We start from the raw sequence: 144,179 nt of genomic DNA, 5'->3' as shown, positions 1-144,179 counted from the left end.
AGAACATCATGTTTCTTCATGTTTAATATGTTAGTAAAATATGTTGTTGACAGATACTTTGCCAGTAGTGATTTCCCCTGGGAAAATGAAGTAGTATAGACTTCCTTCCTCATCTGAGAAAAAACCCCAAAACATTCAAATGTGTTTTTCCAGGCAGCTGGTCAAGGAAGCAGGTGTCAGACTCACAAGAAAGTCTGCAAGTTCTGCATCACAGCCCCCTTCTTCCCCTGCCCAGCTGATGGCAACACCTGACACACACTGAGACTGTTCCTTGTGTTAGTAAGAAAATACTTCCTTGTTGCCCTGAGGCACATTTAGCCTATACTATATATAATTTGACAGTAATTTCTCCTGCAAGTTGTACAACTTCCAGTCACATTGTGTTTATTTCCTGCCACAGCTATCTGTCATTCGTGGAAGCTAGCATTTGTTTGCAAGTTTTCCAGCTGCTTGGTTGGATACTTGGCAAGCCTGGCTATCTTTTCTGATTTCATATATCTCCTTTCCAGCCTTCTATCTCTCCTGTCTCCCCCACAGCATTTCTCTCTCCCTTATCCCTACAATTATCTCACTAATCTCACCCGTTCATTACTAAAGCAGCATCAAAATCCTCATCCCTCCATGCATTTAAACCTTTCTTCCCTTGCACACTGGGCTCTGTTATGCTCTCTCCCTCATCCTGCTCCTCCTGCTCTAGCAGTACCAGGCTGCTCTCTGCACCCAAGCACAATCTCCCCTTGTTGAGGCAGCTACCGCTGGCTCGCCTGCCTGAGCCATCTGGACCCACAGCCCTCCTCTTCGCTGAATCCTGCAGCTCTAGGAACCTATCTGCATGCCCTTCCCCTGACAATTAATTTCTTTCCTCCATCCACTGCTTTACAGGCTGTAAATCAAGGATTACTATTGCTCTCTGTGAAGCATTTTTAGGAAGCAAGATGGATTAGGCAGTCTACAGATTGAGGTGAAATCGTATATTTTGTTGTCTTAAGAAGCTTCTGACAGGAAGGTACTACATTGTGTATCAAGGGAACAGCTGATGAAAAGGAAGATTTTATAAACATACACACAACACACAAGTAGCTTGAAAAGTTGGTATTTACAAGGGTCAGTTCACAGTGCTGTAAGCATGTCTGTAAGTCACATATATGTAAGATATCATTATTTATTTGCTTATATTGTTTCCTTATTTATGTACTTGAGATTTGCAAAGAGGAAATAAAAAATGGCAGCTTCTCAATTTTGGTTAAATACTGGCAAAATTCCTCAAGGTGATTATTGTATGCAGGTGGTTTCCTACAGTTAAAGTTCACAGTGGATAGTACAAAGCAAATCCCTCTCAATACAAGAAAAGGAATAAAGATTAAGGGACAAGATAAAAGCAAGTGGACTTAAAGAAGCAGATTTATCATCACAAAGCACTGAAATCCTGTTACCAGCCTTGGGAGTTAACAGCAATAAAATTAGAGCTCAGCTTGTCATATTGCCATTAGGCTTTTTTTAAAAAACGTGCATTGGTCGAAAAAATGCTACTTTTTCCTGATTTCCTGCTACTTTATCCTGATTTTCTGTGTTTTTTGTCTCCTAAATGCTCCGCCAACTACCAAAGCAAACCAGCTTCCCCCAGGCTTGCGTGCGTCCTCATCATTTCAGAGAACATGCAGAGCTTGGTCCAAGCTGGCCCTGGCACAAGTTGGTGCACACCAGCCAGAGTGGTGCTGGTACCTCTCGGCTCTGCTAACCAGCTGCTGCCAGCTGCTCAAGAATAATTCTTATGTTTTAATTCCGAGATTAATCACTAATTGTGTTCTCTATTCTACCTGGATACTCACTTTCATAAAAATTGAAAGCATTTATCCTTAGGACTTCCACTCCTTTTCCATGTAATTCTGCAACTAAACAATGGGCTTAAAACTTACCAGGCAGAAGCTGGCAGGAAAATGGACAGAAGGTGTTAACAAGATCCCCAAGGCCTTGTTCTGGCAGGAGGCCCTGGTGCCACTTGGATGGCATCACTGCCTCATGTTAATTTTAGTTCTTCTCCCTGAGGAGGTCTGACACTCCAGTAGTTGTACCCTCCCACTACAGTCAGATTATATGGTGTGCTGGTTTAACACAAATAGTAACAATAGCACAATCGCAGTTGGTGATTGACTTTTAAGACTGATGGCCGGATTGGCCAATTAAATACAGGTATACACCGCTGGGTCACACAGGCTTAAAATCAGCCCGGAAAGGCTGGGGAGTTCCTTTTCCTCCGGGCAGAGAAGCCGGCGGCAGGCGGCCCCAGCAGCCGCTCCGGGGAGCGGCCCGGGCCGGCGGGGCCCCGCCGCTGCCGCCGCCCAACAGGAGGAGCGGCGGGGCCAGGCCGGCCCGGGCCCGCGGCGCGGCCCGGCCCTCAGCCGACTGCCCCCCGGGAGGGAAGAAAAGTAGGGCGTCTTGTTTGTGCAGCAAAGCAAGGTATTGGAAGCCTATCTGGGTCTTGGCTGTAGTGCTGGATCCAAGCTTGCGTTAAAAAAAAAACATATGTAGGAGGGCTTTTCTCCCACGCTGCAGTCCAATGCCTGCCTAGTAACTTTAACCTGGACAGGATCCCCTCAACCAAGCTGCCACATGCACAGACGATAGTAAATGTACCTGAAAGGCATTTCTCAGCCCAGTTGACCTGAATATCAAAACTGCAGCTGTTCTAGGAACACTTCCCAGTTCTGGAACACCAATGGATGACCCAGCCCCATCCCTTTGCAGTGTTGGTGTGAGACCTGGTCAGCCCTGAGCCCTGCCAAGAGAACCAGAACATATGCCATGGCTGGGAGATACATAACTCCTCAGCTAGAAGTCTAGAGCTGGGATTTAAGTCCCTCTCCAGGAATACAGTGTGGCATAAAACCAGGGGACGCTGTGTGCTTCCTTAGATTGGCAGATTGACTACTCATTCCTATTCATCACCCTTGATATAATTAAGATTTTAACAATGCTTCTGAGTTGACATCTCTTTCTCATCCAGAAAAAAAAAAAATAGGGACTGTCCCTAAGCCTGTGTTTTGGCTTTACTTTGACACCATTTCACACTTTCACGTCACAAAAATAAAAAAGCATAGCAATATTATGTGTTGCTAGTGACAAAAAAAGGACCTGCATGGAAAGCAGGGACTCAAGACCCACAACCAGCTTTGAAACCCAATGATGTAGCTGTGCTTTGTGCAATTCCAAGCAGCATCACTTTTCTCGTATTTACAAGAATGAGGTTGTTTGCAAAAGTCTCATGGCAAAGTGGGCATAACCTTGATGAAAGGCTGGGCAGACTCCCTGCTGATCCCCTTTGATTACAGTCAAGGAAAATCTGCTGAGCTAGGTAAATCACCACCAACAAGAACATTTGTTCCTTTGGTCTTTCCCAAGAACCAGTTCATGTATATTTGACAAAGCACCAGGAAGTAGACAGTGATATTCCGCTGCCGCTTGGGAGTCAGCACAACATGTATCCAGCCTGCTTGCCACTTACTTGCAGCTTCAGAATACATAGCAATTTTAGCTGCTGTGTTCTTGATCTTCTTCCAGGACTATTTACAGAGTAACAGAATTAGATCTCCAGTGAGCTTAAAACACCAACTGCAGCCATTATTTTCTGAGATTGATGGCCTACTGGAGTTGATATCCAAGACAAATCCTGCCAGTAACCCGGACAGAAGTATGGCACATCATGTAAGTGATTTGCACACCACCTGCACAAAAGCAAAGAATGGGTTTCTTCTCATTTACTCAGAGGGAAAGTTCATGAAATGTTCCATTTCCTATTAGTACTACTCTTATGGGTGATTTTCAGTGACAGTCTTAGGCTCCCTGTTAGGCTGTTGGTTAGTGCATAACAAGCCCTGAAGAGCTTAGAGCATTCATTTGAAGCCATAGCTGCAGGGGTGAGTGAGAGATAGCAGCCTGATAGGGACACAGAGATTTCTCACATATCCTTATGTTACTTTCCTTGAAATTGAAACAAGGAGTTGTCCTAGATATTAAGCTTTAAGTCAAACTTTCCTTTAGCAACAATAAAAGAACATTGCCATTAATCAGCTACTCATGTAACCTCCACTGAAGCCCTGAAAATAAGAGCTGAAATAAGAAGCAATCCTTATCTGAGTGCAGCTGTATTTTGCTTTCCTGCAATGTAAATGCATTTTTTACAAATATGTTCCTGTATAATGCAAGTTTTGCTTGTAAGGACTTCCTTCTGAAGTAATCAAACTTACATTCAAGGCAGATGTAAAGGCCTCCCAGAACACATGATGGGAAATTTCAGGCAAGACTAAAGCAGTAATATATGCATCATGTAAAATGATTTAAGGAAATGAAACGAGCTGTGCTAGAAAAACTACAACTAAGCAAGCTTTGACTTTCTAAGGACGTGTATGTGCTGTTCCATAACCTTCTCCTCAAATGCTTTCATTGAAATAAACCCAGCTCCCTCCCTACTTCTCATCTGCCTAGTCCTCCAGACCATGAAGGGCAAAAGGTGGTGTAACCCAGAAAACCAATGTCAAAAGCAATATATGAGATTGGAGCACTGCTTACCATCCCCACCATGGGGGTATTCATTTGATACTCTCTACTACACAGGAGCTGATTTTCAGAAACTTTATAGAACTGCTCTCACTTTTCAGATGTATCCTTTTGTACTGCTCTTTCTTGAAATCTGCAAACAGTAATTGGAATGGGAGAGGAAGAAATGCCAATAAAAGTAGGCATAGGATCAATGAGAATGCAAATATCTTCCTCCATTCAGTGATGTGATTAAAACTGAGCAAAAGACTGGTTATTTATGAGACAGGAGAGGGTATGCACTCCCTGAGGTAAGAGACGTTCTCAAACCACATGAAGAACAAGATCAGTGTTGCTGCTTAGCTTATTATTTTATGGGCTGTATGCTGACCCCTCTTGTTTTCCTTTCCTTGACCTGGAAAACTGAGATGATGATCATTCAGGGACTTTGAATGTAACGTAGCTTTTGAGGTTAGCAGGGAAGGAAGGAGGGTTATTTTCATGTCTTGAACAGCTAGCTGCTGATAATTTTCATTCATATGCCTAGTTAACTTAGAATGAAGTTCTTATATGCATTGCAGTCTTACAAGCCTACTTGCAGCTTTTGCAGTGCAAAGCTGAGGATGGGCCACAGTATTGCATTCCTGAGAAATACCACCTGTGATATTTAGCAGTCAGAATAGTTGCATTGCCAGGCATGCTCTGTAGTGAAGTGACAGGCATATAACAAGCTTCCTGTCTGGCTGTTACATGCCACAGATTAGTTGTCATGCCTCGGTCAAAATAACAAAGTATAAAATACTTCTCTCTCTTTACTGAAAATACAACCCATTGTAATGAAAGACTGGCTTCTCTGCACTCTTACATTCACAACTTCCATTATATAGTTTTCTTAGGAAACAGTCTTAACCATCTGATAAAACAAATTATTTCTGCAGTATGTTAAGTTAATAATTTGTTTTGAGTTGCATGAATTAAGGTTATCACCCATATCTCTTCCGTCATGATAAAAATTACCACAGAAGAATGCTACCCATTCACGTCTATGGATTTCATGGCTAAGAGCTTCATCAATGTCACTGCATGCTGTAATTTGCATTTGGATATATTTCAGCTGAAATAGGGCTAAAATCACGAGTAACTAGGCAACTTCTCTTCGTATTCTGGGAGTCTGTCTATTTCAGTACACACACAGAGAATGATGTTAGTAGGCATACAACTGTAACAGAAAGATAACTAACCTCTTTTCAGATTCTATGAATGTGGCATCTCCTAATTCAGCCTCAGAAATACACACTCTTCTGCACCTCCTGTCCAGATTTTTAGAAAATTTAATTAGATGTAATAAGTCTGTGGGTAGAATTCTCAAAGGTCCTTTTGAGATGCTTGCATGGAAACAAGAAATCTACAGCATTAAAAAGACTGCTTACATTAGTTCCTTATAGAAGCCAAAAACTTCTTAAACCAATAGAAACAAAGGCATTTTGCCTCTTTTGGTACATTGTACCTGAATTTTTAGATCAGTTAAAGGATTGTAATCAGTTAGAAATTGTAAGAAAAAATAGATATATTTTTCACAAAATTCACAAAAAACAAAATACCAAAACAAAACCAACTGCAACAAAATCCAGCAGACACGAAATCCATTCTGTGTATAAGTTGTGAGCCACTTTTTCACTAAATATGGCATGAAAGGCTTTCAAAAATTGTAGGTCATTATTGTGACACCATTTTCCTGTATATTCTTTGTTCACATACTGTGCAAATGTATCACAAATGCTTTTTTTAATATAATTTCAACAATATAATACAATACCATAATGAAGACTTGCTTAGGACATCTTAAAGTAGTCATCACTTCTTATCTACTGAGTAATTTTCCAGGGTATTAAGAGATGACAGTCACCCAGAAGTGCCTTGTAAAAACCTGAATTTCTGTCATTGGTGGAAAGCCCTTTCCAATACCTATCACAGTGGCAATTACAGAATTGCAGCTGTAGTGATTGAGGACATAAGTGAAGATAGGTTTGTGAGTAGAGAGAGAACTTCTTTGACAGATCAATTACTACAGCTGCAAAAAACTTGACTTGAGCTTGCAAGCCCATATCCCTCAGGTCAGAAACTTTAAGAACAAAATTAAATTCTAAAGACTGATCAAATATGAGGATGATGATGCCTAATGAGTAGTGAAGATTAAAATTCTTATTGGTCTTACTTTCACACTTGATAGAGGTAAAAAGGAGCAGCCCCAACACTAGGCATAACTTCCCAGTTCTGATTCCTGCTAGGTTTTTCACCCACACTACTTCCTAGGACTAACTCTTTGAATTCAGTGGATGGTCACCATCCAGTCTAAAGCTGAATTAATATCTGAGCCTGCCACTGTCTGCATCTACCCATCTTTCAGCAGGGGTGTATCTTCTTGTTAGAACTGGATTTCCACCTAGTTATATGCATCCTTTTTATTAAGCTTTGGTGTGAACTTGCAAGGAACTTTTGTTACAGTAGAGAACAGCGAGCATGCACCACAACTACTCAGTAAAAACAAACAATCTTTAAACGGCAAACAGGAACGTTAAAGTTACTTCATGTCTGGAAATTTTTGAGGCTGGCTTTATTTTTCACACACCCAAAGCTAAACTACACAACTACATATTTGGGTAAAAGGAGACTTCAAAGCTCCCACCTAGAAGAGCACCCACAGTCCCTCTGCCACTTAACCAAACTCTTCTTCAAAGAGTTGGGAAGGTGACTAGAAAACAGACACATTAAAGTACTGGGGTGAGATGCAGGCCCTCAGTTTTCTATGCCAATTTTCATGCTATTTGGGGTCTCCAAAATGAGGATGAAGTGATGAGTTTCTCTCAGATTCACTGGCTCTTGTTTCTTCTGATTTTTGATTTGGTTTGGTGTTTTTCCGTATGTGGTTGCTTTTGGTTTGTTTTGGGTTTTTTTTGGTTTATCTTTTTTCCCCACTCAGAAATACATAGACTGGAGAGTATAGAAAACCCTTAAAACATGCCCAAGTCTTCAGAATAGTTTTAGTTATTGGTGTGAGATGTTTGACCCAAGGACAAGAGTGTTTGCTCAAGCACATCAGATCCACCACGGCATGGAAATGAAAACAGCCAGCAATGGATTATGCTTTTGCAAAATAAAATCTCAGTAAAATAATAACTTCCCCCTAGGATATATTTACCAGCTCCTGCATTTTTGATGATGATGGTGATAATGACGATGTGACAATGGAAAGCACATAAACCCCAAGCAGATCTGTTTCTTAAAAGCTTCCTGTTGTGTTTACATAAAATTCTTCCTTGATTGTAGGATGAAACTGGAGATACTAATGCACGAGGTAAAGGAAAAAGAGACATGAATTCCAGATAATGTGGAAAGAAAAACTATGAAATATTTAGCTCCAAAATGGAAAGTTTCATACTGATAGACATTTTTAAAGGATTGATGACAGTTTAGTTGTCAAAAGGAAGAAAAATCTGACATTTTATAAACGATACTCAAACCCATCTCCAGCCCAAAAATCAGTCATATACACTGTAAGATCACAGAAAAAAAAAAAAAAAAATCAGATTATTTATATTGGTTCAAACCTCCTTGAAATGGCAGCCTTACCAACAAATAGCTACATCCTTCCGCCTTTCCATGGGATTTGAGTAATCAATACCAGTGCTTTGGGAAGAGCTCTCAAGGGACAATGCAAAGGGTGCAACTTTTTTCCCAGTGTAGGAGGTACTTGCATCATTATTAGAAAGACAATACATTCGCCACAGTACATGGTTTTCAGTTCACTAAGAACAGCAGAAAGAGAGTAGCTGCTGTCCTGTATTAGGCAGAGAGGGTTGGAAAGTGCAGCATTTCAGGAGCATAATTTGATGATGTGAAATTTCACAACAGGCACAGAGATCCAATTTAAAAATGATCATCCACTGGGATGAAAAAAAATCAATTTGACATTTACCAGCTGCACCATAAAATTGACTGTTACTGGGGCAGTTCACTTTAACAAAATTAACCATCCACAGATTCTTATATCTAACGGCCCTGGTGTACAGACTTATGTATGTATGTATGTACTTTTGTTGTATTTTTTTAACCTGAAATTTAAAGAAGCATGATAAACATGCATTTTGAAGAAATGTTAGCGCAGAGAACAGTGGATGACTTCTTCTCATGAAAAACTACGTTCTCCTTAAAAATTATTTGTAATGGAATTCTATTGGTTTCTCCTCTTAAAAAATAAGTGTAGCTAAAATCAAGTGTGAAATTATGGCAACCTACATTAAAACTTACCTATATCGTGGCTTAAAAACATGCTTAACAACATTCAGACAGTGAGTAGTTACTACCAGTACTTTAAAGAAAGCAGGAAAAAAAAAAAACCAAACAAACAAACAAAAAAAAACCCCAAACAAACAAACAAAGAAAAAGCCACCGGAGTTATTATAATCAGTGTGCTGGCTGCTTCAGCCTCCTCAGAAAGTGCAGAAAGATTGGGGTTTTTTTTCTTTAATTTATTCAGCACCGGTCATGTCAATGAAGCATTCTCTTGAACCAGAGAAACTGCAAGTTAAAAGGTAAGTATACTTCTGCAAAACATTGTGTGGGAGTCAGAAATCTACTAATTCCTCCATCTGAAAGAATGTAAATTCTATTCTGGCAAATGTCCAAAGCAACAAACTATTTATGTCTTCTAGAAAGAAGTCAGGAACCTGAAAAAAGTTCAGTTCTATAATGTTTCCTCTGTTTACAAGATTGTCGTACTTTAAATGCAGAAACAAAATAACCTTTTAAATGAAACCTTAATGTTCAACGAAATGTCAAATGGCTCAGATGACAGCGAATTACAAAAGCCACCTAGAGGGTCTTCACAGGTATCCTGGGAAATTGGGAGGACCACAGTTTTGAAATCCTGGTTGGAACATTAACACATTTGCCTTCAATAAAGACATGTTTCTAAAAAGAGCAGGGGTAAATGTGTTAAGGGAACAGGTAGAAAGGTAGGCATACTGGAGGAATAGCAACGAGAAAGTGAAAGGATTTACCCCTCAAGTATAACCGTTTGAAATTGCACAGGAAGATGTTTGGTGCCAAGGCTGCATAGCTATGCATCGATCTGCCTAAACACCTGGTTAACATTATAGACATAATGCTTGTTCTTAGTATTGCAGCTGGGAGAGAATTAGTTTCTCTTCCGAATTCTTCTTAAATTTTCCCCATCTTAGACGCAAAAAGCTATGTGGCAGCACGTTGTAATTTTGCTGCCGAACAGTCTGACACATAAGACCCACAAGACAGGCTATGATTCAAAACCTTTGGAGACATGAGCAGCTCATCTGTGGTCAAAGCTGTCCAGCACCATTTTCTCTTAGTGTGGACTGCAGCCTTCCTTCTCTCAGACAACGTGAGTGTGACTTGCTTTATGTACTTCACAACAAAGATCAAGTTGCATATTCCATGCCCCAGGCTATGAGTGTAAGCATATTATGCCCATCACCCTTAAGTAGTTTATTAATTACCTCACCCATCAGAAGAGGAAAGAGAGAGTGTGTAGAGTGTGATGAAGTCAACTGGTACTGATTTGGCAATAGTTACAAATTTGCATCTTTAAACATTCAGCTAACATGATGATGAATGCAGGGAAAAAGTTTGTGAATACTCCATATTTTACCACTTTAAAAAAAATACACATAGTGTAATACTGCTTCTACTACAGACATAACCATTGTCAAAAGGGTGAACAAGTCTCCTAAGTCTCCAATGTCAGCACACCATAATAAAACAAAGCTGGCAGCAAATACAAGTATAACTTGCATTAGAAAAGTTTCAGTGTCATTTATTTGCTTTAGTAAAATTAACAAAAGATTTAATCAAACAGACTTTAAAAGTAAACAGATCACAAATATGCAGCTTCTGTTCCTTGTTAAACTGAATGTATTTTCATTGCTCCATTCAGATGACAAACAGCTTTGATTTTCCCCTGATAAGCAAATGGCCATCTCTTGGAAAGAACACGGTTTGAAAGATGCATAGTTTACACACATAGCTGATCTGCTTTGAATTGATTCTGTGTGGTTTCTTCAAAGCATATTTAAAGCTGAGAAAATATTAAGGTGACCTAATTGTAAAAGCCAGAAGTAATTTTGATCAACAAAGTCTCAGCAAAGTAAGAGATGTTAAACAAAATACTTTGAGCCTGTTCAGTCTATTTTGGAAGAGTGAACTGAGTTACTGTGATAGTGGCAGAATACTTTCAACACTGTTGAAACATAATTGATTGAACATCTCTGTGTTTTGAATGTGGGTGGAGTTATCTTCAATCTGTATTTAACTTTAATGCATTAAGATGATCTCTCATTCATACTCATCAAGAAAAAGAATGTAGCAGTCAGTCAGAAATCCCTAGAACAACAGGGAGAAAGATGATCAAAACCAGATATTTCCCTTGAAACTAAACAAGGAACAATGGTAGCAGACTCAGAATGAATCCGAAAGGATGAGGCTTCTGAGGCATCAAAAATCCAAATTTTGTTCCTAATAAATAGCACTTCACGCCATGTGAATTCTAGTTATATTAAGCAGTGACTTAACACAAATAAAACTGATCTGTGGGGAGTTACATAAACATTCTACTACAGTTAGCCATCACCATTTTCCATTATAAATGCAGGAATATCCATTCTTACCACACTGGCTGGGTGCCAGTGACCAAAGCTATACAAATGCATTCAAGATGAGGAAATCCTAAGATACTAGTCCTTGGTAGTGCCTATTCCCACAGAACTTGATGTCCCATCAGGACTTTGGCTTCTAGCAATGAGGACATTACATAATATTCAATAACATCCTTAATTTTACTTAGAAAAGTCTGTTTCCTGCATCTTTCCTAGCACTACAGCACAAAGTTAGTACATCAAGAAAGTCTGGACTTTGCAAACTCTCTCTAATCTAAATTTTTGTTACAGGCAAACACTAGATTGTTTGGGAGGAGGGGAAGAGGAAAGAGAGCCCATTCTTTCTAGACTGTTTTGCTCTTATGTTCTTCTGCCCTTCAAATTTTCTCTGTTTTGTTAAATTGTAGAAGGACATTCTCTACTCTCTCCTGTGTTCGCTTTGCTGAGCAGACAGAGTCCTGTGGTCCCCTGACCCACCTGTTTCTGCGAGGATCTCCAGGCTCTAGAAGCTCTACTCATATTTAAGTTCAGGAAATGTTTTCCTGTGTGATTGATTTAAAACAGACTTCAGCAGCACAAACTTGTCCGTTACTGATAGCCTCTCCTTTCTCTTGGCCAGCACTGCTGCCAGTTCCCCCCAGATTATTTGCTACCCTTAATTTTATTCCCCTCCTCTGTTTCTCTTTAAGATAATGCAATTTTGTTTTCAGTCTTTCTTCTCTTGTATTTTCCTCCTTAAGAATGTACCAACGCTGTCACGATTCCATTTCCCACGCCACTGAATACCTTCTTTAATTTCATCAGGGGCTTTTTTTTCCCCTCTTTTCTATATGTTTGAAGCATCCTCTCCACCTGCACTCTTCTCTGTCTCTTCACATCCTATTTCCCTTCATGGTTGGTAGAATGTTTTATCTGTTACAAAGCACCACAAACACTCAAGCTGCCATATAAATTACACAATGTGCCAATGAAAATAAAGGAAAGAAAATACTGCAGGCTGAATAGTCTCTGCTCAGCTGCCAGAGCTTCCCTTGTTCTTTTAGAGCTGTCTCAAATGCTGACTCCCATTTATAGTGACTTGATTGACCTGCTGGCACTGCCAAAATGGTTTAATGTGGTTTAGACATAAATCTGAGTCAGGCCATAGTTTTCTGCAGTGCAATGCTCTCTGAACAGAGTCCTATTCAATGGGCTTGCAGCACGTGGGATTGGTGAAAAGGTTAACCACCAAAAGAGTGGGGCTGCACCTCTGTGTTGCATTTTCAGTTGCATGGATAGGATGGCTGTGTCTGGTCTGGGCCAGGAGCTATTCCTCTGCATGTTCTCAGAAGCTCTGCTCCCCATCTTGGGGATGGCAAAACTGTACAGCAGCATATGTCGGTATCAAACACAGATCCTTAAACAGATGGATTTTTTTTGTTTGTTTTGTAACTTACAGCTCACTACCACAGAGAATTATCCCTTGTCCCTGCCTCCCCCCTCTCAACCCTTAATATTTCATCAAGCAAAAGATCTCCTGCATCCATCCTTCCAGTGTCCAGCAGCAATGCTTTCTCACATGGTTGCAACACAACAGGCTTGGGCAGGATGAAGTACTTCAGTGGACAGAGCCACTAACACCACGAAACATGACCAGCAGGACTCCAGCTAAACAGCACATAGCTCAGACTGGTAAAACCATTTTTGTGATTTATATTCTCTTTGAAATGTATCAAAAAAAACTCTCAAAAGAAAACATGCTATACAAAAATAGTATATACATTTTCCTATGCATGCTCTATTTCCTATTTTAATGTTACTGGAAATCATCCCAGCTCAAAAACTTATCTCACAGGCTGTAGGTGGTGGGAAGTAGTCTTTGCCATGAGATTGGCCATGAGAGGCCAGCTTTTTAGGCTGCAGAAAAGAATTACACATTTGAACGTCAAATAAGGGTATCCAGCTGAAATGTCCAGTGCTCTAGCTCTAACAGTCCCAGGGAGTCCAGGAATGAAATATTTTTCTGAACTATGTGCTTGGTATGCCCTTCTCATTTGGTGTGCAATGTTATGCCTTAACTTTTCCTAACTAAACTCCTTACCAGACCTGTTTTCTTTCTGTGCAACCACTTAGTATCTACGGGAATCTGAGTCCTGTTTTCTTAGCTCAACAATATAATATATTCACTGTATCTTAGAGTGTGTCATCATAGCACAAAGGAGGAATGTTCATAGTTTTACCATAGGTGCAAAATTCTTATTTCGCAAGGAATGGTTGGAGTTTGTTATTTTCTTTTTCTTTTTCTTTTCCTTTTTCTTTTTCTTTATCTTTTTCTTTTTCTTTTTCTTTTTCTTTTCCTTTTTCTTTTTCTTTTTCTTTTTCTTTTTCTTTTTCTTTTTCTTTTTCTTTTTCTTTTCTCTTTTTCTTTTTTTTTTTTTTTTTGTAAAACTAGATTTTTATTCCTTTAATTGACCATTAGGAGCATGCAGATTTACGGGATATACATTATGTGCTTTTACCTCTTGAGAGACCTCCTAAAGTCTCCATGATTATTAAGAACTAGAGGGCATATAGCCCATCATTCTGAAAACATATCTCTTTCACACCTACTCTTGTCTTGTCCATGTCAGAACACTTTGTGAATCCTAAAAATAGCCAGAAATAAAGGTCACAAGAATAAAGGTTTAGGGAACCTATTAGTGCAGTAAATTTTGCTGCCCGTATTTGTAACTTAACCCTGCATTTTACGATCATATTCACATAATTAATTTTGATCCATTAAAAAATTATTCTAAATAATATTTAGAGCAACTGCATAAACTCCAGAGTATATCCAGCCATTCTTGTAAAGCTGTAATTACTGAGATGAGCACTGCAGTGGTTACTTTTGTTCTGGGACAGGCACAGCCCTTGCAGCTTTATCAGAACTGTCTGAATGTGGGCTATTGCTTGAACCCTAAACTGCTAGTTACCACTGCTCAGGTGAAGCAGTGAGCATGAGCATTTCTTTCTCCTTTCAGTCTGAAGTCGAAGAGATTTGTTAACCCACAACAGGGAGGGAGTGTGAATTAACTGTTATATGGGGTCATAGGTTGGAGACAGGCACACGACTCATCAAGGCTTCATCAACAACCACCATGGTTTATTTTTTGGAACCTTCTTTTATAGAAGGTTCAAATTTCCCAGGCTTGGACAGCTGATTGGTTGGGATCTACGCACCACCCAACTCCCTGACCAGTGATATGTCTGCGTTCGGGATTGAATAGGGTTGGCTGGGGTTTGGGTTTGAATCCAGCCTATCCTTGCCTTATCTGGGGACCTGTTTTACTTCTGGGTGATTGAGTTTGGAGGTCTGATATGGCCATATTTGTCTGGCAGCTACAGACCATCTGCAGCCATGGCAATTAACCTGACTGCCTTGCCCCCAAATGGATTAGGATCACTCACAAGATCAGATGCAGAGACTATGAAGACAGTCTCTCCCCTTCTGCTCTCTGCCTTTTAGCTGTTAGATGACTTATCTTAGCTTGTATCTCCATGTGATTTGCATAGACCCCATCTGTTGTCTAGACAGCACCCAGGAACTCAGAGCTGCCCAGCCGAGTGGTCTCTCTCCTAGCCCATGGCTTCAAGAAAGTCTCAGGAATTGGAAAGGTTCAGTGTCAGAGGAGTGTAAAAGCCATACATGGCTGAGGAGTTAGAAATCTTTAAGCTGTTTTTAAGAAGGTGAGTAAACTTGATAGGCAGTATTGTCAGAAATTCACACTGAGCTTTTTATAACCTCATGAGATCTCTGCATATCTCATAAAGATATGACTTTACTGTAAGACCGTAAAAGTGCCTAAATTCCACATTCACCAAACAGTGGAGACTGTAAGTTAAGACTTCCATAGGGTTAAAGGTAGCTTCCCAGTACTAGACTTCTGGTGTTTAAAATTAACAGCACCTCAAGACTAAGTTGCATGCAAACATAGCAATGCCAAGGAAGGACCATCATTCTCACCCATATTCCAGTCAAGGGAGACAATAATATCTATGTGCTTGTCTACACCACACAGTGGAACACACTGCAGACCTTTTCAAAACACCTTTAGGCATAATAACTGTAAAGAGAGACCTGTGGTCCCTTCAGCACCTTAGGTCAAACACAGAAAGTATCTTGTGTCCAGAACCGCTTTTGATAACTGCATGGGCGTTTTTTTTCTCAGCCTTGAGCTGCTTGCACAGTGTCCATTGCACTGTGTAGGCTACAAGTATCTCTTGTAGTCATGGACAGCTGCTGAGTGTGGACATTTTAGTGAAGATTGATGTGTCCCCTCCTTTTAAGAGTGTGCTCCCATGGCAGGCACGCCATCACCAATAACGCCAAATTCCATGAGTGGTAGATGTGCTGTGGCAGTCACCACTGTCATAGCCTGTCCCCCATGATAATCCCCACACTTTGGCTTATTGCTGTTCTGCTGGGTGACAGATTAGATTCTATTCACACCCATGGATTCAGACTTAGATTTGTGCTGAACTGACACAAATTCATGAGTTCTGAATTTCCATATGGCATTTCTGAAATGGAGGGCTCTGATGGACTCAAAAGCAGGATGTCTACTACTCTTATGAAGATTTGCTTACCTGCTGCTGTTACCACCATTTGCTTATCTGATGGAACCAGAGAAAGTGTTGATCACAGTTATTTGAGAGCTATATTCTCTTGAAAAGAGGTTAGATGCCCCCCTGAATTATCCTAGCTGGATCCTTAAAACTACTCCACACCCCACTGACATCAGCATCATTAAATTCATTCTAGTATTCAGTCTAGTGGGAATGCAGCAAGTTACGTTGTGATATTGTCACTGAAGTAGATATTAATAAGGTAGGGATTTTAGATGGAATCACCATACCTTAATTTCCATAACATGGTTAATTCCCTGGTTTTTAGACTTTAATTTTTACTAAGGTTCAGCCCTCGAGGAATAATTCATCTAAGAAAGATAAATCTCTGAATCTCCTGTGCTTCAGGAAGTGTAGGGTCCACTCCAGTAACCTGTTACTGAGGAACAGGTAGCAGACTGCAGCCCCGCTGCTGTACAGGTAGAAGAGCCTGGCAACATCAGGTGCTAAGGAAAGGATTCCCTTCAAGGAAAAATCTGTGCCTGATTGCTCATGAGTGAGTAAGTACCATCTGTCCTTTCCCTCACTCTAATGCCATAGCTTTGTGCTATGTGTCAAATAGAGCACTGCTCAGTTGCCTGTTCACAGCAAGAACATCAATATCATTAAAAGGTCTGCAATGGCCTTTTAAGCTCAACACCAGGCTGACAAACTATACCCTGGATTAAAAACATGCACAGACTTCAGCATATGTCAACAGGTGGAAGATTTTATTGTTTCCAGACCTTCCTCATGATGGAGAGTAATTATTATGATTGCATGTCAGAGATACAGCAGCAAGGAGAGACACTATATCTGTGAGTCACTCACAGCAGAAGAGTTAGCAGAGGAACAGCCAGGATAACAGGATTAGCAGAGCAAGACAGATATATGCCTTGGGAGTTCACACACGTGTTGTGTGCTCATTAGATGTCAAAATAGATAATTAAAGATTACATTGTATTAAGAAGATCAAGTAGGACTTAGGGCGCATTCATGTCATCTGCACTGGTAAATTGATCATAGCACCTACAAAGTACTTTACTCTCTTCCCTACAAAATGCATTTTTGCTGTAGTTTAGTTAACTGAAAAGCCAGAACATCAAAGAGAGCTGCTTAGACAAAACAATTTATCTTGGTACATTTCTAGATGTCATGGAATTACTGAAGATCGTTGGAGTATATTAATACAGAAACATATTAGGACTATGCTACACATTTCTTACCTTCCATTTCCTAAAAGCTGGTATGGTAAAATTTTTTTTTCCCCTCTGTCCTGGAAAAGTTCTTTTTCCTTTTAATAATTGTATGCTCAAATGTGGAGGGAATCAATGTGACTGAGGGGTGAGTAATCCCTCATGGCAACAGCAGACTGGAATCACTAACCATGGAAAGCAAATTCTTGAGAGAGGTAGAGGAATATATGTCAGAGTGCTTACTTTTTTGACACGTACACCAAATGGCAGCTATGACAGGGCACTCAGAAATCTTTGGTCTCTGTTTCATTTTTGCTTTTCTTTCAGTATGGCTGTGAATTGCACAGACTGCATGTTGGAACTGAACTACAGTTTCCCCCAGGTTTTTCTCCAGTTCTGTTTTACAAGTCTCCTTTATGTTAACTGTGTTCTTGCATCATCTTTGCTCTATCTTACTCTTGCAATTAGAAGCAAAATGATAGCAACTAAGTCTATCTCCATAACTATATTAATATCACACAACAAAATAATTGCTGTATTGTGGTCAAACCAAATATTTGTAAATAGTTGGCATCTCCCTAATTTCAGTGCATTTTCTATCTGATACATATCCTACTGCTGTGTTTATCTGTAGTTCAGGGGTCATAAAAAGGAAGCAGCAATGGTCAGAGACCTTGCCTTTGTGGAGAATGAAAAGGGAGTTTGACTAATAATAAATGAAACTGGCATACAGTAACACTCTGCCCCAAATCTCAGAGCACAATTCTTTGTGCTTTCTCCCAGTTTAAAAATACATGATAGAGTTATTTGGTACAGGAAATGTATGTTATCAGCTAACACCCATAGAGCTTTCATGTCATGCATTTCTTACATGCTGAGTTTTCATCTGAGAAGCGTGTGGTGTGTGTACCAGCTGGGAGTAGATGACTGTTGGTGCCCCTAGCTCAAAGCAATCTCATTAACTTTTCATCTCATCAAGAACTGCTCTGCACCCGCATATTTCCTCTAACATGAACAATTCCAGCAGTTCTGATTCTAATGAGAAATATAACAAGAAGAGACAAGCTTTTCCCTCCTAAAGCAGGAGGTGAGCAAATATATCCTCTCAAGAGCCTGTGGGGATGTACTAGGAGGTTGTTCCTCCTCTGTGGACCACCTTATCCTCAACACAGTATGGAATCTGTGAAATTAATTCAGCCCTTGCGCTACCTTTCACTCACACAGATAAACTGGGAATAACTCCATCAAAGATTTGCAGTTACAACATTGAAATTGAGAGGAGAATTATTGCTGGGCTCGCACAATGCCCTGGGCCCTCAGTGGGAGAAGCTGCTGGCCTGTACTGTCATGCCAAACAGAATGCCAACGTGCCTCATGGCAGGAAGGGTTTTGCCGTCTGCCAGAGGCAGAGGCTGCATGGGAAGGTACCTTTCACTGCACATCATCACCACCACCGCCTTGTGCAGAGAAGGATGAGGAGGGGGAAGACAACTACAAAGACAAGGAGCGGGTGAAAGAGAAGAAGGGGAGAAGAAATGAGAGGGGGAGAGAGGGAGGGCCTTTGCACACAACCTTTTTAAAATGTCACTGAGTAGGTTTCAACTGAATAGCACAAAAATAATCTAATTTCACTCCCACTCTAGGAGTGCAGCATATATTATTCTCTCTCTTCATCTATTTCCCCTGAAAGCTTTCCACACCCAATTGCATTAATGAACACTGAAACCAATGATGACGCAGATCAGATCAATATGGAAGCATGTAGAATTAGGTCATTCTGATGGAGAGCAGACTCAGATGCTCCAGAAGCACTCTGCCAAATTAGAGGCAGCAAACTGAGCCCTTGTCCCTCACTTTCACTTGCAAGAATTATTTTGAAGAGACAAGCTTTTTCTGAACCTGAGCTTAGAACATGAACACATGGTACACCAAGGTGTCAGTTCTTGATGTCAGTTCTACCCTATCTGTAGTTGTTAAGACCTCTAGCATCTAGGTAGGGGCTTCTCCTTACAAGCAAGGAAGAGGGGCAGTTTATGGAAATAGCTGTTCATAACACTGTGTGGGTAAGTAGCAAGCCTTCAAGGCTGGGAGAAAAGCAAGAGTGAAGCTAAAGGGATCTGTCCCTGGACAGATGCACTGTTGCATTCTGTCTCCTGACCTCAGTGGGGTGCCTGCAAGGGAGTGTCAAAGGGTCAGCTGTTGTAGAAAAAGTTGTTTTAAATAGAGCCATCTTAGACCAGAGCTACTGGAAACAAACATGGGTTGAAGAGCAAGGCTGAGGTGAACTTTGTTGCTTCATATTTCTATGCTAGTATCTCAGGCTCCCAGCAGCCCAAGTTCCAATATTAAAGGCTATTAGCTTTATTTCTGAACAAGCTGCAAAAGGCTTGTTACTGGGCTTTACCTCCAAGAGACACTAAAAGCTTGAGGAAGATATCTTGTGCTGAGTGTATTATATATATCATTAATAATAAAAAATATATAATGTCTAAAATAATAATGTTATTACCCCGTGTCTTGGGTTATGTAACAACAACAACAAAAAAGTGTATTCTATTTCATCTGTTGAAAGCTGCTTTTTAGGAGATGTTGTTTCCTTATCTCTTGTGACTCCAGGGGGACATCTTCTGATAATGGGCCATTGGGGCCCACCAGTGACATGACACATTCCATCATCCCATTGGGAGACGCTCCACACAGTGGGGGAGGAGCCAAATGTTCCCAGCTAGATAAAAACTGGGACTGAAGGACACAAGGTATCCAGTTTTTCCACTGGATTACCAGAGGAAGACTGGACCCATCTCGTCACTACTGCACTTTCTACAGGACCATCTCTACTCCACAGAACCACATAAATCCAGGAGGATTTATCTGGTCTGCTTCCAACACCCTGACCACCAGGGTGCCAGGTCCTATCCCTGACTCTGTCAGGGTTTTCCAGGATTTTTGTTTGCTTCCTTGCTTGTTTTTCTGTACTACTACAGTTATATATATATATATATATATTTATTTATTTATTTATTTATTTATTTATTTATTTTAATATTCCTAGTAAAGAACTCTTACTCCTATTCCCATATCTTTGCCCGAAAGCCCCTAATTGCAGTATTATAATAATTTGGAGGGAAGGGGGTTTACATTCTCCATTCCAAGGGAGGAGCTAGCTTTCCCTGGCAGACGACTGCTTCTCAAAACTAAGACACCCAGCAACATTTCAAATGTATCAGGCATTATGGCATGTAAAGCTACTGTTGAGCTGGTTCAGCCACCTCCTCATAAGGTACAGCAGCAGTAACTGAGAAGAAGCAGGTAGTTCCCTGGAGCACTACAGGCCCCCATAAGATAAGGGACCTAGGAGTCAGTGGCAGTAGCTCTATTGCCCTGAGCACAGTCCCACCACTAACTGCACAACCTGTGAATGAAGTGCATGCAAGAAGGATAACCCTCGGATCTACAGGCTTGTCAGTCTCACCTCAGTGCCTGGTAAAGTAATGTAGAAGGTTATTCTAAGAAGTATTGAAAAACACCTGAAAGACAACAGAGTCTTGGGTCATGGTCAGCACAGCTTCATGAAAGGAAATTCCTGCTTATCAAACCTGAATTCCTTTTATGACAAGGTAACTCACCTAGCTGATCAGAGGAATTATATGATCTTTTTGGATTTCAATAAAGCTTTCAATACTCTCTCTCACAGTGTCCTGCTGGACAAAATGTTTATCCTGCACTCAGCTGGATAAACATATCATGTGATGGGAGAGCAGCTGGCTCGAGGGTAAGGCACAAAGGGTTACAGTGAATGGGGTGACATCAGAGTGGGGATCTGTCACTAGAGGTGTTGCATGGGCTCCATCCTTGGCCCCGTGCTCTTCAACATCTTCATAAATGGTTGGCTGCAGGACTGGGAGGGATTATGAAATTCACAGATGATACAAAACTGGAAGAAGCTATTGACTCTCTCGAGGCCCAGAGGCCCTGCAGAGAGGGCTAGGCAGTCACCAACCATGTGAAGTTCAAGAGTACGGGAAAGTGCCGGGTCCTGCACCTGGGGTGGGACAACCCTGGATGTACAGACAGACTGGGGAATGAGAGGCTGGAGAGCAGTGCCATGGAAAGGACCTGGGGGTCCTGGCTGATGGCAAGTTGAGCCAGCAGTGCCCTGGCAGCCAGGAGGGCCAAGTGTGTCCTGGGGGCATCAGGGACAGCATCTCCAGCAGGCAAGGGAGGGGATTGTCCTGCTCTGCTCTGCACTGGGGCGGCCTCATCTTGAGTGCTGGGGGCAGCTTTCAGCAGTGCAATATAAGAGAAACCTGAAAGCATCCAAAGGAGTGCAACAAAGATGGGGAAGGGCCTTGAGGGGAAGCGTCTGAGGAGTGGCCGAGGTCACTTGGTCTCTTCAGCCTGGAGGGGACTGAAGGGAGACCCCATTGCCCTCTGTAACTTCCTCATGAGGGGGAGCGGAAGCGCAGGTTACCTCTTACCTTTGGTGAGCAGTGACAGGGCCCAAGGGAATGGCCTGAAGTTGTGTCAGAGGAGGTTTAGGCTGGATGCCAGGAAAAGGCTCTTCACCAAGAGCGCAGACAGCGGAACAGGCTCCCCGGGAAAGTGGTCACAGCACCAGCCTGATGGAGTTGAACAAGTGTTTGGACAACTTTCTCAAGCACATGGTGTGATTCCCTGGGGTGGTCCTGTGTAGGACCAGGCCTTGGAATTGATAATCCTTGTGGGTCCCTTCTAATTCAGCATGTTCTGTGATTCTGTGAGTATTTGGAACCTCTACCCCATCTAAACTCTCAGCAATGCAAACCAAATGGGAAGATCAATCAACAAGGGTTACCAGCTCACCACCTATGCAGGCCATAAACTGTGTTCTTATAAAACTAAGTAAATTTAATCTTGCTTTTGCTGATGGAATATTAATTATCATTCTATTTTGCTTCCCTTGTGGTCTGCTATTTAAACAAACCCAGACGAAGTTTTCCTGAAGTGAAGAATGAGAATGTGAACGGCACAGTGCTGTTGAATGAGTAGATGCTCGCAGCAGAGGCATGCATGATGGCTTTAAAGACAAACAGCAAAACATTCCTGCCTGTCTGGAGTGAGCAACACAGCGTACAAAGTATTAAGTGGTCAGTATGAGACTGAAATTTGGTTCTAAAAATGTCTGTGCTAAGGAATAATGAGGGGGCTGGGATTTCTCATTTTTAAATAGATCTTTTCCCCATTTGTAGGTTGGTCTCATTTCACAGCAGCTATATTCTGCACCAACATGTGGTAGACTAAAGATTAAGTCTCAAATTCCCAGACGCTGGGTTAGAAGAGGCCAAGAATGTCACAGAAGTGACAAGATTAGTGTTAGAAGATGAGGATTTGGTTGCCATACTTTTCAGCACCTCTTGTTACTTGAACCTTCTAAGAATGCTGACATTTGTAAAAGCATCTAATTCTCACCTCTCTTTTCTGTAGCAATCAAATCCCAGGGAGAGGCTCAGCTAAAAAGAGCCATGTCATTTTTTTTCAACTGGTTGTGGCTTACACCCTCCTGCTGGCAACATTAATGCCATCATTTTCTTTTTATGAAGCGGTCAGGACTTCATCAGAGTGCCAGACTTTGAAGCAGGAAACTATCAAAATAAATGCTACAGTTATCAGACTGAGTTTAGATATGTGCCAGGTAGTCATTCAAGTGCTTTGTGAACTAAATACATTGTTTTAAAATCACTTGTAACATACATGTCTGAACTTGTTCTGACAGCAGAGAAAATGACTATGTGCATTTTTAAGACCAAAATCTTACCTGAAATTAGCAAATACAAAATAATTGTATAAAAATATGAGATCAAAAGATGCAGCTATGCTTCAGTGTGAGGGGTGTTTGAAGGACATTATGTATCCCATATACCCTCTCCTGACATTCATCAGAATCACAGCCTGAAGTATAGCAAAGACTGCTCTCAAAGTAGTACCTACTTTTTTACATTGAAACTACTGTTTTTGCAACAAAATTCCTGTTGCCTTCAAGAAAACAAAATGTACGGACACACATGAATGTGGAGATCACACTGTTCTTCTAGATGTTCTTGGGATCACACCATAACTGCAGGGAAGACAGGGACCTCCAGACTGTTTGGGGCATTTTTTAAGCTATCATTAAAACAATATCTATTTCTGCTCTTTAGTCCACATACTTCAACCTTAGCTCAGAAATTCTAAGCTTCAGCTTTTTTGCTGTTTGTATGGAATCAGGAAACTCCAAACTCACTGAATTTTATCTTCCAGTGTCCCAGGGTGGAATGTTATCTCTAGGTCTGTTCAGGGGTTTCTGATTATGTGTCTTGTGCTCAGAAGCAAAGATCTGAGATATGTACTGGCTAAGAGATTACTTCAAACCACTTTGGCAGAAAACCAAGTTCAGATCTGGAAAAGGAATGTAAGAACCTTTTCAAATATGTTTTTCCTGGATTGCCAAACTTTAGAATGTCTGGAGAACCAAAAATCAGCTGTAGATCTCATGGGAAATGCCAGAGGAGTGAACCCAGTGCATCTTAGTCTTTGCCTAGATTACGTACCTTTTACTACTACAATTCAAAAGTAACACCAGAAAATAGCACCTGATTTCACTCATATCTCTGAATGGAAATTTACATTTCATTCAAAAGAAATGTTTTACCCCAATGAGTTATCAACAGTACCTTGGAAACCCAAACTTAAGAGAAGTCACAATAAACTCCATCCACTCTTCAAGCCTGTGAATTTTTTTCCAAATCATTATATAAACCAAGTACTGATGCATCGGACTTTTCTTATACTCAACAGCAGTCTCTCCCAGCTGCAACAGTCACTCCAGTCCACATCATTTATCCTACTGTTCAGGTATCACTTCTGTGCTCACTAGCACACTGTGCTGCTGGGTTCCAAGAAGGGCTTCACTACTGCAATTATTTGAGGCTACTGTCAGCATCAGATTTGCAGAGTCTGTCCTATACCACCATTTGGGATGCTCTGATCTTTACTGAAGACTGCAGATAGCAAAAGGGCAGTGTACAGAAAGTGCTCTGATTGTCACTGTAACTAGCTATGGCATAGCAATGGCTAAATATGAACCTCTGTTTCCAAGTAGGGTTGACAATAAAAGTTAAATATTCTAGCTGCTTCTGTTTAGGCCTAGCCTACACACCAGAGAAGGTAATGGAAAACTCCTCATTGATGTTAGCATTCCTGCAAGTTAAATTAAATTGCCCTAACTACCTGTCTCTGTACTCATATTGTCTATGCATGGGTTGTCATAAAAGTGACCATCACACTGCATGTTTGTATTTCACATGTGAATTGTCTGTGAACAAACTAAAACTTCCTCAATTCATTCTCTCTCCTGTATTCTTTGGTTCTGTACTTGTGTTAGCCTGTAGATATTTGTTTCTTGTACATTTGTGTGACAGTTGCTGTTAAAATCTCAGGCTCTTTTGCTTTAATAAGTAGGTCATGATCATCAATGGAATAATAATATCTAACCTGCTTAGGGAATAAGATCATCTTCTGCTTTTTAAATTAATCACTAAATAAATTATGAATTGTGAATATCAAGAAAATATAAAAATAATAAATGTTTGAATACCAACGAAATGCAAAAATGACAATGCATTTATTTTTTATCATGTGTGATTTCCTGTTCTAACAACATATACTTTCTCCCACTCCAAGATCACAATTGACTTTTGAGCATAAGGACAAGCAGATGTATTAGAAATATCCCAGGGTTTACTAAAAGAAAGGGGAAAAAAAAAAAAAAAATTGCAGTTCTGCGTGGTTTAACAAGGTTGACATGGACTCAGCTATCATCGAGTTTAATAGCTTTAACTAAAAACTTAACATCATAGTTCCTTCTGTCTTTTGTGCTGACTTGTCCTTTTGTTTTACTGAATTTGCACTAAGTTTTGCATTTCAGCATGTTCCCACTCTGTATTAGAAGGGAGAAGCACTACGGGAGGATATCAGATGCAGACTTGGATAAAACTTTCTTGGCCAAAATGCTTTTCCTAAATAAAATAGTATTTTGAATAGTAGTTCAAATTAGGTTGGTTGGTTGGTTGGTTGGTTGGTTGGTTGTTTGGTTTTGGTTTTGGTTTTGGTGTTCTGTTGGTTTGTTGTGGTTGTTTTTATTTTTATTTTTGTTGTGGTGTTTGTTTTTTGGTTTGGTTTGGTTTGGGTTTTTTTGTGTGTGTGTATGTGTGTGTGTGTAAGCTGTTTAAAAGTCTCGAAACTGGAAAAATGCCACCATTTCAGTTTTGAGATTTTACTTTTATTCTCAGCATTTGGAAATCAACTTCAGTTTTATGAAAGAACGAATGAGGAAAAAAGTAATCCCTCCCAAAACCTAAAACTTGATGTCAATCAAAAACTATTATTTTTCCTACTTTTCATTTGGCTGTACACTTCATTCCAGGTTCATGCAAAATGAATTCTTGTAGAACTGCCAGTAAGCCCTGGAAATCAATTAATTCCCCAGATCTAGATACAAAATTCTAGTTAGGAGCATTTCTTTGGCAAAAACACCAATTGTAGGTTTTGTGTGAGCATCAAACTCCTAGGTCATTTTCAGATAGAATAACGGTATTCTTCCAAACACTCTCTCAGTCTGTTTGTTCTTTACATGCATCAGGAATTTTCTTTCACATCGAAAATGTACATTAAGGTACAAAAATTCAGCTTGTAGTCATGAAATTGTGCAAAAATGATGCTGATAGGAGACCAAAAAAGGAATATAGGGCTTTGAATCTACAGCAATGCAAATCTGAAGGTCTTAGTTGCTAAAAAGGGATGCCAGAACCATCTATTTTACTATTTCAAACCCTGGATCCAGCTCCTCATACCATAAAGGGTGAATGGAAGAATTTGAAAATAAAACTTGTTGGTATGAACATAATAATATTGATTGAAATAAAAATCACTATTAGGTGTCTGAGGCAAGATATGTACTAACATCTTTGTTACATAAAATTCTTTTTTTCGTCCAAGGTGTCAGCAGCAGGTGTGAATGCTCTCCTTCTCTGAAAGTAAGGACAAATCCTTGCACAATAATAATGGCACATTGTAAGTCTATGTAAAGCCTTTTTGCTTTTCCATAGCAGCATGAGGAGTTCATGAACAGTGAAAGGGGAAATACCGCCTGTCTATACGGGCCACAAGGGCAGCAGCATCTGTGAGAGGCAAGTCACTTTGTGAAGGTGAGAAATCACAACCATTTGTGAGAGTTAAGAAGAGTCTGGACAATTTCCAAAGTCATGTTTTTGTGAAAAAGTATTGTCAATGCTTTGAGCATTACTCAGTTTGTGTCAGTACAGAAGATGGCAAAGGCTGCTGCAATATTAAGGGTGCAAGGAAAAAGAAGTTCAGGTGGAGGTTCTGGTATTCCGTGCAATGATGGCAAAAATCCAGTCTTACTACATTCATACCCAAATTATTTTGCCATTGCATATTTTGGTCCCATTTCTCCAAGATTCATGTCTCTTGTGAAAAGAAAACAAAGAAAAAGAACCCAAACAAAGGAAAAAACAACAACAAACAACAACAACAAAACCCCAAAAAACACAAAACCAAAACCAAACCCTCCCCCCCAAAAAACCCCACCAACAAAATACACCAAAAAAAACCAAAACAAAAAACACCACCACCAAAAAAACCAAAAGACAACAACAACCCCCCCCAAAAAAAAACAAAAAACAAAACAAAACAAAACAAACCCAACAAAACCAACCTAAACCAAAAAACCCCGTACAACAAACAAACAAAAAACCCAAGTCAAAGCAAAAATTAAAAAAAATAAAAACGAAAACACAAAACAACATAAGAGATGTAATTCAAAGACTAGCACAGGTAAATGGGTGGCAAAAAAAGATTATGTAAATCATAGAATCATAGAAAAATTTGGGTTGGAAAGGACCATGAACTTTCACCTCACCCACCATGGGCAGAGACACCTTCCTCTAGACCTGGCTTCTTAGAGCTCCATCCAGCCTGGCCTTGTACACTTCAAAATATGGGGCATCCAAACTTCCCTGGGCAACCTGTTCCAGTGTCTCACACTCCACCCCTCAGTGCAGAATTTCTTCTTAATATGTAATCTAAACCTACCCACTTTCAGTTTGAAGCTATTCTCCCTTGTCCTATCACCACATGCTCTTGTAAAAACGTCCTCTCCAGCTTTCTTGTAGGCCCCCCTTAGGCACTGCAAGACATGCAAATGAGTTGAGAACAACTGGATGCAGATATGTCAAATAAATGATAGCAAAGCCCTCAAGGCACTAGAGGCTGGAGCAGCCCATGCTTTGCAGGTGAAAGGGTGAAGCATGTGCTGGCCTGATCCAGTGCGTTTCTGTGGCCAGGTGAGTCGGAACTGTGATCTCAGAGCTCTCCTTGCTCTTGCACCATTTAAACAGCAGGATTACCAGCAGTTTCGGCACAGTGGCCAGGGAAGGGATCTTCACTCTCTGCACAGTCCTAAGCAGCCTCTCATGTACCAGCCACACAGACTCTACACCACAATATGTAACCGGAATAATTTTTCTGTTAGAGGACTTTGAGCAACTAAACAATGATTCTTCTTTTCCCTCTCTTCATTCCTTTTTCTGTTTGGTTTTCTTTTCTGTGAATTAATGCTAGATTTATTTCCTTGGGTGAGTTTTTCAAACTTTAGGCCACGCACAGTTGGCCTAATCCTGTTGCTCTTGAAGCCACTGGGAGTTTTGCCAATGCTTTGAATGAGAACAGAGCTAGGCCAGTGCTGTCAGCTTTGAAGCCCCCGCTTTGTGTGTACTCGTGTGAAGGTGGGGAACAGTGGGCAGATAAAATAAGAACCAGTCTAAACCTGGATCCAGCAAGGAAAAATAATGCAAACAAAACCTTTCTTGTGTTTCAAAGAAATCTCTTCATCCATTTCTTGCATCAGTCCCAAAAATAGTCAAACTGATTCTGTAACCAGCACCTGAACTGTGGGAATGTTCCACTCTGTGGGGTTATGCTTGTTTTAAGCTGATTTAATTTACCTTTTGAAGGTAGCTGTATTTCAGTGGAAAAGTGTGCAGAGTACCTTCTTTTCTTCAAGTGCACCTTTAAATAGTCTGCTAGAAATTCATACTTAGTCAAGAATTTTAAAACCAGAAGGGATCATCACATAGTTACACTGTCAGTATGAAACAGTTTATAAAGGTACAGCAAATAATTTCAATATTCCCCCACAGCTTCTGTGTGAGTTTTAGTAATTTATAGAATATTTATGTTTGTGTGTTCAGAGCTATAAATAGGGAAATATATACATGGTCTACTGGACTGGGTATGTCACAAAGAGAGAAAGCATTATCCAGACTGAAACAGGAAAGTGATTGTGAAAGACAAACTAAAATTAAACAGATTTTTTGTTGTTGTTGTTCTTGTTTTATTTCTGAACTGCAGTATTGTATTCTTGTTGCCCTTGAATATAGAGATTTTTTTTTCAATATTTTTTAAAGTATTGATTTGATCTGTTAAGATAGCTAGATTGGACAAAGGTTATTCTCATAAACACAAAATGTTTTCATAAGCTCAGCTTCTTCATCTGCATCCAAGAGTAATACTAAGAAGAACATTTCTCCAGATAGTTTATTACATTGCCTTGATTTAGGCTGTGCCAAGAGAGATGATAAACAGGCTTCAACTTGATTGAAATACTCTTGCTGGTATTAACATTTCATGCAAGAAAGAAATGACAGTTTTTACAAATTGGAGAAAAAAAGCGCCAAACCTCTAAAATTTGTGTTTTTCATAAGCTACCAAATACAGCTGATTATAAGATATTTTAAAAGCCCTCAAGAATCTTCGGTAAAAGAAAAAAATAGTGAAAAAAGCACAAGGCTGGATAAGAAATCTCTGAATCCTGGTTCTATGCTCTGTGTCTTTCTCAATGTCCAAGACTCATGGTAGTTTGGTTATCTTCCTAAAGCCCTTGCTGCTAAACTCAAATGACTGCTTAAGAAATACATATTTTTAGGTCAACGAAACAAAACAAAAAAACCCCTCTGGCCTTCCTGGCAGTGGAGTATATCTTCAAAATAAACTCTCCAGGCTTACCATTGAACAAGCAGTAAAAATCTCTTTTTTTCTTTCCTATTTTTTTTTTTTTCTTTTAAGCTTTCCCAAATCCCAGCAAGGGTATAAATAGGACTGGAGTGTAATTTACACATATTTAGGCAAGTCAAAGTTCATGCTCAGTTTTGTGTAATCATGCGCAAGTTTTCATGTTGTAGGAACTGTTAAGCAGAAGTAAACAATCCTACCTCAGAAAATCCCTGAGGACAAAGTATGAGGGCACGAGAACTATCATTCCCTGATTGCTTTGCATGTGCTTCTATTCCTGCTCCTATATTCTTAGCCAAAGAAATTGTGTGCAAATATTTCTGGTAGACGCCGAGCTTTGCACAGTGCAACTAAACACAAGAGGCCCAGTGAGCAAGGTTTCTGGAAAGAGGGCCTGGTACTGTGTGAGGTCATGAAAAACGTGTTATGCCAGAGTGGATTTTCAGAGGCTGAAACTCAGGGTGATGGCTGTATGCCCCTGAGTGTAGAGAAGAGGTATGCAATGATATGAGGGGATGCAAAGCCTGAGAGGATTGCCTTGGAAGATGCCATGTTGCAGAGGGAGACAACTCTGGTGCAACACCTACGCTGGGGTTTGGTGGGAATGTTCCCTGAAGATACCTGTCCCTAGAACCAAGAGCAGCTTCATCCCAGACAAGGTCAGTCAAGTAGAGCAAAGAGGAGAATCAGTAGTCAATCTGTCTCAGCTATCTGGACTCCAATGCTCTTGTTTGGCCACTGTTTATATAGTAATGTAAATGCAGCCAATGTGGCTATTGCATATTTCGGGAAGAGCATTTAATTAGCAATTACATCATACTCTAGCATTGTACGGAAGTACTTAGTGTCATGCAAAATTTGAAACAAAAAGATTGTCAAAAAAAATTTCTTAGAATCACTCTTAGAGTGTTTGATTATAGTGTATTACTGTCAAGACCAATCTCAGCCCTAGCTTGGAGACATCTTCTCTAACAACATTCAAGAGCCTAGAAGGGTGTCTCTTTGGAACGTGTTTCCTAGTCTATTTTAAACCACATTTTCACTTCTGCTTTAAATTTAGTATTTGACTGTGTTTCTTTAAAGGTTTTTTTTATGTGCTCTTCCTGTAAGGGCTTTGAATGTGCCTCTGAAAACCACTAAACAACAAAGTTGTTGTTGCCATTGCTGCTTGATCTTTCTGGGAGACCAGTCCCACACAAACCTCCTTCTCTCTCCAGAATGCTGCATATTGTAAATACAACAACAACTTTCAGTTTAGTCAGAGGAGAAAAATGCAGTAGCTTTCTCTTCTTTCAGATCATGAATTAATTTTTTGTTTTGTGTACAGCAGTTTCAATAGCTGCACAGTCATTTACATTACCCAAAAGGCTTCAGCTGTAACAAAAAACATGCGGGATGTGGTGAGATGGCTTTTAAAATTTGCGATTCTGGCATTGAACAGAGGATTATATTTAGATGTGTTCTCAGCTTTTAATTCATTTTTACACTTTTCAAGTTCTGCATGTTCTGTAATCACAGATATTTAGTTGAGAAATTGTATTTAAAGGATATTTCCGTCATGTAGCAGGAAGATGTATGTTTTCTGTCTGAGTCAATGAACTCCGACACTTCACACTGTAATAAGTCTGGCTCTATTCATGTGACTGAAAAGAAACTCAGGGAAAGACAAACTAAAGGAAGAGGAAAGAACAATATTATTCATATTATATCTGCTTTCCAAATCTAAATAGAAAACTAGCCTTCCATTCCATAGGAATTTTTGAGATATTGCAACATTTTTCCCATGCTGAAATGGGAGGAAAAATTGAAGGGTAGAAAAATATAAAAAATTAACAGCTAAAATTAATCCAAAACTGGAAAAAGAAGAGGGCCGGCAATTCCAGTTGTATCTCATCTCCCAGCCTGATTTTACTGCTTTTTTCTGCTGAACTAATTGTTGCCAGCGATCTTAATGTATGTTTAGAAGGTAGCAATGCTTTAGGACATAAGATATCTAACAGAGCTATTGGTAATGTTATTTCAGGTTTTTTAGCTTCAATTCAACTAGGCAATTAAACATGTTTTCAGTATGTTATCTCTTCATGCCAGAAAGGGCTGCAAATCAGAACTTCCCCCATGTATTTCTCCGATAATGCAAGTGAAAGCATTCTACACGAAGAAAAGCTGCAGCTCTGAGAAGGGCAGAAGAAGATCTCTTTGGATTTTGTGTTTGTGGAGGCAGTGGAATGGATGGATGGAAGGAACGAAGAGAGGAAGGCAAGCAAGCTATAGTTTGTGTGGTTTGTGTAATGTGATACTGTCTGAGGCTGTACGTCAGGACGACCTGATGTCTTCCCATTCTCCAGTCAAGTAGATAATTTTCTTACAAATTGTGGTCAGGAACAGTCCTATCCAAAACATTTCACAGAAATATAATTGGATATATTCCAGAGACAGGATTTTCAAATAATTCAGATTTTCAAAGAATCTCCTTCCAGGACATACAATCAGATGCTGGACAGTCCTTGCCATAGAGCTTCCTTGCAACTAGGAATTTCAGGGCCTAGAGTCTCTTAACTCAGAGCCAAAATGTAGAAATCCAGGGTTCTCGTGCCAGCAGATATATGCCAGCTCAAATGTTTGGAGTGCAGACATGTCCAGCACTTCTTAAGTCTACCCCACTTTCACTGGAAGATCTCTTTTGTCTTTCAAATCAGAATGGGTTAAAATTACTTTGACAACAAGAAAGAAGAAAATAGTCATATCACCTGAACTAAACCACACTTTCTATGTCCCAAAAATATATCTTTTAGTGAAGAAACCTTTATTTTTTCTTGACTGATGGACAGTCTTCCCATATGTAGTAAAGTTTCCATGCATGTTGTCATTCTTTCATTCTTTTTTTGTGGAGAGATTTCTAAACCTGTGAGGTCTCTCAGCTACGGTGTTTTTGATTCAAGATATTTTTTGAAGTCTGAGTACTGAATTTCCAATCACCACTGATCAAAACCCAAAAACATAGAGATCTCATTCCTTCGTGTATATTTGCTTGGAATCAGAATAAAGCAGAAAAAGTTTATTTACTGATCCAGAGGATACACAAAGAAGTGCTGTACTTAGTGGGAAACAGAATTAAAATCTTGAAGAGCAAATGAAATAGGGATGTAAATCACTGCCTCTCAGTACAGCCAGGCAAGGCACAAGTATGGCTGCTAACAAAGCCTAAAGGAAAGTGTTTTCCTTTCACACAAAAAATGCTTATGCCCAGTCAAGGTGAAGAATGGACTCGTGGGGAGGGGGAAGAAAAAACGGAATTGGAAGTTTTAAGTAAAATTAAATTTAAAACCAGAGTGGAATTTTTTTTTTCTAATATTTTAGAATTTCTTACAAGAAACAGATTTCACTGAAAAAAAAAATAAAAATTCAAATCAGCTCCCATTTCCCTGTTTGGTCTTCATAGCAAGCCATGTTGGAATTGACCTCCTAAGTGCAGAACCCCAGGCTTCTCCAAACGCATACACAGTAGTCTGTATCAGTTTAAGGTGATTTGCTTCTCCGTTCTTTTTGAAAAGACTCTTCCATTTAAAAGCTGTGAGGCATGGCTGTGCTTGGATTTCTGCCTGCATAATAATATATAAGTGTTATATATAACACTTCTTCCTCCTTGCTTTAGAAAATGAACATGTTCCATCATAATTTGTGTTCTACACTGTAAAGGGAACTAGACTCTTCCAGTGTCTGCAACATATAATCTCTTCTTTCTCCTCCATTCCTCTCCAATTATAGTCCAAACTAATCTTTCCTAAATACAACACCCAAGTTTGAAATTAATTGTACAAAAGAGGTTTCATCATAGAGTCATAGAAAGGTGTGGGCGGGAAGGGACAAAGACTACATAGTTCCACCTAGTTCTTTACCCCTGCCCTGGGAAGGAACACCTTCTATTAGACCTGGTTTCTCAAAGCCCCATCCAGTGTGGCCTTTAACTCTTCCAGGGATGGGGCATTCACAACTTCTCTCAACAACCTGTTTCAGTGCCTTGCCATTCTCACAAAGAAAAAATTTCTTCTTGCCACTCTCACAATGAAGAATTTCTTCCTAGTATCCAATCTAAACCTGCCTCCTTTCAGTTTTATGCCATTAAGCTTTATCCTCTCACTACATTCCCTTTTAAAAAGTTCCTCTTCAGCTTTCTTGTAGGCCTCCCTTAGAAAGGCTGCTGAGAGATGTCTCCATAGTATTTTTCTTTTTCAGTCTGAATAAGCCCAGTTCCCTCAGTGTGTCTTCCCAGGAGAGGTCTCCATCCTTTTGATTATCTTCATGCCCTCCTCTAGACCTGCTTCAGTGAGTCCATTCCCTTTGTATGTTGAGGGCCTGTTGCATTAATGTTAAGCAATTTGGTCAGGAAATAAACCCCCTTGCATTCTACCTGGTCCTCAGAGATCAAAGAGGCTGGGTGTGGCTAGGCTTAATCTCTGATCATAACCCATTTGACACTAGAAATCATGTTCAATAAGAACCTGTGGTACCACAGACTCCTGAATGGTGCAATTAAACATACTGCCACTTCGGGTCCAGTCGCTTCAGTAAGAACTTTGCTATCACGGGTTCACAAATACTGTGGTTTATTGAAGCAACGGACATACAGATTCAGCATTGCTGTATGTACTAGCTGCAACAGAGCTTTAACAACAATTAAATAACTGTGCTAACCTGGGTAATAGTAACAACCATCCTACTCAGAAGCTTAGCAAGGAGGTGTTTCTCTTTGGGAGGAGGGAGAGGAAGGTAGCCAGTCAGCCATCTGTAAGGTGATTTTGGGGTTTTCTCTTAACTTTGGGCAAATTCCTACCTTCGTTATAAACAACCCCATCTTACCCACTCCTTCTCAGTTACATGCAGCATGATCTAAGCAGATACGTTGAATTATAGGGTCATACACATGGTAGCATGTACTTCATTCTACTTACTAGTATTTGCAAGACATGTGTTTTAATATATAAATTACCCTCAATCAGGACAAGAGAAAATGGCCTCAAGCTGCACCATGGAATGTTCAGATTGGACATCAGGAAGAATTTCTTCACTGAAAGGGTTGTCAAGCACTGGAACAAATTGTCCACGGAAGTGCTGGAGTCACTGTCCCTGGAAGTACTCAAGAAACAGCTGGATGTGGCACTTTGTGCTATGGTTTATTTGGCATGGTGATGAAAAGTCAATGGTCTGGATGATCTTGGAGGTCTCTTCCAGCATTAATCACTCTGACTCCGTGATTCTAAAAGTTACATTTTTGGCTACAGTTTTCTTCAAAATTCCAATCACATGACTTTGTTGCATCCTGTGCTGTTCATCAGATCCATTGCCCATCCTATCGCCACAGAACCTTCTCCTTCAGCCAACTCATCCTTTCTTGTTGTGCCTTATGCAGCTTTCCATCCACAAAGGTAACGTAGCAGGTACACAGTGTAGGCCATAGGTAGCAAGCCTTGGCCCTTGCTGGATCTTTGGCCATCATCCCACGGGACCCCAGACCTGAGTGCAGTGCTCCAGGTAGGGTCTCACAAGTGACAAGTAGACGATCTGACTGTAACAGTATTCCATTTCTGATGGAGGTACTTCTAATACACAAGAGTAGTACACAAGTGTTTGCCTTGATTTCTCACTTGATTCTCATACTCCATGCCTATAGCTCTTCTTTACTCAATTTCATACTAAGCTGTTACTTCTCACAGGTAATTTTCAATGGATCTTTTTTGTTATAGTCACTACAGGGTCAAATTCTTCATAATCCAAGTCCAAAAAAATTATTTTTCTTCTAAAAATGTGGAGTAGTTTTATCACAGCATTTCTGATGGCATGAGGTGCTAAGAAATTTTAGCTTGGACTGATTTACTGTGTTCTGTGACGTATTCTCTGGATTTTCCACACAGAGAAAATCCTGAACAGTTGTGCCAAAAAAAAGTCTATTGCAGATCACATATTTTTTATTACTAGCTGCATATCATTCCTTTGGATCTTTTTACATCTGAGTCAGAAGCAAAAATATGAAGGACATTCTGAAAAATATCCAGTTTAAACTAAAAATTAATTAAAGGAATTTTAAAAGGATCTCTTGAAGTTTAACTTTCTAAATGTAAAAATTCTACAGTAAATTCACAAAACTTTTGTTTGCTCCTACCATTGATTCTTCAGCCTTACTCTGTTCTTTCTGATGAATGACATGAGACTTGCTAAAAAACTTCATGGAATTGCCTTGTCTTTTGCAGAGAAAATTTGGACCTCCCAGCTCTGGGCCCTTACTACAAGGACATTGAGGTAGTGGAGCTGTTGAAGGGTCTGGAGTACAAATGAGGGGGCCTGAAGAAAAGGAGGCTTGTTAGTGACCTTATCACTCTCTCCAACTGACTGAATGGAAATTGTAGCTAAGGGGGTCAGTCTCTTCTCCTAGGCAACCAGTGAGAAGACAAGAGGACACCACCTCAGGCTGCACCAGGGGAGGTTCAGGATGGACATCAGTAAGAATTTCTTCATGGAAGTGTTGTTAAGCTTTGGAATGGACTGGCATCCAAATGGTGGAGTCACCATCCCTGGAGATAAGGAAGAACCCTAAGGAAGAACCAACTTGACGTGGCACTTAGTGCCATGATGTAGTTAAGAGGGTGGTATCTTTAAAGGTGGGACTTAATAATCCCAGAAGTCTTTTACAGCCTAAATGATTCTGTGATTCTATTGCCAACCTTGAGTGATCAAAGAAGAAGAAAAAGGAAAAGAGGGGAAAAAAAAATCCTGATAACAAAAAGCTGAAGGTGCTGGTAAAAACAATGAGAATTAAATAAAAATTCATGTTGAGGGCAGCTTATTTACCTAAAGATGTTTGAATTTGCAGTTCCTATTTCATGTTTTGTTCAATAGGCCAGTTTGAGGAGTGGTATTTATTTATGTATGTATTTTTTAGTGAAAGATGAGATGTAGTCATTAGATCCTTAAGAGGATGTTAAACTGTGAGAACTGTCAAAATGGTGTCTAATTATCATTAACTTGAGGAACTTCTGACATATAAAGTAGATTTTTGAAAGTACAGTAACAACTACCTCTGAAACTTGTAGTGCCAGATTTACAAAGATATGTATGCAAAAATACCCACCAAGCAGAACACTGATACTGCCTTGGAATGTGATGTGGAACTAGAAATTATGTACTTAGAGGCTCGATATGATGCCATGCTTTTCCTCCTAATAGCAGTAAGGTTTACATGCAACTGTCTGGGCCTTAGAAAAATTACATGAGCTACTGACATGGAATAATTATTTATAGAGATTAAAAAGCATGGCATTGAAGAAAAGAGTTTATAAAATAAGCAGACTAGTCCAACAAAATCCGAAGAGTCATACTATGACAGAGTCATAGTTTAGCTTTTGTCTTCTACATCTCCATGGTTTGGTAATTCCAAGATATATTTCAAGTCATTCAAAAGCACAAAAATAAATGAGAACAACTGCTTTCTTGGATAATTGTTATTAATTCTGAAATATAAAATCATAGAAAAATTATTGTATTAAATCATTTCCATGATTTCATAAAATCATAGGAAAATGGCAATGTTAAGTAAATTATATTCACACTCTACTTCATAGAACCAGGTCACCTTAGATTTAAAAATCAGTTTTGTAGGAAGAACTAACTAGAAATAGCAGCAGTCTTCTCAGAGACAAGCTACTGATTAGCACTAAGTCCAGGATATTTAAATTATACTGGGTACTGGCTCTTTGCCAATACAAAATTATGTCAGTTGCAACATATATGTTTCATGTGTTGTACAGAGCCGTTGGACGGGTGGTTATATTAGTCTCACCTGGAAAATACTTAGAAGTAAAGATAATTCACTGCGTGTGTTTCCCTGAATTCTGCCTGAGGGACAGAACAAGGAGTGCCACACTGGCAAGCCTTTTTCAGCCCTCACCCTCAAACTCATTGACACTAATCAAGGAAGGGCAGCAAGGAGACAGATGATGAAAGATGTTCCCAGGCTCCTCCAAACTGATTTGGTTTAAAAACCACTTCAAAGGATGTGGTCAGGAGCACAGCTCTTAGTTTTACATCTGTGGAGCTGCATCTGTGAGGTCTCTCCTCCTCATCTTCTCCACTCTGTCCTGGGCTGCCTGGTGAATATTGAACTTGGCTTCTCTCTTACAGAAAAGGCACAGTTACACATTTGTTTGTTTGTTTGTTTGTTTGTTTGTTTTCCCCTAGGTACCACTGTAAGAATATTCTACCTGGCACTAAATACAGCATTCAAAACACAGAGACAGTCGTTCAGAGCAAATAATTTAGGAACTGTAATACTAGAACTTCAAAGGGAATTCCCATCCATTACAACAAATGAATGGGAACCACACTCTTGATAACTCAGTGGGCTATATGTGGCTTTACTCCGTAACCTTCCAACTGTATGCAGACTTCTTTATTTGGACTAAAAACCCAAGTATGAATCTTCAGCAAAGGATATGCTAGACAGACTAAATCTCCTGTTGCAACTTCACTCTGCAGGGTCTGTTTTGCACACACTCTTAGGACATTCATAGTCTCTGAAAGACCTGGATGCTTAAATGTTGCAACTATTTCAAATTCAGCTGGAGCCTGATATAGCTCTTCAGTTGAATGCTAAGAATTTTTGTCGGTCTATGGGAAGGGTTGGTCTGAGAGAATCGACAGAAATGGAAAAGAATAAACTGAGATTCATTTATACAGTTCTATTTTGATAGAAGTCTGCAAGGATTCTATATTTCACCTTGTTTAGACTAGCTGATTTCTAGGATATGGAGATCAAAAAGTAAGGCCTTGGAGCACAGGATCACACTCCACCTTCAGCCGCTGACAGTTTTGTCTGAGCAAGAACAGCATGGTATGGTGCACAGTAACAGCAGATACGTCTGTGAGAGCTGGTCAGATTTCTGCAAACATAGACACTAACCAGGACTGTACACGCAGAGTGTTTAATTGTCACTTTGCTGCATGGTAACAGCTGATACCACTCAGCCCTTCTCCTCTGCTTTTTGGGAATTTCCCTTGAGTGCACAGAGTCTAATGCAATGGCCAAATACAGCTCAACTGTGTCTAACCCTGGTGTGGGTTAGTGACAGTAATATTCAGGATATAAATATCCTGATTCTGGCTTAACCTTGTGCCACCAGACTGCATGACAAGTATGCAGAGGGCCAAATATGTGCTTGGATGACTGCAGCTTATAGCTGCCACAGTTGACAGACGTTCCCATTCAGAAGGCCCCTAGGGATTCACACATAACTATCGCACCACCCTCTGAAATATTGCTGGCAAGGACTTATTCAATTTTAAGACCCCTGATCTTTCTCAGGATGGTTGCACATCTGTCTTTTTTTTTTCCCCACCAGTGCTTGCCCTTTTTACTACATGGTACTTTAAACTGTCAGTATCTACAGTCCTTTAAAAGCCACTCATAATTTGCAGCAGAACACAGGGGTTTTCCACGGGACTAATGACTTTAAAAATGTTAATGAATCTGATAAATAATTAGCTGGAAAGTAACAATGATATCATTGTTTGATTCCAGAAATAAAGAGAAATCATGCTCTGCTTTTTAGTGAAAAAACTAGATAGATAGATAGATAGATAGATAGATAGATAGATAGATAGATAGATAATGGTGGCTCCACAAATACTTACTGTTCCATCTGAGAAAAAATATCAGAAGTACATAGATTTTTATGAAAAAGCCTATAGAGCGTCATAACAACGTAGAAAATGGATCAATTATTTTACTTAACTCATTTTAGGCACACTAATAGCTATGTCACTTTCACTACAACTGCAGCTGAAAATTTGTAGCAAGGAGGAATATTCTGCAAATGCTGGAGTGCAGGAACTGTTTTAGCTCTAGAAAAAGCAGCAGATGAAATGCACTGCATGAATATGGCCAACATATGGAAACCAAACTTTACAAATCACACTAAATATAAATAGTGCTTAAGAAATGGCACACACAGGGACTCTTCACAGGTACTTCTCTGATTCTGGAAACCCCATAAAGACTTGCACAAAAACTGAACGATTATTAGGAAAACCTCATCTGCCAATGGATTTATTTGCAAACATCCATTTTCATTGTCTGTCTCACAAATCTACACATTACTTCATCCTGATAATATTGCTATAAGGTTGCATAGTATTGGCCAAGGTTAAATAGCATTCACTTTATTTCAATCTACAAACTGAAGTCAATCAACGTGCCTTGATATCACTCCTCCAAATTCTCGATAGAACTGAATAATAAAGAAGAGGTAAATCAAACCTAACTACTTTAGCTCCAGCCAGTCTGTCTCCACTCAAAGCATCCATTCAGCTGGGAAGTACATCAAAATTTATAGCGCAGACATTTACCATGAAAGGCTTTAACACTATGAGGAATCCTATACTCGTGTCTTGAAAGCCAATGATATGACACAGAGCCTATATTTGCACTGTCCTAGAGTAGTGCTCAGTAGCTGACTACAACAGCAAGCAAAAGTATTTTTTAGGCTGTGAATGTTATTTCATCTGTGTGCACTGATACTGGATTTGTTTCCCTCAAAGCTGAAAACAACAGAACATTAGAAATGGTAATAACAGCTCTAGCCTCTTTTTTCTCTCTCTGACTGAGAATACAGAATCCCAGAATGTTGATGTAGTTCTCCATCGAGCTGGGCAACACATTTCTGTTTCCAATATCATGAATGAGTGACACAGAGCAGAAAAATTCTTGAAGAGGGAATATAGAGCAGATCTATTTTCCTAGACAGTGACAGTACATGAAAATAATTGAGATTGCAGACATTTATATTGCTGGCAACTTTATGCTTTAATTCTCAACGTTGTCATTGATAATATCAAAAAGATGAGCATCTGAATTACTCTCTTAACATGAAACAATAATCATCTTTTTTGGACAAACTCCCTCAGCTTCTTAGAAAAACCCTTCAGTGTATCAGAGACAGCAGAAATATACCCCTGTTTCCTCTTTCAACCATAAGTCTAATTCCATTGCACGTTCCTCATGAGAAATATACATGGCTAAAGCAATACATATGACCTTGTTCCACTGTGTTTTTCTTTATGTTGGACAAGTGGAAATCAGGTGAATTAGTCCCACACTATTTTTTTCAGATTGGGGTCCAGATGTAGTAGGCAATTTCACGGCTGCTGGAGTGCATCCCCTTTGCAACATTTGTACTGCTAACAATCTGTATGACAAAGCCTGAATGTTAGTAAGAGAGGTAGCTATCCAAGACTCTTGGTCCTCAATGAACAGGCAAACAGGTAAACAACGTTACATTAATGTAGCAGAATTCTTCATGGTTCATAAGTAATCGGCTGTCCTCATTGTTAAACCACATCAGCACATTGCATGTTTGATATGGACTCTATGGTTTCACCACACAGAAATACATTCGTTTTCTGCTATCTTAGTCAAAGTAGGATATTATGACTGATTGTATGACATCTTCCAGTGAGGGACTTCTAGCTGTATTTATGTTAACTTAGTATTTCACTTGCTTTTCTTCTTTTCTTAAAGATTCTCTATGTAGAAACTTTTGTTTTGTCAGGGCTTTTTTTATATCTAATCTGGTGATAATACTTATCCCTTTCTTCTTCCCATCCAGAACAGTTCAGCAGTTCAAAACCTCCTTGTCTTTTTCTCTCTAAGTTTACTTCAGCAAATCTTGGAAAGAAAGTTGTGCTTAGAACTTAAAAGATCTACCAGCTGGTAATGAACAGAAAGTTTCAGCTTGAGAGACTATCCTTCAAAAGCAACTTCACTTTATGGCCTATATTTACCTCAAATAAGTCACATTTTCCCCACTTTGGTGCCTTTGTCTTCTCTTGTGTTTGCTAATTGCTGGCCAATCACTGTGCATTCACTTTTCAGGAGGGCTTTTAATCTGACATGATCAATGCGTATTAAGGAGGGGAAAAAAAAAAAAAGAAAAAAAAGGAAGGGGAAAAAAAAAAAACAAAAAGAAAAGAAAACGAAAAGAAAAGAAAAAAAAAGAAGAAGAAGAAAAAAGAAGAAATGAAAAGAAAAGAAAAAAGAAGGAGAAAAAAAAAAGCTGAAACACAACACCGTAAGGCAAGCTATGTGAAGTCAAGCATGGCCTGAGCTGCTAACCCTGACAAGTTTATCTCTTGATACAACTCCATTTCTTTGCCAGAGCAAGTAAGTGAGTGAGGGACTGTTTTTCATTCTGTTGTAAAGCTGCTAGAGCTTAGAAAAGTAAGAATTTCTTCTCCATTATTACAAAAATCTCCAGTATTACAAAATTGGAAGAGTATGATATTGCATGTTACCCCAAAATGTCTTCAGAAGTTTCAACATTTCTTTGGAAAGGGAAAATCCATACCGGATTTAATTTTGAAACAGGATTTCATTTCAGATATTTCAAATCAAGCTCCCAACAACAACCAAAGTAACCACAGTTCTTAAGTGCTACTCTACTGAATTTAACAAAGCTGAAAACCTTCCTGGACTGCTAATTTTAGGGTGACATGCAGGATAGGAGCTTTCAGGGGTGCCAACCCATTTAATCTTAAGTCACAAACCTGAGGATGCGTTATAGGTATATGCCAAGCATACAGCTGAGCAAACTGGCAAACCCCTGATAGAAATTTGTCTGGCAGCCAATCTTGGCAGCTCCCCTTGCAGGAAGTGTTCTCAGTCTGTTCCCAGATTCCCAGGTTAGTATTTCCCTGTGAGGTGATTTCTTGCTATTTAGTTCACATTTTTTAACAGACAAATATCCATTTGGACATTTCTGACCAGTTCTAGTAAAATTCATTATTAGGCTTACCCATAACAGCTGGTAATGGACAGAATGTATAATATATATAATCAGGCATCAGTAAGAGCTGGTAATAGTCAGAATTTATAGTATATATAATCAGACATTATTCCCATTATCTCACATTCCCCTGGTTTTGTTTTTGGTGAATTCATTTTCATGGTAGTTAACCTATTAGATTCTGTTACCTGTCATAGCCTTTAGTTCATAGTTCTTACTGAACTTGAGTTTTGAGTCCTATCATATTGCAGCCACTTGCTTGATCTTTCCCAGCCAAAGGTCTTTCTCCTCACTAATCTTCCAAACTAATTCTGCTGCTTCTTGAAAGTACAAACCTCCCTTCCTGTCGTGAAGAAGTTTTTGCGTTTTCCAAGAAAGGAAGATTCACATACAGTGAATTTGGTTTGTTAGAGCAGCTAGTTTTACACACATAATATTCAAGCAATGTTAAAATATATTAAGAGATGGCTAATAAATTTAGATGTAGCTGAAACTACCTACTGTGCACTGTGCTATGTAGAACAATGCTCTGAACTGACTATCATTAATAAAAGGCTAAGGCCCCCCTTGGGATTCTAATAAACTATTTCTGGTTATCCACAGGTTGCCAGTGACTGGCAATGATATGTCCTGTTTTTCCACAGTAATGAAGTGTGGAAGATTTTCCAGAAATCCTCACTTTATATCAACAATTTCACAGCATTTGAGTTAGATTTCCCAACACGCCTCAATACATGTAAAACAGCAAACATGTATTGCTGACAAGTTTGCAGTTTTTTCAAATTATGCATTTTTGAGGTGAAAATTTGACCTTATTCTTATTCAAACTCCTTCCTACCTGAAGGCCTTCTGTGCATGCCTATTATTTGTCACAGATGACCTCTGAAATGCAGTAAGATTTGCTCAAACATATGCTTCACCATATATATCACTTGTGCTTTCTGAAAATATTAACTTGAGCCATTTTCAAGACTATGTGTTATTTGAGAGATTGTCTTTTGAAGAAATGTGTCAGCCTTCACTCTGTGTGAAGGAAGCTGGCTGGCCATATGTATTCATAACACGTATACAAAGCTCAAACACCTGCAACTCAGATACTTAAGGTTTTTCAATAATCCCTTAGTGAATCTGATTCCATCGGGTGAAGCTGAGCTTCACTGAGTCCAACTTCCATATGCTGTCTGACAATACTGCTTCAAGAGAAACCCTTCTCACATGTCTTAAATCAGCACAGAGAAGCAGCTCCACAGGAATCTATAAGATAAGAAGAATAATTTGGTGTCACCTTGAGTGCTGTCAAGCACAAAGGATGACCAAAATAGATACAGCTCTGTTCCAGTACATTATGGCTACCACATGTGACTTGGGAAGTATATTATAATATCTCATGACAATGTCTACCAAAACACAAGCAACAGGAACCTTTCCCACCAATATATTATTACAACACATTTAATGATTTCTCAGCTGCAGCTGCAACTATTGCATTTTCTCAGTCCATGAATGATCAGACTCCTGCCTATAAAAATACAGATATTAATTAAAAGTGAATCTATAGTTCATTTGCTGTTGGTCTTAATGCTGTTACCTAATAATAGGATTTCAAATATAGGATAGGGATGAAGAGTTAACTACATGAGGCAAGGTCTATTGCTGGGTCACAACCAGGGTGAAAGGTTTTAGGGCAACAGGCTGGAGAGACAAAGGTCAGCCAGCAAAGGGCATGGTCACACGCAGCTCATTAGCCTCCTAGGAAGCAGCCTGCATCAGCAGAGAGGGAGAAAAAGGGGAAGGGAGTTCCTAGTGAAATCCATAAGGTAAGGCTTGATCTTAAACTGTAATGAGTTTCTACAGATTTTTTGTTGTTATTTCATACTATTCCTAAATTAAAAATGTTTAAACAGTTTTCCTATCTTGCTGTGGCTTTCTAAGAACTTAATAGCAAAAACCACAGAGAACTATTTTTCCGTACAGATAGGGAAATACATGGGATGTTACAGGTTTCAGATCATTAGTCTGAAATTTTAGTCTTCTCAAACTGGATATTTAGAGTTATGATTAAAAAGAGAGGGGAGGTATTGTATAGCACTCACATCTTCAAGACTTGTTTGTTACAGAGGAGATTCTGCAGCTCTCCAAAGAAGCAGACCTTATTTTCACCAAAGACCAAAGGCGTTAGTGGATTGCAACTATATTTGTCTTGTAGGCTGAGTTCTGGGGGTGACTTCTTCAGTGGTGAATGGATTCAGACATTTCATAAGAGCAGACGAAGGGACTTGCCGAGATTGTGATTCCCTGAGAGAATCTGAGTAATTAGCAGCAACTTGCTTTTAGTTATTGTGTAGCACAGATCTGTAGCAAGTCACATCATGCTATCATTGCAAGGAGGAGCCTGATAAACGCTGTAGCGTGATGGTTGCAATACATCCAGCATCTTGGCAGCCTGCTTGAGCTAACTGTGTACACAGCTGGAGGATAGGTATATCATGCTTATCATTCAACCATGCCCTGCCACCAAGTAAATTACAAGGGAGTACTTCAATAAATTACTCTTTGGCATCTACCAGTAGCACAGCATGAAGTAAGCTGTAAGAACTGGAAGATAAAAGAAAAGGAGCTTTCTTCTTAAAAGTCTGTGTCTTGTCTTGGCATGGGATTAGAACGGGTAGACAAAGGCACGTATTGAAAATTGTTGCCAGCCATGTTGGTACAGACACAGTTGTAGAAAATATCTGCAACTATACCTGTAAAATAGATTATAATATTGTTGGGAACACAATTTTATTGCAATTCTGCCTGAAATCAGTGTGTGAGCTTACGAAAGACAAAACAGCTCACGGATATAGTCTGCACCCACTTCACAAATATAGGTCCTTCTTACTCACTCCCTTTGAAATTCAGGCTGTTTTTCTGGGTTTAAATTACCTGTTGCTAAGCAAAGACTTGCGGAAAAAACTTCAGTGGTCATCTCAAGTCATTTGCACATGCTTCTGTAGACGCATGAAACAAGATCAGAGCCTATTTACAAAACAAATTGTGGGACATATATGAAAGATAAAAAAGTAAGAACCAAAAGATTTTGTTATCTTGCTCAAAGACAAGGAAAGGTTGTGAATTATCTGGGGCCTGGTTTAGAGCCCTCAGGCTGTCTGCAAACTGTGAACCTGGACAGAAGAGTAGTACAGAAAGATTCACACATTTCATGTGAAAACAAAAATGATAGACAAATTTTAGTCAGGCAGGAAAATGTGATTTCCATGTTTGACTTCAGAGGCATTAAGGACTTCTTATTTAAAGATCATACTGTTCAGGAAACTAATTGCTCACCCTTTAATGACAAGCTGAGAGAGATATATTCAATTCTACAGGAATTTTCAAGGAACAAGAACAGCTGAAGAAAAAGGATAAAGTAATAACTCTGGCTGGTATGGAACAAGAGCAAAGGTAGACAGGGGAAGAAGGAAGCAACATTAAGCAAAGAAAGCAGGATGGAGATGTGGTGATCCACAGTATTTGGAGGAAAAATCACCTAGCCCTGTGGCACAGGAAAAAAGGAGCAGCATCTGCAGTGTCTGTCAGCCTTAACTGCCATATTTATGATTATAACACCTGATCAGCAAACCATTTGATTGCAGCTGGATTGGGAAACCAGCTGCCGTTATTGCTGAGATAAGCAGCAGTATTTATGTGGTGGCATGTGGCTGAGCATTGGCAAGGTGTGTTCTGAGACCCGTGGGCAACTGCTAGCTGTTGATAGGAAACCCACAAAATGAGAAGTGTTTCTGCAGATACCATCATAGCTGGCATACAGGGAGTTTCCTTCTGTGCTGAGCAGCAGTGCAGTGTGAGCCCTGATCACAGCAGATCACCAAAACCTCTTGGGCAGTATTGCCTTAGGCTCTGAGTAGTATGCTACCAAACAGAAAACAAAATTTTAGGGGGAATGATTCAACCCAGGATTGCCTTAGCTTTGGTGGATACACCTGCGGCTAGTTCCAGCTGCAGTTCTGGCTCTGTAGAAGTCTTCATCTTACACATCCAAGCCCCAGATGAAGGCACTTTTAGTAATTCGTGTTCTTGAACTACATGAAGACTGATTCCTGGGTTTCCAAATCCCATTTCAAACCGTCTGCTTAACTACACCGCATAAAATTAGCATTATCACCTCAACAGCACTAGGGAAAATTTCAGGTTAGGTAAGGTACTGAGTTTAACACATCACTGAGCTGAGCATGGAAGACAGCTGCTAGTTCAGGACAGAAGCATTGACAGTGCAATGGCAAATGATTTTTACACTCTGTTTTGCAAGTGCCACTGGGTACACTGCCAGCTTGGAAACCCTAACCCTACAGGAGGTGTCTGCTCAGCTACATGCATCTGTCACTTGGAGGACAGAAGTAACTGACAGCCAGTACTGGGTTAACATTTGTCCACTTACAGCATGTCAAGGGGTAATGATGCACATGCTACTAGTGCCTATCACAAGTGTCTGCTGATGATGGAGAAATAGCAGTCTGCCTTTCCCATTCAGGTTTGTTGTTTTCTTGGGGTCGTTTTTTGAGGAGGAGGTGGGCAGAAGGAGAAGGGAGCTGGACAGGGTAGCTTATGATTTAGACAAAAGTTCATGGCGAGGGCATGTTTTTTACTTCCTGAATTGCATCCTGATTTGTTTATTGGAATCAACAATATAGAAGCGACTGGAGAACTTGGGTCATTCTTCAAATGAAGGAACTTTATCGTACTTGCAATTTTGCTGGCACAATTCCTCCTTTTTGTCAGCTAAGTCCCTTACTCTGGACTGTATAAAAAAAGAAAGCATTAGGAAAAAAAATATGACTCTTCATGCATAACAGGAGGTGACTGAAGGGAAGAGAAATTTTTAGGAATGTTAATAATTTATATGTGACATGAAGTGAGGAAGAACACTTTGTATACCATCCATTTCTGCCTGAACAAGCCTCAAGTTGTCATCCTGCTCCCTGCTAAAATAAATGCTAAGCATTACTAATGACCAACAAAATTCACAGCTCAGAGCATTTGTGATATCCAAGTTTTGGATACAATGACAAGTAAAGCTGTATTTCTTTCCCAGAAAAAAATTCAAAGGTTTTCACCAAAAGAAGATTCAAAATCCTACAGTGACTACAATGAAAACAAAGCGAAGTAATTTAAGTAGTTGATGAATTTTATTAATAAGTAACCAAGAGATTATAACACTATGACTGGCTTATGAGATGCATTGTTTATGCTGTTTCTGCAATTCTGCATTAAAAATGACACGGCAGACAAGGAATGATAAAAAGCTGACAGTACTGAGTTACTAAAGGTTTATTAACCTTTTCAGCAGAAATAAAAATGAGTGAAGTATTTGGAAGAAGGAATAGAAATATCAGTGTTGATGTAGAAGTATGATAAGCAAATTGTACTTTGATGCTGGCCTTATTTTATTGTTGAAGATTGAGTTAAAATGTCATAGCATGAAAAAAACCCAAAGAATTTGGAAGTTTCAAGTATAATTTTTTATAGCTACCTTCCAAAAATTTCTTGTAGTTGGATAAATTATAGTAGTCAAAATACCTCTTTAATAAGAGAATATTGAGAAAAGGAGATGAAAACAACATGAATAGGAAACTTTAAACTAGGTCCTCTCTTGGTGAATGTATCTCTGAGCTGTGAAAACTTAAGATCTTCTTCTTTTTTAGGCAATGATTATCTTTGGCTGATGGTTCTATTGAAAGATCCAAAAGTGTTTCAAAGAACTTTTGAGTATTAAAAAGATTTAAAATACTTCTGCTCATGCCACTTACAATTACAGCTGAAAACACCAAAGAATGCACAGAGACTTATGTCTGCACTAGGGTAAATGTGGTACTTGCAAAGCAACTAGCTAAGGGCTCTATACCTGGACTTCATGTTGCTTAATTATCATTGCCTCAGTCCAGGGACAGAGTAATCAATGTGAAATTGCCTTGTGTCAACAAAGCAAGATGGATTCAATTATGTCCATACAGTTTTGAAAGACTTTCTTTTGATTTTGATCAGGAGATGTGCAAATACTGAAGTCAGTTGTATTATGGGGTGGAGGTGTAATAACCTACTTAGCATAGGCTCTTTGCCTTAGCTACATGTGCAAAGTTTGCTGCAACTCCCAGTTTAGATAACTTAGGCCCAGATGCCCAGAGCTGGAAGTACTTCACACTCTTAGAGGTGATGAGAACTTATATAAGTACCTGCAACCCATGTTTTTTTGTCAATATGCATAGCCAGGTTCATCCACTTAGCCATGTAGGTCCCACAGGTTCAACCCCCAAGTTTTTCACAGTGACTAAATTTGATGTAGCTGTTCTTTAATTATCTCTGGATATGCAGGAAGATCAAGCTAATTTTGGACATTACCTCAGAACTGACTAAGCCAGGGACTCCAGCCACTCATTGTTACTCGCTCATTTGGGAAAGTTAAATACAATACAAAGTGTGCTAGATGATGCCTTTTTGTGTGCTCTCCAACAGCAAAGGAATATGTGCCAATGACTTCAGTGGCTGGGGAGTGCACCCAGAATCCCCCTTTTCCAATTCTGATTTCTTCAGTTGCATTCATGAGCTTTCCCTAGAAATAAGAACTCAGGTTGTCATTGACAACTCTTTTCTTTTTCGTATAATGCAGATTATATATTTTCTATCCACCGTTGAGATTAATATGCAAAGGGAGGATAAATGTATCACACTTTGCAGATAATGAGAGCTGCCTTGCATTTTACAGACAGGAATACAGCTACTGGAAGCATCCATAACTACAAAGATATATTTGCTGTAGAACACCTTAACTGTTCTGGGAGCAATTACGTCTGATAGCTGATGCCATATAAAACAACTCACTGGTACAAAAATCATTGCATTTGGGAGGTCAAGGTAGCAAGACCAACAGGCTTAGTATTACCAAGGGAACATCTTGTCTTCTGCATCAATTTGCTCTTCTGCTAGTGATATCAGTAAGAGCTCAGTGATGGAAGATCTTTTAAAAGCCTAGAAAGATTGACTTTCAAAAGTTATTTCAGCTAAAGTAGAAATCAATTTTTTAAATGAAGTGAAAGAACTTTTGAAATTTGCTGTTCACTGATGCAAAGTTTTCTGAGTAGACTGATCCAGAAAAAAAAAGAGATATGTTAAATAAGAGGACACATTTGTACCTTCTGGCTTTTAGGGTACATAAGACAAAAATGATTCCTAGTATAGTGATGTAAGATGTGAAGCCTCCTCGCTGAATTATGTTGTGTCAAAACATGCTGATTCAACTAAAGCAAGATACTTTACTTGGACTTCATTGTGTTTCTGCAGTTTTCTACTGTAACAAATGGATTTTGTTCTAAGCATTTATTATTTACTATTTTCTATTTATGAAAAAATATCCAAATTATAATAAAGCATTGTGACAACACCAAAATTAACACAGTGATAGAAGCAATCCTTTGGGGTTTAAGACTTCATTCCACAAGAAATTTAATGTGTTTTATCTTATTTCATTCTACAGTCTGATTCCCACCTCTCTTGAAGAGCTGTGCTTCTGGCCTCTGGCCATCATTTTTTCTCTGGGGATGTTTCAAAACTCACTTCGAGTCAACACTTAAAAAGACATCTTCTAGTTGGTTGCTTAGTACATCTTGTTTTGTCATCTGTTTCTGTAGTGAATAAAATTCTGTAACCTTACAGTTACCCTGTTGCAGAAAGAAACAGGCAAAAGTCCATTTTGGTTTGAAATCGTAAATCTACATTATTTTACTTTTTAGTGCCAGTAAATCATCGGCATTTTTCAAACAAACTTTTGAAATAAGAGCAGCTTATTTTGTAAGTGCTATTTATAGCATCTATTGAAACTATTGAAGTCACATTCTTCCATCTGACAAGCTCAACATTTAATGTGTTCTGAAAACTGAACATATTTTGTAGCAGCCTTCTTCCACAGACTGAAAATGGAAACTCCTGATGATGGGATTAAAGCCAAATGAGAAAAAAATCTAAACAGAGAAGTATCTGCTTAAGAAGCAGCAGTAAATCTGACGCAGAAATACAGCCAGCAATGAACTGAGATGTACGCTGCTCTGGAGTGGGAGCTGAGATTTAGTGTCCTTCCACTGTATCTGAAAAGCATCCTTCCCTTTGAAGATGGAGTAAGGTGTGTTGAACAATCCAGGTTAGAGACAACACCTACTCCTTATAAAGATCCAGTTCTCTATGCACAAATACTGAGTGAACATTCACTGGATTTACCTCCTCTATGCCCTGAAACCTGCCTGCCTACAACCTGCAGTGGGGCACATGTACAGTTCATCAGTCTCCCAGGTCCAGAGGCTTCATTCTGCCTTACCTGTTGCCCTGAAACAAGATCGCAAAGACCTGATACAATAGAAACTATAAATATATTTACAAAATCAAATCTGGTTGAGTATACTGATCATTTGATATTTCTGACTTAGAACAGGCAAAATTCAGCCAAACAAAAAACCCAGCCTTGGCACAAATTTGGTACCAAAAAGCAGAGTCTTCTAAGAGAGGAAGAGAGGCTCTTTCTTTGTCCAACATTAATGCATTAAAACAACTGTTTATCATTCAGTGATAATTGTATCTGCAATTTGACCCCTTTTTTTTTTTTTTTTCTCAAAGCCTTAAAGTGGCTTATAAGACTGAAGTTGCTGTGGAATAGCAATTAGAAGATGAAGTATATAGCACTCCCTAAATGACAGCTCTTTTCCTTGGCTGAAAGATCTGCATAGATTTAATTGTACATGCTTGACTGGGACTGAATAAGTGAATTTTTTTATTATTATTTTCTTTTACTGAAATACTATTAAAACCGGGTGTAGGGCAGGGAAAGTTACAGATGACCCCCTACCTGAAAGTTGTAAAATTCTTTGGAGAAATTGAAGTATACTGTAGGAATTTTCTTGCTTATGTGGCTCTAGAGGCATCTGCCAATGGGATTCTAAATGGTGTTTGCTAAAGTGCAGAGCAATGCATGATGTGAACAGAGAAAGTGTTTTACACATGTATACCAGTGGGTGGATGAATTGTTTAAAGTCAACAAGAGATGATAAGTAAGGGTATATATCTGTGCATGCCTACAGTTAATGTTCACAAATACCCTTCTAAGTGTTTCACATGAGCGTACTTTAATTTATTTATAAACCACATGTACTCTGGAATTTTATTAGTCTGCATTCCACTCCCAGGAACAAGTTCCAAAGAGCTCCAGGAGTACAGAAAAACATGAAGGAGACTGCTGTTTTGGACTGACTGTAGAGGCTATGAAGTCACGCCACTGAATGTGTGGTGTTCCCCCCTGAAAGAGGATATGGTGTCAAGCACAGGAGAGAGCTGTTCACTTTGCAGTTAGAGGCACAATTCAGAAAAACGTAAATGAGAGATAGGACTAAGCAGTTCTTAAAACTAGGGTCTGAATAAGAGAGATAAAAGTCACAAAAGTCAGTTAGCAGAAGTGAATGCTAAAAATATTAAGTGGCATCTGTGGCCACTTGTATGGTCTGAGCCCAATCCCAGTTAAGAACCTAAACATTCTGGCTGTTGCCTCTCTCATCCACATGAAGATATCCACCTTACAATTCAATGAAAAAACATGTCATTTGTAGACTTCTAGACCTATTTGAAATATAGATATTAAAAAAACCCAAAACAGACAAACAAACAAAAAAATGACAACAAACCACCCCAACAACAACCAATAAAAACCCAAAACCAACAATTTCACTTCTGCCACATATCCATGCTTGAATTTTTCTCTGAGACAACAGTAAAATTTCCATACATGCATTTATTTCTCAGTATACAGTCAAAAGAGTATAATGGTAGAGTTCCTTATCCAACAAACAAAAAATAACTACTACTCTTTCTGCTTAGTTTAAGTTCTCAGGCCAAAGCATTATTTTCCTTATCATATTTGAAGACCAGTAATGTTTAAAAGAATGATCTACAGACACATACTTCTGGAGCCGTTTGTCTCAAAATGTCATTCTTCCTAACCTAACTACAAATGTTTTATTCTGAAACTCTCCTTAAGCCATTAATAACCATCTGTGAGCCAAAGAACTTGAATTCAAGAAATCTGGATGGTTAAGTATTGATCAAGGATACCTGTCATTTCAAGAACTCTGAGTAAAAAACCTGGCATTCAGTATGGAGACTTCAGTGGCCCAAGAGCCACTATATGGAGCAACAGCACTGGAAAGATGAGGAGTAGACTTTGCTTTTTAAGATCATGTCTGCCCGAAGAATGCTGACTGGTTTTTGTTTATCACATGTATAAAGCATCTAGAAAATTTGGCAAGATTTATGATAACTTCTCTTGGCATCTGGTGACTTCAAAGTGTATTCACGTTAGTTTGTCATCCATTCTGAATAGCTGTCATTTCTTGGATACAGTTCCATCTTTTGTAGATACTTGACAGGAGGATGCCTATAATTCATAAGTAAAACATTCATTAAATAAAATGAGTTGCCTATCTTGGAAATGTTATGCCCAGCATAGAATTCAGATCTGTTGCACAGTTCCATGTTATTAGTAAAAACTAGTTTTGAATTTACTTAGCTGCAAACATATCAAATATTAATTCATCAGACCCCTATCATTGGCAAGGCAGTACAAATCCTGAACTAGGATTTGCACTGAGAAAAGAAGAAAGTGCATCTCCACATCAACAAATTAACTTTATGGCAATAGAGTGACATTGATCCAAGAAGAGACAGAGACCATTTTCTTTCCTGCATTTTACTTTCAGAATAATGAATTTCTGATAGAAAATTAGATAATACTTTCTTCTTCATTAATTGTATTTTTGCATTTTCATCAAAGAAAGCTGTAGGATCGCAGGGAAGTTGCCTCCAACAATATAATCAATGAAAAGGAAATAGGAAAGGGTTCTCAATAGATTATGTGGTCCAGTATTTTGCTTCAAAGTGGTAGAAACATGATTTCATTGTTCATAACCGATGTTTGTCTTTCACATGCAATAAAATACGCAGTGGGACTTAAGGGAGAATAGCAAAAAGAAATGCTCTTCTCAGATGCTGTATAAGAACTGAATTACAGGATGGACTCCACTAAAAAATCCTGTCTTTGGAGATAACTATGTAGTAAGACATTAATCTTGTGTCTTAACACTAATTTTCCTGTCATGCTTCTTTGGTCCACTCCTTACCCATTCAAAATTACTCATTACTGAAGATGTGACTCAGTTTCTCAATTTCTTTGCACTTTTCTTCAGAAAGTTTATGTCATATTCACACTACAGATGGCTGCAGAAATTGACCAACAGAAAAAACAATTGAAGTTCAAAAAGGAAGAAGTCACAGGGTCCTTTTTTCTGATTCTATTTCTGGAGAGAAGAGCTTGACATCTTACTTTATTGGTGGCATTTTAGTACCTCTAGGAGAACTTCACCCACTGGCAACCTAGTTTTGGGTTTTCTAATCCTTCTCCCTGGACTCAGAAGATGTAGATTTCCTCCAGTATCTTCTGCATCTTACAGTGTTTAAGTGCTGTAAGTTCATCATTATGCAAAAAAAAAAAAAAAAAAAAAAGCACCATGACTCCTGAAAGCCTTTTGAAGCCTTCTTAAGTTAGCTACACACATGCAAAGATCTATAACCAGTTAAAAACTCTGTTGCCTTCAGTCAGAAAGCTAATACTCACCTGAGTAGCACTCCCTACAGAATTTAAAAAAAAAAAAAAAAAGTTGCATTCAATTATTCTTCCTTATGGGTGATTATATAAGTACTTGATTTTTTTTTTTTTTATACCTTTGAAATCCCACAAATATGTTTATGGCTCACTATCCAAAATGCAGTACTGTAACAGTCAAATAGCTCACCTCATACAAAAAGGTCTGCCTCTAATAATAAAACCAAGCACATCATAATATGGGGTGGGATATGGGGTTTTATCTGTTAAAGTTGTTAAGGCTTATGTTCACCAGAAGGCCCTGTGAGGAAGGCACAGCTGCAGGCTAGATGGTTGGACAGCCGTTGCGGGGTGAGAAGCAGTTACGAGAAGGAATACGTGGACAGCAGCACTGCAGCTGAGCCAGCCAAAGGGTGCCCTTCTTTTTTTGAATTTGGGTTATATCCAGTGGAAATGGAAAGCATAAAAGGGGAGTGATTTCTACAGTAAAGGGATCTCCTTCAGATGCATAAAGGGGTCTGTGTCTCTTTGCTCCCCATTGCTACAGATGACTGGCCCAAATCGAGACCTATACGGTGGTGCAGGGTGTGCACCACTCCGGTAGCAACTTCCACTGAATCAAGGAATCAGCCAGCCAGGAAGAGTCCGGCCAAAGGATCCCGGGAAAGATCCTTGAGAATTCAGGAGAGAACTCAAGGAATCCAAGTGTGTGCACTTCACTTAGCGTAGGTGAGTAACCAGTGGAAGTAATATGGGAGGTAGAATATCCCTGGAACAAAGGAGGAGCTTGGATCAGGTACAGTGACTCTTACATCAACAATCTTTATTAATATGGCTGATATGAAATTAAGCACCCTGCTGAACTGGGAGTCCAAGCACATTAAAGATTTTCCCTTCAGTGGGCCCCTTCAATTAGAAGTCTGGCAAGCAGTAGGACAGAGACTTTTTGATATCACCAGGGACAGCGATGCTGAGGCTTGCAAGCCCCTGGCCACGTGGGGGACAATCATGGCAGCCATTAAAGAAAACCATGTGAACGTTGTCCATTTTGCAGCTTCAAAAGCCTATTCCCCTGAGCACCACCAGAACCCATATCCAATGCATCAGTTTACCTTGAGATTAATCCACGTTGCAGCAGCCCTCTTGTTAGAGGGTAGAAATGAGCTGAGACACAGACTTTTTGTTCATCACAGCATGAAATGACTTCTGGCTTAGTCCTCTTTACAGATTAGCCATCCTGACTCCAACTATTTTCTGACTCTGGCTGCAGCAAGCTCCTAGTATAGGTTTCCCTTGCAGCCTCTAACTGCTGGTTATTTCCTGCTAAACTATGACTGCAGGTATCAGTCTGCAGACTCTGAATTCAGGCTTTTACCTAGCTAGACTATGACTGCAGGTTCCAATAACAGACCCTAACTGCAGACCCAGACTGACCTCACAGCAGTGATTCTTTTTCCACAGGGTCCTTTTTCTGCATGATTCCTCTCATTCTCTCCCCAAGGCTCCTCCTCATTCATCTAACCCACACTCTTTTATCACACTTAACTTTATTGGATGGTAGCTGTGACTCATCAGAGGTGAGGCTGTATTGGGTAATTAACACAGCTGTTACTTATCAGGGTCACCTGTATTCTCTTCTCCTACAAACACATGCCTTGCAGAATTGCCTCTGCCCTCGATGGAAATCCCTGTGCAGTTGATCCCCTTGGTGTGGGGTTCCCACGCCACAAGCAAGCAGTAGGCTCGCTTCTTGCCCAAAATGGCGACATTGTAGTCCAGCATTGGTGGAAATGCAGGGAAGCAGGAATGAAGGAGGGTGATGTGCCCGGCTTGCAGAGAGCTAGACTGTGATCGTGGCCTAGGGCCGCTGCACACCTTGGGCACGACCGCCCTGGCAGCCCTGGCACCATTTTGCCTGCCAGCAGTGGCCATGCCCATGCCCTCCATGGCTGATGGCACAGAGCTTGAGGCCCCTGACATGGGACGTGGGTCCCACCATGGCCCCTTCAGGCTCACCAGCGAGGGAGCAGAGGGCAGATGGCTCCTCCAGCGCAGGCATGGCCATGCCACAGCTGTCACTGGGCGGCCCAGGCAGCGTGGCAGGAATATCTTTGCTGTGGCTGGAGAAGCCAAACTAGCAGGCCTTCTACAACGCCAGGACACCAGGATGCTGCTGTTTGTGGGGCTGTGCTGCGGAGCCGCCATGCAGCCCTTGCACCAGGCCCTGGCACTGCTGCTGCTTCTGGCCACTGTGACCTTGTGCCTCTGCCTTGCCTCCTCGGAGGACCCAACTGCCAACGGCCTCATATCAACTTACCTGCTGGAATTTGGTATGGTGTCCCACCTGGAGGCCATGAATTCCCACAAGCAAACCAGCCTGGAAGCTGCAGAGCTGGCTGCTGCCCCTGGCTCTTTGTCTGCTGCTCCAGGGTCAGGCTTTGCCAGTGAGGAGAAAGAGGAGTCCAAGATCTTCCAGCCCCCACTTCTGGAAACACGGGGGAGAGTTCAATGACTCCAGCTTGGACTTGACACCGGCAACAAATTATACCTGCTTTGTCTCATGTTGCCACTCATCATGCTGGCTCTCTGGCAATGGCTTTAACTGCTTGCTTCCAAGTTTCGGACACGTGGGCAGGGAGTTCTTTTAACCGTGGTTCCGTTCATCATTTTGAAAGGGAATGCCCTCAACAAAGGGATGAAGAGAGGTAACTTCCCCTTGTATGTAAATTGTTGCTGCAGGGATGGACCTCACCTCCAGAGACAAAATTGGAAGCGGGATAGCTGTAACTGGGTTTTTAACCATCTGTCTTGTCTGATTCATCATATGCTGCCAATGTTGTATTCTGTTTAGAATCTTCCTATTTAAAACACGTTAATAACCACATTTTGTTTACAGAATTGAGAATGTTGTAGACCTTGATTAACATGCTGGCAGCATGATTTTTGTGTGTTACATGTTTGCTTCCACACAAGTTTACCTGGCCCTATTGCAGAAGGTAACAACTATGTGGATGTCACTGTGAAGACAGGTGTGGTACCAACTACTTTTGCACAGGCCAAGTTGTCTCATGACAGTTTCCACCACAATGCTCATTCTCTTCACAAGCAATTTTAATTGACCTCCTCACAGGCTAGTGATATCCTGCTGTCTTGTCCCTCCTATTCTGGGGTTGCTCCTGCTCCTTTAGCAGAAGGCACTAACCGCTGAAGTTTTACTGCTAACTCCATTTATCAAACTGATGTTACCCATATCCCAGAGTCTGGTCATTTAAAATATGTTCATGTATCTATTGACACCTATTCTCATTTTCTAATGGCAACTGCTCACACTGGAGAGACGGCCTGTGATGCTATCTGTCATTGGCTCACCTCTTTTGCCACTCTGGGTCAAAATGGACAATGGGCCTGCCTGCACCTCGGAACAAGTTTGCAACTTCTTGCAGCAATGGGGCATGTCTCGAAATACAGGCATTCCCCACTCTCCCACAGGGCAGGCTATTGTCAAGCTGAGTGAAGAGCTTTATTCAAACCAGGCTTATTATTTGTGTCACTATAATTATTCTGTACATTGTGCCATGTTTGTCATCCTGTCTGCAAGGGGCCCCGCAGAGCGATGACAGGCACTGCCATTGTATTTAAAAACCAGAAGAGGAGGCATTGGCGTGCCCTCATGACAAACTAGCTAAAGCCCTACATGTCAGTCTCAGTTTTTTAAATCAGGATAAGATGGGACAGACTGCATGCAAGAGGCAGCATTCCTACAACACAAAGGCTCATCCAAGACCTCCAGTAATGGTAAAGGACTTACTAAATGGACAGTGGAAAGGACCCCTGGGCTTTTTAACATGGGGTTAATAAGAGGTTATACCTCCTGCATCTCCACAGGCCACCATGTGGAGTGGGTTCCATCACAGCGTGTGCAACCTTTTGTCACACCATCCTGATGCAGTTGCTATGTTATAGGCACATGTTTTTGGAAAGTTGTTATGGGCATTATTGTTGTCACTGTTATTAATTGTCTTGGTTTGTAAAGACAGGTGTCTGTCAGGAAGAGCTGGAAGTTTCCCTTGGAATGGAGAATGTAAAACCCTCTCCCTCCAAATTACTATAATTTTGCAATTAGGGGCTTTCAGGCAAAGATATGGGAATAGGAATAACAGTTCTTTACTAGGAATATTAAAAACACAAATGTAGTAGTACAGAAAAAACCCCAAGCAAACAAAAACAAAAAAATCCTAGAAACCCTGACTGAGTTAGAAATACGACGTCATGCCTTGTTGGTCAGGGTGCTGGAATCAGTCCAAATAAATCCTCCTGGAGTGACAGATGTGGTTCTATTGGAGTAGAGATGATCCTGTAGGAGGGTGCAGTGGTGGTGAGATGGGTCTGGTCTTCCTCTGGGAATCCAGTGGAAAAACAGGCTGCCTTGGTGTTCTGAATTGCAGGTTTCATACAGGTAGAAAGTGCCTGGCTTCTCCCACTGGGTGGAGCATCTCCCAATGGGACGATGTAATTTTTTCAGTCATGCGATGAGCCTTAATGGCCCATTAACAGAAGATATCATCCTGGAGGGAGGATGAGTCATGGAAGAGATAAGGAACATTGCCCTTCCTGGTTTTAACAGCTGGACCATTATCAGAAGGCACCCACCCTCTCTTCCCCAGGAGTTATGAGGAATGGCTTATACAAGATACTAATGTCTTCAGAGCTCTTTAGGTTTTTCTTAGTAGGTTTTTGTTGCTTAATAAAAAGCAAAGGAGGGAGATGTGGGATATGGGGTTATATCGGATAAAGTTCTTAGCTCTTACGTTCACCAGAAGGCCTTGTGGCAAAGACACAGCTGCAGGTTAGATGGCTGGAAATCAACTGGGGCGTGAGAGGCAGTTATGAGGAGGAACATGTGGAGAGCATGTAAGTGGGAAGCTGATAGGGTGATAAGATGCGTGAACAGCAGCGCTGCAGCCGAGCCAGCCAATGGGTGCCCTTCTTCTCTTAAATTTGGGTTATGTCCAGTGGAAACTGAAAGTGTAAAAGGGGGATGATTTCTACAATAAAGAGATCTCCTTTGGATGCATAAAGGGGTCCACGTCTCTTTGTTTCCCATTGCTACAATAAGGCCCCCTTGTCATATGACCAGACCAACAGAGAACGTGCTAAGCTGACTGGTTTTTGGAAATACAATACTTTCCATGAACTTTATTTCACCTGTATTAACACTATTGACATCAAATAGCTGACAAATGAGCTAATAAGTCACAATTAATTGAGTTCCTTAAAAAATATCAGGAATACTGAAGCAAAGCTAACAATAAATATCAACAAAAGCTTAAAAATATATGTTTGACCTCCCTTTCCTTCAGAAAGAGGGTGTGGAAAGAATTGTGTCTAAACAAGGAAAAGTTTTGTGATGTTTTCCTTTGAAATATAGATACTATTTAAATTCTTCAGACAAAAGGAAATTTATTGCATGTTGCACATTTAAAATGGTACTGTTTGGAAAACTGCCTCTACTCTCAGTAAGAGTTAAACTGGTATAGAACCCAATGGAATCAGCTTAGATTTGATGAGAACCTGGACCAAAATTTTTTAGTCTTAGCTATTCTGGTAAAAAATATATTCTTACAAATAAATAGATTGGGGGGAAAAAAAAAAAAAAACAAAAAAAAAAACACCACAAAACACCCTTTACCCATGGCTAAATTTAATCAGAAGCATAAATAATGTGCCTTAGCTCCTCAGGCAAAAAATGCATCATTAATAACAAGATAGATTAAAGACAAGTCTGTTACAAAATGTTTTAAAATAATCCAGTCTCCTAATATTGAGCCAGCTTAATTTCTTTCTGTTGATTTTTGTGCAGAGGTATGTGTGCAATTACTGACGGCACAAACCAATACTAATTTTAAAACCTCTCTTCCTTTCTGCAGTGTACAGCCTCACAAAATGGTATCAGACCTTTGGAAAATAGGGTTAATAGGAGCATACTCAGAGGATGAAAAAATTCTCTTCACAAAATTGTGTAGGAGTAACTGCTTACCTCAGCAACTGTATGTTTCTGGGAGTAGAAAAAACAAGAGACTGCCTTTCTAAAGGGATTTTAGCTTGCATTTCTTTGAATAAATGTGATTCATATTGTATTTGTCCATCTGTAGGATCATGCCCGAAGATGATCTGTGCTTGATGTGCAAATGCTAGGTCTATCATTTGCATGCACAAGTGATATGCAGGGACCCATTTGCACTTACATATGTAGAAGATGACATTTGAAAAACTGGCTTCTAGAATCATTCCTTCTGTGAATGTTATGCAGCCATCTGTACAAAAGTAACAACCAAATACTTTGCCATCAGCAGAGTATTGGCCTTTCAGATATGACTGGTTGAGAGGGGTTTTTTTTGTGCAAACTTCATTTCAACAGAAAATTGTTTTTTCAACTAATTTTTAAACACACTGTTGGTTTTAAGCTGAATCCTTTCTATTGTCAACATTGCCAAATTTGATTGATCTGATATATTCTAATGTTCATGTCCCGTGACTTCAGTTTTCTCCACAGTACAATGATCATGGATTCTTGCAATACATTCTAGCAGCTCTATGAGGGAAGCGAGGGTATATAGCTTATGACACGACTTACTACCTCCATAGCATCTGGGGAATAAAAGCCCTACCACGTTTATTTTTCCTACTCTACTCCACAGAAAGCATAAAAAAATCAACAAGTAAAAAAATTATCTCTAGTCCATCTAGTGAATCTGAAAATTTTGCCATGTAATGGTACTTCATTCTTCCACATAGGGACTGTCCCAGGACAAAGGTCCTATTCAGAGAAGGTTTTTGGGACAAAATGTCAAAAAGATTTCTTTGTGTTAAGACCAGTGTTAAGCCAGCTGCTCAAACCAGGTGCAAACTGGTCAGCACTGTTTTCGGTGAAGCCCACTGCCACTTGATCAATGAAGTGGATAGGCAAAGTACACAATGAGGGAGGCATGAAGGGCAAGACCTCAGATGATGAGAAGCACATATGGAATCCATAGGTCATGCACTATACAAAAGGCTCAGTATGTTAAATCTATCAGGGGCTACACTGGTGAGATGCTACAGTATGCCCAGCTACAGACATTAAAATACACATGCTGCATGTTAGATTACATCTGACTCAAATAACCTAAAACCAGGTGATAGCCAATGGGAGAACCCATAAAAGAGTAATGAAAACAAGCATGTGGCAATATTCCAAAATCTGCTGAAATAGCATACATGCCAAGACATATGTTCTGCCTTCACACATTGTGCCAGAGAAGTTAATTAAAAAAGTGGAAGTGACTTGTATTCATTATATTACTCTGGGTAAATACTCATTCCATGTTATCCTTCCTCACTGTTTTATATGAGACCAAGATCATGTGTGCACATGTATATACAGATCGGAGACATGGATAGCATATTTTCAATTAAGTGTTTTAATCTTTTGCTGAGAAAAAGAAAAGGCTTTTAAGTTTTCCCTATATATTTAGAAACAATTTTTCTCTCAGCTGTGAATGCTACTGTCTATTAAATCAACCAGAAGTTTACCCATGAATCAGAAAAAGACCCTCAACAACACCAACCTATTCAGCCTAAGGAAACGTTCTTGCAGAGTGATAGCTTTCAGTCAGAAAACCTCTGTGGAGAGCCAATGTTCTCTTGGGAGAAGGTCTACACTCCCTTTAAGAGCAGATATTTGAAATTTGCCGGTTTTTCTCCCTTCTTTCCTTCTCACCTTGACTGGTTCTTTACAAGAACAGTGAAGCAGTCTTGTCCCATTTTGGTAATGCTTTATTCACCCATCCTACTTTCATAGCATTTGATACACTCTTTCTGATCTGGTGAATTATTGCATTTGATGCAAGACAATAACAAATCAGGATCAAGAAGCCAGTGGCCCTGGAATTTTCTTCTGTGTGTACTTGAAAAATGTATTTTGGTATATTTGATCCTCAACTAGTAGAGCTAGGAACTATTTAGCAATGTTTTTGTTTTGCTACCAGAAACCTTTCTAAGTCAGGTTTTAGTGATAAAGGACACCCACTAGGTGACAGCTTCTATGAAGCATATGTTTAAAATCATTCCCTTCTCTTCAGGCTGGCATCCACTTCCATGGAAACAGAGGTGGAAATGGACCAGTAGCATCAATGAGTCAAATTAAACTGCTAGTGGTCAGATATTTTCACTGAAAAAAAAAAAAAATTGAATAAGCAAAAAAGAGAGATTTAAATTTACCTCTAAAAAAAGTCTTTTAATGTATTCTTCTGCTCATGTCACACTGGGTATTTGTGGAAGGCAGTCACAAATCATTCAGAGCCAGCAAGGAAGCAGAGGAGGAGAACTCTAGATCACATGCAACAGCTGGAAGTAAAAACCAAAACAAAACAGAGATGAATCTTTGGCTTTCTAAAGCCTCCAAAATTAAAATACTAATTTAAAATTGCATTTTTTTTAGAAACAGTGACTTTTTATTCCTTAAAAAAAAAAAAAAAAAAAAACAAACACCAAAAAGACCCACATAATTCTTAAGTACTTTTAACTACTGAAGACACTCTTCAAGAATTCACTTTTCCTGGAGAGAAGCAACTATCTAGGTCATGGGGATATTTAGTTACTAATCATATATTCTGTGATATCTTGTTTTACCAGTGCAGACTACCCCCAAAGACATGAAATAAGGAAGTCCAAATTATCTTTTGCTATGTAATTGCAAAATGCTGAGCTGTAAGCACGCAAGGTCTCTTGGGATTAGTGTTTAACAGCCTGATACAGATACTGAACCTCACATTTCTTTTATTGTGGTGAAGCTCCTTTTCCATTAATGACATTGGTCCAGCTTTCTAAGCATGAGAAGCTTCCTTTGTGGGAAATCAGGGCAATCAAAACCAGTTTTTCAGTGGCTGCTTTCAAGCCTAAGTGTGCATGTGCTGTGCTTTATTCGCACATTACATGAACCACAATATTCAACTGTAATTTTTTTCTATTTTGTCTTTATATGCAGTTGAAAATCTACCTGATCTCTCTAGAGTTCAGACCCACTGCACAAGGCTTTAAAGACATTCTCTAGGAGTCTGTGCTGCAAAATCATCCTCCTATTTGATGATAGAGAAGCAGCATTTCTTCCCAGCAGTGTGGATGCCTAGGGCTCAGTAGCTTCTCCTCTCTTTGGATGAGTTTCACTCCCCTTGCAGATGGTTAAAGGAAGAAAATTACATGCTTAGTTTTTTGGGGGTTTTTTTTGGTTTTTTTTTAAGGAATTCTGCCTGGTTTCTACAGTGCATTGATATAAAGGTCAAATTCCATCAGCTTCTGCCAGAGAATTCTCTGAATTTTGTTCTTTTCTTTCCAGAACACCCAATTAAGCACAGTACTTGCCTTAAAAATGTTTCATTTTTTGCTGGTTTTGTTAATTTATTTTCTTTAAAAAAAAAAAAAAAAAAAAAGTTACCTTTGTAAGCCTTTTGTTGATTTCTTTATTTAGCTCCATTATTTCTGCATTTAATCTTCAGCAATGGGTTGAGTCCTTTCTTTCATTCTCCAAAGCTCTCAGGAGTGAAAAAGAACATCATGTTCCTGTGGACTGCCCAGGACACATGCTGCACAGCTGTGCCAAATTTGCAGCTGACCAATTGGCCTATGCTGCAAGAAGAGTCATTTTCAAAATTTACAATCGTTTATTTTAATGCGTGCCAGATAGGCCGATTCACTGTGAGAATTCTTTGATTTTATTGATGCTTAGAGACTCATCCAGTTCCCAATGAAGTCAATGGATGTCCTTCCAGTCCTTATAGCAGGACTTGGATGAATGTCTAAGCAAGCAGAACTGTTTCCTGTTCACCTATTTTGCTCACTGAGACATACAAAAAATCACCAACCTCCATTCTGTACCATCTTATAATGGAATTTACCCTGGAATTTGAAAGAATTGCATGACCTTTGAAGGTAGCTAGCAAATTAAAGAGGGCAACCGATTTAAACTAACAGACTCCCCAATGGTAAACCTGTCTTGGAAAGAATAAAAATGGCATTATTTTATTTGTCTTTTTTCCAAAAATAACAACCCTTTTGGAGTCCTAAGCCCTGCTCAACTGAATATGGTGGCTTGTCTGGATAAAGGAAGTGCACAAACAAGGAAATGTTAGGCATCTAAACTAAAATACAATGATGTGATTTCACTAGCAGAATTTTTTAAAGAGTGGAAGCAGGCATAACTCAACCATAAAGTGTTTTGATTAGCATTTTATGTCTGAAACTATTTCAGACCGAATATTTCAGTTTACAGTGCATACAAACAGACTTATGAAAACTAGAATTTACAGAGATGAAATCATAATCTGGAAGACTCCAAATCCAGATGACATTTGAGTCTGAAGCCAATAATAGCATCTCCTCTGCAATGTAAAATCAACACAGCAACAGCAATGTTAATATACCTACTTGTATGTTAGTTTACAAGCATAAAAAGCATGTATACTGTACCTGCTCTGATGCCATTTTCTGGTGCATTCAAAAAGTAAGAACAACTGGACTGTTCAGGGCTTTCTTTTTTTTGCACCAACCTACAAAATTATTGGAAAAAGTCTCCTTAAAACAAAAAGAGAGAAGGCTGCCTATTGTAAGCACAAAGGTAGATGACTTTTCAGAAGTGTATCTAAATTAATGTGACATATCAAGAAAAGTGTCTAGTGGGGAAGTCTACAGGAATGTAAATGCTACCCTTCATAGAAGAGTGGGAGAACCACTTACAATGTTATTACTGGAGGCACTTGAGAATTGCTATATGCAAGGATTTTGTCATGAACAGCATCAACTAGAAATATAATGGGACAATTTCATTCCCACTTTCACTACAATCTAACATAATTGAACGTGCATTGTTTGAAAAAGCACAAAACATTTTTCTACATTTCTGTTAAAGAAGGGAAATTCTATGAAATAAATAAAGGGAAACACAAAATTTAAAGCCAAACAAGTGTAGAAATAGTCACGTTAGACTGCAAGAAGAAAGGAACAACAGACTTTTCTCCAAAAAACAAGAAAGGGAAGAATAAGAATCTACGCCACCACAAATAGTAAAATTAGATCATTTTCTTACTAAAATGATTTTAATTTCCAGTTGTATTGTTTTCCAAAGAGAAAACAAAGTCAATCATAGAGAGCTGACAAGTTCATGTGTGACAGATTGATCCTGGCTGGACATCAGCTGCTTTCCACAACTGGAAAGGGGAGAGAAAATATAACAAAAGGCTCATGAGATAAGAACTGAGAGAGATCACAGACAGATTCCTGTCATAGGCAACACAGGCTCAACTTGGGGAAATTAACTGAATTTATTAGCAATCAAAATCACAGCAGAATAATGAGAAGTAAAGTAATTGTTAAAAACAACTTTCCCCTACCCCTTCCTGCTTCCTGGGATCTATCTTCTCCCTGGGATCTACCTGCTCCCCTCCAGTGCTGCTGGGAGATGGAAAACAGGAGTTATGACCAGTTCATCACAGATTGTTTCTGATGCTTCTCAGGTAGAGGAGTCCTTCTCCTGCTCCTGCATGGGTGTCTCTCCACAGGAGACAGTTCTCCACAAATTTCTCCAGTGTGTCATTCCCATGGGTTGCAGGTCTTCATGAGGGTGCAGTCATTCTAGATCTGCCTGCTCCAGTGTTTGTGGCTCACAGGGTCACAGCTCCTGCCAGCAAACCTGCTGCTGCTGCCTGGGCTACTTTATCCACAGGTCCTGCTAGGACCCTGTTCCAGCACAGGCCTCCCACAGGGTCACAGCCTCCTCTCAGGCATCCACCTGCTCTGGCCTGGGGCTCCTCCAGGGCCTGCAGGTGGATCTCTGCATGCCCAGGGACCTCCATGGGCTGCAGGGGCACAGCTGCCTCACCATGGTCTGCACCACGGGCTGCAGGGGAACCTCAGCTCTGGCTCCTGGAGCACCTTCTGCCCCTCCTTCATCAATCTTGACATCTGTAGGGCTTACCTATTCTAACTCTCTTATTTCCTGAGCCTAATTACTTCTTTTTTGCTTCTTAAGTATATCACAGAGGCATTACAACCTCCTCTGATTGGCTTGGCCTTGGCCAGCAGTGGGTCCATCACACTCCTCTCTATTCCTACTCTTGCTGCACCTTGAACAAAAGAAGATAGGTGTAATGAGAAGGACCAAGAAATTACTTTTCATGAGTCACTATATCTGGAGAACTACAAAGTGTGGATTTTGTCACTAAATGAGGGATGCAAAGATATGAAAAGAACGGAAACCTGCCTCAGCCACTGGAGTTAGTGCAGTGGCTAGCCAAGGTAGCACTCATCACTTATTCATACTACAATATCATTAAGAAGGTTTGAGTTGGATGGAATTTTTACAATCCTCGGTGTTATGTAAGCACAGAGAAAGGTATCCTCTTCTTGGGGCAAAAACTGTAAGGTAAAATGAGTTCTTTGAGAATGTGGTAATCAGTGAGGAGAAAGAGAAGAACGGAGAGACAGCAGCTAGAGCACACACCAAAGAATGATGCTGAGAAACAGGTCTTAAGTCACTGTTTCTGCCGAACACAATAATGACCACTTTTCTTAGACTGTTTATGGCCTTAGGAGCCCATAGTTAGAAATTTAATCAATTCAGTCCTTGTCTGAACAAAAGAGTGGCTTGTACAGGAGAAGATCATGAAAGCAGCAGTGTGAAAATTATGGAGGTAGTATGGGTGAGGATGCATGTGTATAAGGGGCAAGTCACATCATCATTCTTGGGTTTTGCTGGAAAGATTTCTTTATTATTCCCTGCATTTCTTTAGTGACCACTATATCATCAACAGTGGTACCAAAAGACTTTGAGGGACAGTGCTTTAAATTCATTGACTTCTAAATGCTGTGATTCACTGAGTGAGATAGGTAGTAGATCCATCAATTACTTTAAATTTTTTGTTGGAAGTACACATGTGGAAGAGTATTTCTGGACTACACATCTGACAAACAGAGCTGAGACTGTTGGAGATGACCAGTGCTTCATTGTTTATTCTACCTACTAGCTACGCTGATTAAAAAGGAGGCTGCATAAAAATATACTTAGGGCATTGCAACAGGGAGTGCAGTTCTGGCAGAGGACTGAACACTGATTTGTCTCTGCAGTCACTAGGTCTGATTTTTAATCACGCTGGTGAACTTTAAATGGAAGCATGAACTTAAGAGTAGGACACAAGGAAATGGCCCCAGAATACATAATGACAAACATCTCTTCTGAAATCCTAATTAAAGTAGCAATGACCCTTGTATCAGTCATTAAGCTGCCTTTTTAAGAATGTTTGTTAAAAATGAGCCAAATTGTTCCTTTAGCTTATTTGTAACAATGGATTTTAGTGTGCTATAAGAGAATCAATTAATGTTCAATTAATAAATGAATGGTTTAGGTTTAGAATAATACCCTATTTCATATGGGCTAACAATTTGCCTAGAGAGTTCTGGATAAGGATCTTGGATACAGAAGAAGAAATTGTTACTAGATCCTTGCTCAATTATTTTTATTTTCAACACTGCCTCAGTATTATTCACAGCCTGCCCACTGAAGAATTCCAACTTTTCTTTCTCGGAGATAAGCATTCCAACAGCCAAGACGTTCTCATAAAAGATTAAAATTCCTTCCCATATCAACAACAAATTAGTCATTCATTTTCACATTCTTGCACACTGGAATCAGAAAAATATTAATTATTAACTATTGTTACACTCCATTTACAAAAGCAACTATTTTAGTTAATTGCTTATTTGAGGATGGCTTATAAACAAATGAGAAAATGTACTGTAAATTTTAGCACTCAAGTATATAAAGTGGATTCAACCCAGAACAATGTTAGCACTTAGCAGGGAGATTTGGGGAATAATTTTCAGTGCAAAAAAGATTTGCTGAAGATTTCATTTTCCTACATAGTAGTATAAAAATGGATCTAAGTGCTTAGGTTACTACTTCTGTGATATGTAGTGCTTATAACTACATCTGTATTTTCCTATCTCCTATAGTACAGAGTACTTTTATTTGTAGATACAGGAATATGCACACTTGCATTTGTGATTATTTAATAGGTCTATGTTGTAATTTAATAATAAAATCCAATTAAATCTTGCCTGTTGACTAGATGAATAATTATGCCAAGAATATTTAACACTTCAATTCATAACATTTCAGAAAGGGAATTTTTAAACAGACTTGTCTGCATTGTTTTACTATCAATAAACTCAAATACATAAATAAACTAATGGCTTAAATAAATATGTACAGGTTCACCTCAGGTGAGGATCTACAAGTAGGCTTCAATGGGAATTAAAACAAGGACATGGGACTGCATGGTTTGATTCTTTGTGGGACAAGAGATGACAATAGTTTTCTAAGCATCTAAGGAGTAAAACACCTTTTCACACAGGTAAAGTAGGTCCTGAAATTATAAAGAATGTTCAGTGGAATGTACTCTTTCCAGATTTGTCATGCAAGGTAGTGGATATATGTAAATAAAGAATCAGCCAGCAATTTTCTGGCATGACAGAAGGCTACACCTGCCTCTTAGGGGTTTAGATCTATGAATTAAAAATTGTTTTGAAACATTAAAATCGGAGAATGTTCTTTTTTCTTTCTTATGCATGAAACAAGGTCCTAATGGGCTGAATTAGTGATCCATCACAGTACCCCACCAAGATCTTGTTCACTTCTTCTGCAGATGAGAAGACTCTAGCACATAAGCTGTAGCCAGGTGAGTCGGACACAATGGACTGCAAGCACAGAAATTTAAGATTTCTGCTCAGATTATAGAAAAAATAAAGGCTGGTGAGACATTAGGACTGCTGAATTGGTAAAGCTGTAGACCTGCTAACTGAAGTCTAAGTTGTGTGAGCACATATGGGAAGAAGGAATTTGCAGACTTTACTACTATACGATAAAGTTAGTATTCAAAGTGTGAACTCACTGGCCAGGCTCTAGCAAGTTTCTCAGCATTGCACTACTCTTCCTCATTGGATCTGTATATTTCTTGATGCATTATGGAACAGAAGTAACCACCACTAGCTGGAATCTGACTGCAGGGAAAGCACTGAGACTCAGGCTTTTCATTATGGAAGGCCCCAACGTGATTCTAAGCCTGACTGTCCAGTCCTGGCAACAACCCTGGGGGATACCAAGCTTCCCTGCCCTGCCACACAGCAATACTGAATCAAGATCAAGGTGTGCAAGCCAACAGAGGTTTTCACGAAGAATGAAGCCACAAAGAGAAGCAGCACTGCAACAGTACTGAGCACAGAGGGAGGCACTGCTTGACCCCTCTACCTACGTCTCATTATAGAGATCTCCAGAGTGGACCTCTTTTTTCAATGCCTGCTCAAAGATAAGCATAGCAGGGGCTTTGATCCCACTCACACATCTAACTACAGGATATAAACCAACAAAAATAAAGAGCAATGGATCACACATATTTCTGTGAAGATATCCCTGCAGCAAAGCTACTATAGAGGTACTTTTCATCTCATTTGGAATTCGTGCAAGAAAAGTTTTTTCCTTTTTCTATAAGCACATTGGCCTCATCACCAGCATAAGCTGACTTAATGAGATGTCCTTTGACAGAGGCAGCCAGGGCAACAAACTGAATATCCTGCTGTCTCCATGGAATAAGAGTGAACTCTTCAAGAAATACTGAGGCTTCAGAGTTAATATTACCATTGAAAGGGAAGTCTATCTCAGCCTACCTCTAAAAATTGCCTCCCCTTCTTGCCAAGGCTCACTGAGATTCCATGAAGAGGCCATAAATATGAAATTAGCACTGTGCAGAAAACAAGGTCACCAGGCTGAATGGAATTACTGCATTCCCATTTTAGCTTTTATATTAATGTATGGACCCTGATACATAGATGAGGCATCTACTCAGCCTGACCCTGTTTCTACTGCAAGTAGTGGAAGCAAATTAAGGTTGCATTGGATAAAAGCAGAGAACTGAAATGTTCTTTTAAAAATTCAGTACACAGGATAGTGTCCAGTTTGAAATAAATGAGGACTCCCAGCTCGAAGAAAAGATTATCTGTAGACTATAAGCTCCTTGACTTTTCTTTTGAATAAGTTTTTTTCCAGCTCCCTATTCCATCACTGAAATGCTATTCTAGCATTCTTTGCAAGATTTTGTAAATGATTAGTAATAACACGTGCACAGACAGAGAGAAAAAATACATAGAGGAAGCTTTCAGCGATTTAAAACTGAGATATTTGATGGTGAATTCAACAGCCCCCATATTTCCCTAACTCTCCTGAGTTTAATGCTGTAGAGCAGTACTTGAAATACTATGCACAGTGTTCACTCAGACCTCCCTCTCTCTCTCTCTACTCAAAGAAGAAATGCTCTCCAGGGACAATTGCTTACAAATTTTTTCAGAGATGAGTGTACCACACTTGTCCCCGTACCTCAATTTTCCTGTGGACCTGTATGAGCCACAGTTTTTCTCTCCAGCTTCTTCCATTTCCTTTCCATTTTGAGAGACAGTTGTGGTTACACTAAGGCACATAATTTGAGCAAAGGCACACCACAGGCTCACTCAGATTGGAGTTTCTCTGTGAGGCATTTTAGTTGTGAATCTATAAAGGTATCTGTGCTGAGTGAGCACTGTGCGAAGACAACCTTGCAGAGATACTGGCCTTCCTTGGACCACCATTTTCTACTTCCTGGCCTTCCAGAAAAAATGTAGACTGTAGCCCTCAGGTGCTGCAGCTCAGTCTGAGACAGGAGATTTTCTTCCCACACTCCAGACCCTTGTCAGTAATTCAATTCAGTCTCATACAAGAATAGCCACAGTTTCAGAACATGTCACACGGTTTTAATAGCACTTCCTCTCATCAGCTTCCAAGAAAATGTTTTGCTGTAGCGGCAATTCTTCTGTCCTGCGTTTAACCATGATGTTTCCTACAGTGCACCTCACTATATTGCTCTGTTCCCACAGTGTATACATTTTGTATCATTTTTCCAAAACTCAAGCCATCAGCATTTTCTGCTTCTTTTAAGACTTTCTCCCTAAAAGGACATACAAATGCCAGTTTTTTTCTGTGTCACATTTTATGCTGGATACTGTCTCGATCCACTTCTGTACTGAGTTCAGCTAGCTCTTACATCTTCAAGGCTATCACAAGAACCCTCTGAGATCTGAGTTACATTATGACAAGTTCCCAAAATTGCTTTAATTCAGAAAGCTATGTTTAAGAAAACAGGCCAGAGAGCAGTCCTGTCTCTTAAGAGGCTGGTGACCCTACCATAAGCCCCAGTTGCATCACATTGAGGGAGTACTTTTCAGCAGAAAGTTGCATGAATAAATTGCCCTTTGTAACATAGATCCTGCTCTAGGCAGCTGGGACACTCAAATAAGGATGGTGAGAGCAACAACATAACTCACTTTCATCACGATTTGCGAGGTATTATGGTATCTGCACCAGACACTGATTTTTGTTTGCCATCTAAACCTATCCTTGTTCAAAACCAACAAATCAAACAAACCTACCCCATACATCAGTAACAAAATACTGCTGGAGACTACATGGCTCTGTTCAAAGTTTATCTTCCTGTCTTCCTGTCTTTCTTTGGAAAAGAAGCACCTCTCCTTATTGAGAGGAGCTTCTTTTCCAAAATGCATTCTGTTTCCAAAATCATAGAGAATTGAAATACTTGTTCTCATATGAAACATGAAACAACAATGTACAAATTGGTGGGTAATGGGTAGACACTACCATCCTTATCTTTGAATTTCCATTCTTTTTCTTAGACCCAAACCCTTGCTTTAAAACTGTGGTTTGCTCTCCCTCCCCCAAGGCTTCTCCCCCCTTTTCTTTGTGGCTTAACAGATAAAGTCAGAACAGGAGGAGGTTTCACCACTTTCACTGCATGTAAAAACATCAAATAATTCTGTTATTCTGAGGCTTGCTGATAGTATGAAAATGACAACTGAATACCAAGGATAGCATTTTCTTTTTCTGCTAATAACTGAGGGCTCCTCTGGCTGGGTTTTTCAGTTTAGTAAATTCCCGATGCAATTGTCTTGATATGAGCTTTCAAAAAATTTATTCTTTTCCCTGTTTTTTTTTTTTCCTAAAGAAAGTAGAATTTAAACATTTATTCCGTTTATATTGAAATATATTAGCTTACATGCATTTGTCAAATCCTACTTTTATCTCATTAAAAAGGCTTCCTAGTAGTACATACCAAATAAATACTCTCCTAGAAATGTTACATAAAATATATTCACTCTACTACATTCCAACTCAAACTGAAAAAAAATTAAAATTTCATAGAATCACTGCCTCACAGAATAATTTAGGTTGGGAAGGACCACTTTATAATTTGCTCCAAGCATGGCTAGCTTCAAATTTAGATCATGTAAACAGAAAAAGATTCGAAACACCAATTGTTCTTATAATTGCTTATTTTACAGTGACATTCATTTAATAGTTTTGTGACATTTTTACGATAAGACGTATCTTTTTTTAGTACAGCAGCTATACTGCTGCCATAAAATGACACAAACGTCCTACTCAGATGGCAGGCACAAATAATGATCAGTTATATGTGCATATGTGTTGGTTGGTATGCATGTGCACTGAAGAGACCCATGATGAATCATCCCATCCTATAGCTGAAAGGTAGGACTGAAAATCTTGTGTTTGCTGCTCCTTTGGAAGAGGTGTAGGTAGGAATAATAAAGGCAATTTTCTGACATGCATTTTCCCACTAAAAAGTGAAAGGCAAGTGCTCATGGCCTTCTCAACTAACTGAGATTTAAGGAAGCCTGACTTTCTAAGGTGCAGTTCTAAGCTCCTGTATTATCATTTTGAGCCTGCTCAAATGACAGCTGTCATATTGTGTGATAATATTTGCAATAAAAAGCTTGAAATTTTAGGATTGCACCCTTAGTTAGCAGTAGAATGTGTTGATAGATCTAATTAATCATACTGCAAATTTCTCTCAAAATTTAAAAATATGGTAGCACTGACCCATCAGTTTATCATCAAAAAATAATTTATTTATTGCTGCAACAAAACAAACAAATAACCCCTTAAAAAAACAAACAAAAAAACCCCAACCAAACAAACAAACAACTCACCTACTTTCCTAGTCCAGGACGATACTAAATACACTTTTCTTTTGACCCTCTACTCCTAGTAGCTTCACAGGATGAGCCCTAATTTTGTACTTGCTTCCAGTACTGCAATTGCTGGATATGTCACTTTAGATGCATTTTATGTAGGAGCAACAGCACATGTTCCTGCCTGGCAGAATCTGGATTATTCATGCACATATTGCAGTGGGTTTCACAGGCTCTGCAAAAACACATCTAAATTGGTAAGCTCTCTGACGCTTGGTCTTGCATCTTATCCACTTTGAAAGAGAAGGGAGTGTACACCTATCAAATATCCATACTGAGATGTACTGTGATGAGTGACTCCTCTGAATAATTGATTTTAGGGTCCAGGATATCTCAGAAAATTGTAACAACATGTGACACCTTCCACCTTGAAGTTATTGGAAGGAACTACACAACTCTTACTCTGTAAAAAGTGATACAAAATGACTAAATGGTCTCAGTCTAAGTTAAGCATCATCCTTTTCCAAGATCGTCTCTGCAGAATTAAAATTTCCCTGTGATCAGCGCCAACACCAAAAAACTACAAATGGCATCTATAGGAAAACAGTCTTAATAGAAGATGCAGGTTAAAATGGCCCTGCATATTTAGAAACATTATTACACATGGAGATCTTATTATTCCTAGCAGTCTTTCTCAGACAGAGCTGAAATGTTGGTATAGATGTTGGTGCAAAAACTATACAGTGCCTAAGAAAACTCCTAAAATTTCTGTTCACTCTGCATCACTTGTCTACACAGAAGACATGAGTTTTACATGGCTGTCAAACCTGACTTTCCTATCATTTAGCACACAAGCATTGAAAGAGCAGAGGAGGAATTACTCATAGATTTCATAAAAAGCAGAATCCTTGTTTATGTAATTTTATATGGTTGAAAGATAAACACAGATGTTGCATTTGCAGATACTATATTTATAACATTATTTTATCAATTATGCTGTGCTTCAGGCATGGAAAAACACTGTATATTTATATTTCCTAATTCTTAAAGATTTTAGAAAGCTTATTGACAAAATGTATATTTTCATACACTTAATCAAAATCATGAGACTAAAGAAAATATTAAATAAAAAGTCAACTTTTGGATAACTAAAAGTAGTTTGGGGGTTTTTTTTAGCAAAATATTCTGAAGACTTTTCATGAACACAAAATATTTCCTAGAAGTGATTAGCACACAAAAATCTTATTTTCTAGTACTTTTGTGTTCTAAAACTGTGATCTAAAGCAGACTGGATAAACTCCTGGCTAAAAGATCATATTGCAGAAGAAAGGCCTTTTTTTTTTTTTTTTTTTTTTTTTTTTTTTTTTTTTTTTTTTTTACAGCTGCAGTCATCTGGCTTTAAGATACCAGGTGGGAGCAGGGGGAGAAAATTTTGGGCCACTTTGATTCTCATGAGAAAATTTATTTAAGAGAAAGTATATCATTTATATATATGTCCACTTACAGAATCACAGAAGGCCTTCAGTGGCCGCCTATTCCATCTCTTTGGCTGTGTCAGGACAACCAGTGTCTCTGCCAGGCAGATGTTGTCTACCTTCCTAAAAACATTAAATGATGGAGATTCCATCACCTTCTCAGGTGCCTTGTATCTTGAAGAATGGAAAACAGCCTTAGATGTCAACTGTGACAATATAAACTGGAAATATCTGTGAAGGCAGATTTGTCTAATTAGCTGAGATATCAACATTTATTGCTGATGTCAGACTTTTGGCCAGAGAGAAACCATTCTATCCTTCCCACAGAACTGAAATAAATTCAAACCAAATTACATTGTGATGCCCAGCATGGTTGGCATGCTGCTAACCAGCTTCCTTCCAGTTTTAAAATGAAAGTTGTCAGGCTTACTTCTCTGATTCATAATGAGATAGCAAGTTTTGCTTCTTTCTTTCCTGAATTTCTCTTATTTTTAGCTCATTCTTTTCCTTTACATGCTAGCAAGCTTTTAAGTAGTGAAAGAAATTGCTTTTCACGCTACTGGTTTGACTTCTGAAACACACTTAAAGCTACATTTCTGAACAGCAATGTTTCCTTCTCCTGGCTATGACAGGAAAACATCACCATTCACAGTCTTTGATGCTTGCCCTTCTTGTAATCCATTGTTTTTATTTTGCATTTAATTCATGTCTACAATAACTATGGATAGTTTTTCCTGTTGTTTTTCCTGACTCCCATTCCTTTGGGAATTTCACATGATTCATTTAGCAATGTGTGCTAGTAGAATTGTATGAAATAATTTTCATCTTTGGGAGTAAAATGGATGTATGCATTGATTCTCCTCCAATTTCTTCCCTCAAATCAGCTGGCTGAAAACCCCCCTGCAGCAGGATGGTGTGATGTTATGTCATAAATCATAGGACCCTCTTCTGAACTTAGTAAATGGCCTATGCCATGAGCATTCATCACACCTAAGGTATATTGCAATAAAACTCTTCTGCACAGTCTCTTCCACCTTTGTCTATCCCAGGAGATCAGATTCATCACTGATAAAACCATAGAATTATTTAGACTGGAAAAGATCTTTAAGATCATTAAGTCCAACTGTGAACTTAACACTGTCCATTAATCTAAACATCTTATTTCTGAAATGGATTTACCTTGATGTCCTATAATAAACAGTAGGAAATCTTCCTGCCTAAAATGTGCCAGTAAAGAAAAAAATATGGAGTTTGTCAGTTGAAGTGGAAGAGATCCTATACTCCGAAAACTTTGCTTTTCCCACAAATCCTCTTATGAGCACATTTTTCCTCTCAGTTTCCATACTTTAAAATTTCCTTTCTAAGACTGAGCTGAACTTTTTTTCCTAGAGGAAATAGAACTTCCACTGTAGATCCTTTCCAGTGCTGCATGACCTTTACCACAGAAAGCTTACATAGACATGAAATGCAATGGCTCATAACATCCAACTGCTACTAGTACTGAAAAAAAGACCTGTTCACTTTTTTATTGCATTCTCCTAAGCAGCTTCTGGCAGAAATGCTCAAAAGGTCTCCTGACAAATGGGGACTACAGTTGTCCTGGCAAAAACATGTATGTATGGGTTGTACCTTGATGATCCTGCACTCTTACCCATATTTTACCCTTCTCTTTTCTGCTTTTCACTGACTGTGGCCTTGAAAATCCCTCCTGTTTACATGCTGCCTCAATAACTTAACCTTTCAATTTGTCAAGAATATCCTTCTCAACAAACCAAGAGCTAACCAAACACATCTACATGCATTAAAGCCCACTGTAAACTTAATATGCAAAAGCTTTATGCAGTCCTTAAGACCCTCTGAAACATACTTGATAGAAGAAGGAACATGGTTTTCAACTTGTGCGTTCTCCTTTTCGTCTCCTGGGGTACAGCTTTGCAACATTCCTAGGGCAAACCTTGTTGTGTAACTTTCATCTACCAAGATTAAACATAGGAAATTATTCCTGGAGACATTGGGAAACTGCTGAGATCTATGGGGAAAGAAAAGTGAAAGAGCTGGAGTGACCTTGAGACCAAAGTCACAACAGGCGTGACAGCAAAGCCGGCAAGGGGAGCATTGAAGTTATGTGCTGCTATTGTCTACATTTTCTCTTTTGGGTCTCTTTCTTTCTTTGACAGAAAAAGAAGCTAGTGAGATGCTCAAGGTGAAATCAAAGTTCAGGGAAGAAAATTCGTAGAGAAAGAAGAGACCCAGATGCCCTGGAGGGACAGAGGGGAAGCAAGAAGGAAGTCCTGGAACTTCCCCTGGAGTCTTCCCTCCACTGACGGACACCATGCCGGCAGGGAGAGAGCACAGACATTGACTTTAGCCCTGCATTTCAGGTGCAGGTACAAGTCTAGTCTCACCAGCTGGGAAACACTACTTCATAAATTTTTAGTTCCCCTAAATACCCACTGTTAGACCAGTGCCCAGGACTGGCATTCCAACCAGCCAGTCTCCCTAATCCCCTCCAAAATCCATGCTGTTTTTGCCTTCAGCAATAGCAAATGCCAGAGACAGCAGTCTGGACAGAAGAAATGGAACATTATTTCTTAATTCAGCTTCTGCCTGCAAATTCGATCCCACAAAAAATCCCCCACCCCTCTCCAAAAAACCCAGCCCTCTATGAGTTGAAATTTCCCTCAAAAAAATTTACTGTTCACTATTTAAATTACAGCAATGCTTTTGCTTGTGTGCAAACACCAGTCTCTACTCCAAAAAAAGTATTAATTTAAAAAGCCATTCTGTGTCTTTAGGTTGCCAGATAGACTACAGAAGGCATTTTTACCATCTTCCAGGGTCTGGGTCCTGGGCCTTCAAGGATACAGCCTTGCAGTGCTTTCACACCCCTGCGGGGTGAGATCCACATTGTCACCCTATAGGCCTTGCGAGCTGTCATCTTCTCCTACCTGCAGTCCTGAAGCAAACTGGATCTTAATGAATCAATGCAAAAATCATTAATGGGCGCCAGAAAACATCCTTCCTTCCAGTGACTCTTGGAAGCTTGAGAAATTAGGAACACAATGAGGAAACAAGTCTAATCAACTGCAAAGAATAACAAGATGGTGTAGAGCGTATTTTAAAGAATTGCAACTAATTATTGATCCCCAGATTTACCCCATACTCAGTACAATAAAAATTTTTGGTTTAGAATGTTTTTCCAGATAAATAGCTCCAAAAGTCTAAGGATTCCAAAACCTAATCTATTGCACCTAACAAAAGCTTGTAGTAAAACCGGTCCACTTTTTCTTTCTGTTGTTCATGATAAGACCATAAACTAATCCACTGTTTCAGAATGTCAGATAAAACAAGACACACTCTTCCCTTCTGCCCAGACAACACATACTCTTCCTCAGATTATTAAAGTTCAGACTGTCTTACTTTACCAGACATACAGTTTCTTATGAGGTATTTCAAGGCCCGATCCTTGCACTCCGTCTGCAGCAGACACTTTGGCAGTCCTGTGTTATCGCTCTTTTGGCTGCTTTTAAGCAGGTCAACCCCGTTTCTACTGTCCACGCCACAGGCCTTCATGAACCTTTACCTTGCTTCTTGCACGGCTGCCCTTGCATTCCTTCCCTGCCACCCTGGATGTGTTCTATCTTTGTTTAGACCACATCGTCTTCTTTCAAAGTGACAGTCGTGGTAACACTTGCACACATACTTAGTATCTAAACAGAAATCCGTCCCAACGCAGCAGATACATCTGCAGCATGACTGTCTTGCTGCAAGCTCGTGTTGTGCCACACCCTCGCGTTGTCGGATCCACTGGAGGTGGTGTGCTCAGGAATTGCTTACTCCCTGCTCCCTTGTGCAGCAGGGAACGGGCAATTTTATTCTGCACCTCACGGAGCCTTTCCAACTCGGGCACGGGTAATCAGTGGTGTCAGCTGGCGGTCTCTGGTGCGGCAGAGAGCTGCCACCTCCGCCCGGGCTGAGGCGGAGGGGCGTGAGGCCGAGGGGCGTGAGGCCCGCGGCTCCGGGTGTGCGGCACTGGGCTGGCAGGGCCCGGTGTGAGGAGCTGTGGCCACTGCCCGCCGCTGCCAGGCGGCCCGGGGCGAGCAGACCCGCAGCGGGAGCCCCAGGCAGTCCACCGAGGGAGGACAGCCGGCTGTACTGCACGACCCTGATCCACACACAGCCCCGCACCCACGGCTCACGGTGGCTGGCTTTGTCCTGGACTTCACCAAGCTCACACTTCACCATTGTGACACTGTAATACGGGGGGGGCGGGAAGGGAAAGAGAGGAGGAAAATCCCCAACGAGGAACTAGGCAGAAGCACGTGCTCCTCTCGCTGCCGCCTCCCGGCCTGGACTGGCCTCTCCGCGCTGAGGCGGCGCCCGAGGCTCGCAGGCACCGCTGGGCGCCGCGCCCGAGGACGGCGACGCGGAGGCCCCCGGCCACGTCGGAGAGCTGCGGACAGCCCGTTGGGAAGCTGCGAGCAACCCTGCGGCGCCCGGGCCCCGGACCGGGCTGAGCCGAGCCCGCGGCGGAGCGGGGGGCGGGCGGTGCCGCCGTCAGTCAGCGGGCGCGGCGGGGCGGTGCCGGAGCGGGTTGGCGGAGGCGCCGGGGGCGGGGCGGGGGCAGAGCCGGCGGCGGGCACGGCACCGCCGAGGCTCTGAGGCGGCGAGCGCGGTCCGGGCAGCGGGTCCGGGAGCGCGGCGGGACGGGCGCACGACAGAGAGCGAGGCGTCGCGGCGGCGGCTGCTGCTGCTGCTCCTGCTCGGAGGTGGGAGGGAAGTGGTGACGGTCGCACCGCTCCTGCTGCAGCTGCTGCTACCGCTGCCGCCGCTGCTGAGGTAAAACGAGTCTCGCTGCATCCGCTGCAGCTGGTGCTGCCCCTCGGGCGGCTGCTGGGGCAGGGGAGCGGGGCGGGAGGGGGCGGTGCGGGGCCGTGCGGCCGCCCGGAACCCGGGCACCGGCCGCCCCTGCGGGGTGACAGTCCGAGCAGCAGCGCCGCCCCGCGCAACTTTTTCCCCCGTGCCGGGCGGGCTGTGGCGCCGCCGAGCCCTCCGGCGCGGCAGGCCGGGGTGGGCCGTCCGCCGCGGCCGAGCCCCGAGGACGGTGCAGCCTCTCCCCTCGCCGCCGGGGGCGGCCCGGCCCGGCGCTTCCTGGACGGGCAAGGCGAGCGGCGCGCTGCGGGCACCGCCAGGCTGCCCGGGAGCCCCGGCCCCGGGCGGCGTGGGGAGCCGGGGTGGTGCCCGCGTCGGGATAGAGCCCCCAGGGCGGCGGAAGCGGTGTCCGTAGGGAGCGCTGGGGCGGGAGCGGTCGGCGCGGCGTCCTCCGTGCCCAGGGCTCCGCCATCGTCCCCGCGGCGCCGGGGAGCGCCGGCTCGGTGCAGCCCTGCCCCGGCGCTGGAGGAGCCGCAGCACCCCGAGCACCGGCCCCCGGAGAGCGGCTGCTCTGCGGCGGGGACTTCATGTCGGTGCAGGGCTCCGGAGTGGTTAACCTGCCGGCTCCTTCAGCGGGAGGAAGTTCAAACTGTACTGCTTTCCTAAGTTTTTCGATTGTCGTTATTAATGTAATTATTCTGCCGAAGTGGTCTTGATGCTTACCTGCCTTCGTCCATAGTTTGCAGCCTTTATGAGGTCTTTGAGATGTTTCGGAATGAGATGTCATGTACAGTGCTCAGACTACTTACTCAATGTGTATGTATTTGAACTCGTGCAAAGACTTCCAAAGATTCAAAATAATTATTTCAGACTGGAAGCGGTATAAAGGTATCACTTGGTGATACATCACCGACCTCACTTTCTTGCAGAAAATAGTGTTCTGATGTGATACTTGGTCGTCTCCGCTTGGAGAGAGCGTACTTCAGAGAAAGCTGCAGTTTGAGTCACAGGTGTGTAGACACCTAGTGGGGAGAAGAGTCGGTCTCCAAGCGAATTTCCCTGCTTACCCTTCAGTTCTCATTATTTCAACGTCTCCCTGAGTGTGTTAGTCAGCTCTTCTATCTACCAAGCTTATCCTGGAGTGCAAGGGAAGCTTGTGTTAGGCACTATTCCTCTACGAATTTTTGGAATTAGTATTAGAGAGATTGCATTGCAAGGAGATACGGTTATTAAATTTGTTAATATAAAGGTGAAGAAAGTCTTTGCATCTTGTATTAGGGATGCTGTACCAGTAACCAGCCCACCCCTCTGGTATCACTGTGCTTGCATATGCAGCAGTGTAGAAGTTTTTATCCTCCGGCACCAAAGGCATGATAGCTTGTGTGGGAGGAAACAGTTGGGTACCAGTGAAGTGGGAGAGCCAGATGTCATTCTTAACATAGGAAGAAGGGGAAGGTGAAGGGGAAGATTTCATGTCCCCTTCCTTTTTCACCTAAATTTATAGGTCTGTGTTGAGTTTTTCTGTTGAATTTTAAATTTTATCACTACTGAAATGCCCAGCATAAACCATTCTGCTGAGAGACTGGAATTTTGCCTGAACTCAAGAATCTTTTAATGGCATCAAGCTCTTAGGCAGTAAATAAAAAACAAATGAACAGCAATACTTCTTCCTCCTTTTCCATTTGATCAGCCAGATGGAAATCTAGAAATACATCATCTCAAATATAAGACTGTTTCTTCCCTGAAATGTTTGGTTTGTTTGTTTTAATCTACCTAAGATAGTGTCCAAGCTCTGTATTTTAGAACCAGTCAGCTTAAGTCAGTTTGAGTCAAAATGCCTGAGGCTGTGTAATTTCAGCTGGAGTAAGATTTTTTTTTTTTTTTTTTTTTTTTAATACAGGATCGTAGCAAAGCACTCTAAGAGAGTGTTTTGGATACACTGTGGTGTGTAAGCCAGTGAGGAAAACTGCTGTTTGTCCCTGTGTTAGGTCTGTCTGCAAGGTTCTTGAACTCCGAGTCTTTGTTCATCCGTGAACCTGACACATAGTAACAATAGAAAAAGTCATAAATCCAAGGAGTTCAGAATGGCTGACTCACAGGAGTGTGTCTCCAAGTACATGAACCATAGACCAGGGGTCAGATGTCGGGGACTCTGTACTGAGGGTGGTGCTGATAAGTGAATATGAACAGGTACTGCAGCTCTGAGCCCCAGGGAAACTGGATCAAAGGAAACTTTGCTACCATAACTTCCGTTGAGTTTTTCTAATGTTTTGAGTTTTTAAAATATGCTTTAAATTGTTGTAAGAAGCTCTTCTGTTACTACAACATTTCCAGTTCTGTGTTTCCAAGAGATGCCTAAGAGACAGAAGAACTCTTTCTAAATATATGGCCATAAAGTTTCTACGATGCATTGGATAATCAAAGATCAGAGTAGTAGATCAAGTCAGTTGGATTCTACAGTGTTTAGAATACTTCGCTGGCTGCCAAAATGCCCATAGGCAGTAGGAGTTAAATAAGTAGTTGTAACAGAGCACTTGTTGAACCTTCCTTAAAAAGAAAATAAATATTTCAGAGTATTTAGAGTAGACAAAGTAGTAATTTTCTAGTAGACTTTGCTGTGTGCATAGTTGGTTTTGATTGGAAACATTTGTATTAATCATAACACTTGGATTAAAACTCTGTAAATGCATTTTTTTTTTTTTCCTCTTGCTACGTGAAACAGAAGAAATACATGTTTTTGTAAAGGTTTCTCTGCTATTTAGTTGATACACTGACACTTGTACTTTTCCTCCGGTTTTTCTTGATAGACTTTTCTCTGGTAGAAGAGGCAAAATTAAATATCAGTGAAACTATTCATGTTATTTGCCAAGTCTGTGATATTTGGTAGCATGAGGTAGGCAGCATAGTTTGGTTTTTCAAAAGTGGCTGCAGAAATTTCTGATTTTCAGCAGAAGCTGCATGCCTAATTCACATGGATAGATTTGCAAGTTATTAAAATAAATACTTACTTGCAAGCTTTTTGAAATAGGAAGTCTAATTCAGGCTCAGACAATTCTTTCATACAACAAAAACTGTTTGCAAGGGATGATAAGGAAGTTCTTCAAGAACTTAACAAGATTTTCTTCTGTGTTCTGTCACGAGAGATGTTGTGCAACATGCTGCAAGAACCTGATGGACTGAAGAAGAGCCACATACAAATTAGGGATCAGGTTCATTCACTGGCACAGAAAGCCCATATGCATTCTTATAAACACTTTTTAGCTTGTCAGTTAGTCATGTTTCAAAGGACTTGATGACTGAGACATTAGAAAATATGGTGTGGAAAAGAGTTGTCAGATGTTCCCTGTTCCAGCCCTGTCTACTGGTGTCTCTTTACTGTGTAAAAAGGGAGTGTTTCACAATAAAAAGACCTTTCTTTACATTGAGTACATAGTATGCGATCAATATTTTACCTGCTGGTATTACACAGCTCTCTCAGGTCTTTAATTCAGATGTAGTTTAGGACTTTCAGTGCAGCTTTGCATAGTTAGTACTTTCTGATTTCCAGTATAGCATTTCAAATTATGATTTCGCTTGTCTTTTTAAGTAGATGAAATTGAGTAACAGTTGAAATAATTTTTAGAAAACTTTCGCTGTTCTATATGTCTTCAAGCAACTGTTCTCTAAATAGATTTGGGGTTTAGTCATATTTTTTCTTTTACTTTATGGTTGGGCAACCTTGAGCCAAAAGTTCAGGCCTGTGTTCTCTTGCCTCAAATGTAATTTAAGCATACACCCTGATACTTTACTCTTGCTTGGGCTGCTTAGGTGGTCTGGGTGTGCCTGTTTCAGTTGCTGATTGTTTTTCTAGTATTATACCATAAACACATTAAAATACATCTGGAAGCTGGGGGAGTGGTAAAGCCCCTCTTTAAAAAAGAAAAAGGGGAAATATGGTAGTCATCAAGTAAAAGCTCTTTTGAGTCTTTGGTTGTTCTACAGATTATGAGAAGACACGTTCCTCCAAAAGGTTTTTGAAATACAGGCTTTAGGATGGGGATTCTTGCCCATCTTCACCCTTGTCATAAACAGGAGGAGACCGAATACCCCAGTGGTCAATGCTAATTACAGTAAGCTCCTCCTCTGTCTTGACAGAGCTTTTGTGGAGAAGGGGTGTGGCTGTCTGGCTTCAGGGAGATAATATATAAAATCTCGATGCCAGGTTAGATACTGCACTAGAGGGATAGCTCCAGGGCTTAGCCCTCTCACCTGGAGACCTTTTTCAGTAGCCATAAGACACAGAGAAGGAAGCACGCCTCATGCTGCAGGGGTATGCATTTGACATATATCCTTTATAAAAATGCAAACATTAGCAGGAGAGGGGGGTTTTTTTGTGGTCTTGCTTGATTTTATTGTTACATAGGATTCTTTGCCAGGGTTGCAGGAAGCTTAAGTCATAAGTAGAGTACAAAGTTCACAATTATCAAGAGAATGTGAAATGATTTAATCAGATTTCTCTTCTCTTTTCAGGAAAAGCATGTGTGCAGAGTTTGGTGGCAGAATATTTAAGGTGTGTGGGCAGTCTGTGGCAAATACATCTGAAGAAAGCGTGACTGGCTAAGGAGTTGGCTGAACTTGTGTGTGGAGACACAGAAGTGCCGGCAAGTCCAGGAAAAGAACTAATTGGAAGAATACTGCTAGACACAGAGGAATTGGAACACTTAACTTCTGCAACAGACAGTCACTAAGAATAAAAACATTGGTAAAAATATCAGTAGTGAAAAGGCAGACTGGTATTTTTTCATTCTCTGTTGGATTTTATTACTTAAGAGACATTTTCATCATCCCATTTGAGTCATCTTGAATTTCTCTGTACGTAAAACTGTAACTGGACAGTTGCATTTTAACAGTGTTTAGTAACACTTTTGAATGTTAAATCACTTGCCAAGATGAGTGCTGAGGGATATCAATACAGAGCTTTATATGACTACAAAAAAGAGCGAGAAGAGGACATTGACTTGCACTTAGGAGATATATTAACTGTGAATAAAGGTACCTTACTAGCACTTGGATTCAGTGAAGGGGAAGAAGCGAAGCCTGAGGAAATTGGTTGGTTGAATGGCTTTAATGAAACCACAGGAGAGAGGGGGGATTTCCCAGGAACTTATGTAGAATACATTGGGAGAAAAAAAATATCTCCCCCCACTCCAAAGCCTCGTCCTCCTCGACCTCTTCCAGTGGCACCAAGTCCTGCAAAAGCTGAATCAGAGAGTGAGCAACAAGGTCAGTATTCAGAAGGTACATGGTTTCAGGTGTTTTTGTTTCACAGTCTTGTCTGAGTGTACATTCGTGTATATAGCACCTGTGGTCAGCTTTTTTTGTGTACAGCTCATTTCAGTCAATAATTGTTTTTACATTGTAATATTTAGCTCACACACTTTGTAGTTTCATGTGGCTTGTCTCAGGCACAGGGACCAGTGACTTACTGTGAGGTACATCTCACAGGTTGGAAAGTATGTTTATAATTCTCCACTGTAAACACTTGAGTGGAAAAAAGAGAAAAAGCTGGTGAAGATTTATTTTAGGTTTCTAAGAAACTGATGAAAGTGTTTCTTTTTGTGGTTCATGAAACTCGCTATCAAGAAAGATCTTGGTGAGTCCCATATGATGCATTCTAAATAAAAGTATGTTCTTACCACAAATCTCTTGCTAGCAGCAAAAGATATATTCTGGTCATGGGGGTTACCTGTGGCATTAAAGGTAAGAATGAGTATTTAATAATGAACAATGAAATGATAATAGAGAGAAATTCAGTTTCATAATTTTGGGGGGTATGGCATGCAGGAGAAAAAGATAGCCTTATACAAAAAAAGGTTAAACAGAGGAAATATCTTGCTGAGTTGCTTTTTAACCTGTAATTGCAACAGTGTGTTAGGAAGAACTCAGAATTTTGTCAGAACTCTTCTGTTAAGAGAAGAAACAAGTCTCTTTTATACTTGGAAAAGCTTTGGGGTAAAAACAAAACAAAACAAAAAAAAACACCCTACAAACCTTCCTCCAAGTGATTTTGTCTCATTTACCTACTGACATTCAGATAGCTGGATTTTAAAAATCAGTACAAGAGGTGGGTTTTAAAGATAAGCCAAGTACATTTTAGAATAGACTTTACGGCCTATTGGAGAAGACTAGAGTGGCTTATATTTCTTCAACTTCTAATACTTCATAAATTCTCTGGGTTTCTAACTATAGGTAATAAGAGTTGTAGTCTGTGATCATGATTTTCACAGTGACACCATAGTAATGAATAGTATCACACTGCCTACACAGAAATGTTTGCAGCATCACTTGCAAATTTGTGATATCAGTTTATCAATTTTAATCCCTCTGTGCATATTACGAGTTTATATTCAGCTGTGCTGATACCCAGCAAAGATAAGGGCAGAAAATTACAAAAATGTATGTGGCTACCAAATTAACCTAGCAGAAGCATTTCTAGGTTGGTGGGGACTTAATGAAGAGTGAATCTGCGCTGTTTTATATAGCAGTGTTCTGAAGCACTGTAGCAAGTGTTGCTTGTAAGTCTGCAGTGCCTAGATGTCAATCATTGTTAGGATGAAGTTGAGGGCAAATGAGGATGTAGTGGCATTTTAAGTTATAGTGTCCCTATCTTTGAAGTCCTTGAACTCTTAACTGCTAGTCATTAGAGCCTCATGTTTTCTCTTTCATTAGCATAGTTCTGAAAATGGAGTATTTACTTTGAAAAGAAAAACTATTGCATCTTTGATCATTCCTTGTATTGGACATTAATGTGTGCTGCTCAGGTGACACTGACTCTTTTCTTAACCCACCTGTGGAGATAGTTGTCACCATTCTATGTAAGTGCAGAATAAACACGGCTTTTTGGATAGACACCTCAATGCTGACAGATCATTTTGAGCAGCAGAGAATGGAAAGAAAAGCCCATTCTTTATGTGCGCATGCTGTGGTGAAGTAACCAGCATCCCGGCTTTGATGCTTACTGGTTTAAAAAGTAGCGCTTTGTAACTTCTTTGGTTTCTGTACTCATGTTTGCTCCGTGCTTCTTGTTCACAGCTCCATGCTGTGAGCTGGCCACAGCGCTGCACTGGGAAGTCCTGGTGTTAATCTTGCTGTTTCCAAGCTTGCCCCAGGACTGTGTTTGCAACACACATTTATAGGAGCTTCCGCTGCTGGGAGTTACTTTGGGAAATTCTGCTGCAGATTTGGGGGGCTCTGCTTATATGTAATTTCCTATGTGAGCTTTATTGCCTTTAGACACAGTATTATTTACGTGCAATGTGTTTGTTTTTAATGCTGTGGGACTGTGGGAACTGGAAACAGGAAAGTGTTCTGATGTAACTAGAAATCTTCATCTCAAACTCTACGCACATAATCCTGCTGTGCTCTAAAATGTTTAAGAATCAGTTTGCAGTCCAAACTTGTTTTCTTCAGATTAAAAAAAAAAAAAAAAAAAAAAAAAAAAAAAAAATTCCTTTGGTTTTGAATTAAAGATTTAAAGATTCATTTAAGAGGCTAGACACTTCCATAATGTCCTAAGACCAGGGATTAGACCCTCTTGAACAGAAATTTGAACATCAGGCTTAATTACTGTTAAAATCAAGTATGCTTTGCTATAAGAATTTAGAAAAGGTAATTATAAGTAGTCTCTTTACAGATCTTTTCTCTCCTGGAAGACATCTAAGGCAGAGAATGCATTGAATCTTGGAAACAAATTTGGAAATGGTGTACTGAAAGAGTATTATAAAAATCAGAATGAAGGTGAAATTTTAAAGTTAGCAGAATGCTACAAAAATTAGGGTAAAACCAGAGGTGAGGGCAGAAATATAGTTAAGATAAAGAGCAATGTAGCAGTATATGTTTGACTTCCAGGTGGCTTCACTATTTTTGTGTATGTTATTTGGGGCAGGGAATACTACAGTTAACATTGTCCAGCAGCCAATATAATGGGCAGTAGGCCAAAAGATTCTTCCCAGGATGATATTTCTCTCTACACCCTTAGAGTGCATTTCAAATAAATTTATGTGTGGTGTGAAACTTGACTGACCAAAAGCAGTCAAGTTTACATTTTCACTACTTGATCATTCAATTGATGAATTGAACATACTGTAGATTAAAATGACAAATTAATGGGGAGCTGTAACTACAAATAAATGAGGTATGTTTAAGAAATCAGTATACTTCTTTAATTCTGTAGAGAGTCAGTTTTGTATGTATCCTTGTTGCATATATGTTGAATAAAAGTATCAGAAACTTGAGGTTTCAAAGAATATATATGCATACTTAAAATATTTCCTTTAATTTTGCCTTATACCTGGATTTATTTTTTTTGTTGTTGAAGAAAACACTTTTTAATATTTTCAGTACTCTTTAATACGTAATTATTCACTCTGAATGTTGGGGGTTTTTTTCACCTTGGCTTTATTAAGCCTGATCACTTGCTCATCAATGCCCAGGTACTTCTGTATTAGATCTAATTTGCAGTATTTAAGCACAATGCTGCCAGTACTCACAATGGTGTATTACTCATACACGAATAATCATAGACATCTGAACACACTTTGCAGTCAATGAGGCTGGTGACAGGGGCAGAGCTGCTCATCAGGCCCTTGTCTCATACAGTCATTCTTACGTAGAAACCGGGAGCTTCCTAAATGTTAAAAGCCAATCTGAAAACCAAATTCCCCTTGCTGGTGGTCTTAAATTCCATTAAAACAGTTAAATCTTTACCCATATTTTTGTTTTATTCATGACTTAAGTTTCTAGAACCATTGGTTACAACAAGAATTGTCATTCCTTGGCTGAAATTTTAGACCTGTTACATTAGACCTGTCTTCCCCTTATCTTTGTCAATAAAAACCTAGATTTAATCTGATTTTGTAGGGATTTTTCTTTTTTAATTGCATCTGAAAGGATATGAAAATAAAAGAGAAACAAAAGCCGGAAGAAGTCTAGCACCTTCCAGTCTCAGGTCTGATCCATGTCAGAGGTATGGCAAAGCAGATGTAATTCCTTTCACTGTTGTGAGGTTCCAAGTGGCCCAACCTCCCACAATTTTTTTCCCACAAGACAAAGGTTCCTGGTTGCTGCTAGGATGCTTGAGGTACTTGCAACAGTGGAGAGAGAGCGTAGGGTCATTTTTATTCCCCTCATTAGACATCTGAAGTTTACATGAAGCAGTAAAGATTTTACATGATTGGGGGGTTTTCTCGGAATATTTATTTTATTTTATTTGTAATTGAAATTCCATTAGGGTGGTTCCTCTTGCTGATCCCAGTTTTCCTCAACTCTTTGCAAATGAAAAGTGCATAAGCTGTACAAAGTCCAGATACATTTCGCAAACGTTGATTCAGCTCATCTGATACAACGGCATGCATTTAGAGTTGATTCGTACCGGTATCGTTTCCCTTCCTGCTTTGTGAAGGCTGATCTCAGGCAGACTTTGGTGCATAAAGCTTTGATTGATGGACTGAAATACTTTCAGATTTAAGTTGGAGTGCTAAATTCTCACTTTGAAATGAAGATCAGATTGCAGAAGGGCAGACCAGAACTTTATTTGAATAATTTGTCTGTTTTGATGTTTTGGAGCTTCCTGCAACTTCCTGTGTAACTTAAAAGGGTTGTTTATGTTGACACTTTGTACTATTTCAGCTGATTTTGAGCCTAAAAATAATCTGAAGCTCTTCCTTCTTGTGGTAAAGCTATAAAACGGATTTTTTTTTTGTTTTTTTTTTAAAGCAGAAGCCCAAACATTTTTTCACTCTTCTTCCAGAACAGATACAGATCAGCAAGTTACACAAAGACAATGACACGGAACATTTGGAAACTCTTTCTTTTACCAACCAGGTTATGCAATATCTGACAGGGGCCCAAACTGACAGAGGGCATAAAACTATTTGTGCATGGTTTAACTAAATGCGTTGTAGGATTTGTTTCTTTAATTTTGCTTTAAAGCCAGTGTAGCAATCCATTTGTGAAAATTATTTACATTTGTATATTGAAGGACATAAGGGTGAGTGCAGCAAACCTGGAGCCTCCATTGGGAAGAAAAGAGTCATCTTGCCTGATTTAGGCAAATGGAAAAAGGAAATTATGGGATGAAGTGATGAGTCACTATCTCATGACAAATACAAATGGTAAATATATTTACCATTCAAGCCAGAGCCTTTGAATTCTTTCCTTTTAGAACCAGTTTGAGTATAAGCCTTTGCCCTGCCGCAGTTGTCAGAACTGCGTTGCAGTCATAAATTTTCTTGTCAGTTGAGTTTGACTTGCACTGAGAAATGGGGCAAGTTCCTGCCATAAAATGTTGCCGGCTGCTTGTGATCACATTTCTAGGCAAATTTCTAGCTGCCAGGTAAGTACATGCATCTGGAAACAGAGTCCTTGCCACCTGCTTTATCACTGATGATTGCAAAGATTTTTGCAAGCTACACTGAAGTGAGATAGAGCGGGTTTTTTTCACAGTGATAATATCAGGGTTGATAATAGCTCAAAAAGCCTTTGTAAGCACCACAGGAAGCACAGGGATAAGCTTTGCAAGTAGGAGTACAAACTGCATGTGGATAGAGGGTCTGGGTAAGTTCATAGCTGATGCGTGGCCCCACCTGCTGGTACCGGAGGGAGGAAGGACCTTTAAACCCAGCATCTCCCGTTGCGTTTCTATCCTCACAGGACAAAAAATAGAGAGCTTTTAAAAATAATACTTTCATTGAACAATATATATTAACGTGAAAAATATATCACTTGGGGCACACAGAACTCCCTTTTAGTTCTCAAAGGTGACCTTAGACTGAAAGGGCTTGTGTGACTGAAATGAATGTCTTTTCCCAGACTGTGTCAATCTAATTAATATAATAAAAATAATGCCTTCTTTTACACTACACATAATTTTGCTTTAAGAATCTGAAAGAATAAGACACCCCTATTTTGATGCTGTAACAAATATTTGTCTCTTTTGTATCATACTGATTTTAATATGCCCTTCTATGATTGCAACAGTGGCACAATGTTGAGTGACTTTGCTTACCTTTCTTTAGCCTTCTGTTATGCTGATTTAGTCTGCCAATACCTTGTGCTGACATGAAAGCTGGGGCAGATGTAGAGCATGGCAGAAGTGAATTAGCCTACACCTCTCACTGGAATTACCTTGGTCTGGTCCTGTAGCTGTGATCCAGGAACATCTGAAAAGAACCTTCACTGGTTAGCAAATAGTTCTTACTTGGGCTTGCATATGATAACATCAGTTTGTGAGTTTCAGCAATACATGGTACTAAGTGTTTGCCAAGAATGGATCATTCAGCGCCCTGAGCAAATAACTGTGCCCACTTAAATAGTTGTGTGATGCCATATATGTGTCCAGATTTTTTTGTGTGAAGAACAGAGGTCTGTAACTGCAGCTGTCTGTGCACTGTTTCACATCTGCGTCTTACTCCTATGCTGCTCTCCATGATGAACATCCATGAAATCAATCTGAAGGCTAGAATACAAAGAACTTCTTTATTTTCATAGCTAAGAATGACAAAGGGAATTACACGATATTAAAGACATGCTTATTTTAACTGGGGAAGGGTATTAAGTCCTGAGACTATTTTGGTGAGAATCTAAGTACTTGGGAGAATTTAGAGAGAATTTCTGGCTTTAAAAAAAAAAAAAAAATAGTAATTCTGGTTAGTAGTTACTAACTTTTGTTCTTGCTTTCAGCAAAATATATGTCTAAAATGCAATTCTGTATTGTGATGGTTTCATTAAGAGAAGGCACTTGTGTAGATTTTTTGTTGGGGTTTTGGGTTTTGTTTGTTTTCTTTTTTTCCGGTGTGTTGTATAAATGCCTGCATCCTTAGACGTTGTCTGAAATCTTTTCATAAAGATCAGCAGGTGTAATCTTTTGTATTAGCATGACTCCTTTTTTTTTTTTTTTTTTTTTCATAAATACTGTATGCCACAGTCCACAAGAACAGCACCCAAATCTTGTTCTTTATTCTCACATGTTTACCCACTTCATAAAATAGTTTACACGTAAGACAGCATTAAAAATTATATTTAAGCTGATGGCTTTTCAGGTAACAAGATCCTCAGAGCAGATTTTCAAGAACACACTACTGCCCTGATCCAGGGAAAGACGTGATTGTATGTGGTTTCTACACTTTAAAAATATCTTTTGAGACTGTATTATACTTCAGAACTACTATGTAAACTATGACATGGATGATGAAAAACGTTTTTAACAGTTCAGTTATCTGTCAGACAATTTTCTCATACAATCCACTAGGTCTGTTCATGTATGCTCCTCATCATTTGCTATGTTAGAACATTTCCCAGTATCTGAGGGGATTTCTTCACTGGAGATTGTGGATGTTGAGGGCAAGAAGTGAGATCTGCCTTTGGTAGGTCTAAACATGCCAGTTTCCATCTGTGCTGGCACTTGGTGGCATCTGAGATGGGAGGGTGCTTCTGCAGAGGGAAACCTCTTTCAGGAATGGCAGTTACTTTGAGTCCATTCAGGTTCCAGAACATCTTGAGCAACTATTGTATCTTTTCAGTAAAATAGATGATGCTGATTTTTCTCTGTGGGGTTTTTGCCTTCTTCTTCTTTTTTTTTTTTTTTTAAATTTTATTTTATTTTATTATTTTTAGTGTCTATGTTTTAGAAAAACAAAGTTAACACTGCTTTCCTTGAACATTTTGATGCTTCCTCATAAAACACATGCACACCTAAAGTTGTAAAGGTAGTGGCAAAAAGCCAAACTATTCCATTCAAGCACACTAGGTTGGTGTAATTCAAGTGGTCTCTACCTTGCCCTTTCTCCTCCGTGGGGTTGCATTTGTTGGATGCAGCATGTTTGAACACTCTGGTTCCATAGCCTCCTGCTTACCACCTGGGAAGGAAGGAAGAGTAGTGCAACCTGAGATCTGTAGTCTGAGATGGAATGCAACCCTGAGCTGGTTTTGCTGGGATAGAGTTACCGCAACAACCTAGCAGGAGGCATGGCTGCACCAGCTTTGTATGTCTTGTTTACAGATATAGTAGTGGAATTTATTTTGGGGGGTTAGGAGAGAAAAGTTAAGTGCTCTCACCTATTTCTTCCAAGATCTCTTCATCCTGCTTGGATAACATTGGTAGATAGCAGATAAGCATGGAGGACTATTCTTGGCAAAGGAACTTTTGAATGGTGCACTGCAAATCAGTGTCTCAAAGCATGTTATGGCTTCTCCAGCCGTCTCTCCCAAAGAGGAGCCTCTTAGTTTGTGAGGTTACTTTTTTATTTCCAAGTCCTCTTCTTCTTTTTTGCTGGAGGTAGATGAAAGCACTTAAATTAGGGAATTAATGAAAGAAACCGCTAATTATGCATCATGCTAGATAAGGCTACACAGCTGTATCTGGTTTCATTATCTCTCTATCCAGGAACATTCCAGAAATAAGCAGTTGGGGGGAAAATCTTCAGTCTTTTTCCTATTTGCATATGGTGTTCAACACTGTGAGCAGACATTCCAGTTCTCTAGTGCTCTAGTGCTATTTTTCTCCATGAAAATTTAATTGCAATTTTTCATATGCTGTGCTTGGATGGAGACTGTTGGTTGTGGTTTTGACCTTATCCTTTAATTGTTTCCTTGCCAAGACACAGCTGCTTGGCACAGGTGAGGAGTGACAGAGACTGTGGCAAACCCCTCCATAATTTTCTGCTTTGCTCCTAGTTGCTTGGCACATGCATGAGGGACATCTGCCCTGATGTGGTCTGCAAAGAGCTGTGAGGTGTCAGGACACCATGGGTACATGGGTCTTCTGTGAAGGCTTATTTTAGGTACTTAGGAGTAAAATCTGTACAGCTGTTTAAGTACAATTTAGAATATATTCTGGCCAGTCCAAATCTATTCAATTGTTCTGAAGCCAGAATAGTGTAGCTAATCAGTAGCCTAAATAAGCAATTTTCTTAAAAAGAAAAAGCTTTAGGGAGGCCTTTTGCTTCAGTGCAAGCCAGTTCTAGGCATAAAATTTTTTCTAGTCATCCTTATAATCTGGCCTGGCCAACTGATAGAATTTTAAGGAACACATTCTAAACAGCAAGTAGCAAAAACTTCTTCTAAATTAACAGAAAATAGGATCTCTGTTCATTGAGTAAGTCTTCTTAAGGGTACGGAGTGATGAATGTTTGAATTTTCTTTGCTCTATTTATAATTCATTACTGTTGGTTGAAAGATTAGCTTGCATTCCCTGCAACTTTCATGTTTTTCTGAATTCCTCTTGGATCAAACCTAGTTCTTACAACTCTAAAAATTTTCTGGTAGCCTGTGTAAACTGCAGCCCCCTACATAAAATGAGAGATTTTCACAATCCAGTTATTGTCAGGATTGTTTCTGGGGACAATATTAAACCACTGGTTGAACAACGTATACTACAGAGCAACTAGCATAAAATCTTGCATCTTAGCAAGTTGAAAGTCTCATCTATTTTTGATATTAAAACCTTCACTGAGAAAGCTAGTGGACTGCTGGTGCCTTCCAGGGTGATTTAGGATGCAGGACTTCGAGTTGCGTGAACACTTTAGCACAAAAGGGGAAGACAGTTACCAACTGTTATGCTTCTTCTCCAGATGTTTCCTCTAAGACAAATATATAGGGTTTTCTTATGACACAGTAAGAACATGCCAATTAGATGAGAATGGTTGTTTGGTTGGTGGGTGGGGTTTTTTTTGTTTGCTTGGGGTTTTTTGTTGTTTGGGTTTGGGGGTTTTTTGGGGTTTGTTTTTTTTTTTTTTTTTAGTTCTCAGTGTCTGTTTGAACTAAATAGCCAGTCAATCAAATAAATACGGTGGTAAATTGTCTAGTAGTTTGGATAGAACATTCCCATGCTTGTTAGTGTGAGTTGCTCTCTTCTAAATAGAGTATTAAAATCCTTTATTCAAAATCCTTTTGGATGCAAAATGAAAATTATTTTAAAGTACTGATGCTCTTGAAAAATATTATACATGATTGAGGGGTTTTTTTGCTTTCCTTCAAGGACTTGTTCATACAAGAAACCGTAGGTTAGTATTCTACTTTCCCTTAAATTGGTGGCAAAACGCATCTCAACTTCAGAAGGAACAGGATCAGATCTATAGTCAAGATTTAGCATAGTTCTGTTAGGCAAAATTCCCAATGTCTTTAGGGTTTGGAGTGCAAATCTTAGCTCTTTTTGGCAGAGATTCCAGTATAACAGAATCATAGAATATGACTGTGCATGAAATACTATGCCATAAATGCTCATGTAAAGAACAGAGTCTGACTGTCCTTTCAGAGATTTTGAATACAAGTAAGGGAAACTCTGTTGTGAGCATCTCTTCTGAGGTCCTGGGCTAATGCAGGGCATGTAATTTCACCCTCTTATTCCTGTTTTGAGCTCATAACTTCTAGATGAATTTAAAGCCTGTTACTAATTAGTCCAAAATGCTTCCTTTAGTATATATTTAGTGTAGATTACTTAACTTTTTATCCCTTTAATGTCCATTACATGGCAAAAATCTTTAATTTAGTAGTAAAATGTTTTCTTTTGGGAAGCTACATATATTTGATTGTATTTGGTGATGACAGTATAAAAACTATTTTTAACAAGTTATTTTCTTTCAGTATATTCAGAACTCTTTACTGATAAAAGTTAAAAATTTGCTCTAGGCTGATAGATACTTTGGCAGGGCTGATGTTTTCCTTAGAGCTGCCCGTTTGGGTAACTGATGTGACAGTTATAATAGGGGTTTCTTATAATTGAGGAAGTGATATGGTGACAGCTTTATTTATGTATTCTGTTACTGTAACAAATTATTATATTTAGAATAAATGCAGAATATTATCACCTTGGTGTATGTGCGTATAGACAATGAACTGGGCACTACAGTAGAAGAACATCAAGGTTTCAAAACTGCATCTAAAACTTGTGTTTATAGATACAAGTACTTCTTTCAGTGTATGCCATCAGATACAATTTTTTAATTATATAATTGTCCCACCCTTTTCCTGATTTATTCTTGCTTTGGTTTTTTTTTTGAGGTCTTCACTGAATTAAAAGTGCTTCATTCAGGTTGATCAGTTTGTGGTTTTAAGCCACCTGTTCTTCACAGCCTTCAGCCTTCTCTCTGGAAACAGGTTTATTCATTGATACTTCAGCTCTTTCCAATGACATGACTAATTAGTGTTTCACGGAACTTAATAATTACAAGTACTAAGTCATCTTTAGGACACTGTTGTAAGCAAAGGTGCTATTATGGTTCCTATAAGGAATGAGGTAAACAAAACAGAAATTAAAAGAACAAACAGACAAGCCTATTGCTTTAAGATAGTTTAAGGTTAATTTCTTTGTCATAGGAGGGCCATGTAGATTTCTCTTCAAAAAGGGGAACCTGGGAGTAACTCTTAAAAACTCCCAACATATAAGAGCCTTAACAGTTACATTTCATTGTGAAAACTAAAACCAGGAACCAGCAATGCATTAGGTTAGACTCCATAAGTCTTTATTGTCCCAAGGAGTGAGCACCATCTTCTCATTCGTTGGCTGGCTTCAGTTACTGTGTACTGGATGTCAAACTAATTCCTTGCAGAACAAATCTTCCTGGCATGCTTCTTCCTGCACCAGCTGGAATGCAAATATAAGCATCAAAATCAAAAGTGAGTGCACAGATTCAACAAAAATGGTAACAATTTAGTGTTAGCTTACTTATTTCATGATTTTGCAAATGCAGAGTTTCAAATTCTCAGTACTTTGTTGTACATGTGAAGCATGTCTCACAATAGAACGTTTCAGTGACTTGTTTTAAGCACCTCTTACTTACGTTTTTATGGTGCATCTCTATTAGTTTTGATGGGGTTCTTGTTGTATCATAGTCATAATTCACAATATAGGAATTTTTGCAAATGTTTGCATTACATAGTAAATTACTGTCCTTGAAACTTGATTTTTGTTTTTCAAATACTAATCACTAACTTGCTTGCTTGAAAGATGCTTTTACTCCCATCTTTATCTTGCCATGTAGTAAACTGCCACCTTGCTTAATCAAAGATGTGGCAGTGCAATTTCATCCTAGTATGAAAAAGTTCAAAGTTTTTCCTGGGTTACTCTGTTGCTAGCATCATACATTAGATTCCTCTTTCAGGAAACACTAGTTTAGAAAGTGGAAGTCAAGACATCAAGTGTGGATGACAGATGAGTAATGGGGGAGGTATGAAAAATACTCTTGACACCTGGAATGATTATTCATTAACTTTCCAGACATACTAGAAACGTGGAAAGAGTGTTCTGCCATGGAGGAATCTGTGCTGTCTTGCAGGATACCTCTCTGCCAAATTGGAAAAGTTGAAGGATATACTTACTCAGTACGAAGTCTTCTGCACAACCATTGTGTTTTTAAGTTTTTAATTTTTCATATCTTTAGATGCTAATATGGAAACTGCATGGTCATTGGGCTTGGGTGTACAAACAAGACACAGAACTCTGGAGAACCGTGGCATTTGATCTTTGAAAACTATGTATGAATGTATGCTCCTATGAAAACCCCAGATTGCAAAAATCATTTGTAGTGGGCTAGAGAGGTATTTGACAGATTATGCGCAAGTACATGCATGTGTGTTTCATTATTTGATTGCCTTAGGAGACCGGTGTTTAAGTTGGCAGATCTACTTACTAAAAGCAAAGCTCTTTGGCTGGCAGGATTACAGAATGCCTGAAGGAGAGAGTCCAAATGCTGAGAGCAAAAGAGAGGGAATGTGTAATGTGCAGAAAACATGGGGAAGCTTATAAAGCCAGCAGGAAAAAATAGACTTGAATGTGGTTCTAATTTGTTCTGTTGGGCTCAAGTTGATAGCCATGCAGAAGTAAAAGCCTGAAATTCTCTTATTTCAGTATCAAGTTAATGTTCTGGAAAATGCTGTGTTTTTTATCATGCTAAGTATTATTTGGTTACCTATTTGCAACTTGTCAGAAATCTTTAATCTATGCTTATTTTCTGACTCAATTTTTTTTTTTTTAAAGTGCAGCTTGCTTTGGATGTTCACAGAGCACTGTCAGGCTGTGATAGAAGTGGCCACTATAATAGGCTCTGAAACTTTGTTCTTGTCTTAATTAGCATGACCTAAAACTACAGTGTTGCCTCCCAGTATATGTTAAATTTCTGTAGTTAATTTTGTGATAAATAATTTGTAGCAATTCAGGGGGCGGGGTGTGGGAGGGGGTTGGGGGGCCGGAACTCCTAACACAGTCTTTATATATACAAGTTTAGAACAAAACTATCCTGCAACGTTTTGGAAAAGAAGAAGACAAAGAAGTTGAGTGTGTATCTAGAGAAGTCTATACCTGTGGCCTTGCACTGCATTGATGCCTTCCTTCTCAACCTCAGGCAACATAGATTAGCATTTTCACTTGGTCCTTTGCGTTGTTCACTCCTGGGTGAATACCATTATAGAATAACCAGCCACCTTGCTCTGTCTCTTAATACTTCTCGGTTTGAGAGCAGGGTTTGAAATGTGGGAAGCTGACAGGTGAAAAGCAGACTGATGTACTGAAACAAGAAAAAGAGAAGCAGAAGGGCTGGCTCCCCTGAGAGATCAAGAACTATGCTATTTGAAACAACCCAGACCACCAAAACACAAAAATAAAATGGAATTTCCCTTTAAATAAGGCCACAGTTTAAATGATTGCTCATACTGATGTGTCTAAATTATTTTAGAGGCTACTAGTGGCACATTTACCATGAAAGACTAGAATTCTTTGAGAGGCAGCAGGTTTTGCAGTAAAGAGGTGCCTGGTGGTAGCATAGAAGAGCTTAGGTGAGTTAGACCAGCTGTCTGCTGCATCTGCCATTTTTGAGGAGCTTTATCTTGTAAAATCCTCAGTAAAGTTCTCTGAAGTTGCCACATCTGAGCTATTTAGGAGACAAGTTTTTCCAGCTTCATGCAGGCAGTTCATGGGAACTATGCTTAAAAACAAGGAGTCATCTGTGTTTTAGAAAAATCAGGTCAGTTTAAAATTATTGTATTACTCTTTCTCCTGTTCTCAGCAGGGAACTGGTTCTTTTGGAATGCTTTTCCATCTGGGAGTCAAGTGAGATACTTTTTTTCCTTCTGGCATGGATGACATTTAAAAAAATAGATGAATAAATAAATACATACAGACATTTGAAAAGGCAAATGAAATGGGGAAAAGATATTCCCTTCTGCTAAGGCCAAATAAAGGTAACTGGTTCTTCCTTCTGGCAAGATGACCAAAGGATTCCTCTGGAGCCCAATAACAAAATGACCATAAATATAAGACTTCCTTTCCTCTCTCTCCTTCTCTCTCTCTCTCTCTCTCTCTCTCTCTCTCTCTCTCTCTTGCTTTCTTCCCCCCAACCCCTGCACCACCCCACACCCAGTAGGACAGCAGGAAAACAACCAGAATATACCTGGCATTTTGACAGAATAGTCAATTCTCAGTCCTTGCTGGCCAGTGTGGAGGAAGGCTTACTTCTGTCAGCCAGCAGCCTTTCAGCCTCTCAATCCCCCACCCATTTCTTAGTCAGTCATAGCTAGAAGGCCTTTTCACATGTTTGATCACATCTGGAGCAAGTCAGGAATGTATTTTTACTCCCTTATTGCATCCTATAAGCAACATTCCAAGTCAAGTGAGTGATTGTTGCTTTAAGCTCTATACCTATGTGGAAATTTAGATAGATACATAGAGCGAGCCACTATATTTTCAGATATGGATGTGTTAGAAGACCAGCTAACTTTCTTAGCAGGAGCAGGATGGTGGAAAAACTGATTTAGGTGTTTTATGTGTGTCACCTCTAGAAGACCTGTACACTAGCAGCACTTAAATATTCAAGACATTATTTTTTTCTTGTCATTCTCATGTACACACTTAGTAGTCCTCTAAATTCAGAGGTAGCATTGATCTGCTACCCATGAATTTTTTACAAGGAAGTTGGAGAGTGTCTACAGCACATTCTGCCGTGCTGAAGTAGGTCAGTGTAGGGCAGCTGCTGAGTAGCAGAAGTAAGGAATGGAAGCAATGGATCAGGATGCTTCTTGCTCGTCTCTTGGGTCCTTGTAGAGGACCTAAAAAGAGCTTCTGCCTCCCTCATTTATTCTATGAAAGAGCTGCTTTTATTTGATTCACCTGAGGTAAAGATCATAGGGAACATGTTGTCAGTTCTTAACCAGATTTATGGTTTTTTCGTTTTCCCCTTCTGTAACTTAGATCTTCCAAAATAGCTTAAAAATATTTCTTTCAGTTATTTCATCCTATTTTACTCACTCCTTTAAAATACACCACTGGTTTTCAAGAGAGAGACATTTTTCTTTATTTTAGACCACAAGACACTCTAGCACCATAAGGCTGCAAAAGGATTTCTTGGATTTGGGTTTTCTTAGAAAATGTTTTGTCTCTTGCTTTTGGTCTCTGCAAATGGTCTCTGCAAATGGTCTCTGCAAATGAATGCTCCCACTGCAGACTGAAATCCTGTTCCATACCCCACCCTGACTTCAGCTAGTCTTTGGCTTGCTGATGGTTATGTAAAAACACAGCCAATTTTTCATGAGCACCATCTTTGTTGACATTTTCAATTTTCTTATACACTTCCTATAAACAGGTTATACACTATATGAATTTCATAACGCAGTGTGCTGGTCAGTACACAAATGAAGGTCTTTTGACAGTTAGAGTTAGTTAACCAGCTGGGACCCTGACAGCTTTGTAAAGGTTCATGGAATTTCATTCATCACCAGCTGAATCAAAGACACTTCAGCAGTGGTGTGTGAACAGACAATGATTTATAAAAGAGGGATCTTTAGGTTCATGCACTGAGTACATGTACTTGATATTGCATGACATCCATTTTGTTTAGGATCTTAGTAGTGAGAAATATATTGGAAAAAGAAAATAACACTGATATTACTATGCAGAGAAATCAACAGGACTACGATATGGGTCAAAAAAATCTGATTATGTATAATCTTAGACTTTTCTTCTTCATCTGAAGATAAAGAGGATGGTGGAATTACCTCTCTAGATTCAGTCCAGGATTTTCCTAATAATGTTGTTTCTGTATCTGTGTCAGATCACCCCATGGTTTAATGGCTGTAAGGATTAACCCAGTTTTACTTTCCTGTAAGACTGCCCTTCTGCATTGCTGTATTCTGTTGCTACAGCTACAGCTCTAAGCTATTTTTTTTTTTTTTTTTTTTTTAAGAGGCGGAAACATGTTTGATTTGATTTGAAACACATTAGTTTTCTGAATAAAAGTCTTAGTGCTGGAGAGCTGTTGCCATTGTTTGCATTTTTTTTTCTGGATGACTGCTATACACTCATTATTTTTAACTTTCTGTGTACTTACAAATGTTTCCCATAATTCCCAAAAGATGAAGGAGCAGTGTTGACTTTTATCTGTCAGCAGCTTCTGCCTGTTCTTTTATGTAAATCTTCCAGATCTAAACAACTTGACTTCTCAAGCATCGTAATACACATTATCTTTTTCTTGCAGTTGTGAAGAGCCTATTCTTTTCTTCTAGATTTCTTGTCTGTGGATAGCTTGACAGGGTTTTCTTGGCATTCTTCTCCCATTCGTTTCTCTACAGCAAAAAGGTAACAAAGCATTCTTTCAGAGCAAAACAGCGTACTGCCCTGAATTTTTATGTATTATGGTTATTGAATAAAAAGAGAATGCTCTGAATGTGCTTCTCAAGCAGAGATACTATCACAAACCAGTGATGGCCTTGCATAAGAAGCTTTATGTTACTGGAAAAAAGGAAACAGCAATAAGGAATGAGGATCCTTTAGAGATGGAACAGGTCATTCTCAACAGTGTTCCGGTGACCGTGGTGTCTCACAGTGAAGCTTCATCCACAGTCCTGTCTTGGTAACAAAGGGCAGATGGAGTGTTGTTTCTAACCATCACCATTTATATTTGAAAAGGGAATTGAGGTTAGTAATCTTTGCAGGATAGCACCAGACTACCCAGAAGAAAATACATGTTACTACTTTTTAAAGTAAAATGGTTTCAGCACATGAACTTGCTCTATCTATGAAGTTTCATCTGATAGAGGCTGTTCAAATAATCTCACAATGACTTTCCACTGGTTGGCCAGAACTAAAATTTTCAAGTGCCTCTTGAGATGGACCTCAGCATTTCTTCCCTTAAAAGATAGGCAACTACCTCTCTCCTGTGTGTCAAATGTTTCCAGAAAAAAACAAATAGGTATTTCCTCTTCAAGTTGCTAGGAAGAACTCAAGAACAAATTGTGGACGAAAGTACTTTTACATGGGAAGCCATTCTGAGATGAGATGAGAGAAAAATTCAAGTTTGAAGAGGAAAATAAACAGGAGTATATAAGCCTACTGCATGACCATGTGTCCTTGAGTATTATCTACAGTCTAGATAATATTCCAGATACTAAATTACTCAGTTTGTCAGCTGAGTCTTATCCCTTGTGAGCTCTGGTCTTTGTGCGCTGAAATGGGCAGTGTAATTTCATGAGGAAAATTCTCTGCCATTATATGAAAAGAGATGAAAGCATGAACTGAAATTGCACATGCAGCCTTATTTCTTTGTGGTCTTAAGTTTTGAGTGCTTGAACTTGGGGTGATGTTGATGCTTTTACAATACAGTTTTGTTAATGTGTCTGTGTAGTATAGCAGGCATCAGAGGGAGCTTTGCTGCTCATTCCTTATAGAGTGACTGTAGCAAAGGTACCATATAAATATATTAACTTACATCTAGTCACTTTACAATAAATTATATTTTTAGTGAATTTTCACTCTTGCTTTATGAAAAAAAAAAAAAAGTCTAGAGTGCAGAAGTTAATAGAAATCATGGCATAAATATCCATAGGAATGATGAGGTAGTTTGTGGGAAGGCAGCTGGCAACAGTTCTAAGGGAATGCTTAGTTAATCATAATACCAGAAAGGGAGGTTTTATTTAGAGAACTATCAAAATTTTGTCTAATAAGGACTTCTATGTACCACTACTAAAATCTGGATGTTTTATGGCAATAATAACACTGAAGCACCAGGAACTTGATAAGTAAGTCACAAGATGCAGCTGCCAGTGGAATGTGCTGTTTGTCCTCACGCCAGCACTATCCACACTACACTTGATTATTCACTGTTATGTATTTCCCTTCTTGATATGATGTATGGTTTCATGTCAAACCACTGCCAGAAGCTGAAATTGTCATTTTGTGTCTCTGAGAAGAAATGAGCAGGCTGAATTACTCAAATTCTTGCAGATCTCAGTCTTTTCTAGTCCTGGAAGAGCAATCCTGAAGGAAGAGGAGGGACTATAACAAGCCTCACTTCATGAAAAAGGCAGTTTTGCACTTTATTGGTTCAGCTACTTGGTTGATCCTGTCCTGTTCCTTTCTGTCATCTGTAATCATCTGCTTGCATATGACGATGCAGTGATTTGGTACCTGCCTACATCACAGCTACCTCTCATCTGCTAATGATGAAAACTGAAAACTGCTAGCAGGGAACCTGCAGATGTCAAGAGACATGAAAAACAGGTGTTGGCTTAATAAAATATTTTTTCCTCTGTCATTGGAATCATGCAGTGAAATCCATGCTGGCTTGTTCTATTTAGAGACATTAACCTGTCCTTCCATTTAAAGTGATGCTCGTAGGGAATGTGAGAACACTACTACTGCTGTGCTTTTGCATGTCACACAGGGCTTGGGGCAATCTCTGAGAGTGAAGGGTAAGAAATAATTACTTGCCAGTCTGCCACGCCTGAGAAAAGCATGAGAAGCCTCAAGCTGTGCCAATGCTCCAGACCACATGAGGGAGATGAGATCTGCCTCTCCTGGAAGCCAGCAGTGTCAAACCCAAGCAATGCTAGCCTGCTTGGGTTTCAGGTCCAGCTATGCCTATCCTGACCCACACTCTGATCTCCTCAGGTTTTCAAGTGCCCCTTCTACTTAGAAGCAGAAAGACGTCTTTTAGTACATTCTTGCTTGTTTCTTATTTTATTCTTTCTGTTTATCTCACAGATCCTTGAAAGAAGAGTTGAATAAGCAGGTGGTTTTCGCATCTTTTCCTTGCTTTTTGGGGAAGGGAGATTCTTTTGCAGAACTCTGCATTATGTATGGCATTATAATGCAGTGTACTTCATGCCAGAACATTTTACTTAGTTAATGGGGTTTTTTTCCTCAGAATAGTACTGCTCATGTTTTCTAATCATGCTAGTAATAGTTGTAAATAGTTGCAGCCATTAAATTCAATTCTGTTTGGAAAAAGAGTATTGCAAAAGCTCACCCGTAGAGGGAAGCAGAATACCGTCATAACTACAGGCTGTTTTTTAAAAATTATCCATGCTTCAGATGAAGCCAACAAAGAACATCTGTTGTCTTAATTACAGCTTCTATTTCTAAGAAGCATGTTCTGTAGCAGATGAGAAAAGTGTCTTGACAGCTCATAATTCATAAAGTTATTGAAGTTTAATCTGATAGAATATTATGTACAGAATTCCTTCCCAGTACAGACATTATCACTTCCCTTTCAACTGATGATAGAGACAGGGCTTTATGAAATATTAAATTAATAAGTGTGAAACATGATTATCAGCTACTATTAAAAGTATTAAACTGGTATAAAGGAATATAGTTCTCTATACTATGTTGCTTTGTGGTTTTGATTTTCTGCTTATCTCTGCAACTAAACTTTCCTCAAGCCAGATACAATCTCTTTGTTCTTTCTCTCCCTACTTTCATTTTGCTTTGTCTTAGAGGAATTCGTAGTTGATTAATGCAGCAGCTCTAGGACAAGTATTTGTTTTTGTGACAGAGAAGGGTAAAAAGATCCTGTATTTCTTTCAGAGAATTGGTATATCTTATTAAGTAAGACTTTCAATATCAAATCAGAGCTTTTCTCTGCCTATTCCTGCCATCTATTCTTTATGGATTATTTTCTTGTAGTAATCTGTATTTACCAGGGCTTGTTTCACCCCTTTTCACATAGTTGCCCCTTGTTCTTTTTAGCCCTGAGAGTGCAGCTGGCACAACTTTATAAACTGGGATGAAGAGAGGAATTAGTTCTCCTGGCCCCCCAGAATTCTCTGCATAGTCACCAGGCACATGATACTTTGTCAACCAGAGCATTAGTTGCATGTGTGCTGGTAACCCTGGGAAGTATCTAGGCAAAGTATTTTATTGATTTCAGTTACAGCAGTGATTTACGCAGGTAACTATGTCTTTTTGACATACTATGTGTAACTAGGATAAAATAAAGTAGCATTCAGTTTTTATTCTGACCCTCCTAGATTTAGTGGGTTGGACTGTAAATGGCCCGGTCTTAATATACATGTGTTTGTTCTGCAAAAAATGACTGCCTTATTCTGTTAAGTGCCACAATATTATGGCAAATTTTGTACATTTTTCTATAAAAGTCGGTTTGCACTTTTTTTTGTTCAAGTCTATGGGCTAAGTTGTTACTACCTCCCTTACACGGAGGAATCTGGAGATGTTGGCTTTGTTTTGGGAGTAAACTGAGACTGATGAGTTGGTAGATCATGCTCATGAGAACTGCTCTTGTCATCCTTTTGGAATAAGCCCCTTGGATAAGTTGTTGTCACTTGGTGTTACTTATGTAGGATCACAGCAGAACTATGATTGCTTTACAAAGATATATGAAGTCTGAAAGTGTATTGCCAGAATACAATTTTGCTGTGAGAGTTAAATGTTGCCACTGAGATGCCCTTGAAAAGCTTTATTCAGTTCTGCTTTACTCAGGTGTTCTTCAATTGAAGACAGAGTAAAAAGAGGAATGACAGCAGATGTAGTATACTATTTTCTCAGTACAGATCTGTATTTCCTGGCTAAAATCTTCAGTGTTCTGTTAACAGGGAACATGTAAATCAAGTTTCCACTTTGTCCTCTAGTTCATACCCAACACCTGTTGGCCAGTGGAAGAAGAAGACTGTCCTGGGTACATGATAGTCAAGGATTATAAAATGGTTTTATTTTCATTCAGCTTTTCAGCTGTACCCCACTAATTTAAAGTCACCAGCAGGCATCATTTCTGTGTTTCTCTTCATAGCTCTGGGGTCATTCATATCACAGTCAATCCTGAGTCTTAGACATTTCTTTGCCTCCATATAAATGGACTTCTTCTGAGCCTGAAGGCTCATAGTGTTGCTGGGCATGACCATTTCTTTCTCTGGTGCTGCAATACACTGCACCTGTCTTCAGTTCTCTTGAATCTAGTCTTCTCTACTGCAAGGTTTCTGTGATATTCTGAGTCTGCAACCTGCCTGTCTGATGACATCTCACAAAAGTAAGAGACAAATTATAGCTGGCAGACTTACCAAGCCACTTGTAATGATGTGTCGAATTCATGGAAGCTTAAATCTCTTTCATATATTTCCATGATTAGTTTTGTGTTTTAAAAATCTTTCTAATGAAACCAGTACTGGAGAAAGTGGTTAAGCCCTGAACAGCTTTTCCACCTGACACTTTAAATGGTGCTTTCAGCCTCTAGTAGCATTTAACTATAGTCAAACTATCTCAGTAGGGGCTCAGAAGAGGTATTCTCTACCAACAGTTGCAGCTGAATTTACTTTCTATTGCAGTCCTTGATGTATTTGGGACACACAGTAACACTGACTTTCTCTTCACTCTCACCTTTTTGTCTTTCATCTTTGCTTAGTTAAAACCTTTTGCTAATGGCAGTTGGACAGTTCTGAACATTGTTCTTTTGGTAAATACCGTTAGGTTATCTGAAAATGCAAATGTCAAGGCAAGGTTGAGCTCTTCAAATCTCAGATTGAGTTGCTTTTTGGTATTTAATTGTAATACCAGACTTATCTTTTGTGTTATTCTGACACTGAACCCAAAGCACAGATCTCTATGGAAAATTTCTCCAGAGTTAGAGTTTAGGGGATTTTTCAGTCTTTTCATAATGTTGTACTGAAACTTTTTGCAGGAACTCACTACTGTTACGAAACATACAGTGGATCAAAGAATTCCCTCTCACTAAGAGTTAAGAGCTTTTTGTCAGTAAGGCTCCTTTCACTCTGCTTTATTGTGAGGCTCATGTGGCCTTTTCTTCTTCAGCTGATTACAGCAGGTGCTGAGAGGGCTGCAATGGCTGAGGCTCAGCATCTGTGCCATCTGCCATCGCAGGACCATGAGAAGCTTCAGGCTGTGCCATCATCTGTGTGATGATGTGCCTCCTAGTGCTGTCCACTTTTCCAGGGTCTGAACTCGTGTTTCCGCCAGCGTGGCTTTTGGTGTGTTCCCAGCACAATCTCCTCAAGCTCTGCTGTCTCTGATATGGGAGTCACTAGCAGCCAGCACCCTGGAGGGACAGCTCAATACATACCACTGCCTGAAAGGCCCTGCAGAATTGCCAAACTACCCTAATTTTCAACACATTTTCACTGGAATTCAACATTGTATACTGGTGAGCTGTTGAATTCAGACATTATGGATCCTTACTGAAATTCGGATTCTGTTTCAAGGAAGATGGGTGATAATAGTGGAACATTGTTTGAATTCCATTTCCTATACCTAGTAGAGTAATAATATGATTTAGTTCTTTATTGAAATAATAGCATTTCAATAAAGAAAGTGAGCTCCTGTGATTCCCAGAATTTTCAATAGCAAGGGTGGGTGTTGAACTATGTAGGAAACCTCCACTGTCCACAGCTGGTAATGCATTATACTGATGGTGCCACTGGCTGAATTATTTTAGGTGCTTGAGCAGCCATCATTTCTTTACAGTTTGCTGGCTAATCTTGTTGGAGAATTAACCCAACCTGCTTGACCATGATCCTTACCTTTGCATTTCTTCTTCTTCATTAATTAATACATTTAATATCGCTGATTTAAGTACTGGTAAAACTTTTCATGTCTGGAGTTATTGTATGACTTTCAAACAAGGACGTGTGTAAAGCTATAAAAAATCATTCTGTTAGTGGATACAATTGCATGCATAAGGAGTATATATGCACGCACCATAAATTTTATGAACGTCTTCAGATCTGAGCTCTCAAATAGTAGACTTTTATATAGCACTGTGTTGTCATCAAAAGCAAAATGTGTGCACAAACTTTAATGCTATTTCTGGAAAAACAAGAACATTCACGAAGTAATGTTAACTCAAAGTTAAATTCAAGTAGAGTTAGTATATAGTTCCTGTAAATATTTAGAAATTAAACTCCCTTTCATGGTAGGTACTGTACATTCTAAGGAGTTTTATTATATATGTTTTTCAATTTCATTCTTCTTCTAGCAGTAATGAAAGATATGTCTCAGAAGCTTCTGAAGCCCAATTGCAGCTTTAAATTTCCATTTGTCATTGCCAGGTACTAACTCTATATCTTTTTACTGAGAACCCTTCCAAAAGGTGCAGCTGTGTGCTGGTTTCATCTTGCACTTTGTAGCTGTGCTGGCAACCCTTGAATGTAAGGTATGCTCTCATCTCCCACACATTGCCGTCGCCTTTGAGCTGTTCAGTCCTGTCTGTAACAGGGAGAACAGTTCGCAGATTGGAGAGAACCCTTGATTTGTGGTTCATCTCACTGGTTCTCACTGTGGCAAGGCAAAAATAGAGCAGGTGGAAAATCCAGCTTTTATCAAGTGTCATCAGAAGCTTCCTTACTATCTGGAGACCCTCTACTAGACCTAGAAAGAAGACAGAGAAGACAGTTTTGAGAACCATTATATTTTGGAGACCCTGGGATTAAAGGGGGGAAAAAAAAAAAAAAACCCACCCCAAAAAAACACCCCAGAGGCATTTGGGGGAAAATACTGCTTTACATGAAAAACTGATATTGGATTTTAGCAAAGGGATCTACAAAGTTGCTCAAATCCTTTAGACTGGATTTGGTTCTTCAAATCTTTGTTGCCCTACAGGTTTCCTTCAAAGAAAAAGACTACTTTGAAATCACATATTAAATGCAGGTTGCATGTGAGTTTTTTTCCAGTTGTCTTTTACTAAAACTGACCTATATTAAAAGTTTTTCTTTCCTATTGCAACTATTAACATGCATCCTGGGTTTTCTCCTGGTACACCTAATCTAGAGTCATGACTTCTTTAATCATAACTTGTATTCTGGCTTTTGTAGTAAAAAAATACTTTTTTCCAGAAATTAGGTGTAGTTTTCTTGAGTTTAGCTTCCGAGATTTCCTCTCAGCATTTTGAAACTGAAGTGCACTCTTCCCAAATTGGACTGTCTTCTCTATAAATGTAATATAGTGGCTTCAGTTCTTTGAGTATTGTTAAGTTTTTTGGGTTTCTGACTATGTGTATCTTGTGAAGCCTTTCGCCTTTAAATGAACATAATTTTCTCTTTTATGCAGAAGTTGGGAAATTTGAAGCAAAAATCAGTGTGATGTTATGTATTAATTATATCGAAGGTGACACAATGAGTAGGAAATCCTAGAACAGGTGGGAGGTTAAATGATTTTAATTTGTTCATGCTATCTTCAACATGTTAACAAAGTGAATGTTTTTCTTCTACATTGCTGAGTAATGTAACTTTGTGATTTAGATATTTTCTTCTATAACTTCTGTGTTGCTGATAACTGCTGGTATTGAACTTGCCATTGTGTCTCTCTCTGCTGTTTGTGTCTTTCTGCTGTAGAGCTTTAAAGAGAGGTGAATATCCTGAGTTTTCAGTCAAATACACAAGTATTTTACAGAATATGTATTTATGGAATAGATTGTCATTCTCTTGAATTCTCATGTCATATCTAAAAGTTCAGCAATGTCTTTGGCTATATAAGTTTACGGTTTTGGAAAGGAATGGGCTAAAGAGAGGAAGAGAAATCCCCTGAACTCCTGAAATGCATATTATAGGCTAGCAGAGAAATTTTGGAAACTTTTCATCTTAAGCAATGTGGCATTTTCTTTGCATATATGTTTTATAGATATATTACAGATTTTGTGCAAGTATAAAGGGAAATGCATAGCTTCCAAAATGCTTTCACTTTAAGTAAGAAAATTATTGATTGATTAATGCTATACAACAAAGATACTTGTAACAGTTTATGATACAAACCTGCTTTTTAGCTAAAGCTCTGCTTAAAGTTAAGACAAAAAGCATGGAACATCAAAAAGGCTGCAGGAAGAGGCTGTCTCTGCTTAGGTAATTTAGGTAGAGTCTACACCACCCCAAACCTAATGTCCTATGGACAAACTGTTTTCTGTATTGTCTTCACCTTGCAAGGAGCTTCTTCCTGAACTGACATCTTCCCCTGACACTGGATTCTCCTCTTTGCTTTCCTTGGACTCCCTCCCTCATGTAGAAAGCCTACAACAGTGGTAGTTGGAATTCTTTTTCTAAATACACCTTGTTGATAGGTATTTGTTGATCCCTTGCCATCATTTCAAGGCACAATTTGGTTAATGGAAGAAAGCACTGTGCTGCTCAGTAACCTGAACTGCCAAGCCGTCCCTTGATAAAGTTCAACTGTCTGTCAGTTTTGACTTCCATCCTCTGTCTCTATCCTTCTTCGTCTCTTTCCTCTGTTTCAGTTTAGGCTGCTGCCTGTAGCTGCATGCTGCCTCCATCTGGAGTTAGGAGATGAGCATCTTTGTTCAGAGATGATGCAATTTTGTTGATGTTATGAAAGAGGGAGAAATTTAGTGTAACAAGCTCCCTAAGGGACCAGAAAGTTACTTTCGTAGGTAAAAATATGTAAACTATTTTCTTAAAACCTGTTCTTCCTCTGCTATCATGTAAGAGATCATTTTAAGCCCTTAGTATTCTATTGAGTCTATTAGTATCTCACAATCTGAGTATTTTCACAGCATACCTTCTGATATTTCTCTAATATTTTATTTATTATTTCAATACGTTTGTCTATATAATAAAATAGACACATCGTTTGGGGTTGAAAAGAACTGTTTGATTTGAATATTACAAATATGTTGGTCTGTATTTCAGTATGCCTCAGCAGAGACTGTTTAGAATGCAGCATTTTCCATTTGAGCCCATCTTGTGCAGATGAAGCAGATGCAAAAGAGATATTACAAGAAAAATCTGAAAGTGATTTGAAGATGGAAAGAGTTGAAAAGTCCATTTGCTCCCTGAGTAGCTTGTTCTGTGTTAATACACCTATATAACATGTTCTCATTAAATTTAGCTTTTAATCAGAGTGTTATACTAAGTCAACTATCTGACAGAATTTTGGAGTTTATTGTGTCTACTCATTGGCCTTTTTCAGCTCACAAAGCTGCCAGTAAGGAAAGAACATATCCTCTAAAAAGGTGTGTTGATCCGTAGTTACAGTGCGGTTTGCTGTCTTTTGTTGCATTACAAGAGCCTAGGTTTAGGTTTTTCTTTATTTTGCCCAGGACTTATAATGACTCTAGCAGGTAGGCATGTTACTTGTCCTTTCAGAGTGCAGATCAGGTATTAGAGCTCTTTGGATCTGTGGAAATTGCTCTTACTTTCCTCAAGTCATTAAAAAGCACCAGCAGGCCAGAGATACGAATAGGCAACTCTTTTGAAACTCCTGAATGGTTATCTTCTGGGCCTCCCAAGTTAAACTGTTAAGACTAACAGAAGTTTTTCTAATATCCTCAGTTATGAATGGGTTAGAAAGTATTTCTATCATTATGGTATCATAATTTTCCTTCTTAGTTGCTGGCTGGGGTTAAACTGCAGCAAAATTGTTTGCATTTTTATGAAGTTATGTAATCCAAAATAGTGTGAATTACCAGCCAAAGTTGTCTGCTCTCTCTTTCTCAGTTGATATCTATTATAATTTTTTTGCTATCTCAAAGTTTTTCTTTAAAAAGTCTCTGATCATGGTTTTCTGGGTTTTTTTTTCTTTTTCTACTTAGTTATCATCATCATAATTTTGTTTCAGTCTTCTGAAAATAGGGGTGGAGGGTGTGCATAGATGTATTTATACATATAAATTCATATACATACATATCCATACAGGCACCTTGTGTGTTCAGGAATTACTCTCTGTTTGTCCATGGTGAGTTTAACTGAGCAGAGATCACCATTGCTTAGGCAACTGGCAATTTTTACTTAAGTGATTAATTTATCACTGATCTAGTTCAGTGAATTGTTTATCAATCATAATCCATCAAACTATGCCAGGTATGTTTCTGGCAGTAGTTTAATACCTTTTGTAAACATTCTTGTTTCCAAGTGTTAAACAGGACCCCTCTAAAACTTTTGAATTATTCTTTTGGCAAAAATTGTGTATTTAAAGATAGATCTTTCCTCACATAGCCAGAACATACCTTTATAGAGAATGTTCTCTCCATGAAGAAACTTGATTGCATGAAAATTAATTTTGTATAAAACCTGTGTGCAATTTTGTTTGAATCTGTGGTGTCCCTTTCCAATTATACTGTTATTTATTCCTAACCAGTCCATGTAGAAAAGAAAATTCTTACTTCAAGTAAACTAAACAAGAAAACAGTAAAACTACTTAAACAGTAGTTAATAGTATTATGCTTGAAAATTGAAATTCATAGAAGTTACTGAGCTTGCGTATGAGTGTGAAATATTTGTTTCTACTGCTGTTTCAGGCTTTTGTAAGTCTGTTTCACCCAGGGCATCAGGCCCTCCCAAACAGTTAGGCATTTAGCTCCTTCACTTGGTGTACAGTGTATACAAGTATCTCAGACCAAAAGATTTCTTCTTTCCTTACTTGCATTGTATTTCTGCTCATCTGTAGATTGCAAACTTTTATTGTGTTGTCTTTTCCTAGACAATATGGAGAATGAGTCTAGGACTGAGGTCCCTGAAGAAAATGCTATTTAAAAAATGCAATTTTCATCATTTTTATTCCATTTTTTGATTAAGTATGGGTTTTCTCATATAGGCCTGACAAGTGGGATGTTTGTTCTGTGATTAAAAATTAGCTGATTATATTACATGTCATGATTTTCATAAAAGTAATTACATTCATCTGCAGCTTGACTTACTTTTGTTCTTTTTTTTTTTTTTTGCAGGTTTTTCACTTCCAGACCTTACAGAGCAGTTTGCACCTCCTGATGTTGCTCCACCAATTCTTGTCAAGATAGTAGAGACAATTGAAAAGAAAGGTAGGCTGAAGAATGATCTACCAAACTTTTTGTTGCTTATGTGAACCAAGCCTGCAGAATTGGATCCAGAGCTGGCATGTCCTCTTTATAGAGCTGATAACGCATCACATTATTTAACATCCAAAGTAATCTCCTTCAAGGTTTGTTGCACTGGTTTCTGCTCATTACAGGCTATTTGGACTGTAGGAGAAAAAACAAAGCCTATCTCAAATGGCATTTAATAATTAATACAAGTATTATTGGAAGGTAAGGGAGAAGGGTTTGGTATTGTTTTGTTTTTTCTAACCAGTTTCTAAACACCTTTAGCTAGTTATGTAAATGCCAGCATAACATGGAGTTGGATACACAGCCGCACAGGGAAATAAGTAATGTTTTTTTCCCAAAGCAGGGAAAAAAGAAAATAATAAAATTGAATTAAAAGATTTCAAGAACTGCTTTTATTCTTCAGGAGGCAGTTCTTCATTGCTGCTCAATAATGAGCCAGAGAGTGTTGCTTTTATGGGTTTTTTCCCTCACCTGCTTTCCTGCGCTAATGTCTCTCCATCCTTTTGAGGGTTTCCTCTTTCTTTTACAATCACATACTTCTTTTGCCCTATTTCTGTCTTTCTGGCACATCCTCTGATGTTACTTTCATGGTCCTTGTGAGGTGAGGAGCAGCTCAGTGAGTTCTGCTCTTTTAGGGGTCTTCAGCTGGGGAACAAGAGCAGAAGCGGTATTCTAATGAGTACAGGCTGCTGTCCTTGGGGACATTGGTTCTAACATGCTCCTCTGGCACTTTGAAGGAGTGCCCGTTTCCTAAAAGAGTAGCAGCTTGCTGATATCAATATGAAGGGCTGGTATTTAGCACCAGTTTGCATAAGGAACTGCTGCTTCCAGGAGACACCATTAATAGTTTTAAATCATCAGTGCTCTGTGTCCCTGCATATGGTCTCTTTCCTTGTGTCTCCTCTATTTTCACTGATGTAGGAAAGTTATAAATAGTATCTTTCATGTGAAAACTCTTTACTGATGCCTTTTCTAATAATTCAGGTGAATTATTAGACACATTTTGTGATATATACAGATATTTTCTCTGATACCAGTGCGAATCTGTTTCCTAGTCCTGGCCAGCAGACAGTTGTACAGAATACGTGGGACTACTGGCATCTCTGATCTTCCTTGGCCATCTCCTTCTGCAGACACAGCAGCTTGGGTGCACAAAGAGGTGTCTTACAGCCTTAAAAAACAATCAGGTTCTGTAGTGTGGTAGCTGAAAGAATGTTGCTAATTTATACTGCAAGCACTTATTGAAGAAAACAGAAATATGTTGCATCAGGGCAACCAAAATATTAATGTTGTCTTGAACGTGTCCCATCGATTTTGTTTTGAAGGTCTGGAGTACTCAACTTTGTATGGAGCACAGGGTTCAAGCAGCACAGCGGAATTAAGACAAATTTTTGAAAGTGGTAAGTGCAGTTCTCTTCCTTTAAGCACTAGACAGATTTTGTGGTCAGACCACTCTCGCTCATATGTGCTGGTCCTCAATAATATACTATTAAAAAGACATATATAAATAACAAAGTGTTCTAACTTTTACCCTTGATACAAAGAATATTTTTCACTTTTACAAGTTGTCTTTTTTCATGGCTCCTCTGCACCTTTTTTTTTTTTTCCCCTTTCTAAGAGTATTAATTTTAATCTCTTGTCATCTCGCTTGTTCAAAGACTGACAGTCTAGCTGTACAGAGAAAAACAAGATGTTTTGTTCAAAATCAAGGTAAAGATATGTTATTCCTGAAAGGCTGCAGGTTAATATTTTGTAAACAAATGGCCAGTTGTTTACATACATTTCTGTGGTGCATTTTTTTGATCCAGTAGGTAGGGTGTCAACAGCAGTCCATTACCTGCTACAGAGTGATACTGAAGCAAAAGTGACAATTGAATTAATATTGTAGGCTGAGTTCTCAGACAGTAAAATGCGACTACACCACCAACACCATGTACCCGTTCAAGTTTGCTGAAATATATTTCCTCTTCTTTTTTGGCATGCTTAATTTCTTCTTTGGGCCAGAATATACTGGCATGGCAGCACTGTTTCAGTATGTGAGTAGGAGGAGAGTTTGACCACGACTTGGCACACTGGGGTGCTATATGCGGTGTGAGCTTCCACTTGCCTAAAAGAGTGCAAAACTACAAGGGGTAGAAAATGAAAATGGTTACATGCCTTGTTGCCAAAGGGACAAAGAAAGCAAACTCACACAGTGATTTCGTCTCTTCATTTTTAATAATTGCAAACATTAACAAAGTGAATAAGAGATGATACTCTGAGTTGTCTGTTTTTTCAAAACAAAAGAGCATCCTGTCCTATACTGATTGTGATAGGAGTGAAGAAGTGTATGTGTACAAGCAGGCATGTTGTGCTAGAAGCCTCATGATAGCAGTCACATTTTTACTGTTGTATTTATGTTCTTCAGTCCAGATAAATCCAGATTTTCTGTAGCACCAATATGATTGTATCTCTTAATTTATCTGAATCCTTTCAAGTCTCTAAACTGAGCTATAATTTTATGAAAGGTTTATCTGTCTCTTGAGATGAAAAACTCTTACTGAAAATGTAATTCGGTTTGAGTAACAGAAACAGAAGTTTTCCCTTTAGTAACAGTGTCTCTTTCCTAATTCTATTTAAAATAGGATTAGGATCTTGCAGCTCAGAGCTGGTGCAGTGAGTATCCAGGTGCAGGGATAGAGACCGATCTCATTTCCTCTGCCTCATCTCTTTGCATTAGCAGAATGTTAATTCAGAGAGCAAAGTCAGCTTTGATCTCAAAGTTGTGAACTTGCATTAGTGTGCTGTTCTGCTCGCAGTTAAAATGCTCTCCATTTTTAAATTGGATAACTGTCGGTTAGCATCAACACAATACTATCTAGCTCCAAAATCAAAGCTGATTTACATCTTGTCAGCTCAGCAGATGGAGTTCAGGTCTGTTTATGATATTACACCCAGAGAGCTGCAGAGTAAATATATTCTTACTTATGTATTCATTATAGTAATTTGGGACATGCTTCAGAGAAATGGTCAACACTGAAGAAGTATGATTTAACTTGGCTTATGAGACAAAAAACAGTCAGTGAGCAGCAAAGCTAATAATAGCTATTTCTTTAAGAATTTGTGGATTCTCTGACACATAATTGCTCTTGCAGAAATCATTCCCACACTGCAAGTTTTATATCATCTGAGACATTAATTATGCCTTTTCTCTCATGCAAATTCTTTGGTGTCTGATAAGATTTGAGCACATACTGCAAGCTTTTTGTTGGGGAAAACAAAGGAGGTGGAGGAGTACTAAGTTTCTCACTACTCCCTTCTTTGGCTGCCTTATTTCACAGTATTGGTAGGCACACCATGTATCTGAGTCCTCTACCTCCGTGTTCCCTTTGTTTAAATTGGACAAATGGATTCAATAATTATTTTACCAGGGACTTTTCTAGATAGAAGGTTGATCAGCATTAATGCTTCTAAATTCTTGTACAAAATATGGATCTTTTTGTATACACTCAGGACTTTACTGTGCCAGAGTTTCATGTTATAAGATAAACCCTAATCTTGCTTTCACTAACTAAGGTTTTCTGTATTTTCCCATTTTTATTTTTGCAGACAATATTCTTTGCTCCAACACTAAGAAGTAGTTCTTTTTGTGACACTCCCAAACCTTGTCCCAAGTCATAACTGTCCTGGAAGGGTATCAAGTTTTACAAGATAAATCCCAACAGCTGCATAAAACACCAAGCACCCAGTTCTGCACGTGTATATTTGTTTCGACTTACTTACATAAATATTTGCAGACTTGGATTCCCAAGATGTTAATCAAACTTCCAGTCATAATAGAAGCAGCTCCCTGTAGAGAAGCTGCATTTGACCAAACCTTTGATTAGTACTTACTTCTTACACAAAATATTTACACATAAAACAGAGACCTGTTAAAAATATTCTGATATGCCATAACATTGCCAAGATGCAGCAAATCACTACTGCTACTCTGAGTTCAGCCCTGAATTGTATGTGACAGAAGGCCACACACAGTTATGGAAACCATTTGGTTCATCAGATGCCAAGGGACTGGGCATGGTGTTGAACTCTGTGTGTTCTTCAGCTCAAGGGTGTTTCTTGGTGTCTTACATTCTTATGAATTGTTCCCCATGAACAAAGTCTAAGTTAGGAGTTTGGGGGTTTTATGAGCTTGTATTTTTTTTTCCACTTTCTGAAATCTAAAAAGCATATTGTTCTTTCCCTTTAGATACATCTTCATTAGACTTAGAGACATTTGATGTTCACACTTTATCAGATGCTCTCAAGAGGTATATCCTGGACCTGCCGAATCCCATCATTCCAGCAGCTGTTTACAGTGACATGATATCTGTAGCTCAAGGTATGATCATTGCATTATTTCACATTATTTCACAAAAAGGTTTTTACTAGAATTCTGCATATCTGGTGGTCCAGCTGTCGCCCACAGAACAGCAAAAATTCTATACAACCTGGCATCGTCTCAGAAGCCATAAATATACCTTTACCCCTTTTGATGAAATCTGTTTCAGTTCAGATCTAGACATTATTCTGCATTATTTGGTTCCTTATTTAGGTAAACATAATGTAAAATATAAAGGGTTAACACAGTTCTCTTCATTTGAGTAACTAGAAAAACTATAGAAGAATTCAGGGAAAAAATCAAGGACTTACCTGTATACAGAAAGCTAATTTTTAACTTTTTATCAGTGCTGACAAAGTAAATGTATTAGAGGTCATGTAGAGCTGTGTTACATTGGGGCTGCAGATTATGAAGTGAGAAATACATGCATTGTGAGATTCGTCATCTACTGTGGTCATTTCAAACAAGTACAGCTTAGAGGCTTTCAGCACATGGGCCAAGTATTCTGTTATATATCTCAGGGCAGGATATTGTTACTGGTAACCTTCAAAGTTAGAACAGCACCTGTGAGACTTATCTAGTGCATCTCAGAATTACCCAATCATGTGTGACGCTAAACACAAGACAGACTTCTACCAGTACACTCTGAACACATTGTGGTTTTTACCAAAATGCATATCTGTTTCCATTTGACTTTTAAATACTTGTTCTTTACTCTTCCCTGAGCATTTCACTTCTTTTAAAAGAAGAAAGAAATCTTTTGGCTCTAATGAGGGACAGAATTTCTTTTTTCTGCAAAACTGGTGTTTCAAAAGCAGTCACATATAGTTTCATTTTACTTCAACGATCCTGTGCTGGTTTCAAGAACCATTTATCTGTTTGCTTGCAGAAGTGCAGAGCTCAGAGGAATATGCTCAGTTGCTGAAGAAACTGATCAGATCTCCAAATATACCTCCCCAGTATTGGCTCACACTCCAGTATTTGCTCAAACATTTCCTCAGAGTTTGTCAAGCCTCCAGCAAAAATCTCTTGAATGCAAGGTCTCTGGCTGAAATTTTCAGCCCTCTGCTTTTCAAATTCCAGATAGCAAGGTATGTGGATCATCTTTACCATATTTTGTACTGTAAATATGAATTAGTTATACACAAAATAAGATTAACTAAATAATTTTCTGACCTTATTTCTGATGTGAGTGCACTGTAGTATATTCTTTCAATTTTTAAAAAATAATTTTAAGTAAACTTTTGTATTTCTCCTTGTTCTTACTGCCTAATCCATCTCTTGCAGCTCTGATAATACAGAACACCACATAAAAATACTAGAGGTTTTAATCACAAGTGAATGGAATGAGAGACAGCCCGTACCAGGTAAAAAATATTTTTAATTTAAAAAGTTATATGTTCTCTTACATATTAGAATTGAACTTAAGCACTGTAAATGCTTGCATTTTTTCTATTTAAATCAAACTTAAAGCAAAACAAAAATCCACAATTACAGAGCTAAGCAGAAGTTGTTTTATATGTTTAATAGTGGTGTGCAGTATTTGTTCTATAAGAAACAATCTTTTTCATTAAAATCATTTTAGTGCCAATAATTTGTACAGCCTTAAAACTTTTGTTCTCTTTCAGTAAAGAGCAAATAGGATTTTATAAGGTTTTTAAGACCTTTAAACAATAGAATGTATATCATACAGTGGTGGGGGGCTAATTCTCAAGGTTTTATTGAACTCTCAATTTACTCCCAGTCAAGTTTTCTTAGATTTACTATACAGTATGGAGACATTATTTACATACATGTATTTTTTAATCCAGATATGCAAAATATTTATTTATCAATATCTATAAATTATGTGACAAATATTTAGAACCCATCCAGGAAAGTTAGATCCTACTTGTATTGCTTCTGTTAACATCTAATTCAGTCAACAAATAGTTAAGCATACCTCTAATTTATGCAAAATCCCTAGGTTTGAATGAAGTATTAGGTAGAAGCAAGGCAGAGTTGCTATGTGCAAAGGAAATTATTAATGCTGGGAACTTTATATATTAGCTGAAATCAACTCCTTTCACAGCTTATTAACAGAGAACATCCTAACAAAGGGTGAACAGAACATTGGACATCCTATACCTTTCCCAACTCTGTAGTCAAAGCATGAAATAAAGCTCTTGGCAGTAGGATTTGTAGGGTTACTTAAAATGTGAAGAGCTAGAACACAGCAGAGAACACAGCTTTATTTCCTGTGTTTCAGGTAGGCACATTATATGATCCTCTTCATCAGCTAATGAAGATCAATATAAAATGACTAAAATTTTTGTTCCTAATGCTCTGTTTGAAAAGCTTTTCTAATCTTGCCTGCTCTATTAATTAGGAAACTTTCCCTAACATTTTGTGTACATCTGTTTTCAGCTTGCTATTTAGTTTTGTTCAATTTTAATGAAGTAGTTAAGCAAGAATTTCCAGAACTTCTCTGTATTTTTCTGCCTAATGCTTTGTAACAACTCTGAGAGTCCAAACTTACAGTACTTGTCCTGTTTTATTAAGAATCAGCAAATAGCTGTTAATTGTTAAAGAATGCTTTTCTTTGTCACATGTTACAAGCCTTAAAAAGCAAAACAGATTCTAATAGTGTAATGCCAATAGCATTTTTTATAGTTACACGTTTACAAATGCTTTGGAGTATGTAAATATATATATTTTAGGAGCACTGGCTGGTAGGTTACAAAAGTAGGGTCAACAGTTTCTTCAGTTTCAAAGCAAGAATTTTATAAGTTGCATTTAGAAGATCACTTGGTTGCATATCTGCCCAAGTGCTTCATGTGAGGAAAGTATAAAAGTGAAAGGTGTTGATGTTAGAACTACTAATGAGGAAAAGGAATCAAGTCATTTTGAGAGTGTCATTAAGGTACTTGAAGAAATGCCATTGTATCCATCAGCTTTGTATAATTTGACACTACATTAATTATAATTGGACATCTGATTGTTTTTAATACTGCTTCTGCATTAATTAATATAGCATGATGCATTTTTTTACTTTGACAGTCCTACTAGGATTTTTCATGTGATCTGTTAAAAAAATAGGATTCCTTCCCTGTGCATTTCAAAGTCCATCATATCTAGTAGAATGTTTTTTAGCAGAACATTTGCACACGTTTGCTGGAAAAAAATCTCAGATACAATCCTTCAGGCTTTGCAGTGTCTGGTTAGCTAGTCTCTGCCACCAGGCCTGTAAAGTGTTTGAATATTTTTCAAAAGTTGAATCTTAATAAAATGTTCAGTAAGTTTGCAGGATTAGGCCATGAGTCCGTTTCCACACCAATATCATTCAGTGACCCGAACATCTGAAATGGTCTATTTTTATCCTTCTTATATGAACTATAAAAAACACTCTAAGATTTGTTTTTCAGAATTGTCATCTTTAAGATTATTGCTTTTTGTGCCTTGATTTTCCATAAAGACTGTTTAGATAGACCATAATAAAAAAAGATTCCAATAAAATACACCTTATTTGTCATGTAAGTATTTCAAGAATTATGATCTTAAATTGAGTTTTACAAGTGGAGAACTTGAGAGGTGTTAAATGAAAAGAATTTTACTTATTGAAAATAATGTCATGACAACTAAGTGATAACAGGGAAGCCAGTGCTGCCAGGTTTCTTCTCTTTTTCACAGGCTGGAGTGATGGCTTCTTTCCTTCTCAATTCTTTTTGTTAAGATGAGAACATTCTGTCTAAAACAAGTTGTGCATGAAGCATATAAATGCATTAAATATAGTGTTAAGAGATAACCAGTCTTTGCACAGCTGTGGGGTTTTTTCCTTACCACATCACCCACTAATTATATTTCTTACCTGAAAACACTAGAAAGTAAGCAGCTGGACCTTACATCTTACTGTATTTTAAAATTAGTATCTTAAATTAGGCATCTCCGGTTGGGCATCTTTTAGCTAGAGTGATGCTTCTTTGATGTCATAACACAAAAGGAAGAGTTAGTTCTAGACCATTACTTGACTTACTACAGAAACTGCAGTTGTGTTGGGGTTTTTGCTGTCGTGGTGCTCATCAGCAAACTATAGATTCTAGTTTGTGGCATAAAATAGTGCTTAGTCCTACACAAAAATACTAAAGTTAACAATACCTATTAATAGAACCATAGACTTTTGTGTAGCAAATGAAGACAAAAGTAATGTTGCAGGAGAAATAAGGCCGGAAAAAAATAGATCAGTTTTCTGGTTCTTGTCACATTCTTCAAGTTTGTCAGTAAGAGAGACAAAAGATGGTGCTGCTGGTGGGCAAGGCAGTTGATTTTTACATCCCATCTGAACATCCCAGCCTGATGTGCATCTGCACAGACTTTAAATGAAAGAGTACAGTGAGAAACCAAGTACAAGTCTCTAAATCTGCTATACAAAACAGTACTGTTAGAATAAAATATCTTAATTGTAACAGATTTTAGTAATTAGTGCTGCTCAGGTCTCGCAGAACCTCACCTATCATACAGACTTGTGACGGCAAATTGTGAAAAATAGGCTCTATTAGGCTCTATTAATAGGTATAGAGGACTGGGGTAATTTTTCAGTTAATTGTCAAGGATCTCAAAGGCTCCTGGTTTGTCTGTCTGGAGGTGGCCTGCCCTGGATGCAGATCCGAAAGTTGCCCATAGTAGGTGCAGTTAAGTGGTCGGAGCAACAGGATCAGTTTAGCACTCATAGTTGTCACGGCAGGCCACAGAGAGAAAGTCAAGAGGTAATTTTGGTTGGGGAGTTTAGGGAGATAGGGGTCCTTTCTGGAGCTGGGGTGTGTGAGAATAATGTCTCTCTTAAGAAGGCAGAGAGGAAGTGGGATGTGGCAAGAGAGCAAGGGGATGTGGGGAGCTCAAAGCATTGCCAGTGAAGAGCAGAAGAAGAGCTACAGCAAAGGAAAGAACTGCCATTTGTCAATGAATCAAAGCCTTCAGTAGCCTGTGCGCTGACTAGAGCTGAGCTGCTTTGTCTGGGCTGTCTATCCCAGTTTATCCCTGTTTCCCAGACTTGTATGTTACATTGTAAATAACAGCCTGAAATACTGCAGCCTGAAAAAATAGTTTTTATTACTCAGAGCATCATAGGTAAGAATGAGTGAGGTAATAAGGCTGCCTTATATGTAACTGCTCACTCGTTGGGGATGAGGTCAAAGTCCTGGCAGCATCACCAAGCTGCAGATGCTTTGCTTTTAGATATGAAAAATATTCAAAACAGCAGTGGCATAACAGCTAGAGCAGGGCAATGTAAAGGCTGATCCAGTTCCTCCTGGAATTCGATTCTTCCTCAAAGCATATCCTGTATTGCTACAGGCATCAGCCCGAGACCACAGTCCTGTCAGTAGCGTCCTGGGGACATAAACAACTGTGTAGGAGTGCTATCCTAAGTTGTCAGAACTTACCTGCACCACGCCAGAGTCTTGGCTGGACTGCAGGCAGCGCCGAGCGCGGTTTGGAGCGTGCGGAAAGCTGCGAGTGCCCGGGACAGCGGGCGCGGAGCCCTCGGCAGGCGGGGACCGTGTGCATCCATGTGTCCTACCCAGCAGAGGGCTCCCCTTCTAAGCTAATAAAAGTCAGGCTTCGCCCCTGACCTAACGGAAACCATGACGCTGGGCTAACCGCCGTGCTTTGGAATGCTGTGTCCTTGGTCTAGGCTTTACACGAGCCGGTGTTTTATGTTTCTCAGCACCTAATTGCAAGAAATTGATAGAAGTGAAACAATATGTACGACGTTTTTAGCGTTTTTTACAGATTGTTATGTCTGTGTGCAGATATTTGTATGTATGTGTAAAATACCTGGAAGCATGTCAAACCGGATCAGTTCTTTTCCTGCTTCAGACATAATTTTTTTAGAAAAAAATGTTCTATGATAATAGAAGAACACTGTGAGTATGACTGCAAGGAATAGTAGACTGAAAAATAAATGGGCACCACTCAAGATTTTGAAATTTATATAAAAAGACGAGATGGGGCAATATTTGAAAATACAGGTGCGTGCATGCCAGTATCTTTTTTTGACAAGACACTTGATTCTCTCCTGCAGGATTATAAGGAACTCATTATCTCTGTGTGGTTATCTGCTTTCTTAGTTGTTAAAATTAACCAAGTTCGGGTTGTCTTTTCTCCTTTGACTATAAACATCTGTGTTGTGGCCCTATAAACCAAGAAATGTTCTCAACCCCTTCTGTAATTTTAATGGTAAAGAAGCATATCAACAACAGCTGAAGCTGAATTAGTTCAGAAACACAGATTTCCATCTCCACTTGAACTAGGCTGTACCTTTATGACTCTGCTGCTTTAAATTATATTTAGAATTGACAATTGTTCAAGTAGACAGAGGCTAAAACTAGGGAAGCAAGGGATTGTTATAGGTGAAGCTAATCAATTAAGTGCAGAACATCAAAAAAGTACTGCAGATATTTGGGATTTCATTATTAGGTGCAAATGATGTTTCACAGTATAGGAGGATTTTGGTATGTGAAGTATTAAGGAGGCAAAAATTTTTCAATACTATTTGGCTGCCTTAAAGAGCAACAAGCAGATCTCAGAGAAATTCTCAGTGTTTGCTAGAAGTGGGAAGGAAAATATTAATCCCCTTCTCTCCTTCTCTTAATGTGTCTGCTTCTCCTTTTACTTAGAATTTATTTCCTTGTAGAAGTTTAACTGGCAAAGAAGATAACCCTCTGTAGGCAGAGGGAAGTGGGCTCTTCAGTTGCTGCTCTGTTCCTTTAGCAAGTTCCATCTCCACCGAGCACTAAGGCAAGGAAAATAGATTTAACCTAAGCTTCTCCCTCTCTGTACGGTTCCTTTTCCCACCTGCCTGACCAAGAAATAAACAATCCTGACATACGGAAGCCACTACGGATAGTGTTTTTTTCAAATATTTTTAGTATATAGGAAATTGATTAAAAGTCTCACGGCCTCAGACTAAGGGTCTTGAAGCAGCACCTGTATTTGTGATTCAGCATAAGCATGTACGGTGATGCTGTGCTTGCAAGCAAGCTATTTTGTTTGCACAGAGCTGCTTCTAGAGATGCAGCTCTTTTCAAGGAAAAATTTTATTCTATTTTTTTTTTTTTTCTGCAGTTAGCCACTTCCTGTATTAGGCTGTTCATGGTGCTTTTCTCATCTTCAATACTGCATGCAGCAGCCAGTAATAGGGACTGTTTTAAAGCCTCTTACAATGGGCTTCTCATTTACTTAGCTAAAATGAGAAAGTTAGCCCTGCATTGGCCACTTGTTAGCTGATGACAACTTTTACTTTGAATCTGGCTCCCATCCCCCAGCTGAAATCCCTGGCTCAGCAAATATTTGAACCTACCCAAGTTAATCATGAAACTGAGATCTTTATCTGAGAGAGAACGTGCAAGCTACTGAGGGTGGCGGTTTCTTTTTTTTTTTTTTTTTTTTTTTTTTTTTTCACAGTACTGAAGTCAGGTTCACTTTTTAATGATGAACCAGAGTAAGTAGATACCTTCTGCACACCACAGAGGTTTAAGCAGTTGAGAGGGAAGGCTTGGATATTCTCACTGCAAGTTACAACTCTTTTAGGTGGAACATTGGTTGGAAAGCAGAACAATCTCTTTTTCTTCATTGCTTCAGAGAAGCTTCCTACTAAATGGAGGTTTTAGGGTTTCTTTTTAAGCAAGATTTTTACAAGAGGAAACCAATATTGGACTGTATTTTCAACTGTTTTACAAGGGTGATCATTTCCGATGCATAATTTACAAAGTAAGTGATTTTGAATTTCTCTGGTTTTTTTCATCATGTAGAAGTATTTTACTGTAACTGATTACCAGGTAGAGCTTTAAAATCTTAAGATACATGAATTTAAGTCAAGTACTTTAGTACCTCTCCAGGTGATATACAAAATGGGTAATAGCCTATCTGCCTCCTCTGTCTTTTCTTGCCTGCAGGCTAGGCTGGTCTGAGCTGAGCACTAACCTGATTATACAAGTTTGTTCAGTCCTAAATTTGGCCACCAGTGAAACTCTAGGGAAGTAATTTTTCCTGAAAATAATTTTTATTGAGCAGAATAAAAAAAATTACTGATTCCACATGAGACCTAAAAGCAGCAATGCAGTTTTTGTAGGAAATCTTTGTAACTTGATTTAAATAATTACCTTGGTAAGTTAACTGTTTGGGTAGCAGACAGGCTAAACCTCTAAATTCAATGTTTAGACTTGTGTCTGGGATGATTTTAAGTATCCTACTTCATTTTGGAAATAGAAGGAATCTTTGGAACATACCTACCTCAACAGGAAGGGGAAAATCTACTTCAAAATGAAGTTTCTTAATGTTCAAAGCAAATTAGCATTCATCTTTTTGTATATGTTGGTACTCCAGACACGCTCTTTATGTTGATGCTTGTCTGAAAGGGGTAACCTGCTCAGGGGCACAGACAGTGGGGAGGGTGAGGGGGGAGGGCAGGGGCAAAATACTTGGAAATCATTTAAGTTGTGTTAATTTTTAAATGAGTCTTTGTGAGATAGAGCATATTTCAGCTGTTCCAGAATTTCTTATGGTGTAAGGCACAGAGAGTTGCTACAGCTAGTCTTTGTTGTAGTTATATTTGGTGTCTTTTTTTCTCCCCCCATAGATTATAGCAGGTATAAAGCATTCATGTTGCTTTACATAGCATTCTGCTCTAAAGTTAATACCCTATTCTGTGTTTCTTCCAAGAGGTCAGGGAGAGTTACAGTCAGTGATGGGGGGAGTTAAGATGGAATATTTGTAAATGGTTGGAGGATGCTACTGACATAAAGTCAAGAGGTGAAGAAGACACTGACAAGAGACTCTTGCTTTTAAAAACAATTAACTTGATAAATATATCAGTGAGAATAGCATAGAGAAACTGTGTGAAAAGGCAGACTAAATCTTATTGTATCCTCACAGTCTTTTTTTATGTTCAGCATAACCATTTTTTAAGATCTTGCTCAGTTATGACTTCCTTCCATTGTTTGAATGAATCAGCTGAATGTAAAATTATAATATTCAGGGTTTTAATTTCAAAATTAATTAATCTAGATTGATTCCAATTGTGTTTTATTACATAATGGTAAGAGAGGAAGACATCTCTGCAGTAAGCCCGTTTCATATAGTAATACAAACTATCACACCTATGTGCCCATAAAAATAGTAGAAACACGCAGAGTTTAAAAAAATAATCCATACTTTATTACGTGAATATATACATCTCTTTTGTGTGTTTGTGTAAAATGAGTGTGTGATGGATATGCACACACAGTCCTGCTCTTCTCTAATGCATCTCTAATATGTGCAATAGTTCTAGAATCCTTTTAAATCTTCTTGAATGTCAAACTTCAGGCGTTCCAGCAGGCGAATGCACCTGAGATGTGACCAACCTGCTTCCGAAGGGAGCTGCCCTGTGTGTGAGTGTGTGTTGTGTGCGCCTGTGTGTAACAGCTACGTGCTGCAGCATATCAGCCTTTTGTCATCCTGCCAGGATTGGACTGTACCATGCATGCTGCAAAGTCAGGAAAATGAGCTAGGAGCATGGGCAAGGAGAGCCTGCTTGCTCCTTTTGTGGGTAATACTAGCTTTATATCGCAATTCTGCTAAATGTAGATTCTTCCCAAAACTGAAATTGTTTTAAGATTAATGTAGAACAAAATGAGGAAGCAGGAGTGGTTTGGTGACATTATTTTGACATGATTGGCTGAGGATTATGATGTAATAGGTTACAGTGCAGCCCCTTATAGGTTTTAAAATGAATTCCAAGACACCATTACAAAGACAGCCTGACTCTTTTCTTGTATCTGAGCTTACTCAGTGAAACTCATACAAATGTACAATACTGTTTGGAATATGGAAGAACTGGATATAGAATATCCTAAGACAGATATAAATTGTGGCACAGACTTGATGTTTTACATAGAAATGGATCCACCAGGTAAAACTGCAGTCTTATTATAGAAGACTTAATTAATTTTGGTGTTTACAATAGCTGCTGAAAAATTCATGCTGGATATGTAGGATTTCTTTACTTTGTTATTGATACAAATAGTTTTCCTTTTTTCATAAATTAGAATAAAATTGTGAATTAGTGCATGGTTGTAGTAATTAGAATCTTAACATTAAAATACCTGACTGCTTGCTTAATTGAATTTTTACTGAATTGACCTGTTTCTGTTTTGATTTTATTATGTCAGATGTCGTTTTAGTCCTGCTATTTTATAATGAAAAAATTATATTTATTTTATTACTATTTTTGCTCTCTCTGTTCCACACTGTGCCTAAAAGGAGATGCTGTAGTAGCACTCATATTTCCTGAAACAGTGATTCCAAATCATTGGCTTGGATTGTTTAAGGAAAAAAAAAAATATGTATATAAAATCTAGCAATACTGATTTAATGCCTGTTGTAGCATCATTTATTCATATCATATGAAAGTGTTACGCTCTCCTGATGTTCCTTGAAACTTCAAAAACATTGTCTTTTGAGCCTGGTCATAATATACAGGACAAGAATGATGTACTTACTGGAGAACTGAAAGAGCTGAGTTGATTTTTAATCCTGATTCCAGTGTAGTGATCCCCCTCGTTACTAAGTCAGTGCTGCAGTATCTTCTCTGGCACCCTCTGGTATACATATGCAGCTTTGACATTGAAAAGGGGGGGTGGGGGGTGTTTTTAATCAGTCCTGGCATTTGGAACACAATTTATTCTGTAGAATACTAAGATTAACACAAGGGATATTTGGGTCACAGATGGGTTTCTTGAACTGTTGGGTTTGGTTTTTGAGTTGGTTTTTTTTTTTGCAAATCATTGCACAGAATGCTGAGGATCACAAAACCCTGATTCTGCTTCAAATATATTGTATTGCTATGGGTTTGCATCTTTTATTACTCAGCTTCTAGGTAAGAAAACAGCAAAATTCCTCTAAGATCCTTACATAGCAGGATTAAAAAAAAAAAAAAAGAGGCATGTTTTATTACTTGTGTTCACCCGAAGACAGTGAAAGAAGGTAAAAGCAAACTTGAAGTGGTTTTTTTTTCTCAAATGCTTTCTTCGCAGGGGCAGGAGTTGAGTATGGTGTTATATTTTCCTTAAAATATTTTATTGCAAGATAACATCATTTTTTGAAACAGTATGACTTTATTTAAAATTATTTTGTTTTCAAATTTCTTGATTCCTGTAGTGTCTATTAAAGAATGTTAATGATGGACAACTCTATTTGGTAACCAGCTCGTTTTTCTAACGCACTCATAGAATTATAAAATTTATGTAATAATGTGTAATTTCAAGGTATATACAGTCATGTTTTCAGTGAGTTACAACTTTTCTTCCCCCCTTTCATTTGCAGCACTGCCTCCTAAGCCACCGAAACCTAATACCGTAACTAACAATAGCATGAATAACAACATGTCATTACAAGACGCTGAATGGTACTGGGGGGATATCTCAAGGTAAATCACTTCAAGATATGCATTTCTTATGTTTGGCTTTGGGCTATTCTTGCTGTGCTGTTCTGTGTATATGTATTATGCTTTGGGTGTAGAAAATTGACAGTTGTAAGAGCAGTTTTGTGACAGTTTCCACTACAAACAAATTACAGTTGGTTTTATTCCGAATATGACTAAAAAGTTACTGGTAGCCACTTGGAATGTAGAATGCAAAATGATTGTTCTGTTACTTTAAAACATGTATGAAATACTAGCATGAAAAGATAGCACTAAGAAAGAATTTTGTTCTTTCATTCAGCAGAACCTCAGCTGCAGGCAGTAGTCAGCAAGTCAGACTAACAAGTGCCATATATTAGCAACGTTTTTATCTGTACTATATATAGGTATATTAGACCAGCACTGGCTGCTCCAATTGCATAGGCTTGTATGAACAAGCAGAAAGAGCGTTGCATGAATAATAATTTTGTCCCGTAGTGAGAGAACAGAGTGTGCGATTTTTTATCCCACTTGTTCTCTAACAATTTTAAATAAGGTATTACATAGCTGTATTAATATGGAGACATAGAAGGCTTCTAAAACACACTTATTTCAAAACATTTGAATTTGAATTTAGAGCACTGTGGAAGAATACGTGTGTGAGAACTAATTGAAATGATTGGTTACTTTTGCTTTCATTTCAGAGAAGAAGTAAATGAGAAGCTTCGAGACACAGCTGATGGTACTTTTTTGGTACGGGATGCTTCAACCAAAATGCATGGGGACTACACACTGACACTGAGGTAAGACTAGTTACACTGAGTCTGTAATACTTGGTAGTAAAATGTAATAACTGCACTTAATGCAGAGTATTCTTTAGGAAATAGTACTTGAAGCATGCCTAACTTTTCAATATACTTTATTTGCAGGAAAGGAGGAAATAACAAATTAATCAAAATTTTTCACCGAGATGGAAAATACGGCTTTTCTGACCCTTTAACGTTCAACTCTGTGGTCGAGCTAATAAATCACTACCGGAATGAGTCTCTAGCCCAGTATAATCCTAAACTGGATGTAAAATTACTCTATCCAGTATCTAAGTACCAGCAGGTAATTTAGTTTATTTTCTTTGCGTTTCACTTAAATACAGAGAAGTTATTGAAGAACTTGCAGAACATGAAGAACTTCAGTTCTGTTAATGTTTGAAAAAAATCAAGTTGGTACGAACTTGATATTTTTGTTTAAAACCAACTTCATGCTTTGCATGTAAATATTTAAAACTTTAAATACTGCAGATACACTGTTAGGAAATAAAGATAATAATTATCTCACTCAATTGTGAAATATGTAATCTTCAGTATAAAGCTAAATACTTGCAGTGCAAAATACCTTTTTCTCATTAATTTCTCATTTGCATATAATGCATTTTGTGTATCTCCATATTGGTGAAAGAAGAATCACATTTCTATGTAATTATCTAAGCATTTTTGAGAAGTTTTATCCAGAAAAGCTATGCAATATAATTGTCTCCTTACAGAATATCTTTATTTCTGCTCATCATTCCAGGATCAAGTTGTAAAAGAGGATAGCATTGAAGCAGTAGGAAAAAAATTACATGAATATAATACCCAGTTCCAAGAAAAAAGCAGAGAATATGACAGACTCTATGAAGACTACACAAGAACATCTCAGGTGAGCTAGATTTGAACCAAATGGAGAATGGAAGACTTTGTAGGTTTTGAAGAATATTACAGTGAATTCCTCCTGTCATCTTCCTACTCTCCTCTTTCATTACCACTGCATTGCCCTGATGTGCTTGCTCAAGAATAGTGCAGTTGCTTACTCATGTTTGAACAGCCACCACCTGTAAACCAAGCCCCCCTCTGCCCAAGTCTGACAGCTCCATCCAAAGCAAATACATAACTGTCTTGATTTACCACCACTTCTGCATACTGACCTCATCAAGCTGAGTTATGGTTTTCAAGGCACATTTGCAGGGAAGCATTTCATTTTATTGTGAGTTTTTGAAGGGTCTGGTTTACCTATGCAGGATAAAGGGATGACGTGTGTAGACAAAATGAAGGAATGAGAAGCTGCCTCTTTCAGCTTAATCAATTAGTCCAGTTTTACAGTCCCAGAATCAAGACTGCTTATTAAAATGTGCAGGAAATATGCCTAAAAAAATTGAAGAAAATTTGAGAATTCCTGCCAACTTGAACTAATGACCTAAGACTTGGCTAACAACTAGGCATATAGGGGCAGGAGGGTAAACTAGATAACCTCCTGAGACCTGTCAAGGCCACCTTTATTCAGAAAGCCAGGTGTGCCCCTAAGGACCTAAGTTCGTACAAAGGGCAAAGTGCACTGCTGTAGGGTTCTAAGCATCAATCTATTTATACAAAACAAAGATTGTAATTGATTCTTTTTTTAGCAGTTCTATCATTTGATAACCTCATCATGGAAATCTTATCACGGTAGCCTTTTTGCACAGGCCTGTTGTCTCTATGCCATGAGGCTCAGCAGATAGAATACATTTTGGTACAGGGATATTGAAAGGATATTCTTTTACAATATGCCAAAGTTTTTCTGTGATACAAGCCAATAAATCTTCCCCTTTATCTGATAACAACTGTAATAACAATTATTTTATTTTCAGGAAATCCAAATGAAAAGAACAGCCATTGAGGCATTTAATGAAACAATAAAAATATTTGAAGAGCAGTGCCAAACACAAGAAAGATACAGTAAGGAATACATTGAAAAATTTAAACGGGAAGGAAATGAAAAGGAAATACAAAGGTCAGTATTTGATTTTGCATATCAAATTGTATGATTTTTGAAAAAAAAAAATTGCCAAGTATAGATCTGCCTAAAACTGAAGCAAGGTGACAACTTTGAAATTGTTCAGTTTGTAATCTAAGAAGCTTCAAATAAGGTAGATGTGAACTGGCAAAATGTATAACTACATCTAGAGAAATAATCTCTTCTCTAGGTGTCTACACCTCTAAACATCAGGCTATAAAGTTATGAATAAGAAATCAGAGTGTAACCTACTACATTGTTCCATCTAGAATCATGCACAACTATGAAAAACTGAAGTCTCGGATAAGTGAAATTGTGGACAGCAGGCGTCGATTAGAAGAAGACTTAAAAAAGCAAGCAGCTGAATATAGAGAGATAGACAAGCGTATGAACAGCATTAAGCCAGACCTCATACAGCTGAGGAAGACAAGAGATCAGTACTTGATGTGAGTATCGTGAATTAACAAATTTTAAGTTGTTTGTTTTTTTTATGATGTCCAACTTTTGTGACTAAAAATTAATTTCATTTGCAATTATTGTCCAGGTGGCTGACTCAAAAAGGCGTTCGGCAAAAGAAGCTAAATGAATGGCTTGGAAATGAAAATGCAGAAGAGTAAGTATTGGAAGATTTAGGTATTTCAGGTGTTTCAAATCACCTAAATACAAAAGTGAGATAAAGGATATTTAAGTCTTGGACCACACAGAGGAAATCTCAAGACTAGGTCTTCAGTAACAATGCACACTGTTAAGACATGACAGACTACATAATGCAAGTAATTGGAAAGGAATGTGTCTCACCCTCTACTCTCCTCTTTTCAGGGAAGTGCATAATCACGTTACTGTAGCAAAACACTGAAATGTAATCTGTCTTTTTTCTTACCAGCAAAATTAAGTTCATAAGGTGTTAGTGTCTTAGAGAGATGTCTTACAGATGGATAAACTGTTTAGAAGGTCTCTTAGGCATGAGCAGGCTTTTTCTGAATCTCAACTGTGAGTACCATGACGTTATCCAGTACAGGGGTAGCCACATGATTGTGTCATATTGATGTTGGAGATGATAAATTAGCACGTGCTGAGGAATATCCTCTGGTTTTGTGGTCTGTTTTATTTTACTGGAAAATGGCAGGGTAGTATTCTGTCATTTCAAACAGTTTAGTTTACTGTACGTTCTGACAGGCTAGACTGATAAATACATTTCATTTCTTTCCGGGGAAAAAAGGCAAAAAGTTCTTGGGTTGTGTAAACATAGAGCAAATTTAAACAAAAGCAAGCCACAAAATAGTGAAAAATGAACAAATAGAAAAATCAAAATTGTCTCAGTAGTATCTGTATCAACATTTTCTGCGTATGTAGTTTCTTGTGCATCCCTTTTATGCTGCCTGGTTGAATATACAATGAAAGCAGCAGACTGACAATGACTCTAGTGCATTCTGCCTTGCTTTCTGGCCTTGTCCACATCTATTTTAATTTGGCTTGGTTTATTGAGTCTCCGACTGTTATCCTGGAAATTGTGCTTATCACTGTGGTAGAAGCAGGAGATAAAAAAAGACATACTTATTTTAAAGCCATGTTGCTTTCTCAGTCTTAGCACAACACAAAGTTGAGATGTTGTAAAATATGTAGGCACCTGTTCATGCTAGTGTTCCTATCACTTAAACAGTAGACAAAGAACACTCTGTAGGTTTAGTGTGGCATCAAAATAGTGAAACTGTTTAAAGAAAATCTTTGTTTTCTTTCTCTGATACTCCTTGCTGCCAAATCTACTAACTGCTGAAAAATTAAACTTTTAGAATATGGCTTTTCTTCTGATGTTGTATTGCAACAAAAAATCCCCCAATCTAATAAGCAGGATGAAAAATAAGAATTGCTTTCTCTAGATGCTGGTTGAAAACAGCTGAATGTATGTGAGTGTCGTGCAGGTCAAAAGAGTGATGGGATAAGGCACCTGGAGCTAGTATTATCTGAAACAAAAGGACCCTTTCTCTTTATCAAAAATAGAATTCTGTGTGTGATTGCTGATTCCTGTAGACTACTTTGAGAATCTTCAGAAAGATAAGACCATGGATGAGTGAGAAGTCATCTTTTCTTAGACCAAGGAAAAATTAATTAAAAGCCTACTACAGAGAGAATAAATGCATTAGCCTAACACAGACTTATTGCAAGCTGAGCAGGAGAGGCAGGGCCAACTAGTGCAGGCTGTTGTGGGATTGGGGAGCTCGGCAGAATTCCACACATCTGAACCAGGTGCTTCTTTTTTCATGGTGGGCTTTAGCTAAAAGGGTTCTCTGTAATACTGAATCAGTTTTATAGTTGGTGTCTGATTTAGTAGAGAAGCATGTATTGAATGCTGTTTTCATAATCTGCTTATAAAGGAGGAGAGAGAGAGCGAGAGAGAGCACTCCAGTGTTGCACCTTTTCACAAAGCCATTCTCCTATAAATAATTAATCTGTCTCCCTGTGCAACTGCTCGGAGGTTCTCCAAGCTGCAGCTGTAGTTGATACATTGCATGATTTTTCACTGCTGACCAAGTGTTCTGATCTTTGGAAATGAAGCTGACTCAGAGGGTAATGATTTTGTTGGGCTTGCTATTTACCAAAACAGTGAGCAATGGCAGAAGTACAGAAGTGCTCACAGCATATCCTGAAAAATAACACATCATCTTTTTTATGTTCTTCCTAAAATTTACGTGAGAGTTCTTCAAAGAAACAAGAAACAGAGCTTATATTTTACTTTCTTCCGATTGTTTAAATGGTGGAGTATTACTTGGTTTAAATTCCTGGTTTTACCAAGGAGGCATCCTGCTAACCACTGCAATACGGAAAAAAGACTGCTTAATTCGTGGATTTCATTTTGTGTTTCACAAACACATTTTTTCTTTTTGACAGCCAATACTCTATGTTAGAAGATGATGAGGACTTGCCCCATCATGATGAGAGAACGTGGAATGTGGGAAATATCAACAGAAGCCAAGCTGAAAATCTGCTGCGGGGAAAACGAGATGGAACATTCCTTGTTCGGGAGAGCAGCAAACAAGGCTGCTATGCCTGCTCTGTTGTGTATGTACCCTAACTTGTGCATGATATAACCAACATGCAAAGGGCTGCCTTCAGCTGGGGGCCAATAGACACTTACATACGCAAAATTCCTCTTGGACCTTTACATCTAAGAGCAGGTCAAGGAGTCCAGAGGCCCTTCTTATTGCTGCTCCATTTCCTACACATCTCCAATCTGTGCCACTCCCACAGAGGAGCCTCATTCAGAAGGCAAACCAAAACATGTGTGCACTCCTTTCTGTGCAGCGTGCTAAGTCCTGCTGTCTCCTGCCTCCCTAAGCTGGGGTGGCATTCACTAATTTGGACTAAACATAGGTTTCTACCATTACCCCACCACAGAACAGAGGAATTCTATGTACTGACTAGCATCTTAAGATGTATTTTGAATGCCTTATTTTCTATCTTAATTTTAATGTACTCACAAACTAAAAACTTGTTGTTTTTGTTTTTGTTCAGGGTGGATGGCGAAGTAAAGCACTGTGTGATAAACAAAACACCTACTGGGTATGGATTTGCAGAGCCATATAACTTGTACAACTCGCTCAAAGAACTGGTGCTACATTACCAACACACGTCACTTGTGCAGCACAATGACTCTCTCAATGTCACACTAGCCTACCCCGTATATGCACAGCAGAGGCGATGAAGATCTCAATACTCTGGGTTGTTTGTTGTTTTTTTTTAAAGAAATTATTTGGCAACATTAAGGCCTCTGGAGAGAAAAGGCTCCTTTCAGCTTTACTCAAGAATTTGCAGTATCTGTCTTCAGATGGGACTAGAGATTTCCTTCACAACTGCAGTGGGAGAGATCACAGTGTTGTGCTGTGAATGTATGTTTGTAATCTGAAGTGCTTTTTTTTTTAATATATATATATATATATATATATATATAATTATAAAAGAAAAACACAAGAGAAAAATCCAAACCTGATCTCCCTGCAGGGACACAGAGGCCTTTAAGCATGGTGCTTGTTTACGACCACTTCTGAAGCTTTACCAGCTAGAACATTGGATTACCCAGACACAAGGTATAAGAGGTCTGTGTCATTCAGTTATCGGAATTTTGTGGTCACAATCTGACTTGGAATGGTGTTGCTGCACTCAGTGGATCCAGACATACAGCATTGTGGTTCTATTTTGGTTTCTGGTGAATGATATGTAGCAGAGTGGCACTTTCATTTCTAAGGGACACTTTAAAAGGACATCAGTTACAGTATATTGTTCAGAGTAACTGTAATAGCAAAGTGTCAGGAAGTGTTTTGTTTAGATGATTAAAAATCCTGGTTTAAGAATATATTTAAGACTGAAGAAAACAGGATTTTCAATGGCATACAGTGTATAATAATGTACATAGTACTGGATGACTAACTATCATTGATGGAAACTGTCAATACCAAACTGTCTTGGTTTTTTTTCCTTTTCTGTTTGCTGAAAGCTGAATTTTTAGACTATGCTATGCAATATTGAATTTTCTTTCGGCTGCAGTCTTCTCTCAAGCATATCTACAGATTAGGCTTGTTTTTCTTGGTTTTTTTGTCCTTTTTTTTTTTTCCCCCTTTTGCCTAAGGGTATTTTTTTTTTGTGATTATTTTTTGTTAATAATTTTCTTGGGGTTCTTTTTTTGTTTGTTTGTTAGTTGGCTTTTATTTTTGTTTTGTTTTTAATGTACAGGGAGCCAGCAAGAGTTGGCTTGAGAACTAAAACTATGAAATATTTTACAATTTTCATTGTATAGAATATTGAGCTACTAGCTCAAAGTTTAAGAAGTTCGTAAATTTTTTTTTTTTACTAAATATTTTGTTGGGCAGTGCCTGATAAGCTTCTAAGCTGCTTAATTCAATAAAAAATATATGAACATTAGAAAATATCACTGAGTCCAACAATACTGTTTCAGAGTTATCTTTAGAATACGGTACCATGGTACATTTGCTTCTTGAAGCATTTTGAACTTCTGTCATGATTGTCTTTGTATATGGAAGACAAGAAAAATAGTGTATCCTTCTTTGATAGTGACTGCAGAAAAAATGGGGATATTTTGCTACTGCAGTGTAGAGTGTAGATAGTTTGGATCTCAGAATGAGTCCACCTTCATAGTAAATAAATGACTTCTTGACCTCTTATGACAGAATTTTTGTCAGCCTGTAAAGGTATTTTCATTTCACATGAAGGAAGTTTCTCTAATCTGTTGCCTAGGTTTGTTTTTTGTATTAGTATTGTGTGGAAAAAAAATCTTCCACCTCTACTGAGAATATTTGGATACAATGTAGAATTAATTAAGACTGGAAAATGTCTTTTTTGAAAATGATTAGGCTATGATATATATTTTCAAAAGTCTGTAGTCTCAGACAGGATCAAAGTGAAGACTTCCATAATTTCAGGGCACCAGAGACTTACAAAATCATAGTTCAGTTAAAAGAAACAAATGCATAAATCTCACTAAAACAAAGTTACCCATAATCCTGGGATAGTTCACTGTCAATAGTTCGCAATGGTTATTTATTGTCCTAACCACTGAGGAAATTCATATGTTGCAAATCAAAAAAGTAATGAAGTTCAGAGAAATCTTGGAAAATATTTGACTAAGTGAACATATGAAATTATTGTTCCCCCAAGACGCAAAAGATAAGATCCATTACTATTGAAGAGAGTTGCACACACAATCAAAAGAGTGAGACCCATGGAGTTCTCTCATAATAGTTCTAGTTAGAGAACCTTGTGTTTTAATTCAAAGTATGCAATGCTTTATAAGCTATTGGAAATAATAATAAGAAATTTGCCAGTCTCCAATTATCTTTGTATTATCTTTTCGTTTTTACATTGTTACTTCAGTTCTGAGGCTGTAAGGCTTTTGATTTTATTTTGACTTTGTGGTTTGTATTTGGGGGGGTATTTGTTTGTTGGTTGGTTTTTTAGTTGGGGTTTTTGGGGTTTTTTTTGTTTTGTTTGTTTTGTTGTTGTTTTTTTTTGTTTTTTTTTTTTTTTTTTTGTGGGTGGGTGGGTTGTCTTTGCTTTCTTACAGTTGTATTTTCTTATTAGAATTAATATCAGGAAAAAAGATTCAGCAAACATTGTTTCATGATAGTCATCACTTAGAAAATTATTCTGAATATTTTTCCTGAATAGAAGTTGTCTTCATGCCTTCCCTTTCTCATTCCACACTGCTTTCAGGCCTGTAGGACCATATGAATCTGTTATACTAATAACTGATTTGTAGTATGAAAAACACCAACAAGGTACTCTAGCATGCCAGTTATGCTATTGGGCTTGAAGTTACAGGTTAGTTCATTATACAGCAGTTTAACATTTGTAGCAATCCAAGATATTCTTCGGACATATATTAATTTCTGAATGTTAAATATTTTAAGAGTAAAATTGTAATTTTTTTCTCTGTAGACAAAACATATGTAATCTGAATTGATGTTTTATGTAGCATTTGTCAAGAAATTTTATCATAGTAAAGCATTTGGATCTAATTTTCCTCATTAAGAAAACCCCTGCTATGTCAGTGGGCCATATCCTTAGCATGCCCAGCCCAGTATGGAATATAATTGGTTCCTGTGTGCTGTGCAACTTCTCTTTGTGTGTGGGTGTAGCAGAAAAAAAAAAAAAAAAAATAGTGTGTGTGCAGATTTGACACTTGCTTTTCTTGCACAAGCAACAATGAGAAATAAGCACTATGTTGTAAGGATGAGTGCTTAGGGCTTCTTAAGGGGATGTTCTGCCTACACAGGGTCTGTGCAATTTGCAGGGATCATTTACGCCCTCAAATTGGCATGAGTGGGTTTTCTTTGGTACTTACATATTGTGTGGCCTCTGCATTTCTCTCCCTCTTTAATGCACAGAGCTAAGACCTGCCAAAGGCCCTATTCACTGCAGAGTTGTTTGTCTTTAATGTACCATATTGTTCACTCCAGTTTTGATTTGATCTCAGACTACTATATACAGAAAAAAAAGCATGGGGATATAACTGAAGAAACACAGTGTTTTTCTGTATTTCTATTGATGCATAGGTTTTTTTCCATCTAATATACTTCATGGATGGGCTTCTTTTTTTTTTTCTTTTTTTCTTTTTTTTTTTTTTTTTGGAGCTTTTTGTTTTGTTTTAAATCCCTGAGTTGTGCTGCACTGCAGCATCTCTTTCATGAGGCCTTTGAAAGGCATGAGACATAGCAAAGAGAACCAAAACTCACAAGCAAAATTAAGAGATTCTGATTTACTTAAAGGTGAAATATGAATTTGCAGGTTGGGGATGCATATCTGTGCATACTCATACACACTTGCTGTGTTTATGTATGAACAGTTCCCAATATAGATGCATTTTCACAGAACATGATCATTTTGATGAATTTAGTAAGTGATATCATTGACTTCGTTTAAAGACGCACACATGCACACTAGATCTTTGTGGGTGCAGCATGTTTCCAGATACAGTTAGAAAACTGAGTTTCTGTGTTGTTGGATAGTTTCTTAAAAAAAAAAAAAAAGGCAAAAAAAAAAAAAAAAAAAGCTTGTCTCTATGGTTACGTTATCTTGTCAAGCAATCTGTAAAACCAAATCTTCAGATTTTCTATTTGGTGTCAACTGTTCTGTAGTGAAAAAATGGCTTTGTCTTGTAATTGGCAATGAAATAATAATGCTTGGGAAAACATTCAGATGCTTCTAATGGGGAAAACTGCCGATTTTCACACAGTGCTTTTGCTATGCATGTTATTAAGTTGGGAAAGTGAATCCTGATACTGTTTTTTTCAGGGTCACTTTAGAAATGGGCAGCTCAAAGCATAATGCCTCCCATGGGACAAAGTTACAAAGTCCAACATTTTATGTAGAATCGTGCTCTGCTTACTGCAGCTAAGACTAAACTGTAGGAGTTGGTAAGGTTCCACTGCACTTGTCCTGATGAGATTGCATTAGCTGCCCATAATGCTGCTATTTTTTTTTTTTTAATTCTTGTTTTTTGAAAATTGAGCTCTGTTCTGTTACATGTCTTTAAAACATTAAGATTACTTTGTTTTAAAATTGTCGTTGAGGAGGTGGAGAGTAAAGCAGATTGTAAATTGCCTTTACAAGGCAACAGTGAAAACATGCCTCCTTTTTTGTTCAAGCTGTAGAGTTGATGGAGCTGTGTCTTGTTTTTGAGTTGCTTTAAAAATTGTAATAAGTCTTCAAGCAGAATAAAGGTTGTTTTGAAACTGCAGTTCCGTTGTTGAGGCTTCCTTAAGGACTGTGATGTCTATTTACCAGCGTCCTTGCCTAACTCTTCTGTCTCTGTGTGGCCTTCTTTGAAAATGATACCCAAATGCTCTAATTATTAGAAGAACTAGGGAGAAAATAGTTTCAGCTGACTCACAGCCATTTTGTGTCTTGAACTGAATGAGGTGGGTTCAGTAGCTCCAAAATAATCTCATGTCAAACAGTGACAAAATGACAGTTTTGCTTGTCTCATACCATTGCAAAAGCAGTACAATACTCATGATCTGTGATCTGCCTCTTGCAGTGCAGATATAGTTATGGTTCTTCTGAAAAGAGTGTGAGTTTTGTCTCTGATTTCCATTAAGCCGGCCTCTCAGTTTTTGCAGCTAAAAGTCATGTCTGCATATAATTGTGAAAACCAGCATAAGACTGAAGAAGAGGAGGGAAGTATGGGGGGAGGGCATTGGGTAAGGCCAATTGTGAATATTGTTTACTTCCCTTCAGTATTGGTATATGGTGTCTGACTTCTTCGAGCTCATTCATATCTTGCCCCAAGAGATGTCCTCCAGGGAAGTCAGCCAGCTACTCTGGAAGAAGAAAGAGATTCCTATTCCCATTCTGTCCAAGGTTTCCATTCTAAAATTTCTTAGCTTACATATTGCTCACATTAATTGGAAATACCCTGGACTGAGATGTTCAGCTCAGACTTGAACAATTTTTAACAACCACATTGCCACTGGCCCTTAGGGATTCTTACAAGAAACTTAGACTAAGGGCTATTACTGTATTTTTAGCCTGCTTAATAGCAAGTGGGGCTTGAACTCCAGTGCTTGAAGTTTTCTCCATCTGTTGAAGTTTTTCTCAGAAGGCTGATTCTTTTATTCTGACACTGAGTTTATTTCGTTCCTGCCCCCTGAACTGATTTTGGAGACCACAAAGGCTCCTGCAGCCACAGCGTCATCATTGAAAAATAAGGTGATGAATCGTGTCATCTGTCATCATCTATTGGAGAGAAATTAGAACTGATGGATCATAATCCAGAAAAATCTATGGATTGGCAGATTTCTTGCCAGGATCATACATTGTATAGAAATCACTCTTGGCAGACTAGAAGAGTAGTTTGCAAAAATGCCATTCTATTTTTACTGTCTGCAGATGAAAACTCCCCCATTTTCCCTCTCTGCTTTCTTGCTAAACTTTAATGGTCACAGAATCATAGGGAAAGCTGCTTAAATCTATCTTTGTGCATATACAAGTGGGTGTGATATTTTTAAAGGCTTGGGAATGCTCATGGGTTGGGATTTTTTTCTCCCAAAGCTGCTTGACTCCTGCAAAGTTACTCCTGCGAGTAACTTCACACAAATCCCTTTATTTGAGCTGCGAAGCCAAGAAGGGGAGGGAAAGTCCTGAAGCTCGCTGTTGCCATTCCTGTGCACGGACCGACAGGTGCTCCCAGGGCTGCAGCCGGGCGCAGAAGGGCAGGGGCAAGGAGAGCAGTTCTCCTGAAGCCCTGGGCCACCCATCACTGCCCATAACGGCCCTCACAGCCGTCACGGGGGAAGAGCCCTCTTGTTCACGTGGGGACTCTTTTGAGATTATTGCCAATAGGATACACCTAACATCTACCACAAGGGCCCTCATGTAGAGCGTGCAAACTGAGGAAATAGCAAGCAGCAGGGACTTGCCAGTATCCCTGACTGGAAAGTAGGCTAAAAATAAGTGGTTTTGCTTTCCCTGCAGGATGGTTTGTGGGGGAGGGAGGTCAGACATGCTTCCAGACAGACGTGGGCTGTGCAAGAGGCATCAGGCCTCCCCTATTGCCTCTGGTACAAAAAAAAAAAAAAAAAAGCAAGAACTGTGGGAGCACTGTGTGGTTTTGTGTGTCTTTCTTTTAATCCCTTGGAGAACCTATGTCCTCAAATACACAGACCACCAAAAAGAGAAATTCTGTTGGGACCTTCTAGACAAACAGATATTAATTGATCAGCCACTATTTAAACTTTGGATAATCTTTGCAGGGACAAGCCTTTTGACCTCTGATCGAGCAATCAGATAACCAGAAATGCCCTTCTTTGAAAAAGCAGGGTTTTATCCATGGCTCTTCCAGTGCTTGTTTTCTGCCAGAATGGCATTGCAAGGACACCACTTGTGCCATTCTGTCCTCTATGAAGAAATTAGCTTTGCGTACTAAAAATGGAGGCATTTAGGGCTACTGATTTAAATGTGCAAATATTGACAGGAGTAAAATTTAACTGGGAGCACATAAAAGGATCTAAAGCCTACCGTTCTCAGGTCTTCGAACAAAAAATATTGACAAAACTGTACATGAATATAGTTAATTCAGATGATGATTTCACCATCATGTGTCTGGTATTCCTAACTCATTAGAAGACCATAGCCTAAGAAGAAAGATAATTAATTTGTACCTGAGAGAATTTCATCCTCTATAAATATTTGTTTTCCACCTGGTTTACTTTTTTTTCCCCCCCAACATCTTCTGCTTGGTATAAAACAAATGTTGCTGGATTCGTCATTTTGCTTCTTTTTTCATGTAGGAACTGGCAGAAGTCCTTCAGCAGCCATCCATGGAGCGTTAGGTGGAACAAACATGCTGGGAGTCAATGACTGGAGTCAGTTCCGCAGGGAATTGCGTGTCTTGTTTGTGTGACTTTACCCCTGCCTGCCTGGTACCCATGGCAGTGGTTCGCACAGGTGATGGCTTTCATGAACCCTCATGTCATTGCACTCAGAGCAATGAGCAGTAAGCTTTACCAATCTAAAAGGTATAGGCACTCTGAATAGGTTGCTGTATGGCTGAATGGGAGTAGAGACGTCATAGAGCGTGATGTGGAAATATGAGAGGAATGAAAATCAAAAGGTGTCAGAACTGCAGCCAGACCAGGGAGCAAAGGTGAGAGGAACAGCTTTGCACCCTCATGCAGACTGAGAAAGCACCTCCCACCCAGACTGCACCATCCAGTTGCCTTCCACCTTCCCTGTGAAATCTGTGCAGGACTGGGCTTGGGGAAAGGCTGTCACTTAAAAACATCAGCTGTTTGAATTCTCATGCAATTTGCAGCTCTTTCTTGTTTCAGAAAGACACTGAGTTTGAACATTTAGAGGTGGGATTCATCTCATCTAATTTTAAGCACATAAAGAAAGGCTAGTCATCAAAGCTCTCTGGCAAAACTCTCTTCAGAGAGAGCCAGGCAATTCCCCGGAGTGATTCACCCCACCTACCTAAGGCACTATTCTTAGGGTGCAGTGATTCACACCATGGAATTGTTCCCTTGACTGGAAGGGGAGCCCAGGCAAATGGCTTATGCTAGATGTGCACCTTTAATGTGGCTGAGGCTAGATGAACTCAGTCTCTTCCCTGATGATAGGCAGCTCAGTTTTAGTCTTTCCAGTACCGGCTGCAGTGTATTCTGCTCTCGGGCACAATGATAAAGGACAATTAATTTGGATCTGGAATTTCAATTTGTTTATAGAACTTGGATTTCTTGTAATAATTGCAAAGGTGACAGGTTCAAGAAGATGCTGGCCCATATCTTCCTTGGAGATGTAATGCTGGACTCCACACAGAGGAATCCAGATAAGCAGTTAATGCCGTGATATTACTGCCTTCTCTGACTGCTTCAGGGAAAAACCTGGCACTGTCTCAGACCTGGCTTATCAGTGCCTCCCAGCAGCCTGTCTTTGTGAGGGCTATAGACCTGTCTTTTGAGGATTAATTTGGTCTCTTGCCAGCCACGTGGTCACTGAAAAGACATGGATGAAGAAGATGCTGCTGTTTTTTCCAAGTAAGATCAGTTTGTTAGTCACCACATCTACATTTCCTTTCTTATCCAAGGGAAATTTAGGGAATTTGACTTTCTTTCCTTCCAGTTGGTTCATAGCCAAGACCACAGGGTGGAGTATTGCGATAGTGAAACTAAGATAGCAAGGACTTCAGTCAAATTACCTCCCAGTCAGACTGAGTTCTACCTCAGGGCAGGAGAGCTGTGTGAAATCCCCCAGGCATCTACTACATGAAAAATTCAAGAAGGTGGCAGGTCCTATGGTGGTTTTTGAGTACAGGGGTGTGACCTCCTCCAGTTAAACCAAACCTTTCAGTGTAGAATGTTCTACAGGGATGAGTCCTCAGACAGCCTGGGGAGTTTCCCCATGCAATGAAATGGAAGATAAGGCCTTCAATAGCTTCAGTGGCTAGAGCAGATCCAATGTCAGGTCAAAGGCAGGAACATTTTGGGGAGAAGCTTCAGAAGTCTTGAGATTAAAGAAAAGAAGCTGCCTATGCAAACAGCCTGTTGCTCTACTGATAAGAGCAATGTAAACATGAAAGCCAGGGATTGACAAACAGCCCTTGAGCACCAGGATTCCTCAGGATAGGTGAGTAAAATCCTCAGAGTGAGTTCACAGCATTCTACCTCTTTATGGTAGGCACTATAGCTTTCTGGACAAAAGAATAGTGGTCCTAGGTGAAAACAGAGTGACCTAGCTCACGAGTGAATGTGTACAGCCTCTCTCCTTGCAAGGCTCTGAGTATTTCAGACAGAATGAGAGGGCAAACTGATTTAAAGGGGAAAAAAAAAAATAAATAAAAATGCTACCTGTGTACAAATACAATTAAATGACATAGATATTTCAAAACGTCTTGATCTTCACTACCAATAACAGTGTTACTAAAACTGAAATCTTGTCATGGTCTGTCAAATTTACACTGTAATCTTGGCAGGCACAGATGAGCTAGGTCTTGTCCATGGCTCTCCAGCGGAAAAAAATGCCTCTTATCTGGCTGGGCCACATGTACTTCTAGCAGGGTGTGGCCAGAGACCAGACACAATTTGCCTGTGTACCTCTCTGACAGCTCTTTGAGGCAACTCCCGACTCCAAACAGCCATTTCCAGAGTATAGGAACAGACAGGAAAAGAAAAGGACTGCTATTAAAGTCTTGATAGTAAGATTTTTCTTTTTGGTGTTACACACCGAGGAGAACACCCTCTGTTAAGATGGTTGAAGAGAGCTCCTTTTTCTGGGGAAGGTGGTTAACTGTAGCAATAACATGAACAAGTCTTCCCTTATTTTCACTATACCAATGTGTATGCGCATGGTCCCTTCAGCACATCTCTGTTGGAGACACAATGACTGTAAT

The 144,179-nt window shown here is 39.1% G+C and overlaps 1 protein-coding gene across 2 annotated transcripts; it reads left to right on the top strand.

Moving 5' to 3' along the window:
• The first annotated feature begins 78,945 nt into the window (after positions 1 to 78,945).
• Positions 78,946 to 139,028, top strand: PIK3R1 (phosphoinositide-3-kinase regulatory subunit 1). 2 transcript variants are annotated; one of them, XM_040089762.2, is made up of 16 exons: positions 78,946 to 79,098; positions 83,641 to 84,393; positions 112,065 to 112,157; positions 113,528 to 113,602; positions 116,431 to 116,562; positions 117,452 to 117,653; positions 117,850 to 117,929; positions 127,903 to 128,005; positions 128,683 to 128,781; positions 128,908 to 129,088; positions 129,545 to 129,670; positions 130,635 to 130,777; positions 131,050 to 131,226; positions 131,325 to 131,393; positions 133,667 to 133,837; positions 134,291 to 139,028. In XM_040089762.2, the coding sequence occupies exons 2-16, from the start codon at positions 84,060 to 84,062 to the stop codon at positions 134,478 to 134,480; spliced, it is 2,175 nt and encodes a 724-aa protein (XP_039945696.1). In that variant the 5' UTR covers positions 78,946 to 79,098; positions 83,641 to 84,059; the 3' UTR covers positions 134,481 to 139,028. The 2 variants fall into 2 exon arrangements, with proteins under 2 accessions (XP_039945696.1, XP_039945698.1); XM_040089764.1 differs by lacking the exons at positions 78,946 to 79,098; positions 83,641 to 84,393; positions 112,065 to 112,157; ... (2 more) ...; positions 117,452 to 117,653; positions 117,850 to 117,929 and adding an exon at positions 126,379 to 126,490.
• The last annotated feature ends 5,151 nt before the right edge of the window (positions 139,029 to 144,179 follow it).

This window comes from Hirundo rustica, chromosome Z (genome assembly GCF_015227805.2).
Source record: "Hirundo rustica isolate bHirRus1 chromosome Z, bHirRus1.pri.v3, whole genome shotgun sequence".
In the NCBI taxonomy this organism is placed as follows: Eukaryota; Metazoa; Chordata; class Aves; order Passeriformes; family Hirundinidae; genus Hirundo; species Hirundo rustica.
This window is presented reverse-complemented; position numbering and strand designations above follow the sequence as displayed.

What these genes read in the sequence shown, in the direction of transcription:
- PIK3R1 (XM_040089762.2), top strand. Translation starts at nt 84,060, where the DNA reads ATGAGTGCTGAGGGATATCAATACAGAGCTTTATATGACTACAAAAAA. An exon ending in CATGATATCTGTAGCTCAAG is followed by an intron (nt 116,563 to 117,451) that starts GTATGATCATTG and finishes GTTTGCTTGCAG; the next exon opens with AAGTGCAGAGCTCAGAGGAA. An exon ending in ACAAGAGATCAGTACTTGAT is followed by an intron (nt 131,227 to 131,324) that starts GTGAGTATCGTG and finishes ATTATTGTCCAG; the next exon opens with GTGGCTGACTCAAAAAGGCG.